At 40.4% G+C, this 117190-nt stretch overlaps 2 protein-coding genes across 3 annotated transcripts; one reads left to right on the top strand and one right to left on the bottom strand.

The window, feature by feature from the left end:
- The first annotated feature begins 2510 nt into the window (after positions 1 to 2510).
- LOC127432059 (solute carrier organic anion transporter family member 5A1-like) lies at positions 2511 to 83269 on the top strand. Of its 2 annotated transcripts, none has more exons than XM_051682849.1 (10): positions 2511 to 2558; positions 3008 to 4399; positions 56011 to 56143; positions 56660 to 56877; positions 62275 to 62439; positions 72032 to 72230; positions 74750 to 74909; positions 75530 to 75771; positions 76417 to 76481; positions 77142 to 83269. In XM_051682849.1, the coding sequence occupies exons 2-10, from the start codon at positions 3445 to 3447 to the stop codon at positions 77549 to 77551; spliced, it is 2547 nt and encodes an 848-aa protein (XP_051538809.1). In that variant the 5' UTR covers positions 2511 to 2558; positions 3008 to 3444; the 3' UTR covers positions 77552 to 83269. The 2 variants fall into 2 exon arrangements, with proteins under 2 accessions (XP_051538809.1, XP_051538808.1); XM_051682848.1 differs by lacking the exon at positions 2511 to 2558 and adding an exon at positions 2785 to 2863.
- Positions 83270 to 86285: 3016 nt separating this feature from the next.
- On the bottom strand, positions 86286 to 102782 carry LOC127432063 (cysteine/serine-rich nuclear protein 1-like). The gene is made up of 5 exons (XM_051682854.1): positions 102619 to 102782; positions 92629 to 92830; positions 90368 to 90627; positions 89816 to 90112; positions 86286 to 89688 (listed from the first exon to the last, which is right to left on the bottom strand). Exons 2-5 carry the CDS (start codon positions 92810 to 92812, stop codon positions 88684 to 88686), a joined length of 1746 nt encoding a protein of 581 aa, XP_051538814.1. The 5' UTR covers positions 92813 to 92830; positions 102619 to 102782; the 3' UTR covers positions 86286 to 88683.
- Between the last annotated feature and the right edge of the window lie 14408 nt (positions 102783 to 117190).

Here is a 117190-nt window from a genome sequence, read left to right as displayed (position 1 = left end):
GTGTAGCCTAGTGAACCAAACTGAGAGACCATTTTGAAGGCTCAGGAAATCTTTGCAGGTGTTTTGAGTTGATTAGCTGATTGGCATGTCACCAAATTCTAATTTTTTGAGAGAGTGAATTGGTGGGTTTTTGTTAAATGTGAGCCAAAATCATCACAATTAAAAGAACCAAAGACTTAAACTACTTCAGTCTGTGTGCATTGAATTTATTTAATACACGAGTTTCACAATTTGTGTTGAATTACTGAAATAAATGAACTTTTCCACGACATTCTAATTTATTGAGATGCACCTGTATGTTCTATTTCAGAATTATGTGGAAAAGATATAAAAAGGTGGTTTGGTCTCCTCAGCAATAGAGACCAGGCCTAGACATGACTCCTAGTAAAATATTCCAGCATTCCCGGAAGGATCCTGGAATAATTGTCAGAAACAGTTATGTAAGATGCTGTGTGAATTTGGGGTTAATGAGTAGACCACAGACTTTAGGAGTTAATGTTTTCATACATTTTTAGTGTTCATTTATTCTTAAAAATAGGTATTTATTTACACTTTTATTATTAGATTTGTAATTTGTTTTGATGAATCTTTTTCAAAATAAACAAATTATTGAAATAAAAATGTTTTGCTTTGCTAAGAATGTAGTTCTGAATCAGATCACAGGCAATTCTATTGAGCACCTTAATATTCCAGGTTCAATACAAGTTAAGCTCAATCGACAGCATTTGTGGCATAAAAGTGATTAAAAATAAATAAATAAATAAAAAGAAGATTTGGCCTTGCCCCTCCTTTTCTTTAAAATAGCAAAAATCTGGGTTACAGTGAGGCACTTACAATGGAAGTGAATGGGGCCAATCCGTAAATGTTAAAATATTCTCTGTTTCAAAAGTATTGCCACAACACATTAACAAAATGCGTGTTAACATGATTTTAGTGTAATAATATCACTTACTAACCTTTTCTGAGTAAAGTTATATCCAATTTTACAGCTTCATTGCAGTGACGATGTAATGCCAACAAACCCTAAAATGACTGTAAAAATGACTTTTACAGCTCAAATAATACACAATTTTTAACAGAATAATTTATGTAATTGCTTTTATAAAATTATAAGCTTCACATTTCTACCTTTAAACCCTCCAAAAATTGGCCCCATTCACTTCCAGTGTAATCAAATTACGTGGCAGCTCAACTGATAGAGTATTACAAATGCGATACAAAGGACCGGGTTACTAGTCCTGAAGAGCACACGAGTCGACACGTGAGTCAAACGTGCCATAGAAGCATCATAAAATGATGTGGTTGCTTTAGAAATTGTGTTTTTCATGTCACATTTGCTTTTTATGACACTATCGGTTAGGTTTAGGTTTAAGGTTTGGGGTAGGTAGGTTTTGTATCTCGATAGAACATTAATCTTAAAAACCTAATTTGTTCGGGAGAACATTTCACTCGCTTTTAGTTCCACACAGTGGACATTTCACTTCAGAACTGCCCTGAGACATGTAATGAACCACATAATTTTATTTTTCAAAAATGTTGCCACATTCACGCAATGTTTGTTGCATTGAAAAAAGGCATTCATGAATTGCGATGTAAGAGCACCCAGCCCGAGACATAGGGAAAGATCAAAAAATTCAAAATAAGCTTTGAAGAAAGTAATGCTGTTGGTTTTGAGAATTGTTTTTTAAGGTTTGCTACCAAACTTTGCTGTTTTGAAGATGGAAAAATTCAATAAAATGTATAATTAATATTTACTTAGATTCCATTATTTTTATCATTATTATCATCATCATTGCTGGTTTTAAAGTTATTATTATTATTATTATTATTAATAGCTGCCTAACAACAACAACAACAATAATAATTCAGCAAAGAGTAGATATTCATAAATATGATTTAAATATGAAGGCAAATGTAGAAATGCGACAATCCATTTGGAATGATTGACCTCTGGTCTGTCATCTATCGCTTGTCGGATGCAGTGAAAAGGTGGCTTCAGTCTAGTATGACAAAAGAAAATGAGTACTTTTTAAGTTTAAATAAAATTGTAAGGAGTAATATTACTATTTTTTTCTTTGGAAATGTAATTAAGTAGAAGTACAAGTATTCTGTTTAAATTGCAAAATAAAAATTCCAAAAAATAATACTTAAGTATAATACTCCCCTGCTGTAATGTAATTTTGTCAGGTTGATTCAGTCAGACTAAAAAAAATAAAATAATAATAATTTAGATGTACTGCATGAAGCACATTTGTAGGTTATCATCAGACATTTTACATTTTATGTAGCAAACATAAACTATTTATAACTTGTGTTCATATTAAGCCTATATATAGCATTTAAATAGCATTGTTCAGATGAATTATGCTTTGTCTGTTCCGTGGTCCTATTTGAACATGACAATGACAACTATATTTTATAAGTTAATTTGTTGAAACTACATCCCCCAGAATGCAGCAGAGATGACTCCGTCAGCCCCTTCATCAAATCCGCAATCTCATTCACTCACTGTCTGTACCGAGGACAACAACTTACTACCTCTGTCTCTATCTGCCCGTGTAAGTACACTATTGCTCAATCATTTCACTGTTCCGAGCTTTACCTTTTTTATGTCTCGATATTTTACATTGCGCTGTGCGCGTGATGCTCTGCATAAATTCATTAGAAAGAATCAGTTTTTAGACTTACATTGCATTGCACTGTATTTCTCATGTATAAAGTCGTGACTTCGTAAACAATACGTCAGGAATGGCTTGTATTAGATAAACAAATGACTGACACCGTTTTTATTTTTCTTGATTTTTTATTTTTATTTGTATCAGTAGTCTGTTGTCGCACGCGCTTACAGTAGTTCTTTGTGTTGGTAAGCCACTAATCCACCTTCAGGCAGCAGCTTGACTTAAAACAAATGACAGTGTTTTTAACGCATTTTGCATTGCTTAGAGTTGGTAAGTAAAACGTTTCTAATAATAGTTTGTTTTTTTATTTTCATTGTCTTGTTTTTCAGCTTCAGGATTCTGCGCAGCTGGTCCTTTGAATTTCATCTGAAACAATCTGCCACAAAGAATCATTTCAGCACCATGACCCAGAGTTAGTTCTATTGTAATACATATTAGTGACATTGTAATAACATATGAATAACTGTTTATTGCTGCACTTATAAATTAGGCTAGACTTTAAGCAATTACAACAGGTTATGTAACCTACTGTAGAATATATTTATATGTATGTAATATGACTACACTGTAAGATTTCCAAATTATGATGAAGCATAAATAGAAAGATAGCTGTTGGACTTGTTGACATCTAAAAAGAGGGATCATGTTTGGAGGTCGAGTTGTCTTTGCCTCTTTGTCTCTATTGCCAGCAATGTCCAATGTCTAGTCAGGCCGTGAACTTTCTAATTTATAATATATAATCCTAGCTGTATTTGTATAAGCTAAAATGACATCATCATATAACGATGATACCAGGAGTGACATATCGGAATCTCTGGAAGTCTGTGAATTCCAGAGACAGTATGTGGATTCAACGGGTTACTACAAATCCAGAAGCCTACCCATTCTTAATGGCGGCTGTCCGACAGTTAATGAGACACTGGAGCCGAGGCTGATCAGCACAACACAGACTTTAGTAAATACTGACCAGTGCTCATTATTCAGCAAGCTATACCAGAAAAGAGACTCTAGCGAATTTGATTCACCTACCAGGACTGATTTCTCCCCTTCCATGTCCAGCATGGTGGTTCTTAGTAGCTCTGTGAGAACAGAAGCCAACCAGGCAGGTGGTAAAAAAATAGGTTTTCCATTCATGAGATTCATCCGAAATCCTGCAAGGCAGTACGTTAGGGTGATTCTCTCGGACTCTAGATGTTTTCTTTTCTGTATGTGTTACTTGACATTCATCCAGTCGTTGATGGTCTCGGGCTACCTTAGTAGTGTCATCACCACCATAGAGAAGAGATACAGCCTTAGAAGCTCTGAATCTGGACTTTTGGTTAGCTGTTTTGACATTGGGAGTCTGTTGGTGGTGGTCTTCATCAGTTATTTCGGGGGTCGAGGGCAGAGGCCTCGGTGGTTGGCGGTAGGTGGGGTATTTATCGCCGTGGGAGCAGCTCTGTTCTCCCTTCCACACTTTATCTCTCCACCCTATAAAATCCAAGAGGTCAACTCTTCCAGGGGGAACGAGGGCCTGTGCATGAATGGCAATGGGAGCAGACGGGACACTCTGGACATGTCTTCCTGTCCGCGGGATCAGGAGGGCAACGATCACTCCATATACGTCGCCCTGTTCATCTGCGCCCAGGTCCTGGTGGGCATGGGTTCCACTCCAATCTACACGCTGGGACCAACGTACCTGGATGATAATGTGAAAAAGGAGAATGCATCCCTCTACCTAGGTAAGACATTTTTTGTTTATTATTGAGGGTTCCCACAGTCATAGAAAGCCTGGAAAGATCAGAGAATTTTTAATTTGTGATTTTCAGGCCTGAAAAAAGTCATGGAACTTTCTATAGTGAATAAATATGTTTTTAGTTATGCTCAGCTCTGAAATATTTCATTGCAGTCATGAAAATTTAGTGGTCAAAATGTGTTGGAACCCTGATAATTGTCCACATAGTTTTGTGCTTCTGTTGTCTTTTCAACTGAGTATAGGCTATGCTTTAATATCTGTCATTGTACAATACAATATAAATCAATATAAATACCTAGTCCTGCTTTGCATTGGTAACAGTGCAATCTGAAGTGTTTAAGCTTATGTTAAGGATGTTATTCTTTTTGTTATTCTAAATGAAATGCCAACCTGGTCTCATAGAACCATGTTACTATACCTACATTTAAATGTATTTTATTTTTTTATTATTTTTTTTACATGGCTCGTACATATTGCAGAAGTTGTAAAATAAACACAAGGGGTGTTAAAACAACAATTTTTATTCACTTTCACACAAATCATAAGAAAAGGGCAGATTAACAGTTCATAAACACTTTTTGCCTTGTTCCTTACACAATGCCATCTTATGGCACCAAAACACTTTTACTCTATTTCATATCTTTTAATGGCTTGTAGTGTTTGCAATATAGTACCAACTACATTCAAAATCTTGTTCAGCTGATAGTGTTGCACTTGAAATGGTACGAGTCTTGAAAAGCACGCAAGTTGACATGTAAGCCGAAAGTGTCATTGAAGCTCCACAAAAGGATTTGGTTGCTTCAAGATTTGGTTGCTTTTTATGACTTTAGGTTTAAGGTTTAGGGTAGGGAGGTAGGTAGGTTTTGTTAATTTAAAACTCAAGAGAACATAAAACTCATGTGTTTGGGAGAAATTGTAACTTGCCTTTAGTGCCACACTAAACCTGGAAAGTGGCACAATATGTGAAAGCGGGAATTTTTCTTCTGAAATAGTTTTGCGAGGGAACGCAATACTTCTTGTGATGGAACGCAAACTATTGCAAAAGAATGCAAAAATTACGAGGGAACGCAAACTATTTTGAGGCAATGCAAAACTTATTGTGAGGGAACGCAAACTATTGTGAGGGAAGGCAAAACTTTTTGGTAGAGTATGCAAACTATTGCGAATGAATGCAAAACTTTTTGAGAGGGTACGTAAACTATTGCGAAGGAATGCAAAACTTTTTGTGAGGGTACGCAAACTATTGCGAAGGAACGCAAACTATTTTTAGGGAATGAAAAACTTATTGCGAGGGAAGCCAAAACTTATTGCGCGGGAACGCAAAACTTTTTGTGAGGGTACGCAAATTATTGTGAAGGAACACAAAATTTTTGTGAGGGAACGCAAACTATTATGAGGGAATGCAAAACTTATTGCAAGGGAACCTTAACTATTGCGAAGGAATGCAAAACTTTTTGTGAGGGAACGCAAACTATTGCGAGGGAATGCAAAACTTTTTGTGAGGGAACGTAAACTATTGCGAGGGAACGCAAAACTGTTTGTGAGGGAACGCTAACTATTGTGAAGCAATGCAGACTATTTTTAGGGAAGGCAAAACTTATTGCGAGGGAATGCAAAACTTTTTGTGAGGGAACATAAAACTTATTGCGAGGGAATGCAAAACTATTGTGAGCACAAGCAAAACTTATTGTGAGTGCATGCCAAACTAGTTCAGAAAAATAATTCCCCCCTGTCCTTTAAGGGGCTCTGTAGTAAAGAGCCACGAAATGTCATTTTGCAAAAATATCGCCACAGTCAGTGTTTTTTTTTTTTTTCATGTAACAAAGGTTCGGAAATGTTCTGTAGATCTCTTAATGAACATGTAATGAAGTACAACATATAGTAGCAATTAAGAAAATTCTGTTTATATACCCCAATCAAATATAAACAAATCCTGGAAGTCACTGCAAGATGAGGGGGGTAAAACGCACCATCACATGTTCTCTCCTCTGTCATATACCTTTATCTTTAATCTTCTCCAAATCCTGTTCCTTACGCTCTGTGATTGGGTATGCTGATGAATTTGTATGAGGCCCTTTGGGTGCACCTTTCTGTTGTTTGGAGAGATTGTTGTGGGAGAAACTGTTCTGTGCTTGAAACAAGGTGACATCAGTGTTAGATAATCTTCTTGTTTTGGTAATATTCAGCATCATGCTATTATCAACATGTTGAGTCATAACCATGGCAACCATGGAAGTACTAAGCATGCTGGATGTTTGCACAGTGAGATTTTTTTTACAAAACAAAGCTGCTTTGGTTTTTATGATTGATGTGGACCGGCCACTGGTTTTGACACAGAGGTGAATTCTTAAGAAGACCACTTTATCTACAGCTTGGTGAGTAAGTGGGGCAGTGTCGGACCCTCTGTCTGGGCACCATCCATCTGACTGTGACCCCCAGCTGTATACACTCCCAGCATCTCAGTGCTTTTACAGCAACACTGGGCTTATCCAGAAGTAGGGTGGGGCTATTGTGATGGGTGAAAATGCATCAGTGAACATGTACACACACAGAATAAAGAGCCCACCCCTATTATGAATTGTATGTGCTGCTGCCTTAAAGTAAATTTATTTATCATAGATTGCATCACAATCTGTACAGTAAGTGTGATAAGGGCAGAGCATTAGAGATAAAGAAAACAATACACCTCGCTAGGCCTGTCACGATAATTACGTTATCGACTTATCGTACAATATATGGACATGACCTCAATAATTTTTGCTGACCTCGATATTACCCATTGTGTTTACATGTGTGTTTGTTTACATAAGAATGAATGTCACCAACATTTTAGCCAGTCGTGCTGCTTCTGTCCTCTCGTCCGCTTTTGGTGTCGGAGGCGGGCCTCAGGCAGCTCCTCCACACACACAGAGTGATTACGTGTTACTCGAGGCTAATAGGTGTTTTAATAGGTGTTTTTCCTGATGACTGCATAATTCCAGCCATAAAGTTTGGAAGAATAAGTCCAAATGGACTTGGTTTCAAAGCCGCATTCTACAGCTCCGGTTTGGGAAAATTTTTGCTTTAAGTTGAATGAGAGAGGAAAGCCCATTATCATGAATGAGCCAGTATGTCGACTTTGTTTAAAAACAGTGGCAACGAAAAGTGGCAATACAACTAACCTAAAAGCTAATCTAAAACATAACCATCCCATCCAGTTTTCTGAGCTGGGAACAAAAAACGCAGTTGGAGATGGAGAGGGGCCTTCCCGAATATTTTTTTTTTTTTTTTTTGACATTCCAATTCCAATGTCTGAATATTCTTAAGAATTAGAAGTTCATTGCTCTTTGAAAGGGTGTACTTGCATTATTATGCTATTATATTATCATTATATTAGTGGCATAAAATTGTCTTAAAATGACAACAATATGGTTTATCACAATTATTTCGGGGAGAATATTCGTCCAACAAAAATAGTTTTCGTGACAGGCCTACACCTCACTCTGTATTTACACTCACCTTTATGACAACCTGAGGTATTACTTCTCCGCTGAAACCTTGCTTCATAGCCAGGATTTTTTTTTTTAGCTATTTCAAGACATTAGTTCACTCAAAAATGAATATTCTTCACACTCGTTTTGTTCTAAAATCATTTGACTTTTTTTCTTCCATGCAACACAATAAGGCAGAATGTTAATCTCAGTTACCATTCACATTTATATCATTTTTTTTCTCCATACAATGGAAGTTAATGGTAACTGAGGCTGCAAGTCCCTAACATTCTGCCTAACAGCTCCTTTTGTGTTCCACAGAAGAAAAAAAGGCTTCCTCATATTGGTTTGCAATGACATGAGTGTGAGTAATTGATGTCAGAATTTTAATAGTTTGATGAACTCTTTTAATGTCTTGAAATAGCAAAAAAGCTATAAAATCTGTACAACTTTTGAGACTTACACCTTAGAGCTTTTAGTTTGGTCTTACAAAACCTTCTTTATCTTAAAAAGTATTGATTAACATTGACAATTATGTCAGTTTTCAGTAGTTTTTCTGTAATTTGTTTCTGAACTGACTTTCATACATGTTTTACTCTGTTAAAGGCCAGGATTGTGTTATCATGTGATTCATCGTCTTTTTTCTTCTATGTGATATTTTAGATAAAGAATTTATTTTTTCGATTGTTAAAAAAAAAAAAAAAAGAAAGTAGATACACTGAGGTTAAAGTTGAGTCTTGCTTCAGACGGCCAGGCAGCAACTAATAGACAGCTGACAAATCAGCTCTTAAAAAGAGACCCAGAACTATAATTTGAATTAATGACACAATCATTTGTGCCTAATTTCCTTTTGATATCTCCCTCTTCCAATTAATTCAAACCCCATCGCAATTTGTTAAAAGCTCTTGGGGCAAGAAAGACAAAATTGAAAATACAAATTGAAATTGGCCATTTGATGAAATGAAGTACAGTGGAATGTTTGCCATAAATATCATAAAAGTTAATTTGTGCATGATATTCCAAGTCTTCTGAAGGCATATGACCTACTTAGTACTTAAGTAATTTTTCCAGTGAAAACCTTGACATCTGTTGCACATTCATGAGTGCATCGTATGCCTTCAGGGGACTTGCAATATGACACAAGAGTTGCATGGACTACTTTCATGATTCCTATGAGTCCTTTTCTAAGCTTTAAAGTGAGTCACTATCAAGTCACTATTCCATAAAGAAAACATTGACTTGCATTTTCAAAAAATTTCAACAATGCTTCAGGCAAATGCACTTTATTGAGATGATATAAACCAGAGTTCATTGTCTGAACATATTCTCTTCCTGAAACACATTCAGATACTTGCACATTAACCCCTTTTCAGTCATCAGTGTTATTTTCATGATGAATGACTGAGAGTAGCCTATGAAATAGCATCTCTTTATTGACATCTTAAAAGTCCCTATATACATTAACCTTTTTTATTAAATAATCTTGCTTTCCATTTGAACAACGGACAAAACTTCGATCCCCCCAAGTCAGCAACATGCACAGTTCATTAATAAACTGGGGGCCCAGGTGCTTCTCTGACTGATTTACAGGCTAACGATTTTCTTAGCGTGGTGCTCATGGCTTATAGACTGGAGTCAGCCAGGGGGTCAGTTTTGATTAGATTGGTGTTCTCTCTGAGTTTGTGTCTTTATGAGTTTGAGTGTGTGTTTGTATTTTAGTCTGTTGCAAAATGCAGAATAAAGTAATAATATTCCAGTAGGCAGTTTTTCAACTTTAAGCCCTGACACTATAATAACTAAGGGCCTGCATTATTTATTTTTGGCTGTAGCACTTTCTGTGTCAGAGATAGTTGATCATAATACTCTGACAACTCCCTGGTGGGCGAGCATTTTTATTTGCGGTAGTAATTGAGGAATACTGCAAGATGGATGGAGTCTGTGTTGTATTGTTGAAAACAATATCAGACCGCCCTGGGTAAACACATCTACCCTCTCTGTCTGCTTCTGTTAAATTTAGCAGGGGAACAGCTGCTGCAATTTGTGTGTTGAAGGAGAGAGGAAGAGGCTTTAACTATACTGTGGTCTTTATTATTGTAATACATTTGCCAAAAAAATATTTTATCAGTATGTGTTTTGTTTTTTGTGCAGTAAAAACATCTTTTAAATGATATAGATTTACCTTAGATAGCCTAATAGGACTTTAAGAGAATATATCGTAAATTACGTTTATTTTTCGTATCCTATTGTCACTATTATTTCTAATCTAACCTAATTTTTTTAGATTTACAGTATACTTTTAACAAACATAACAAACAATATTGCTTCTCAAGTAAATGTATCTTGTTTTAAAGATATTTAGATATTTCTGTGGGAAAACAAGACAAAAATACTGAGGAAACAATACTATTTTGCAGTGTCACATTCACATTTTGTGTGCTCAACAGTTCTTTCAACACACACGCACACACACACACACACACACACAGATCTAAATACATCTGTTCTCTCTTGCTCCCGAGTAAAAAAAATTCTCCACCATGTTCCGTCCATTATGTGCAAACACGTTCCCTGAGCTGGAAGTGCATTTGCCTTTATAGAGCCCTACAGAAAATTTGCACTCATGTCACGGCATTGGTGGCTTCCTCTGATTTTGTACCACCCACTACGTAACTGGGCAACAGGCTTCGGTTACATGTTAGGGTTATTCAGCAGACTGTGACTTGAGCAAATCTTCAGTAAGCTATTTACCACCCTCCGTCACTGCCCTACTATACTCCTTAGCATGTGAACACGGCATGGTGTTTATGTCATGCTCTCAGCAGACAGTAGTTCTTAGAGGACATTTATGCACCATGCCACCTCACATGAACACTCTCTATTATTAGAGTGCTGTCTTCTATTTCCATATGTACTCCAGCATTAATTGATTAATTGATTAATTGGCTGTGAATTGCAGTGTTAGGGGCTGTTCACACTTAACAGTTTTTAGATAATTTTTCTATGCAAGCATGCACTAGACGGTTGTCTTTGACCGTTGAGCCACATTTTGCTGTTTTTTCAGCATCTTGCACAGAAGTGCCAAGTGTCAAAGTTTAAAAAAAACTTGTGTTCTGTTTTATGCACTACGTCTAGCTTTTTTTAGTGCAAGAATGCATTCAAATGCATACACTTAATGGATGTCTTTGATAGTTAAACTGCACCTTGCTGTTTTTTTGGCATCTCGCAACAGGAATGCCTTGTTTTTATAAAGGAACTTAAACTTTTAAAAACGCGTCTCAAGACACTTGCACTGTTTTATTCGCTGCGCTGCGTCTAGTGGTTTTTAGCGCAATAATGCACTTGAATGTGTTTTTGAATCCGTCTGTGCTGTTTTTGAAGCATTTTCTTATGAAAACATGTACAAATGTTTTTATTAAACCGTTGCAGCTTGTTTTTTCAGCTTTTCCCACTAGAGCACTGCATATTTTGGACGCAAACAAAATAACTGCTGAATGCAATTTGCACATGCAATTCTGATCTTGCGGTCCGATTCTGAGCGCAATAAAGCCGAGTATGCCGCAGAACACCGTATTTGACCCACCCTGCTGGGACTGAACAGCATCACTTTGATCCAGACACCTGGATCATCTCTTAAACAAGCAGAAGGTTATGCTAGGTTTTAACGCTCTTCAACATCATTTGATGATTATTTGATTAATTACTGCTGAAATTATCCGTTTAAAATGTTCACAAACATCTCTCTAAAAAAAAAAAAAAAAAAAAAAAAATTCTACTTTCATTTGGTGGTAATATCACGATGTAAATTGTGTAGGGCAAATTGCACAGAGTTTGTGAATGAAGCTCAATCTTTAATGTACCTAATTTACATAGAAAGGAGGCGTCTTTGCACGGAAAGGAATGACAGTGACTTCACGTGATTGCGGGTGGTTAGTGAATAAGGTATTTGTGCTGAAATTCCACGCGCAAAAGTGCCGCAACTGTTTAGTGAATCTACCCCTCTGTCTTGAAGTTCAAGATTAGTCAGACAAACACAAAAATGTGTTCTGTGTGAACAGCCCATTAGATGTTTGATATTGTTTAACATAACATTTTTATTTCACATGAAATTTGGATATCTTGTCTGGTCTGGAACTGTTGGCTTGCTTTAGGGTACATTTAGTGGTGCTCACTAGAACCCGATAACTTAGTTTACATATCTGGGCTTTATAAATAATATATGACTTATGTCTTCATTTCATGTGACATAATTGACATGGAATGATTTTACATTGCTGTTTTATATGACTTGAACATTACAAATTGGGCTGTTACACCTTTTTGTCAGATTGGCTCTGACAAATGTCACATAGTGTTTTGAAATGGTATCAAAACACTTGTTATGGCATTCATTGTAATTAGTGCCTGTCCGCATGGGTTGCGAACAATGCATGTCAGTTTGAACAACTCAAACTGATCAATCTTATTCGGCAAATTAAACATAATTACAGATCTGGAATTGTCAATAAATGATAGCGGGTTGAACCAAATGATTATGGATCACTTTATTCATTGCTTTGATCATTGAAATTAAATGAAAATGGCTTTTACAACTACTAGAGAAGGGGTCAGGGTAAGGTGTTGGATATCATCTTGTCATTTGTCACAGAGGACAAGTGAGTTTGTGTTCTCTAAAGTCAGTTGCAGTAGTAGTGTGCAACTGTTTTTGTGTTGATGTACGCACTGAAATTTTTACCTCAAAGTAATCTGAGATTATGAGGTTCCAAGTATTTGTTTTGAACTTATCTAAAGATGAGCCAGGCAGTTACTTAACTCTCAGTTGCTATTGGGCCTTTTTAGTTTTTTTCTCCCCAATTTGGAATGCCCAGTTCTCAATGTGCTCTATGTCCTCGTGGTGGCATAGTGATTTGCCTCAATCTGAGTGGCAGAGGAAGAATCTCAGTTGCCTTTGCGTCTGAGACCATCAATCCGCACATCTTATCACGTGGCTTGTTGAGTGTGTTACCGCGGAGACATAGCGCATGTGGAGGCTTCACGCAATTCTCCGCGGCATCCACGCACAACTCACCACGTGCCCCACTGAGAGCGAGAACCACATTATAGCGACCACGAGGAGGTTACCCCAATGTGACTCTACCCACCTGGCTGGAGTCACTCAGCACGCCCTGGGATTCGAACTTGTGACTCCAGGGGTGGTAGTCGGCATATTTACTCGCTGAGCTACCCAGGCTCCCCGGGCCTTTTTATTTTCAACAGACGAGTGATTCGGACAGTATGTTCTTCGATATATATTTTTTGAACTGAAGAAATTTGAATATTTTTTGGTCCACACTTGCTTAAACGGATAGTTCACCCAAAAATGAAAATTCTGTTATAATTTATTCACCGTCATGTAGTTCCAAATCCATATGGTTTTCATTCTTTTGTGGAACACAAAAGGAGATGTTACGCAGAATGTTAGGGACTGACAGTCACAATTCACTTTCATTGTATGCAAAAAATGAGGTGCAATAACAGTGAATGATGAATGAGGCTGGCTCTTTTTGTGTTTGACAAAAGAAATCAGGGGGAGTAAATGATTACAGGATGTTCATTTTTGGGTGAACTGTGCCTTTATGGGACGCTCACTCTTCTAAAAGATTAAAAGTGTGTTTATAAAGTTGTTTTCCCACGTCAATCCCTTGCTAGCTGTCAAATTTAAGAAGTACAGTTGCTTCTAGCTATGGGTGACACTCAAATATCTCCATTTCAGTCTTGGTCTAAAAGACACCATTTGTCACAACTAACCCCGTTCTCAAAAGACAGCTTGTTGTAATTTGTTTAAACAGCAGGATATGTGGAATCATATTGAACCTGAACAACAGGAAGATGTTTTGCAAAACATCTTTCCACTAATGCCTGTTGTTTTGCAAAAAAAACAAAAAAAAAAACATGACAAGGTGATGATTTGCAGCCTATCTGTGCATTTGTCAGGGCAAAAATCCCTTCATTACTCTTTGCCCTGTCTGGGGTTTTAGACATGACTTTGTCTTATTTAATGACCTTCCCTCAGGATACAGCTCTCTCTGAACCGACGTATGTTCATGTTTCAGTCCCAGTCCAGAAGCGATGGAAACAGACATTATCAGAGGTACTTTGCAAGCTACGCATCTATAAAACTTGCCTGTTCAAGGATTCCGAATTTTCCTATGAATACAAAGCGTTTGGTATTTAGAACATAAAGTAGAAAATGTTACAAAAAGGTCATTCCTCACTGATATGCAATTTGTCTTTACCACTGTCTTGCAATTTGTGCTGACTGAGTCAGATTATCAGTATTTGCCCCTTGGAAGAGATTGTGTCTATGAAACAACAATAGCTTTAAGGTTTGATCCATAAGGGATTGCTAACTGTTTGATGTTAGCCGTGCTTTCATTGGTGTGTATATCTTAATTAGCCCAAATTTTCAATTCTTATGTTAATCTTATTTGAAGATCTTGCCCCGGCTCAGTTTAGAGCAACATCTGAATGTGGACAGCAGCTGCTGCTTAGGAGGTCTGGACATGCTCTTGTAGTGTGCCTGGAGTATTATTTAATTTTTTTATATTTGTATCCCTTTTCTCCCCAATTTGGAATGCCCAATTCCCACTACTTAGTAGGTCCTCGTGGTGTCGTGGTTACTCACCTCAATCCGGGTGGCGTAGGACAAGTTTCAGTTGCCTCCGCTTCTGAGACCGCTAATCCGCGCATTTTATCACGTGGCTCGTGGTGCATGACACAGCGGTGACTCCCAGCATGTGGAGGCTCATGCTACTCACTGCGATCCACACACAACTTACCACGCACCCCATTGAGAGCGAGAACCACTAATCGCGACCACGTGAAGGTTACCCCATGTGACTCTACCCTCCCTAGCAACCAGGCCAATTTGGTTGCTTAGGAAACCTGGCTTTAGTCACTCAGCACACCCTAGATTCGAACTCGCGACTCCAGGGGTGGTAGTCAGCGTCAATACTCACTGAGCTACCCAGGCCCCCGTGTGCCTGGAGTATTGATTTATAAAAGTGCTTAGTAATCCTTTGTCTTGCTCTGTGTTTTCCTCAAGGCAGGGAGAGATATTCTACATGGATTTTTCTTTTCTATCTGTTAGAATTATCTGGGCTGTATAGGCCCAGGCAGACAGTAATACCAGGATTGCTCAAAATTCTTGAGGAGTTCTTCTATTCACCACTGTTCCTCACAACCCAGATTAGGATTTAGGTTGACTTTACGGGGGCTGGTTAAATACTGTCATCATTTACTTACCATCATGACTTTGTTTCTGCTGTTTCTAATGCTTAATTTATACAATAGAAGAAGCACAGTACAAACTAAAGCACCACAGGTGAACAAAGCCTGCATTTATACTATGCACTGCACAGTTTTAAAATTAGTTTGTGAAGTTTGTGTTGAGTATTATGTATAAAAGAGTACTTTAGAATAACCTCGGAGATCCATTTTAATGTTAAGATAGAAATCTAGCTAGCTACAATCTCCTCAGCTGGCATGCACGGATTTAAATAAAAAACGTCATGTCCAAACCACACCTACGATTAATTTTGCCCAATCGTCAACGCTCTTCAACTAGCCAAATTCTTCATGGTCAAGAATTTCAGGGATGTGCGAACACCTTTGCAGAACAAAAACATCAGTCCATTCCATAATAATTTTTAGGCAAACTTTTTGTTCAGTAACTTTTAATAAACCTTAAAGGAGATATTTTGGAGAATGTCCTGGTTGCTTTTTCCTCATGCAATTACAGTGAATTAGGATTGGAGCTTTCAAGTTTCAAAAAGGATGCAAAAGCACTGTAAAAGTAGCATTAAAGGTATCCATAAAATTTGTGCATTGTATTCCAAGTCTTCTGAAGTCATACAATAACATTGTGTGAAAAAAAAATAAACACTTATGTCATTAAACACTGATAATCTTCCCCTTCCAGAAAAACTGATTTGTTGAAAAGATCCGATCCGTAAGAATGATTCATAAAGATTTTCAGTGAGTAACAACTTAAATATTGACCTGTTGCTCACACAAAGCTATCGTATTACTTCAGAAGACTTAGAATATAGCACAAGAGTCATATGAACCACTTTTTATGATACTTTAATAGTACTTTTGCGTCCTTTTGTAGCTCAGTAAAAGCTATAGTCCTTATTCATTGTAATTGGAAAAGAGTGTTCCATTGAAAGAAAGAACGTCAGACAGGTTTGAAACAACATGAGAGTGAGTAAACCACAGAATTTAAAAATGTTAGTGAACTATCCCTCTCTTCCTGGACCCTACATGAACTACACAAGCCTGTCACTGTGGTTCAGATGGAAAAGCTGCAGGTGTAATTCATTCTTTGACACCAGTGCACAGACTCATGCACACACACACAAATACGCACACCAAAGTGGGCACCCATCTCACTGCCCCTTCCCCTATTTGGCCCTCATTGTCTATGCCCACTAGGCAGATAAATACAGTGCGCTCAGGCCAGTCGGCCCAGATTGCTCTTTTAGAAAGAATGTGCCGATGGATCATCTGTCACTTACCCAGAATACTGGGTCATGGCAAAGGCATTTCTAAAGCTCATGCAATCAGAGCAAAGCCAGTTTGTAATCCAACATGAGGAGGAAAACGCAGACATGCACTCTGATGTTCGATGCACGTCTTCATTCCACCAGTCTGTGATCATGACCGTCAGATTAATAATGCAGTGAGGAAATGATCATCGCTCTGTTATGGTATTATAGAGATGACGTGGCACAGATAGACTAATTATTTCCACATTATGTTGCACAATGGAATAGTAGCCTATACCAAAAAATGAAAATTCTTCGGAACTCATTTGAGTTCTTTCATTGAACACAAAAGGAGATGTTAAATAGTCTCAATGCACATTCACTTTCATTGCATCTTTTCCATATAATGAAAGTGAATGGTGACTGAGACTTTCGTTCTGGTTAACATCTCCTTTTGTGTTGCATGGAAGAAAGAAAATCATATATACAATATTAGGGTGATTAAAATGGTGAGCTATCCCTTCAAGACTTAATTTCACTATATTTTTAAATTAATAATGTCAGTTAGCCTACTTATCATGTTTCAGTTGAATAATGTAAAGACTGTTGTCACGGCTCCGGTGAGTTTGCCGGTTTGTTTTGTATGTTTTGTTATTTTCTCTCCCTCATGTCTTGCTGGCACGGGCGGCATGCATGATCGCCGTTTCCATGGGAACATTGATTGTTCCTGGGAGAACGCTGATCATGCTTCTGATTAGCGTGCTGAGCAACACCTGTTCTCCTCTAATTGACTCCCTTCTAGAGCCCTTCGTGTTCTCAGTATCTTTGCTAGATTGTTGTTTGGTGTGAAGTAATTAACCTCACTCTCTCTGCCTAGTTGGTCTTGTCTCGTGTATCTGTTGGTTGCCTGCATGTCGGGTGTGTGGTTGCCTTCCAGATTGCTGCGTCAGCTGGGTTTCCATGGAGGATACCTTGTTTTTGTCCGTAAGTCGGGAGCTAGATCGCCCTACTAGGTGTCGTTCTGCACCTCACTAAGCTTCAACGGAGGATTCCACAAATGCACACACTTGTTCTACGAACACACTCTTCACGGATTGCCCCGGGCACGGCCATAGCGTGCACGATACTCTGTCATCTCTCCCCACTGCTGCACCCGGTGCCGAGATCCTCGACAGAGCTCACCTCTGTCGTACAGCAGCTCCACCTAGCTCCCGATGCTGACCCCTCTCAGGAAGCATCCTTACCGGCTCCAGTGGTTCCTCTGGTTTCTGGACACTTTGAAGCCCGCATTCCCCCTCCAGCCCTATATTCAGGTGAGGCTGAATCCTGTAGCACATTCCTTCACATTACAGCCCTCTACTTTCGTGTTGGATACGATGAAGGTGGCTTGTGTAATCACGCTCCTCACTGGAAGGGCTGGCGAATGGGGCACTGCCATGTAGGACAACAGACATCCCTGCTGCACTTCCTATCACACCTTTTCCACGGAGCTCCTTCGAGTGTTTGATCACTCAGCTCAAGGTTGGGAGGCAGCGAGGATCTTGTCTGGACTGTCTCAAGGAGATCGATGAGTCTCAGATTATGCGATTGAATTTCGCACCCTGGCTGCTTCTTGTGAGTGGATGTGGGATCGATTTCTGCAAGGGCTTTCCGACAACATCCTGGATGAGATTTATTCTTTGGATTTGCCCCCGCGCTTCGATGACTTGGTGAATCTGGCTATCCGAGTCGATCAACGCCTGACCCTACACCGTCGCCAATGTCGATGCCGCTTTCCACCGACCGGGGTGGTTGATCCTCTTACTTGGTCTGCTTCTTCAGCCAACTCACCATTATCACGGGCCAACACTGAGACGATGCAAGTCGGAAGAACCCAGATCTCACGTAGGGAGAAACAGCGACGTCTCGTTAACCCTCTGGGGTCAACGGACACGCCGGCATGTCCTGCTGGATTTTTTCAACATAACAGCGGAAACAACTTAAATACTCCATCATTTTTGGGCATACAGATAAGTGTAAGACATCATTAGAAACTATAAAGGGTCTACTTTTATTTGTGTACACTCACAATAACAACAAAACCTTGTGCTTTTGTAAAATAAAGAAAATAAACAGGGTGCGCTTTCAGCCGTCTCTGTCTCCGCGAGCATCTTTCTGAAACACGTCACAAAAATGAAGTGAAACTCCATGAATACACAAACATGAAACATATGTCTAAAGAAAGCTTAAAATGTCTACTTTTAAATAAAACAATTCAAATAAAAAAAAAAATATTATCCTGCAATGTAATCTGTATGAAACAAAGCGATGTACAGTTTCTCCTGGCTCAGCTCATTATCGCTAATGTGATCCCACCCACCAACAGAGCGCGCTATTCATACGGTAATGTGCTGAGGCAGTCTATGCAAATATGCAAATGGTAAACGCCCCCACAACAATGCCTTAAAAAACATCAAGTTTCATCATCAGATTCATTCACTTTCCTGCACGTTTGGAAGATGGCAAGCTACACAGGTGAGGAAGCTCTACAGATGGTCCTGGATAGTTCACATTTTCCTCTGAAGAGGAGCGGGACTCCAACGATGAACGTTTACATTTTGAAGAGTGACTTGATCCAGCCGAGGATACAATTCCGGATGAGTAAGTAATTTGGTTTTACTTAAATTAGTTGACATGCTGTTTTATATAAACATGTACATATTTTACTAGCTGGACTATTTCCAGACTTGCCAGCCAGGATTCAGAGTATTGACATTTGAAATATGTCCTAATAGGCAAGTTTTAGTTACATTTAAATGTTGTTTCGGCTAAAGCAGGTATTTAAATTGTATGCTGTATGATATCAATATGATTTAAAATAAAATGCATGTTTAGATTATATTTTAACTAGTGTTTATGCTGCCTCAACGAATCAACGAAGCTTGTGCTTGCAAATATCTGTTCGGGTGTAAATGTGTAAAATGTGCTGTAAATATGCCCATATTAGAAAATCAGCATATAAGAATGATTTCTGAAGGATCATGTGACACTGAAGACTGCAGTAATGATGCTGAAAATTCAGCTTTGATCACAGGAATAAATTGCATTTGACAATATATTCAAATAGAAAGTTATTTTAAATTGTAAAAATATTTCACAATATCACTGTTTTAGCTGTATTTTGGATCAAATAAATGCGGCCTTGGTGAGCAGAAGAGACTTCTTTTGAAAACATTAAAAAATCTTACAGATCTATAAACTTTTAAACGGTAGTGTAGGTCTAAAGTTTTTAAGTAAAGTCTTTATGTAAAGAAAATGTATAGTCAGATAATACATTCAATCATTAAGTCTCCACAGGTGTGAATCACATCAATATTCATGATCATCCACGCCTCCACGCATATGGCCTTTCAAACACTAAAAGTGTCTTACAAAAGTGAAATGACTATATTGTTTTGTATGAATGAGTGATCAGGATGGTTTCACATCATTTTTGTAGCAAAAACTCTAGGCTACAAGATCCAGTTCTCAAAAGTCTTGTGAACAAATGTTTAGTATGTGTTATATGGCCTTATTTCAGTGACTTACAATTTTTGTTTTTTCAAAAACCACGCATAAACGTTAATTTTCTCAAAAATATAAACATGTACAGGTGCATCTCAATAAATTAGAATGTCGTGGAAAAGTTCATTTATTTCAGTAATTCAACTCAAATTGTGAAACTCGTGTATTAAATAAATTCAGTGCACACAGACTGAAGTAGTTTAAGTCTTTGGTTCTTTTAATTGTGATGATTTTGGCTCACATTTAACAAAAACCCACCAATTCACTCTCTCAAAGAATTAGAATATGGTGACATGCCAATCAGCTAATCAACTCAAAACACCTGCAAAGTTTTCCTGAGCCTTCAAAATGGTCTCTCAGTTTGGTTCACTAGGCTACACAATCATGGGGAAGACTGCTGATCTGACAGTTGTCCAGAAGACAATCACTGACACCCTTCACAAGGAGGGTAAGCCACAAACATTCATTGCCAAAGAAGCTGGCTGTTCACAGAGTGCTGTATCCAAGCATGTTAACAGAAAGTTGAGTGGAAGGAAAAAGTGTGGAAGAAAAAGATGCACAACCAACCGAGAGAACCGCAGCCTTATGATTGTCAAGCAAAATTGATTCAAGAATTTGGGTGAACTTCACAAGGAATGGACTAAGGCTGGGATCAAGGCATCAAGAGCCACCACACACAGACATGTCAAGGAATTTGGCTACAGTTGTCGTATTCCTCTTGTTAACCCACTCCTGAACCACAGACAACGTCAGAGGCGTCTTACCTGGGCTAAGGAGAAGAAGAACTGGACTGTTGCCCAGTGGTCCAAAGTCCTCTTTTCAGATGAGAGCAAGTTTTGTATTTCATTTGGAAACCAAGGTCCTAGAGTCTGGAGGAAGGGTGGAGAAGCTCATACCCCAAGTTGCTTGAAGTCCAGTGTTAAGTTTCCACAGTCTGTGATGATTTGGGGTGCAATGTCATCTGCTGGTGTTGGTCCATTGTGTTTTTTGAAAACCAAAGTCACTGCACCCGTTTACCAAGAAATTTTGGAGCACTTCAGGCTTCCTTCTGCTGACCAGCTTTTTAAAGATGCTGATTTCATTTTCCAGCAGGATTTGGCACCTGCCCACACTGCCAAAAGCACCAAAAGTTGGTTAAATGACCATGGTGTTGGTGTGCTTGACTGGCCAGCAAACTCACCAGACCTGAACCCCATAGAGAATCTATGGGGTATTGTCAAGAGGAAAATGAGAAACAAGAGACCAAAAAATGCAGATGAGCTGAAGGCCACTGTCAAAGAAACCTGGGCTTCCATACCACCTCAGCAGTGCCACAAACTGATCACCTCCATGCCACGCCGAATTGAGGCAGTAATTAAAGCAAAAGGAGCCCCTACCAAGTATTGAGTACATATACAGTAAATGAACGTACTTTCCAGAAGGCCAACAATTCACTAAAAATGTTTTTTTTATTGGTCTTATGATGTATTCTAATTTTTTGAGATAGTGAATTGGTGGGTTTTTGTTAAATGTGAGCCAAAATCATCACAATTAAAAGAAGAAAAGACTTAAACTACTTCAGTCTGTGTGCATTGAATTTATTTAATACACGAGTTTCACAATTTGAGTTGAATTACTGAAATAAATGAACTTTTCCATGACATTCTAATTTATTGATATGCACCTGTACATACATGTTGTTCAGATGTTATTGTAGCCCAGTTTGTGCTGAATACAGTGTTATCAGACTTTAGCCATTAATATGTTTTTAAGCAACTGAAAAAAGCACAAATGTCAAGGCATGTCAAAACTTCTCCAGGGCCCAAAACACCCTCAGACCCCAGAGGGTTAATGGACTGTGTTTTCATTGTGCTCGTTCTGATCATCTCTCTGCTTCCGTGTCCAATAAAAGACACCGGTCATCAGTAGGATGGGGGTCACTTGCGAGCACAACACCATTAGACAAGACCCCTGGACTTCGGAGACTTCTCCCGGCCCGGCTGCAGTATGGATCTGCCTGTCACATGGTTTCTGCCTTGGTTGATTCCGGAGCTGAAGAGAACTTTGTGGATTTCGACTTGGCTTCTAAATGGTGGCTTTCTATAGTCCAGTTGGATAAACCCATCACCGCCCACACCCTCAGTAGTATGCCGCTGTCTGTCATCACTCAATCCACAAAGCCAGTCACTTTCATCTCTGGTAATTATACGGAGCAGTTGTCCTTCTATCTGTTCCAATCTCCTTCGGCACCGGTAGTGTTGGGGTTGGTAACGCACAACCCGCACATAGACTGGTCAACTAACATTGTTCTTGCTCGGAGTCCTTATTGTTTGTCTTAACTGTGCCAGCCTTGTGTTTCGTTGCAGGATGAACCGGCGGACTTATCTGGAGTACCGTTGACGTACTATGTACTATGAGGGTGGTGCTCAGCTGGTCCTGCGCCGCAACCCTTCCTCCTCATCACCCGGGGACTGAATGGCATCATGGTGAAGAATCTCTATCCTTTGCTGTTGATGTCCTCAGCCTTCGAACTCTTGCAGGGAGCATCCACTTTACGAAGTTGGATTTACGCAACACTTATAACCTTGTCCGGATTAGGAAGTGGGATGAGTCTAAGATGGCTTTTAACACCCATAGGAGGCACTTTGGATATTTGGTTATACCTTTCGGATTGGTCAATGCCCCCGCCGTCTTCCAGGGGCTCGTAAATGACATGCTTAGAGACATGGTCGATTGTTTTGTGTTTGTCTATCTTGATGATATTCTGATATTCTCCCAGAGTATCCAGGACCATGTTCAACACATCAGGTAGGTGCTTCAGCAACTGCTAGAGAATCGGCTGTTCGTCAAGTTGGAGAAGTGCGCTTTTCATGCACAGTCGGTTCTGTTCCTGGAGTTCATCATTTCATCCGAGGGAGTGCGCTTGTGTCTGGCTAAAGTTAGAACCATCTCCAAATTGGCCAACCCCAGATTCTTGCAAGGCATTGCAGAGGTTTCTGAGGTTCGCTAATTTTTATCGAATGTTTTTTAGGAACTACAGCCAACTAGCTGCACCTCTTACCGACCTCACCTCCACACACACTGACTTTTGTTGGTCCCCGCCAGCTGAAGCCGCGTTTTCTAAATTAAAGGAGCGGTTTTCTACCACACACATCCTCGTAACTCCCGATCCTGCAAGACAGTTCGTGGTGGATGCGTCTGAGGTTGGTGTCAGAGCGGTCCTGTCGCAGCGCTCTAACTCGGGCATAAAGATGCATCCGTGTGCCTTTTTTTGCATGCTTAACACCAGCTGAACGGAATTACAACGTAGGCAACCGATAATTATTGTCTGTCCGGTTGGCCTTGGGTGAGTGGCTTCATTGGTTAGAGGGTTCAGGGGTACCTTTCGTGGTCTGGACAGATCATAAGAACCTAGAGTATATTCGTAGTGTCAAACGCCTCAACTCTAGACAGGCTCGCTGGGCACTATTTATTCATGCAATTTAATTTCATCCTGTCTTATCACCCGGGCTCAATAAACATCATACCTGACTCCCTATCTCGATGTTTTGAGGTAGAGACCTCCGCCGTCCCACCGGATACCATTCTACCCGCCACTCGCATGGTAGGCATGGAATCCGGGGAGGTGGAGGCTAATGTCCGTGCAGCGCTACGAAACACCACACCCTCCTTTATGTGCCCAGCGGGCCGGTTATTTGTTCCACGATCTGTTCGGATGCACGTCCAACAGTGGGGTCACTCATCCAACGTCACTTGTCATCCAGGGGTGACTAGAAACCTAGACACTTATTAGAAAGCTATTCTGGTGGCCATCACTAGCGCAGGACGTACGTCAATTTTTAGCCGCTTACCCCATTTTGCAACTAATAAGACGTCCTGTGAACCCCCAGCCGGGCTCCTCCAACCACTGCCTGTCCCTTCAAGACCCTGGTTGCACAAAGTCATGGATTTCATTACTTGTCTCCCCCCTCCCATGGCATCACAGTCATTTTGACAGTAGTGGACAGGTTCTCGAAGGTGGCTCATTTCATTCGCTGCCCCAAATTACCTTCAGCGAGGGAGACAGCGGTAGCAATCATTAACCACGTCTTCCGCATTCATGTCCTCCTGGTCTATGTAATTTCTGACAGAGGCCACAATTTGTGTCACGTTTTTGGACAGAATTCTGTCGACAGCTGGGGGCTACAGTGAGTTTGTCTTCTTGTTTTCATCCACAAACAAATGGGCAAGAGGAGCAGGCAATTCAGGAGCTGGAAAAGGCCCTGCTCTGTGTGGCCTCCCGTAATCCGTCTTCTTGGAGCGATCTTTAAGTCTGGGTCGAGTACGCCCACAACACCTTGCAGTCGTCGTCTAGGGGGTTATCACCCTTCCAGTGCAGCCTCGGTTATCAGCCCCCTCTTTTCCCCACACTAGAACCCAACATACTGGTTCTGTCCGCCCATACCTTTATCCAGAGGCACCTGGAAAGCCACCAGAGAAGCTCTCATATGGACTGGTGCTCCCGTTAAGAGGTTGGTGGACCAGCACCAGTCTAAGGCCCCAGCCTACGTGTGCAATATTACTTTAGTTAACATGAACTTAATGTTAGTTACAACATATACTAATACATTTTAAAAATCGAAAGTTGTATTAGTTAATGCACATTAATGACTATGAACTAACATGAACTAACAATGAACAAATGTATTTTTATTAACTAACATTATGATTAATAAATGCTGTAAAAATATGTTGTTCATTGTTTGTTCATGATATCTACTGCATTAACTAATGTTAAAGAAATTAAAACTTTTTATTAAGTGTTACCAAAATTACATTAAAATAACATTCATTGTGAATTGCTAACATTTATTTGTATTGAAAACAGTTATGAATAGTTCTGTTGTCAATATCAAAAGGTCACTGTGACATACTGGCAACCAAAAACCATGAGAGCATCACACACAGCAGACATACTTTCAAAAATAAGACAAATATATCCATTACAAGCTCTAAAACTGCTCCAGTGAGAAATCATTAATATCTATGATTTGTTTACTGTCTTTGGCGTTTTGCTGTAACACAAATCGTCATGGTTACTTGTGTAACCTCCGTTCCCTGATGGAGGGAACGAGTCATTGTGTTGATGTAGTGACACTAGGGGTCACTCTTGGGAGCCTGAGACACCTCTGGTCTTTGATAAAAGGCCAATGAAAATTGGCGAGTGGTATTTGCATGCCACCCCCCCGGACATACGGGTTTAAAAGGAGCTGGTATGCAACCACTCATTCAGGTTTTATGCTGAGGAGCCGAGACAAGGTCCGGCCATTTCAGCGGGTAGTTCAGCGTTGTGGCAGGAGGGACACAACGTCTCGTTCCCTCCATCAGGGAACGGAGGTTACACAAGTAACCATGATGTTCCCTATCTGTCACTCACTCGACGTTGTGTCGATGTAGTGACACTAGGGGTCCCTATATGAAATGCCACAACTGGCTGAACTGTGTTACTTGAACTGGCGGTGTGTGGTGGGCAGACCACTGTGTGCCTCATTGCCAGCACACCAGGTCGACACATAACCTCCCCCAACATAGTTATGAGTGTCGAACAGCCCTTTGGGGACAAGTCGACTACCCAAAAGATAGAGACAGGCTAACCCAGTCGTGGCCTCTTTTCCCCTTCTTCTTTTTTCCACTCCCTAAAAAAGAAGAGGGATTATCCGACTGGGCCACCAGGTCTAGTCGGGGGGTGTCCCTCCCAAGGGGAAGTCACCGCGGAGACCACACCTCGCCCAAAGAGAGGGGGGGATATTTAAATGGAAAAATACATCACATGGTCTTTCCGACCATGTGGAGAGTCTTCAAGGTAGACCCTAACCAACGGGGGAGGAGTTACTGCAAACATGGAGACTGGGGCAGAGGGGCTCTGCCCAAGGAAGTTGGCAGCTTGCCAACAGGGAAACGAATTAGCGGAAGATATACATCACATGGGGTTAGCCTTACAGGGAACCGCCACATGCGGAGCACCTACCCCAGGACAGGACTCAAAAAAAGCTCAAAAGGAGGTGGAAGGTGCTATGTGCAAGCGATACACCCGGCCGGCTACCCCAGGCTTATCCGCTTGTATTGCGTGCCACTACCTGGGATGAAACCGGTTCCACCCGGAGGTTGTAGAACCTTGTAGAAAGGAGTTGGGTGTTGCCCAGCCTGCTGCTCTGCAAATGTCTGTTAGAGAGGCACCCCTGGCCAGGGCCCAGGAGGCCGCTACACCCCTGGTAGAATGGGCTCGTAGCCCTACCGGGGGCGGCATGTCCTGGGCATGATATGCCATAGTTATGGTGTCAATGAGCCGGTGGGCGATCCTCTGCTTGGAGACAGCGCTTCCTTTCCGCTGTGCACCAGGTGGCGGTGCTCTGCGGGCATAGGTGCACCGCAAGCGCCTTATCCACCAGGGGAATCGCCGTATAGCCTCTGGCTGCCCCGCCATCGAGGGTAGTGAGGGCGGGGGAACTGCGGAATCAGGGCTGGGCAGTAAAAGGTGCCTCCCACGATTTTGTCAGCTCCTCGTGCACTTCTGGGAAGAAAGGCACTGGAGCTGGGCGTGGCTGCTTTGAGCGGCGCCGTGAGCCCAGGAACCAATCATCAAGCCGCGAGGGTTCAGGGGAGAGCGGAAGGTTCCACTCTAACCCGACGCTCGCGGCCGCCCTGGAAAGCACGTCCGTCATTTCTGCATCAGCCTGTGACTGGGCAATTGTCCACGAGGGGGAGAGCCCAGCTGAGGCTTCTACGTCCGACTGGACAAGCCCGCACTCCGATGCTGCGCTTGAGAGCTCATCATCTTCGCGGGCTCCGAACAAGAGGCCAGACTCGCCATGAGACGAGCCGGTGGACTCATCCAGAAGCCCGACTGGGGCAGACAAGCATGCTGGGGAATGGGAGGTCCGCGGGGGGATACCCGGCGGAGGCAATCCCATTGGAGTCCCCAAATTGCCCTCAGTGCTAGCCGCGCTGGCCTCATACCCGTAGGTAGAAGGACCGAGGTGGAAAAGCAACCACAACCTTGAGAACATGAACCATCCACAAACGCTGCCTCTGTGTGGGTCGCACCCAGACACGAAAGACAGTGATCATGACCATCTGAAGTTGAGAGATAACGACCGCAACCAGGAATAACACACAATCGGAAAGGCATCTTTAAAAAGACGTGTCTTTAAAAAGACGTTCCGTGTGTGCTGCTCTTTTAGAGAAATATACTCTTTTAGAGGAAAAAGCTCTTTCAGAAAATATACTCTCTTTTTTTTCTGCCGAAGCACCCAGGGGCGTTCTCTGCAGTGCACCAGTGCAGAGGAGGGAGAAGCCACTGAAATGCGCCGTCAGATCCAGCAGAGGTGAATGAACAGTAGAAATTCAGCTCAGTGAGCATGACCGTTCGGCTCCAAAGAGAAAATCTGAATGAGTGGTTGCATACCAGCTCCTTTTATACCTGTATGTCCGGGGGAGTGGCATGCAAATACCACTCGCCAATTTTCGTTGGCCTTTTATCAAAGACCAGAGGTGTCTCGGGCTCCCAAGAGTGACCCCTAGTGTCACTACATCGACACAACCTCGAGTGAGTGACAGATAGGGAACACTAATTATTAAGCAAATCTGTGAAGACACGGGGCTGTTATTGAAGGTTAAACAGTTACATCTGTTATTAGTGGTATTGTGACCAACATTAATCTGATTTAAATTGGGATCCTTACAGAATAGCGCTGAGATGAGTGACTGATGATGAGATATTCAGAGCACCTGGAAAGCTGCATGTTTGATTGACACTGAGAGCGCTCATGTTAAAGGGAGTGAAGCTGAAAGTGCTCATGATCGCTCATACAGTCTCTATCGCTCCACACAACGTCTGATTGTACGACTCACGTTACATCACATTTACTCAGATTTGTATTTGCATGTTTATTTGTTGTTTAATTTGTTTTTATACCCATTAGCAGCCTCTTTATCCTCTTTCTGCTCACTGTGCAATGAGTCAGAATAACTACCGTAATGACTCTAGAAAATGAACAACTTAATATTTGTACACGTGTAATTCTTACACATTTTTATAAACAAAATGGCATATTCACGTGAATTACATCATGTCTGAAAGTTAAAATTTGTTAATGCTTAGAATTGCCTACAACTCACCCTCCAGTGGCCACTCTGTCATGCTTCAAGGTCTGAGAAAGCGCTCATTCATTAGAGTAGCAGTCTATGTGTGATTCCCTGCGTGCTGCAAAAAAGATCAGATTTCAATTGGTGGCCGATCGATCTGTGCACCCCTAATTTAAAGTAATATATATATATAGTAGAAAATGTTACATTTGTCTTGTTTACATTATGAATTCATTGTGCTATACCACTAACGTTAATGCTGTACACAGCCATAAAATGCACCGGTTACACTCTATTATTGTCATCTATGATGACACTGATACTGCTGCAAAGATCAGTGTATAAAAGTGTTAATATGCAGAATAAAGACAAAAGAATGATGATAGGCTTACTTTGGGGAGATGTGTAAATGGCTTTCACTGCAGATGGCACATGAGTGAATGGGCACTTGAGAGTTTTTGAGTAGATTTGATTGCTTTTGTAGACTAAATAAACAAAATAAAAAATCACATGACATGGTCTTGGAAAATTTCTCTACATGAACGATCGTACAGATGTAGGTAAATATGCACCAGCTCGCTAATAACTCTACACACCAGTGTGTTCTTGCTGAATGATTTTACAGACTGAACAACATAAACAGAATGAGCTGTTGGCATCAAGGTAGCTGGTCACCAGGTCACACCACCGATGACGTGGACCAATGGCAGGAAGGTGTTAAGCAGTCGGTTTGAAGTTTTCCTAAACATTCGCCCATGCAGCTGTGACGAACCACCGACACGAACACAAAGCACAGTCTTTTTGGCCAGATTTTGTTCTAAATGATGTCACAGCCATTCGTTCTTCAATTTGTTTTGTTTGCAGTAAATGGGTCAAGCAAATGATTGCTGCAGCAGTTTCAAGCTGTTACTTATTCTGTCTTCAGTTTCCCGATTTTGGTTTCCCATCTCCTCTTTTTTTCCCATGGTCATGGGACAGAGAAAGAGTGAGTGAAAGAGAATGAAGGGAACAGAGACACACAAAGAGCAAGATACAGCTCCCAGAGTGGATAGGATTACAGATTTAGGAGGCCAGAGTAAGCATCTGACCTCACGGTGAGTGACCTGACGCCGTGGCTGGCAAGGACAGAGGTGCAAAGGGATTAGCAACTTTTTCTTTGGAGCGGTTCCCCTTAATAACATTCCTGCACTAAAGCCCTTTAATAAGCGAAGCACGCCTTTGATCAGTGGGTCACATGGAGCTGGTGATTGCCAGTGTGTGAGTCGAGCAGTTCTGGTCTGGGACTGTCTGGAACATCAGTCACTCCACCCCTCAGGTTGTGATGAAACAGTTATTTCTGTTGGTGACCCCTGAATACCCCGTTGTGTACTGCAAGTGAAATTCTACAGACTTCCCCTTCAATTTGCTAGAAAATTAGAAAAAATATTCCATTGTGGGTGCCTACAGATGCCTACATACACTCACTTAGCACTTAATTAGGAAGACCTAAATACATGTATACCTTGTTGTAACTTTTGTTGTTGAATAATTATTTAATTCTTCCTGAATAGAAGCATATGTGATGCTAAGTGTAAATAATGAGAAAAACATGTTATTACTTTCATTATGTTTATTTTGAAAGATTGCAAAGATATGCATCCCACCCTAGTATACTTCAAGTACATACTAAGTGCGCTAATATCTTTATTGATTCAGCCTTGTCAAGTACTCCGGTCGTTGTTTTTCCTTGTTTTTTCTGAAGTAAACGAATTAGAAATATGACATCCGTGTAAGCGTCTCAGTTTTCAAGAACTTTCACTAATAGTTTGGTGCCGAAACCCAGGATAACATCACAGGATAGTATCGTGGAATAAGAATCTCGGTGTTAGATTGAACTTGGAAGTGAAAGTGAATTGAACGAAGATGGCTGAACAGTTAGAGCAGATGAAAAAGAAGAGGAAAACAATCCGCAGCTCGGCAATGAAGCTGCTGACTCATTTGGAAGAGGAGATTGTTAAAGAGGAACCAGACTGTGATAAGCTGCGTGAGTTGCTTTCAATGTTATCGACAAAAGAGGAAAGTTTAGTGGATCTTGACAGAGGCATCGAAAACAAAACTCCCACGGACGATTTGGAGAGGGAGATAGCCAGTGCGTTGGATTATCAGGATCGCATTACCATATGGAAATCCCGTGCAACGAGACTGATAGAGAGACAGCGCGAACAAGAGAGTGAACGGGTAAGAAACGCCAATGTGAACCATGAAAGATTGCCAGAATCTTTTTGTTATTGATTCCACATATTCCAGAATTAGTTATTGACAAGTTTACTAGAGAAATAAGCAAATGGCAGGAGTTTTGGAGTCAGTATGAAGCCGCAATTCATTCTAATGAAGTGCTGTGTAAGAAAGAGAATTTGTTTATTTGAAAATGTGCTTAGCTGATGCAGCAGCAAATGTGGTATCAGGGCTCACTCTGATGGAGAGTAATTACGATGCAGCCAGTGTAATGTTACAGAACAGATTTGGAAGGATATTGTTATCAGTACTCACATGTCTAAACTGCTTAATTTGACTCCTGTAAAGAGATCGTCAGACATAAAGGCCCTGAGAAGTTTATATGATGAATGTGAAATTCAAATTCGGAGTTTGGAATCTCTGGGTGACACGTATGGCAGTCTTTTGTGCCCAGTGTTATTGCAGTTGATGCCAGAGGACATTGCTTTAGCCTATACTCATCAGTTGGACTCTGATGGTGAATGGAAAGTGCCTGAGCTTATTCAATTTCTACAAAAGGAAGTGCAAAGCAGAGAAAGAGCACTGCAACTTACTAGACCAGAAAGCTCAAAAAGGACAGACAGTTAAGTAATAGATCTTTCACCAAATCTGAGATGACTCATGAACCAAGGATCAAAAAATGTCTTCTGCAGCCGCCCTGCACACTGCTAGTCATGCTCCCAAGGCTTGTGTATATTGTGAGAATCTGAATCATAAGCCTGAAAATTGCTCTGAATATTCAGTGTCTGCTCGAAAAGACAAGCTGAAAAAATTGGGAAAATGTTTTGCTTGTTTGGGGCCTAAACACATAGTAAAGTTCTGCAGGGTTAAGGGAATTACCTGCGCTAAGTGTGGACGTAAACATCATCAGTCAATCTGTGAGCAAAATGACAAGCAGCCTGATGATAACAATGACAGTGTGGAAGATAGTAACACTAGCTCTGAAGCTGTAGTGTCATCGGTGTCAAGCACTGTGAACCCAAAGGCTGATGGGCAAACAACTGTGCTGCTTCAAACAGTTAAGGCATGGATAGTGGGTCCGGCAGGTAGAAAATTAGTACGTTGCTTATTGGACGGAGGCAGCCAAAGAAGCTTTGTGCAAGAGAGTCCAGTGAAAACACTAGAATTACTAGTGCTGAATAAAGAGACACTGAATCTTCACAGCTGAGTGTCCTGTAACTACAGAATGCAACATTGTGAAATTGACACTTGAATGTGTATGGAATAAGAATCAAAGAAGAGAAATCGCAGCAATAGGGACTCCTCAAGTCTATACTGCTATTATGAAAGTTCCTGGAGAACATGTGCAAAAGAAGCTTGAAGCTAAGGGTCTGCAATTTGTGGATTTTTACTCTGAGGACACTAATGATTCTGAGCTTTCAGTGTTAATAGGAAAAGACTACTACTGGCAAGTGGTATCAGGTAGAGTTGAGAGATTAACTGAATCTCTTGTAGACCTGGAAAGTATTTTTGGATGGGCTGTATAAGGACCAATTCATTATGCGAATGTGTAGAGTGGTTTTCGGAGTTTCCCCAAGTCCATTCCTGTTAGCTGCAACTATTAGGCATCACAATCAACAAAAGGAGTCAGAACAGCCTAAGGCAGTGGAGGCCATAAGAGAATCACTCTATTTGGATGATTTCATAGTGAGTTCTCGTAAGGTGGATGAGGCATACACTATCTCCACAGCTGCCAGAGACATCCTACTAGATGCAGGCATGAAATTGTGTAAATGGGTGACAAATTCACCAGAACTGAGAGCAAGATGGGCAGGAAATGCAATGGAGCAAAACCTAGTGTCGGATAGCAGTGGAAATGTACTAAAAGTATTAGGTTTAGTATGGAGACCAGAAAGTGATGATTTTGTGTTTGATTTCAAGCAACTGTTGAGTGTTTTGGAGGGGAAAGGAAACACAAAAAGAAATGTGTTGCAAACATCGTCCCGAATCTTTGACCCCATAGGGTTCCGGACTCCCTATACTGTTAGAGTGAAATGTCTTCTTCAGGAAATGTGGGAAAGGGGACTTAGTTGGGATGAACATTTGCCTCCAGATTTGACAAGAATGTGGAATCAGTGGTGTTGTGAAGTGCCACAGCTTCGCTTGATAGCCATACCAAGATGGTACAAAATTGAGATCCAGCCTAACGTTCAAGCGCACAAATTGCATGAGTTTTGTGACGCCAGTGAAAAGGTGTACAGTGCAGTTGCATACCTACAAAGAGAAAATGAAAGTGGAGAAACTGTAACCAGTTTTGTAGCATCAAAGCTCCTTTGAAGAAGCTCACTTTACCACATTTAAAGTTAATGGGAGCTCTAATCGGAGCTAGAATAGGACATAATCTTCTTCGTCCCTTGAAGATGGAGAAAGATCAAATTCGCATGTGGACAGATTCAGTAATTGTCTTATGCTGGATACAGAGTTCTGCACAGAAATGGAAACCATTTGTAGCTAATAGAGTAGCTGAGATACAGAATCTCACAAACCCTGAATCGTGGTCACATTGTAATGGAAAAGACGATCCAGCTGATTTAGCTATTCGAGGAAAGAGTGCAGATGATCTAATACAGAGTAAACTCTGGTGGAATGGCCCGGCAACTTTAGTTCCAGCTCACTCGGAAGAGCCCGAGGAAAATTGTGTTGCTGAAATGTACACTGAACTGAGGTCTAAGTTTCAGGTCACCGTGCAGTTTGGTGGTGTTGCACCAACAGAACCTCTTTTGGATTTAGCGAAATATAGCAGACTGAAGACAGTGCTGCGAATAACAGCATGGATAAAGAGGTTCATATCAATGCCCAATCCAGATGTAAAATCCAAGGCGAACTTACAGCAGAAGAGCTACTTGCAGCTGAAATATATTGGGTAAAGATAACTCAGGAACAGAGTTTCAACAAGGAAATACATTTGCTCAAACTAGGTCAAATGGTTGACAAAATCTCCAAAATCAAGGATTTGAAACCGTTTTTAGATGAGAATGGACTCATTTGTGTAGGTGGACGATTGCAACGGTCCGAGTTCAGTTTTAGAGAACAGCACCCATGGGTGCTCCCCACGAAGCAAAGATACTCAGAATTACTAGTTCAGAGTTATCATGCATTCAGGTGTAAGGGATACACTGGTTCAGGTGAGAGAGAAATATTGGATTTTACGTGGCCGACAGCTTGTGAAGCATATTGTAGGACACTGTCATGTTTGTAAAATATTGACAGCAAAACCAGCTCAGCAAACTACTGCACCTATGCCAAGGGACAGAGTTACTGAAGCACCACCCTTTGAAGTCATTGGGGTAGATTTTGCCGGCCCATTGTATGTCAAATCAAATGGTGCATCAAAAAAGGCATACATTGCTCTCTTTACGTGTGCTGTTACTCGGGTGGTACATTTACAGTTAATGTCAGATCAAACCACAGAGAAATTTCTCCTCGCTCTGAAAAATTTTATAGCAAGAAGGGGTCTGTGCAAAATAATATACTCGGACAGCGCAAAAACATTCAAAAGGGCCAAGATTTGAAAGAACTGTGGAAATCCTTTAAAACCTCTGAGCTTACAGATTTCTTTTCTTCAAGGTTTATTACTTGGAAATTTATTGTGGAGCATGCTGCTTGGTGGGGAGGCTTTTGGGAGAGGCTTGTTAGATCAGTAAAGATTTGTCTGAAAAAAGTCCTAGGAAAAGCCTCACTAAACTTTGAAGAGATGACTACTATTCTGACAGAAGTGGAAGCAGTTCTGAATTCTAGACCACTTTCATATATACACAATGACGCAGATGAGCCCCAACCTCTAACACCTCCGCATTTCTTGGTAGGAAAAAGACTAACCTCTCTGCCACCAGAGGCTATGATCTCGGAGTCGAATTCCTCAAATTTGACTAAAGAGCATGCTGTTCGCCGATGGAAGTACCGACAGAGACTCCTAACTACATTTTGGAACCACTGGCGGAAAGACTATTTGATGGACTTAAAGTCAGCACATAAGAGTGATTCAATAAAAGCTACCATACTGAAGGAAGGCGATGTTGTCCTAATTGGAGAGGACAAGGTGCCACGACAAACTTGGAAAATGGGAACAATTAAAAAACTGAATTTAGGATGAGATGGCCTGGTATGCTCATGCAGTGTCCGTACTGTATCAGGCAGTGTGTTAAGAGACCTGTGCAACTTCTATATCCCTTGGAATTAGTTTGATTGAACATCCTTGAAATGAGTATAGATGAACCTAGTTCATCGGGTGGGAGGATGTTGTAACTTTTGTTGTTGAATAATTATTTAATTCTTCCTGAATAGAAGCATGTGATGCTAAGTGTAAATAATGAGGAAAACATGTTATTACTTTTATTAATTTTATTTTGAAAGATTGCAACGATATACATCCCACCCTGGCATACTTCAAGTACACACTAAGTGCGCTGATATCTTTGTTATTGATTCAGCCTTGTCAAGTACTCCGGTCCGTTGTTTTTCCTTGTTTTTTCTGAAGTAAACGAATTAGAAATATGACATACGTGTAAGCGTCTAAATTTTCAAGAACTTTCACTAATACACCTTATTCACGTGATTATCTAATCAGCCAATCATGTGGCAGCAGTGCAGTGCATAAAATTGTGCAGATATGGGTCAGGAGCTTCAGCTAATGTTCACATAAACCATCAGAATGGGGAAAAATGTGATCTCAGTGATTTCGACTATGGCATGATTTGTGGTGCCAGACAGGCTGCTTTGAGTATTTCTGTAACAGCTGATGTCCTGGGATTTACACACACAACAGTCTCTAGAGTTTACTCAGAATGGTGCCAAAAACAAAAAACATCCAGTGAGCGGCATTTCTGCAGACAGAAATGCCTTTTTGGCCAGACTGGTTCGAGCTGACAGAAAGGCTACGGTAACTCAGATAACCTCTCTGTACAATTGTCGTGAGAAGAATAGCATCTCAGAATGCACAACTCATCAACCCTGAGGCGAATGGGCTACAACAGCAGAAGACCATGTCGGGCACATTGTTTGGACCATAGTGTTGCTAATAAAGTGCTAAGTGAATTAATGTCTCAAAAAAGACCCAATGTCATGGTCAGTGATTGAAGAAATTCTTTCCCCAGTGTGAGTTGGAGAGTAGTGTAACAGTCATCATGGCTGTGGATTCATTACAAGGATCTTTTTTTCCCCCCAGACATCAATGTCATAAAGCTTTGCCCCATGTATAGTGCCAGTCTAATTTGTCTTAAGGTAATGTACAGCTACACTGACAATTATTTTAAAAAGAGGCACTTCCAAGGACCAAGTGCATACCTTCAGTTGTGGCATTCACTAGCTACAACATGCAAATTTTCTGTGGCTTCAAAGTACTGTCCGACCTTACAGGATATCGGTCCACAGTGTGCACACTTGTAGGCAATAAAACCAAAGCTGCAAAAAAATATTAAGGTGGCCGTTAGTCTCTGGAAGAAGAGGGCAAGTCCACGTGGAGCATGTCAGCAGTTTTATTACCACCTCAGAATGCTGGAGGGATAAGGGAGCCCCCTGAAAGCTTACCTAGTGATATCGCCAGCTGGGGGAAAGCACAGGGGGAATCTTGAGTACACAGAACCTCCACTTATGCACCTCTTTCCAACAGCTGATTGAATGGGAGAGGTGCTAGTTTAAGCAGGAGCTTTTATCTTAGAGTAGAAGCCAGCTTTAGAAGTCTTTTCAATGGAACATACTATACGAATCCAGACTGGTGAAATATCAGTGCCTTTCCTTTTTGTGTTATGTCTGATTTATCTTTAATGTCATAAAACCTGTCCCTAGTTGTCTGATACTCATGCTTTTTTAACTTATATGGATAGTTCACCCAAAAATGAAAATTCTGTCCTCATTTACTCACCCTCATGTTTTTCCAAACCTGTTTAACTTTCGTTTTCCATGCAGCACAAAAGAAGACGGGCAGAATTTTTGCAAAAAGTAGCAAAGCATGAAATTTGCATTATTTCTCCTGAAATATTCCATTCCCTTATCAAAATATTGGATAAAGTTTAAATGATTTGAGACAACAATTGTAACACTCTTGGCATCACATTCCTGTCAGCTGCTGAAACATTGTTAATGAAGGCTGTTCCTGCTTTAGTCTTTTGTTTAGGGTAGAACTTGGAACATCAGCATTTGTGTTTTTGATTTGTAGTGAATGTTGCTGTCAGCATTGGTCGGAGTTCTACACGTTTGCATCAGAATCAGCAGAAAGCATGAAGGGAGTCAGCAATGTGCTGCAGAACCCCTGAAGAGACCCACCGCTTCAGCAAATAAAGTGTTCAGTCGCTTTGTGTGAGGGAAGTGCTCATGGCTGTATGCCCTGACCTGTCTTTTTCTTTGACCTTTTTATTTATTGAGGTACTTGTTAAATTGGATTGATTGGATGCATTCTTTGACCGTTCAGTTTTGGATGGATGGATGGATGGATGGATAGATAGATAGATAGATAGATAGATAGATAGATAAATAGATGCCATTTGCATCTGAGCAACTGGGGTGCATTAAGGATAGTTGTTGTAAATGTTTAATATTGTTTGGGTTTCCTGTATCTACTTAGGTTATCACACAAAACTGCTTGGGGTGCTGATTAAATTTTTCTGATTGAGCAGCTGATCTAATGTGTCTCATTTCATGCTATTAAGGAGGAACTGCTGGAGGAACTACTGAAGTCTGTTTTACTTGCGTTACATTAATTTGTTAAAGTAAGTAACTCTGTATTGATTTTGGATGAGCCCAGGAAAACCATAACTCATTGATTTCTGAAGGGATGTTTACACTGACAGCAATTAGAAAGACATGAGGGGGAGTAAACGATGGTACCATTTTCATTTTCACTATTCTTTTAACAATTTCCAATGTTTCAGACACAAAATTATGTCTTTGAGGATCATTGTTCTCGATATCATCACTGTGTTATTGTTGCTTTCATTGGGAGTTAGAACACTTGAACATACTTGAATGTCAAAGAGCCACCCAATCAGTCACTAGATTTTTTTTATTTATTTTTTCTTTTTTAATAAATTTGATCCCCTTTTTCTCCCCAATTTGGAATGCCCAATTCCCACTACTTAGAAGGTCCTCGTGCTGGCACGGTTACTCATCTCAATCCGGGTGGCGGAGAACAAGTTTCAGTTGCCTCCGCTTCTGAGACAGTCAATCTGCGTATCTTATCACATGGCTCATTGTGCATGACATCGCAGAGACTCACAGCATGTGGAGGTTCATGCTACCCTCCGCGATCCATGCACAACTTACCACGAGCCCCATTGAGAGCGAGAACCACTAATCGCGACCACAAGGAGGTTACCCCATGTGACTCTACCCTCCCTGCGGGCCAGTTTGGTTGCTTAGGAGACCTGGCTGGAGTCACTCAGCAAGGCCTGGATTCGAACTCACGACTCCAGGGGTGGTAGTCAGAGTCAGTACTCACTTGGCTGACAATGTTCTTGCAGTCTGTCTCTTGGAAAAAACTTCTCCCTCTGCCACGGAACGTGCTTATGTTCCTCTGAGGGGTCACATGGATAGGGATAACCCAAAGATCCAGGTCATATTGTATGCAGGAGAAGCTATTGATCTGTCATAACTGACTTCCCTTCTAAAAAGACCAACTTAACTTGCATGCAATTCCTATTAGGCCTATGCTGGTTTATGCTGGCTATTGCTGGTTTAGCTGGTGGACCAGCATAGCCTTGCTTTTCACCAGCAAATCCTAGCTGGTGAAGCTGGTTAAGCTAGTTTCAAAGCCTGTTGGAGACACTGCACACCAGCATCCCATGATGTGGGACCAGAACCCAAAACATAACATAAGCTGATGACCAGCAATGCAGGTCTTTTCAGCAGGGTTTCCAACTAATGTTTCATAGAAACACTAGATGCTTGCTCTTTGCCCCGAGTTAACCTTCTGCCTGCTCCCCAAAGGTTTACCTTTGTTTTGCCAAAGCTCACCTTGTTCCATATGATCTGCTGAGGCTAGACAAATTAAATTTGCATTTGAGTGTGTCTTTCGCTCAGAGCTAGCCTCACTTAGGAAAGTGTCAGTTGCTTTGTCAAGCCATAGAGAGGTTATGATATTGTCAGATGGGCAATGTCAGGAAAAGTTGTGAGATTAATTATTGCATTCCTGCTGACTTGTTGTGTGGGAATACTGAGTTTGCTGATTGAAGCTCTGTCAGCTACATTGCTCTTTTTATCTGATGGATCATTTGCTGCTCTGTGGCCTTTGAGGCCCTGTGCCCCCTCTGCACCATATTATAGCCTCAAAGTCAAACCTGCCCCAGGGAAACAAATGTCCTCTGAGAGGATGTGGTTCCCTGTGCATTCACTGGTTTTTGCTTGAGGTAAAACTTAATGATGTGAGTTATTGCTACTGTGCTTCATTGCTCTTTCAGGCTGGAGTTTTAGGAGTGCCTCTGGGCTATGTTGTTGGACCATCCTCACAGACGTGTATGTGTACTTAATGATGTAGTGGTATATTACCTCTTACCACTTACTACACAGCTCTCTGGAATACTTGATTTTAATTGGTCAATTGAGACATTCTGTGGTTCAGAGCTCCCATGGTAATAGAAAACCTGGAAATTTTACAAAGGTGATTTTTAGACCTGAAAGGTCATGTAAATAATCATTAAAAAACTTATATTTCAATATTCAAGATTTCATGGGCTAAATATTGCTATGTGTAAGTAGGGTTGGGAACTGAGAGCAGGTTATTCTTCAGAACCGGTTCGATGTTTTTTTTTTTTTTTTTAAAGAACCATTTGATTTTCATGACTTTCCATTAACATTTCCCAAATGTGAAATTGTTCCAACTGAGCTCTGTTTTAAAATACTTTGACATTGTTTCCTGCAGCGCTATTCAGTTGCAATGCTGCCCTTCTACTCAGTGGGTAGTCTACTAAAATGATCCCTTCTGCTGTGTGCGGTACCGCTACAGTAACACTGTGAGTTCCCTATCTGTCACTCACTCGATGTTGTGTCGATGTAGTGACACTAGGGGTCACTCTTGGGAGCCCGAAACACCTCTGGTCTTTGAAAAAAGGCATACCACTCCCCCGAACATACGGGTATAAAAGGAGCTGGTATGCAACCACTCATTCAGATTTTCTCTTCGGAGCCGTACGGTCGATGCTCACTGAGCTGAATTCCCACGGCTGTTCATTCACCTCTGCTTGATCTGACGGCGCATTTCAGCGGCTTCTCCCCCCTCTGCACTGGTGCACTGCAGAGAACGCCCCTGGGCGCTTCGGCAGAAATAAAAGAGTATATTCTAAAAAAAGAGTATATTTCTCTAAAAGAGCGGCACACACAGAACATCTTTTTAAAGATGCCCTTCCATTTGTGTGTTATTCCTGGTTGCAGTTGTTATCTCTCGCCTTCTGACGGTCACGATCGCTGTCTTTCGTGTCTGGGCGCTGCCCACACGGAGACAGCGTTCGTGGATGGGTCATGTACTCATTGCGAGAACATGTCCATGGCAACGATGCGGTCGCGGCTTGCCTTCGTATGAAAGCAAGCCACCCCAGCAGCTCCCCGCCCCGGTCCTTCTACCTACGGGTATGAGGCCAGCGTGGCTAGCACTTGGGGCGATTTGGGGACCCCAATGGGACCACCTCCGCCGGGTATCCCCCCACGGACCTCCCATTCCCCAGCACGCTTGTCTGCCCCGATCGGGCTTCCGGATGAGTCCGCCGGCTCGTCTCACAGCAAGTTCAACCTCTTGTTCGGAGCCCACGAAGGTGATGAGCTCTCGAGCGCAGCATCGGAGAGCAGTCTCGTCCAGTCGGATGCGGAAGCCTCAGCTGGGCTCCCCCCCAGGTATGGTCGCACAGTCACAGGCTGACGCGGAGATGACGGATATGCTTTCCCGGGCAGCCACGAGCGTCGGGCTAGAGTGGAACCCTCCGCTCACCCCTGAACCCTCGTGGCTCGATGATTGGTTCCTGGGCTCGCGGCGCTGCTCACAGCCATGCCCCGCCCCAGTTCCTTTCTTCCCGGAAGTGCACAAGGAGCTGACAAGGTCGTGGGAGGCACCTTTTACTGCCCGGTCCCGATCTTTCAGCTCCCCCACCCTCACTACCCTTGATGGTGGGGCGGCCAAGGGCTATTCGGCGATCCCCCCGGTGGATAAGGTGCTCGCGGTGCACCTATGCCCGCAGAGTGCCGCCATCTGGTGCAGGCGCCCAAAGCTCCCGTCCAAGGCCTGTAGGTTTACTTCATCCCCAACAACCAAAGCCTATGGTGCAGCTGGACAAGCCGCCTCTGCCCTGCACGCCTTTGCTCTCCTGCAAGTCCACCAAGCCAAGGCGCTAAAGGAACTGCACGAGGGTAGTTCCACCCTGGGATTGATGCAGGAGCTGCGCTCAGTGACCGGCCTCGCTCTCTGGGCGACGAAGGTCACGGCGCGGTCTCTCGGGTGAGTGATGTGCGCCTTGGTGGTCCAGGAGCGTCACCTTTGGCTCAAACTGGTCGAGATGGGAGAGACCGACAAGGCACGGTTCCTTGGCGCCCCCATTTCCCAGGTTGGCCTGTTCGGTGACACCGTCGAGGACTTTTCCCAGCAGTTCTCGGCAGTGAAGCAGTAGACGGAAGCTACCCCTGTGGCCTGGCCCCGGCGTGGAGCCCACCGAAGGAAGCAGACGCAACCCGTCTCACGGCCGGTCGCCAGGAACCCGAGAAAGGCTTCAAAGCGCCCCTGAGACGGGCGACCCAGGGACGAGGAAACCCTCGTCATGAGGACAGGCCTCTTCCTCCCCCATCCCAGGCTGTTCCGGGGATGATCACAAGGAGCCAGGTAAGTGCTTCGATGTCCCTGAACTCAGCACGGCCACAACACGACGTGGCACCTCAAACTCCGCCCCGCCGCGAGGCCCCACCCGCCGGTTCGTCCGACGAGATTGTCCCCTTGGTCCCCCTCGCCTGGAGCTTGGAAGGACCTTCTTTCTCAGGGGCGGGGCACCATCTGGCACCCACGACCAAACCTCTGGAATCTCCATGTCTGGCCTGGACGGGATGCGGAAGACTTAAGTGGCCTACCACCCGCAGTGTTAGACACGATCACTCAGGCTAGGGCCCCCTCTACGAGGTGCCTGTACGCCTTGAAGTGGTGTCTTTTCGCTAAGTGGTGTTCTTCCCGAAGCGAAGACCCTCAGAGATGCGCAGTCGGATCCGTGCTTTCCTTCCTGCAGGAGAGGTTGGAAGGGCGGCTGTCCCCCTCCACCTTAAAGGTGTATGTAGCCACTATAGTGGCACACCACGACACAGTGGACGGTAAGTCCTTAGGGAAGCATGACCTGATCATCAGGTTCCTGAGAGGTGCCAGGAGGTTGAATCCCTTCAGACTGCGCCTCATTCCCTCATGGGACCTCTCTGTAGTTCTTCAAGTTCTACAGGGAGCCCCCTTTGAGCCCCTGCAGTCAGCTGAGCTTAAGGCACTCTCTTTGAAGACTGCCCTCCTGACTGCGTTCACTTCCATCAAGAGAGTAGGAGACCTGCAAGCGTTCTCTGTCAGCAAAACGTGCCTGGAGTTCGGTCCGGGCTACTCTCACGGGATCCTGAGACCCTGACCGGGCTATGTGACCAATGTGACTGCGTCTTCCTTGGGCAGAGGCCCCTCTGCCACAGTCACCATGTTTGTAGAAACTCCTCCCCCGTAGGGTAGGACCTACCATGGGACTTCTCCACATGACATACTTCCGACAAAGCTTGGCAAGACCATGTGATGCTGGGTGTGGTCTCCGCGGTGTCTTCCCCTTGGGAGTGACACACCCCACCCCCCCCGACGTAGACCTGGTGGCCCCAGTCAGTTAACAAATTTCACTCTTTTTTGGGGAGAGAAAAAAAGAGAGGATAAGAGGCCACGACTGGGCTAGCCTGTCTCTATCTTTTGGGCAGTCGACTTGTCCCTGAAGAGCCGTTCGACACTCATAACAGCATTGGGGGAGGTTACGTGTCGGCCTGGTGCACTGGCTACGAGGCACACAGTGGTCTGCCCGCCACACACCGCCAGTTCACGTAACACAGTTCAGCCAGTTGTGGCGTTTTGTATAGGGACCCCTAGTGTCACTACATCGACACAACGTCGAGTGAGTGAAAGATAGGGAACGTCCTGGTTACTTGCGTAACCTCCGTTCCCTGATGGAGGGAACGAGACGTTGTGTCCCTCCTGCCACAACGCTGAACTACCTGCTGAAATGGCCGGGACCTTGTCTCGGCTCCTCAGCACAAGACCTGAATGAGTGGTTGCATACCAGCTCCTTTTATACCCGTATGTTCGGGGGAGTGGTTTGCAAATACCACTCGCCAATTTTCATTGGCCTTTTTTCAAAGACCAGAGGTGTTTTGGGCTCCCAAGAGTGACCCCTAGTGTCACTACATTGACACAACATCTCGTTCCCTCCATCAGGGAACGGAGGTTACGCAAGTAAACAGGACGTTCTCACATGAAAGACTAATTTGGAAAATCACAGCCAGGTGGTGCAAAGGGACACTTTTTTGCACCATAGTTTTGTAGTAATTATGATTAACTTTATTAATATGATTGTTTTGTTGTTGTTTTTTTATTTTTTCATTTTTTTTATGTGTAGGAGATTTAACAATGCAAAATGAATGCCAACATTTTAGTTATAGCTTAGTTAGCGCATGAATTTACCATTGTGAACTTTCATAATTTGATTTGTTTGCCCTACTGAAAAATACAACATTGCATTAAATTAATGGTGGCTTTGTCCCGTGTTATAATTGAACCTGCAGTTGGTAGTGGTAGAGAGTGTTTCAACTTAAACCCTGCTCATAAGCGTAATAAAATGTAAATGTGTATATTTTGTTGTTATTATATGTAATATGTAATATGAGGGTTATGTGGAGTAGACAGTAGTTAATAATAGATCTCTGATGATATGAGTGAGGTAGTCGCTGGGTAGCGTGTTCAAACCTGTGCTGCAGAACGCAGTATCGAAAGTCGCTTTAACTTATCTTTTTGTTTGTTTGTCTGTATGGATACATGTGGAAAAGTAAAATGCACCCAGCAGATGAGCGATATTTGATATTAATATTGATATTAAAATGTATTTCCAATATTCAAAACAAAAGCAGACATATTATTTCAGCATTTCATGGTTTTTATTTGCATATCCATTCACAAAAAGCCATTTTGCACTGTGGCTGGTACTGACACTGTCTTGTAGGATCATTGTTGTCATTAAGACTTCTGTTTGTTGTCTGAGGAAGACTTTGGAAGATTTAGTTCTCTGTTGCTTCGCTTTATTTCCAAATGTTCCACAGTTGCTGCTGTGTTTGTTTCCTTAACTATTCATCGCAACTGCCGCCGCAGTGCGCCGCGATTAGTGGCGGTTCCCTCTAGGTCATTCTCCGGGATTACCCCAGTGCACTTGAGTGCAAACACAGTGAGAGACAGTAGTCGATTTATAAAGTTAATGTGTTCTGGTGATTTGTTTGGAGAGTTCTTATAAATTAACCAGTTCAAATAAAAAAATCACTTGAGCCCCTGCATAAATCAACTGCATCTTAATTCTTCATTAAATTAAAATAATTAGGTAGTAGCAGCTGTTTATCACTATGTTTTCAACTCATTTATAAAAAAAAATGTGTTTTACTACTTTTATTTATTATAAATGTATGTTTTCAATGTAATGTTGCTACTCTAATGGATCATGTTTGATCTTGCCTGGCAGCATGTGTCACCACCACTGCAATGAAATACGAATCCATCAACACAAGATGTGGGGCAGTCTGGTCTTAATAGAACAGCAGAGATGATCATATGAGGGATGTGTGTAAATTTAATTCAAGTTTAATTTGTGTAAAATTCCAGGTTTGTCCTGATCCACAGATCTGGGTGAAAATGTAAACAAGTCCAAATTTCCAAAACAATCTTTTGGAAACAGAGTGTCACAACCTTTTTCACCTCAATAGAACATGTAAACAGCTCCCTACCACTGTTTGTTTGTTAGAGGCAAATATGAATCGCTGACAATAATTGGCTATCTGGATGCTTAAAACTTATGTCTGTAAAAAAAAAAAAATGAATCTAGAAAAATGTCAGAATGTGCTTAAAAAAAAGTGTTAAAAGTTATTTTAATAAAGTCCTAAATAATGTATTAAAATGTGTTACAGGTAACTGTGTTACAATAGCTCACACGTTCAACATGTCTCATCAAAACACTTAAAAAAAAAGTTATGTTATTGTTTATTAAAAGAAAATGTCTCTCTTCACACAGGGGATGAGAAAAAAAAGTGGGACCAATAGTAGATAATAGCCCTCGTTTACCACAAGGCATTTGTTGGTTGATTGTGTGGTAGAGCATTCGACCGTGTCTTTAGAAAACCCGGGTTCAACTCTCATCTTATCTTTTTTTATTTTTTTTATGTACCCAGCAGAGAAGTGACATGCCTTTATTTCATGAATACACATTTAATCACATAAATATTAATATTTGATATAGATTACTTGATATAAATTGCAAAGGCATTTTTTTTTTCAGCATTGGAATGTTTTTATTTGCATATAATTTCACAAAAAGCCAGTTTGGTGCGGCTGGTGCTGACACTGTGTCCTGTAAGATTATCGTTGGTCATTTGCTCTTCTGTTTGGTACTACAGTATGCCTATATGGCATTTGGTCTTATACTTTTATGTGTTTAAGCAAGTTTCACATGTGTCTTCACAAAACCCTTTAAAATATTTTATGTTAATGTTTATTAAAATAAATTGTCTGTTTTCGCTGACATGAGATGGAAAAGGTGAAATTAAACCTGGGTCATACGCAGAAGCATCATCACAGACCAATGCTCTACTGATTGTGCCACTTGTCCATTAAAAACACAGTGGTTTCCCTAGTTTTGTCTGGTTCCACCTGACCTGGAGCGTAAAATAAACTTGCTGTATGGGTGATGCTATTTACTCTTACTACAAATAGTCACTCCATAAAAATAAATACACTTGATTAATCGTACTTTCATAAGCTAAATTTGGCTCCTCAGTCTAGGTGCATGCAAATGGTATCCTCGGAGGTGTATGAAGGGAGTGGGTCAGAGTGATCTGGATATCAGGCCGCCCCACTCTCCACAGTGCTGGAGAAAGCAGCCGCAGCCCTCCCAGCCCCTTTCCTAAATCAAAGCCTTCTCTGTGTGGCCCAATCTTCACTGAGACCCTACGATCACCTCGAGAACAACGTTTACTTTCAGTTATAACACACTCCCTTAAGATATTTTATTTCTACCTTTAAAATACGTTGTTTACATTTATTAAAATAAAGTGTATGACTTCAGTGACTTGAAATGGGGATTAAAGAGTGGGATTGAAAAAAAAAGCCTACTGAAACACAGCAAGGTCACTCGCAATTAAAGCAAACTTCAAACACTACTCTTCACACCACTTCTTTGACTAAATACAGGAGTGTCTTTTTTTTACGTTTTGTCTCTGTGCAACTCATTTTCAGTTGTATTCTTTAAAAGTAAACAACATGCAATGTTTGTTGGGGTGTTTTAGTGCATTATGAAAATAAAACAGTTGTTTCCTAGTAGCAATTACTTCTCGCGAGAATGACCTGTGTTGTGTTTAGCATCAGCATGTAGAAACAGAATGGTTATAGTGCCATCTACTGGTTTAGAGCAGCAGGTGGACAGTTACAGCAGCAACCGCAGCGGGGAAAAGTTAATTCTGGTTGAGTACCATCTGTATAGTGCGAAACACTCGTTGCGTCCAGTGTAGTCTGATTCCTGAACAAATGACTCTAATGAGCTAGTTCTTTTGAATCTACAGCATGAAACATACAGTGCAACCAGTGTAGTCCAATTCCTGCACAAATTATATAGGAAAAGCAGCTAAAGACTGTTATGAGTAGGTTCTTTTTAGTGCATCAAAAACATACAGCAAGACGAGTGTAGTGCTGTTCCCGAAAGTTATGACTTTCGTCATGTCCAACTCAAAATGAAATAAAATAAACTCAAATAAATATTTCATTACCCTGAATTTTTTTAAGTAGCTGTGTAATAAGCAAGATAATGTGTAGTCATTATGTATGGTTAATGTAAAATAAACCCAGACAGGATGATCAGATTATATATGCCATCTCAACATCTTTAATACACTAAAACCACACCTGTGCTTAAAAAAACTTAGACATTTGTTCTGGGCATTTGTAAGTGTTGTCGAGTTCAAAACAAAGCTAAATCCAGAGCTCTGACTGAATTGAAATGGCAACATAGGCCAGTAAGGGGACAGCTGTGTCAGGCCATTTTGATGGGGGCTCACTGAGAGAGAGAGAGAGAGAGAGAGAGAGAAAGAAAGAAAGAGAGAGAGAGATAAGGTTAGAACTTGTAAGAAGACACTGCTGCATCAGCAAGTTGCCATGACAATGCTATTCCCCACGCCAGTGTCATTCCCTATTTCATTTCATTTCATTGTCTTTTAGCCCTGTCTCCAGGCAAGGTCACAGGGTCGAACAACCACAGAGATCCAACGCTGTACACTTAGTGTAAAATATCAGCTGGGGATTCTTCCCTGCCTTGACTACTGCATAAAGGAATTTTTAAGTATGGCTATTTTTCCACACTGAATGCCATATTTTTAGTGCTTACATCACGTCCTGCCTCAACAACAAGAAGAGTTTCAGCTCGATGAATTCATCTTCTTTATTCAGGGACAATTTGCACTTCTGTTATATTTTTGGGCTTCAATTTAAGCAGAAAGTTGCATGATGAATTGCACCATATTTTGCTGCTGTTTTGCTTCGGCTCAATTCTCTTGGGGTACAAGGCTCCATTTGAGCCCAGTGAGAGATTACACAATTTATGCCCGTATTTAATCTGCTTCATCATATCCTGCAATGAATCCCCCACAGCGCACAGACAGTGACATTGGGGGGCGCTACATTGTTTTTATTTTATCATATGCTTCATGCTCAGTTTGTTTTAAGACTCTTATGGGCCATTAACTATTTCTAGTGTTGTGGACTTCACCTTGCACAACCTTTCACTCTCTTCCACAGCAATGTATTGATGCACCATGCTGACTTTCATTTTTCTCTTTGTAATGAATTCAATTTATTAATCTCCCCTAATTATTTTTGTCATTGGGGACTCATTCATTTAGCATGAAAGTTGCTCACGTCAGACTTCATTGTCTTCTCCAGAGAAGACAAACCCTCAAGGAGATGGTTGGTCTGAGAGCATTTCAGTCACATTGTGAGCACTGTGTGATGACTGGGTTTGTTGGAAAGAGGTTGACCCTGGAACTAAATCACAAACCTGTGCAGTACATGTGCCCTTGCACTAGAAACAATCTGCATCCATCACGCATGGGAAAGACAACACACTCCTCCAAAGGGATGTCCTTGAGTGACACTGAAGCGTGGTGCAGGATCCTGTGTTTGTGGTATCTATTGATGCAGTGTAAATGTCCTTCCACTCCCATTCCAGCAGCTCATTGGAGAGTTTTCAACTTACTGTAGCCTGATAGGATCGTTTGAGATTTTTATTGCAAGGACTACATTGTCAACACTGCATTTGTGTCGAATGACTAACTCTGCACATTCTGTGACATATCTGCTGAGAAGGTCTGTTATGCAAGTTGCAATCCTGCTGTAAAGACCAGGTTTGACCTGCACCCATTTTCTATGCTGGTTTAGGCTGATTTATACTGGTTAATGTTAGTTTGATGGTAGAACATGCATGGTGTTTCTGAAAGTTGGTTGACCAAGCTTTGCTGGTTAAAGGGACAGTTCACCCAAAAATAAAAATTCTGTCAATTATTCGCCCTCATGTTGAGGGCAGTGATGGCTCAGCAGTTAAGGCTCTGGGTTACTGATTAGAAGGTCAGGGGTTCAAGCCCCCGCATTGCCAAGATGCCACTGTTGGGCCCTTGAGCAAGGCCCTTGACCCTATCCACTCCAGGGGTGCTGTATCATGGCTGACCCTGCACTCTGACCCCAGCTTAGCTGGGATATGTGAAAAAAAAGAATTTCACTGTATATGTGTGATAAATAAATATAATTATTATTTTGTCCCATAATATGACTTTGCATTAACTATCCAACTTGGGGTGCTTTTCCCGGACAATGTAATGTAATTTTTACAAAAATCATGCTTGTACACCAGCATCCCATACTGAGAAACAGCATCCAAAACACAACACACTGTATGCTGGTCTTTTCAGCAGGGAATTCAAAGGTTAATTTGGAATTCTTGGAGCGTGCTGTTGTGATGTCACTTAGTGATGTTGATTATGACATTACGGTCTTGCATAGCCAGCACATTTCTCTCCTCATCAAGCACCTCCTCTGTATGCAGAGGTAACAGCTCGTTGGCAGAGGTAAAATCATGGCTGGATTTCTGGCAGACAACAGGGAACTTTGAGGGCTCTCTAATTAAATGACCCTCCTTTACCCTCTATAAGCACATACCACTGTCAACATGATAAATTCAGCCAAACAAAGCACTGTAACACAGTTGAGGAAGATGAAATATGTGTACACTTTGTGACATTAGAGGTGAACTCTCTCAATGATATGGGAGCTGATACAGAGGCTAGTAATCATGGATATTATATTGATATTATATTATACTGTTTCCATACTGAGGTGATCAATTGTTGTTACGCTTACTTTCATGATTATAGATTGTTTTTTTGGGCTCAAAATCTGTTTTTGTGTGTGTGTTATGATTGTAGGTTAATGAGTGAACAGTAAATGGACAGCTTGGCCTTTAATTATTAAAATGATTGTAGTTTGCCAAGTAGAATGTGTAGAAGTAGGCGGAGGGATGTGGTGGAACACTTGTGTGAAGTCCCTCATGGTGGTGATGGGATGTGGCGAAGCGCTTTATCGCTGTCCGTCTGAGCGCTTTTGCTGTCCGTCCGTCGCGAGGCCCTCACCCTTATGTGGGGCTCTAGGCAATGGACTACTCTGCCTATAGTTAGCATTGGCCCTGATGGTAGTCATTTACAGCTACCAAATACCTTTGCATTAAAAAAAAAAAAAAATGTTACCGCTAGATTGAACGCAAATTTTGAGTTATAATTTGTTTAATCATGTTTATCACCGATCAGAAAATGTCACGTGTGGGAATCATGCAGAGCAGAGTAAACAGTTGCATTCAAATTCATTGCTTGATTTGCATTTGAGGCGTGGGGCGGGGGACCAAAACATGGACTAAAACTAAAGGAGTATCTCTACCTGCAATTAAATCCATTACCATTTCATCAAGTATAACCAGCCTACAGATGTTTGCCATGTCAAAGAATTCCAGATTTGCTCACTTCAAAGCTCTTGACATTGTACTCACTGATAAACTACTATAGTATGGTGTGTATTTTACACAATAAATATTCACCACATATTGTACTTCCATCCTTATAACAAGGCCATATCTGGCATTCCGAGACCACATTTTAGACGCAAAAATGTGATGTGTGAATATGACGATATTGGTTTAATGTGATCTACATGTACTGAGGTCAACTCAGAGGAGGTTCGTACAGGGACGTCAGTTCTGTTTCCTGTCTCTAGAGTTCTGTTCTGCTTCCACAATTTTCCAAGGAAAATTATGCATGATTGCTCATTTCTAAATGACCCGACAAATCAATAAAGATTTAAGCTCATTAAGCAAGACTTTAGATGACTCCTTCTGGTCTTAAGCAATACTCATGATCTGCTCAGTGTGAGCTCTTGTTATTGTTAAAGTGGATTAGCATTGAAGCGTTAATGTAATGACCTGGCACTGATTTCAGATGCTGTCAAGACACGTACACAGTCCTTAAGTGTCACTTTGTTATTCGAGTTAATTTCCATCTGGTTTGAGTAAATTAATTGCTCTTGCACATGCAGCATAGTCAAAACTGTGTAGGCCTGGTACCACAGAAACACTAATAAATATGGCTTCAATTGTTAATGAATTTGCTTGATGACTTTTAATGCTTTGAGTGAACATTTTCTCAGAGTGGCTGTGTTCTCTAGGGCATTTTATTCTTCGCTGATCTAAAAAAGACTTCCTGTTAAAGGCTATACACATTCCTACTTTCTATTTGGTCCTGTGTGATGGGCATTTCTGCTTTGGGCTGATAAGATTTACCAGCAGCTTTTGTGCATTTAGGAATAATTCATCCCCTCTCCAATAGTCCCAGGGTTATTTTAGCTGAACCTGTTATTTAATTAAGCTGTAGATAAGGCTGATTAAATGTTTGAGGTGTAATGGCTAGATGAGACTCAAGTGTTCCAGAGTTTGTAAAGAAAGCCACCCATGTGAATAACACTTTGAAATGGCATGCAAAGGAGAATGATGGAAGAGTTCTAAAGGCCTAGGTATACTTCATTTTTGTGTGTTCAGGATCGCCTCGCTGCGGTCAACTGCATTGCCTTTGTGGGTATACTTTTCTGATCACGAACAAATAGGAATGCGTTCGATGCATGCGCACTACAACTGCTTTGTGACACTCTTTTAGTACAGTCAATGGCCAGCACATGCGCAGACGACGCGCAAGAGGACCGCGTGCGCGAGTCAAGAAGATTAACGTCACAAATACTGTGTGCAGTGGGATCCGCAACGCACACACCCAAAGGTATACTTTAGCCTTAAGACATGTTTCAGCCTCTTTGCCATGATATCACTTCAAAAGATATGGGAAATTAAGTGATTTTTAATGCTGGTGAGAGTGAGCTGCAGGCTGTGGACTATTGTACAGTATAAGTGACTTCACACTATAAGTTTGTGCACAACTACAAAAGTCTACTTAAAACCTGTTAACCTCTGGTGGGTCCCTACAGACCCACCTGAGCGCTTATTTAAATTAACTACATGTTTAAATGGTCATTTATTAAGTTATCTTTAAGACCAATACATCATTTGAAAGCTCTAAATCTCATGCTTTGATGACTGAAAGCTGTTTCATGATCAATATGTTATTACAAATGTATTTCCAAAATTTATGTAAAGAGTAAACATCTAAACATTTGTATCATACTTCCCATATTATGGAATAATTCTGAAAAAACTAGGGATGTCCCTATACTGGTATCAGAATCGGGTTCAATACTGCGCTCATGTACTGGTACTCATACTCGTAAAAATGCTCAGATACCAAAAACTGATATCATCTGATGTACTAATATCATTACGTAAATATTCAGCACACAAATTAAAATCACTTCTTTTCCTAGTACAATTATTTAACAGCAAAAGCTGCGATTTAATGAGATAAATATATAGTTTACACGTGAAGCGTTTTTAAATGTGAGTGCTTGTGAATGTGTGCAGCCGGTGTTGTGCAGGCATAGAGACACAAACTCCTCATACCTTTAGAGGTCCTTCGCTCATACATGGAAAACACTATTATGAGCATTGCATACTCTGTTTGTAGGACTTGAATGTATTTTTGTCACATTGTTCTAACTGCTTGAGGTTAGCTTTAATGTTAGCATCCTCTCAGCCTTATCGGCAAACATACTGCTGTTCTCTACTAATGCAGCATCTAGTCAACAAATTAATTACTTTATAATGATATGACAACTTGTACTGTAGTGCACTGTATACATACCTTTTCATTGTTGATGTTTTAAATCTGCATCTGAAGTGTTCCGCTCCATGCAGAGTGTAGTCTTACAGGTCAAAACAAACACCACAATGCATCAGTGAAGTGATACTGTATAACGACAGTGGACCCTTCCCAGCCACTCCAGCACCGGACGCAACGGGGAAAATCTATCGGTGTGGATTTTTGCCGATAACCGATAGTTCCAGAAATCTGTTATCGGTGCCAATTAATCGGTAAAACCGATATATCAGTCGACCTCTATTTATATGTCTCTATACTTGAATTCTGCATCTGTCACTGAACCTGTTGTTTGCTATAGGCTGCATATTCTATCAATATTATGCTTTTTGCTTCTTTCTATGAATGGGAGCCACATGAGATCAGTAAAAGAAGCTGTTATAACCACTCAATGATAACTGAAAGTAAGATAAATGCAGTATGTTATGTTTAATTTGTATTGTTTACACTCTGCTGACATGGAGCTAAGCTAATGCTAGCCTTCGCCAGAGGATGTACCTGTTACCCTCTCTTATTGTATTTTATGATGGAATTTGTAAAAAGAATCCATGTAAGATCACAAAAAAAAAAAAACAAAGACATTTGATGCAACACCAAAGGTGAGTGTTGGGTGTCAATATAGATGTTACTATTGCAGACATATAATAGGATTAGGCAATAGGCAGGATATAGACAAAGAAAAAAAAAAAGAAGAAAAAAAAAGGGTGAATGGATTTTTGTGTGTATTTGAGGAGATTTCGTTCCTTTTGTAAACTTCCTTTTGTAAATAAAAAACATGGCATGATCCTAAATAATGTTTAATTAAACCCTTGAGTTTTAAAGTTATAATCCTTAGATTTAGAATGTAACATTATCAGACTTGTGGCTTGAGCTCAATTGTGTCTCTAGTTCCTTTTAAGGCCAGTGTCATTTATAATTTCATAAAAATGTATTATGAAAATACATGAGCTTTTATAACTATTTTTCTTTATGACTTTAATCCATTCTGACATCTGGGCAACAAACTTCTAAGTGTCTGCTGTCAAAATAGACCACATTTATGACTGTTAAATAAAAAAAGTGATGAACTACAGCCATTTATATTGAGTATGTCCAATTCAGGCCTGAGCTCAGAAAATGGGGGCAGTGGGAACAGGTTGAAGTCCCTGATGTATGTAGTGTCAGTGGCTTCAATCACATTACAAAAGTACTCTGCATTGACTTCAAGAATCATGTAATGCTACCTTTAAGTCATGTCATGTCAGAATGATCGTGCACTTGAATATCACCACAATGCCGTATTTACCAGTAGAAAAAACATTTCTTTAAGCTCGGACATAAAGGGATAGTTCACACAAAAATTAAAATTTTGTCATCATATACTCACGCTCATATTGTTCCACACCTGTATGACTTTCTTTCTTTTGAGGAACACAAAGGGGGATTGTGGCATGGGGGGCGTGGTCATGTGTCGGTCTGCGGGAGAGGGAGAGCGGTAAGGCTCGTCACCTGGCTCACAATTATCTCTAACACCTGTCTGATGCTCTGGCGTGCCTTTTAAGTCTCCCTCCGCCATCACTATAATGAGAGACAGGTGTTAGAGATAATTATGAGCCAGGTGACGAGCCTTACCGCTGTCCCTCTCCTGCAGACCGACACATGACCACGCCCCCCATGCCACAGGGATATTTTAAAGGATGTTCTTTTCGCTGAGTGGATAGTCACTCGCTTTAAAGCTTAAAAATGCACCCCAAAAGTGTCATTAAAGTAGTCCATGCAACTTGTGCATACCATAACTAATGAGGTTTGATGTTATCTATGTGTCACCATATTTGATTTACAGGAATTGATCACTGATTTTTATGATTTATATGTGAGAGTGAAAAACGACTTAAATTTCAGGTCTGTTCATCATAAAGAGTGATCGTATGTCTTCAGAAGACTTGAAATATGACACACAAGTCACATGGATTACTATTATGTTCTTTTCTGGGGTGTTTTGTAAGCTTTAAAGTGACTCAATATTAACTGCTTTTGTATAGAAATCAGCGATTGCAACAATTTTTAAAATATCTGTTATTTTGTTCTACAGAAGACAGAAAGTCATACGGGTGTAGAACAACATGAGGGTGAGTAAATAATAACAGAATTGACATTTTTAGGTCAATTATACCTTTAAGTTGACTTGAGTTGAAGGCATGTCAATTTAAGAATTGTAGCAGAAGCAGGGGCCTGGGTAGCTCAGCAAGTAAAGATGCTGACTACCACACCTGGAGTCACAAGTTCAAATTCAGGGAGTGCTGAGTGACTCCAGTCAGGCTTCCTAAGCAACCAATTGGCCCGGTTGCTAGGGTGGGTAGAGTCACGTTGGGTTAACCTCCTCGTGGTCGCCATAATGTGGTTCTCACTCTCGGTGGGGCGCGTGGTGAGTTGAAGCGTGAAGCCTCCACACATGCTAAGTCTCCGCGGTAACATGCTCAACAAGCCACGTGATATGATGCGCGGATTGACGGCCTCAGACGCGGAGGCAACTGAGATTCGTCCTCTGCCACCCGGATTGAGGCGAGTCACTACGTCACCACGAGGACATAGAGCACATTGGGAATTGGGCATTCCAAACTGGTGAGAAAAGGGAGAAAAAAAAAAGGGAAAAAAAGAATTGTAGCAGAACAAATTGGTATTGGTCATTAGTTTTGATTGTGAATATTGACTACAGTTTAGCTCATGTGCAGAAGGTTGCTAGAATATAATGCACATTTAGACAGTTTATGAGGTGATAGGCATGCTTGACAAAACATAATTTCTTGTCATTCTTTGTGGCAGCATGTGATTTATAAAATATATAGATGAAGCATCAATTACACAATTAACGTTGTGTATAACAGAATGTATTTGATCATCAATATGTTGCACTAGTGTCTTTGTCTGGAAATGAAAAAGAGAAAAAGAAATATGGAATTATCTAACGCATCTATTTTTTTCTTACCAAAATCACTTGAACACATCACATTGTAATTGCCATTTTCCGAGCTGATAAGGAGGAACTTCCCAGGATGAATTGAAGGCAGCATAATTTCTCAGTGTAATCATCACCCATTACTAAATTTGGTTCAGAGTGTGAAATGACTATGCCCAAATGTCATGCAGCCCTTTGGCTCTAACAGTTTGTGAGTGTGAGTGTGTGTGTGCTAGATTTGACTCATTCTCTCAGTTCTGGCTTTAGAGGTCTCAAGTAAGGACAGGAGTCTAAGCCAATGTAGTCCTGTTTACATCAAATAAAAAGTGACTGATCTGCTGTGAGTGTGCTTGTGTTATGTAACCTGGCAGGCCATCGGCCAAACTTTCACCTGTACTGAGACAGATTAGAGATTAGGCCCACTCATGTTGCACCTGTCAGAGTGCTGTGTGAGCTTCTGGCTGGATCAGAACCAGTTTGGCTTGGCTCACTATGCAGCCACATGGGCCATGATGTGGAAGAGGAGAGGGTACACTGCTGCTTTCTGTGAACTGGCTTAAACAGATGACTGTAGGGATAACACTCTGTGCATGTCTCTTCCAACAGTACACACATATACCCAGCTCTCAAAATGACTGCTGTCTAATACAGAACACACACATCTGCCTGTGTATACATACAGATAATCCTCTGGTACGAACACAAAAACAAAGCAATCTGACGATCTACATCAGGATTAGCAAATACCATCAAAGTTATTTTTAAAGCGAGTCATTCCACTCGTCAGACATCTTTGTATCTCCCCATGGCAGCTATTTTTTAGTCATGCAATTACACCTCCTACTTAAATCTCCAAATTAGTGTGTCAAGCTTATGGTGTATCAAATATTAAATCTCTATATACTATCTCTGATATATTCTCCATCCTGTTTTATGGTATATACAAACTTTATGACAGGAAGAACACTGCTATTAATACATGTTGTTCCTTAACAGAGTGAAAGAATGATGCACTATTATGTTCAGCCCATCATCCTCCTCATTAGCCCAGCATATATGACTCAGTCTTCCAGTGAGTCAAGAGCTCACGGTGCAGCAAAATTGGAAACAACAATAATCAGACTCACTGTAGTATGGAAAAAGTCTATTATGTGGGTGTAGCGGAGCATGTTTTGTAACGTGAGGTTGTTTTTGTTTTTTACAGCTATTATGTATGTGATGGGGGCTCTGGGTCCAGCTGCAGGGTACCTGCTAGGAGGAGTTTTGATTGGCTTCTATGTGGATCCCAAAACCATCGTTAACATTGAGCAGAGTGATCCATGCTTTGTTGGCAACTGGTAAGATCTGTTTTTCATGTGAGTAGAGCAATAATCAGCTTTTACTTTATAGGTTATTCAGTATCGTTTAAATGGCACTGTTTGGCATTAGCACTCAACAATGCCATTACATCACTTTGCTTTTAACAGGAAACAACAGTGTTCACAGGTAAAAAATTTATTCAACAGCCATTCCTTCTCAAGTACTAAACTTGTTGCATTTTAAGCCTAATAGTTTTATAAATATAAATATTATTTCATAAATTATAATATACATTTTTATTAAAATATTCATAATGAATATTATTTTGTATTGTTGTAGCCTAATGATAATTTAGTTGTTATTGTGTCAAAAAGCAGAAATTAAACAATTATTAAAAACAGTTTTGCATATTATTTATCAGACACTTAAAAACAATTTGTATTGAAATCAGCTGTAAAATAAAAATTAAAAAAAATCTGTCAATCTCTACATAAGAATGCGTGTTTTGCTTGTGTGTGTCAATTATCCTTAAATCCATATGGTTATGTTCGCAGGTGGAGTGGTTTCCTGCTCTGTGCTTTTGCCATGTTGTTGGTCATTATTCCCATGTTCACCTTCCCCAAGAAACTACCCCCTCGTCACAAGAAGAAAAAGAAAAAGAAAAAGCATGGGGCGGACGATACCCCCAATGACGTCGACGTCCTGAAAGAGAAATCCAACAGCAAAGGCCAGACTGTCGCATCCTCCATGGGCTTTGGCAAGGACATCAAAGGTATGTGTTTGATGAAGAATGGATACCTTAAAGGTCAGGTGGTGATTCACACTAGAGGAAGTGTGCATGTAAATACTGGAACGTTACCTTAAAAATCTTGCCCTTTTTTCCTGTAATCAATGAACCTCAACACAGTCTAAGAAACGCCAGATTAGCAGGGATTAACCCTATTTCGGTCATCATGTAGAGAAGCCTACAGCCAATGTACAGTAAAACTGCTTCACTGCAAATCCGTGCTTTCATTTTGGGGACATCCCTGTTGAGAAGACCAGCACATCTGGTCACCAGCATATGTTGTGTTTTGGATGCTAGTTTCCAGTATGAGATACTGGTGTTCTGGTGTCCCCACCAGCCCTCTTATCTATTTTAACCAGCAAGAAATCCTTGGTCAACTAACTTAACTTGGTAGAACTTGCTGGTTGATCAGCAATTTTACTTTTGAACACCATGGCTATGCTTGTCCACAAGTTAGACCAGTTTCAGACCAGCATTAACCAACCTGAACCTGTATGGACAACATCGCTAGTATAAGCTGGTCTTTTCAACAGGGAATGCTTAATATATAACAGCAATACATAACATCATTATTCACCACAAAAAGTGCTCTCATGACATAACTTTGACAGATCTCCATGTCATTATTAACTTGCCGTTATTACAGAGTCAATCCCCTAGTGTAACCTGAGGTTAAGTGTCTTGCTCAAGAGCACATTGGAAATAGTTAATGAACTACCTGCAATATTTCATTTACCAGCCCAAATCTTTAACCTCTAGGCTTTATCATCCCCTTATTTAATTACACAATTCTGCTGACCACCAGTGTCAGGAGATTTCCAAATGGCACTGCTGCTATGAAATCACAGATTGATGATCAAGCTTTAAAAGATATAACTGGAGATTACAGAAGTTGCTTTTTCAGTATTCACCTGGGAAGAGCATTAATGACAATATTGCCTCTCTCAACACTAATTTGATCCCTTTCATTACTGACTACACTGCTGCTGGCAATTAATAAATTATTGCATATCATATCCATAACATATCCTTTTTAAAGGAATATAAATTTGTTTACTTGTGCTAATAACTAAGGTCAGGGTTCAGATAGTCATTGGAAATTTAAAATAATTTATATTAATGATTTCCAGGCCTTAGAAATCATGGAAATAAACAAAGTCTTATGTTATGGAAAAGTCAAGGTCATGTCTATAGTGAAAATATATTTTTCTAGTTATGGTCAGCTGTGAAATATTTCTTTGGACAGAAATATTAAGTTATATTTAAAAATCCTTATCCAGTATGCAAACAACATGAAAAGTAATGGAAATGTATTGGTCAAAAGATGTGAGAACCCTGTAAGCATACTTGTACCAGTACCTAAATCATAAAATCGTGTTTGGCTTGGTCAACAAGGGAAATCTAAAAAAGTAATAAAACAAAAAAACAGCGCACAGGAACATATATACACAGGAACAGTATATATATATATATATATATATATATATATATATATATATATATATATATATATATATATATATATATATATACATGCAGCTCTGGCATTAGGATTATACAGTGTATACACAAGGAATTTGCATTGATGCAAGCTATCATTTTGACAACACAATTTCATAACAAGGATGCAACACAAATGGATAGAGACTTCATGAACAATAATATTAACTATACTAAACAATAAAGCGGAGCAAACAAACTAATACATTTCAGTTGTAAAAATCTCATTGCTATTTTCTTCACCCTGTTTCAAAATTGTAACATTAGTACAAATTATTAATAGCCAGGAGAGCCTTTTGTCCTGCTTTGAAAAATACATGCATGCAACTATAATCAAGAATTCCTGTTCTATAAACCCACTGTAACCTACTTCCATTACCCCCCCCCCAAGTGCAGCATTGTGGAGCAAATTAATGTTTGATTATAGCCTGTTACCATGGAGACAATGTTCTAACCTGCTAACTGAAAGTTGTTGCTTTTATTGGCCATGATGAAGCATCTGGCTAAAACCTACAGGATTGAAATGGATTAGCTGATGAATCTGGAAGAGATGTGGAGACTCCATGCTTAATTTTAGCAGTCTTTACATTATTTGAACAGCAAACATACACTATATTGCCAAAAGTATTCGCTCACCCATCCAAATAATTGAATTCAGGTGTTCCAATCACTTCCATGGCCACAGGTGTATAAAATGAAGCACCTAGGCATGCAGACTGCTTCTACAAACATTTGTGAAAGAATGGGCCGCTCTCAGGAGCTCAGTGAATTCCAGCGTGGTACTGTGATAGGATGCCACCTGTGCAACAAGTCCAGTCGTGAAATTTCCTCGCTTCTAAATATTCCACAGTCAACTGTCAGTGGTATTATAACAAAGTGGAAGCGATTGGGAATGACAGCAACTCAGCCACGAAGTGGTAGGCCACGTAAAATGACAGAGCGGGGTCAGCGGATGCTGAGGCGCATAGTGCGCAGAGGTCGCCAACTTTCTGCAGAGTCAATCGCTACAGACCTCCAAAGTTCATGTGGCCTTCAGATTAGCTCAAGAACAGTGCGTAGAGAGCTTCATGGAATGGGTTTCCATGGCTGAGCAGCTGCATCCAAGCCATACATCACCAAGTGCAATGCAAAGCGTCGGATGCAGTGGTGTAAAGCACGCCGCCACTGGACTCTAGAGCAGTGGGGACGCGTTCTCTGGAGTGACGAATCACGCTTCTCCATCTGGCAATCTGATGGACGAGTCTGGGTTTGGCGGTTGCCAGGAGAACAGTACTTGTCTGACTGCATTGTGCCAACTGTGAAGTGTGGTGGAGGGGGATTATGGTGTGGGGTTGTTTTTCAGGAGCTGGGCTTGGCCCCTAAGTTCCAGTGAAAGGAACTCTGAATGCTTCAGCATACCAAGAGATTTTGGACAATTCCATGCTCCCAACTTTGTGGGAACAGTTTGGGGATGGCCCCTTCCTGTTCCAACATGACTGCACACCAGTGCACAAAGCAAGGTCCATAAAGACATGGATGAGCGAGTTTGGTGTGGAAGAACTTGACTGGCCTGCACAGAGTCCTGACCTCAACCCGATAGAGCACCTTTGGGATGAATTAGAGTGAAGACTGCGAGCCAGGCCTTCTCGTCCAACATCAGTGTCTGACCTCACAAATGCGCTTCTGGAAGAATGGTCAAAAATTCCCATAAACACACTCCTAAACCTTGTGGAAAGCCTTCCCAGAATAGTTGAAGCTGTTATAGCTGCAAAGGGTGGGCCGACGTCATATTAAACCCTATGGATTAAGAATGGGATGTCACTTAAGTTCATATGTGTCTAAAGGCAGATGAGTGAATACTTTTGGCAATATAGTGTATATTAGAAAGGATGATGACTGTTTTGTGAGATGATGGTTAGAACAAAGCAGGTCACACTGCTGATGAGGATGTTAACCTCAAAGCATTTTTTTGAAGACAAACTGCAAATTAAAATAAAATTAGCATTTTTTTATTTGTTGTAAGTGGTCAGCTGATACAGTTTTTTCAAAGGCAGTACAGTTTACCTTCCTGAGTCGAAGTATTTCTTATTGAAACAGGAGGTTTGGGTGGGACATATCAAAGGGCTCATCATTGGTATTTAGAGTACAGTTACATTCAATAAGTATTTTGATTACTGAAGAGATTACTTTGCATTTTATTGTCATTTGTTTCATTTAATATTTAGCCCTTTCAGATGGAAAAATGTATACATATAAATTATGCGATCCAAAGTGCATTTGAACAGCAGTGAAACACTTTCTTATGATGTGTTACATTCATACTAGCAGACAGAGAAGTAAGTTTGAAGTAAGTTTGGAGCAGAAGAAATAGAAATAAACCTTGTGTAAATTGTCAGCTTTACATTAAGCTAAAATGCTGTTTCTAGTCATTTTACATGCACATGTTATCAGGCACGACCATATTTTTTTATCAAGAAAATTCACGTTGGATCATAATTTCTTTTTTCTAGTAAGACTTTTGATATTAGGGCAAAAATCATATTCTTGATAATAATTTTGGTATTGTTTTCCTTTAAAAATATCTTTAAATCCTTAAAACAAGATCAATTTGATTTATCTTGTTTTAGAAACAACACTGCATAAGATATTTAGGTTTTTCAGAGAATGTATTTTTAACATGTATATTTTGTCTTACTGTACTGGCAGAGTTTTATAGTCAAAACAAGTGAAAAAAATCTACCAGTGCTGAAGAAGTAATCCAAAGTATTTAGAATACGTTACTGACCTTGAGTAATGTGACGGAATACGTTACAAATTAAATTTTACAGCATGTATTCTGTAATCTGTAGTGGAATACATTTCAAAAGTAACCCTCCCAACCCTGACAGTAGATGACCTCAGTGCTAACACACATGGACTAAAAGCCAAAAACTCACATTTTTACTTCACTGGGTGTTTAATGATAAAAGGTGAGACTCAAAATGGCTAAATATGGGCAATTAAATGGCTTGGCTGAAATATTTGTCTATCACTATTTCCCATGCTAGAATAGTTCTTTATTAGCACATGTCGGCCATTAGTTAAAGGGTTAGTTCACGTAAAAATGAAAATTCTCTCATCATTTACTCACCCGCATGCCATCCCAGATGTGTATGACTTTGTACTCAACTTAGAATAATATTTCAGCTCTGTAGATCCATACAACGCAAGAGAATGGTGACCAGAACTTCAAAAGCTCCAAAAAGGAGACAAAGTCAGCATAAACGTAATCCATCAAATCCAGTGGTTAAATTAATTTCTTTTGAAGCAATCCAGTTTGTTTAGGGTGAAAACAGACCAGAATATAACTCCTTTTTCACTGTACATCTTGACAGCAGTATCCTTGGCAATCATGATTTCAAGCTCGACAGTAATCAAGCACAAGATGTAAAGTGAAAAAGGAGTTACATTTTGGTCTGTTTCTCACCGAACCCAACTGGATCACTTCAGAAGACATTGATTAAACCACTGGAGACTTTTATGCTGACTTTATTGCCTTTTTGGAACTTTTGGAGTCCTGGTCACCATTCACTTGCATTGTATGGATCTACAGAGCTGAAATATTCTTCTAAAATTCTTTGTTTGTGTTCTGCAGAAGAAAGAATGCCATACACATCTGGAATGGCATGAGGGTGAGTAAATAATTAGAGAATTTTAATTTTAGGGTGAAATACCCCTTTAATTAATATTTAGACAAGTTATAATAATATTTATTTCAATGAGTGTTATTGTAAAGCAGATATAGTGTAATCTACTGCCTGGGTATGTGTGCAAATGCACAGTTGTTCTACAGGGGCATTTGCCATTGGTTCATGCAGAGAGCACTGATGCTGATGCTGTTATTTTTGTGGTGTTGTTGGGCAGATCTCCCCAAGGCCGCCATAAGGATCCTCAGCAACATGACGTTCCTGTTTGTTAGCCTGTCCTACACGGCCGAGAGCGCCATTGTCACTGCTTTTATCACCTTCATCCCCAAGTTCATCGAGTCACAGTTTGGAATCCCTGCCTCCAATGCCAGCATTTACACAGGTACAAGATTGTCTCGTTTTAATTAGGGCCCTAGCACTGAAAGTCCAGAGGCCCTATTGTTCTTCTAAGGATTATTATTAGGGCCCAATCACTGAAAGTGTGGAGGCACTATTGTTCTTCTAATGATTATTATTATTATTATTATTGTTAGGGCCCAATCACTGAAAGTGTGGAGGCTCTATTGTTCTTCTAAGGATTATTATTAGGGCCCAATCACTGAAAGTGTGGAGACCCTATTGTTCTTCTAAAGATTATTATTATTATTATTATTGGGTCCAAGCACTGAAAGTGCAGAGGCCCTATTATCCCTGCCTCCAATGCCAACATTTACACAGGTACATGATCGTCTTGTTTTAATTAGGGCCCAAGCACTTTCCAAATATCTCAGCACAGATGCTCTCACATAAGGTAACGGGAGGCTGACCAGGATGCTTTATCAAAGCCAGGCAGGAGAAATTGCTATCCACTTCTGTCCGCCCGGGTCAGGTAGAGGGTACCACCATGAGAGCTGACTTTGATCTAGTTGATTTACTACCGGTATATAAAAACGAAACACTATTTAGTGTTCAAATTCCTAACCCTAAGTATGAGTAATAATACTAATAATATTAACCATTTATAATATCCCTATGATCTACACTCTGTTTATCAACTAACAAGGTTCTGATTTTAGAGTCATTATTTTGGCTCTTAAGCTTGTTGCCAGGATACCGGGAGAAGTATTGTTGCAATGTTGACTCAACTATGCTTGTGTTTTCTGATTATAATAGGAAAACAATTCCTCAGCTAGGGCTGTTCAAATGTAACTCTGCTAGACTATGGGTAGAAACACAAGACTTCCATCCCTTATGGATAAAGTCTCAAACAGAAGAGCGGAAAACATGTTGCCTCTGATTTAAACACAGTCCATGAAACAGCAGATCAAATATACATCTTCTCTCCAGCTTTCTTACTAATTAATAAAGGTGCTATAAATCACAGCTTTTCTCTAAGTGCAAAAATGCTTGAACTATTCATAAATTACCTGCATGAATATCTCCAATATTCCTATCGTTTCAAAAGGCATTATATTAAGGCCCCAATATACTTCATGCAAAATCGAAGAACAAATGGGTTAATGGGTGTTGTCATTTAGAACAAAATCTGGCCAAAAAAAGTTGTTTTTGAGTTTGTTTCATAACAGCTCGCCTGGGCGAACTTTTAGGAAATCTCTAACCAGCTGCTGAACACCTTCTTACTGCCATTGTTCCACGTCATCGGTAGGTGTGACCTGAAGCTTGACCTACTTTGTTTACATTGTTCAGTCAGTCAAGATCAGTCAACATGCACACACCGGCGTGCAGAGTCTTTAGCAAGCTGGTGCAAATGTACCTACATCTGTACGATCGTTCACGTAGAGACATTTTACAAGACCATGTCATGCGTTTTTTTAATTTTTTTTTTATTGTCTACAAAAGGAATACAATTTACTCAAATACTCTCAAGTGCCCATTCACTCATGTGCAATCTGCAGCAAAATCCATTCACGCATCTGCCCAAAGTAAGATATGTCTCTCTTATCATCATTCTTTTGTCTGTATTCTGCACATTAACTCCCATTATACATCCATCTTTGCAGTAGTATCAGTCATCATAAATTACAATAACATAGTGTAATCGGCGCATATTATGGCCATGTATAACATGTTAGCTCATTAGCTGCATTAATTCAGAATGTAAACCAGACAAATTCAATATGTTCTACTGCAAATATATTACTTTAAATCATCATCAAGTGGTTAAAACAGCTTCTTTTACTGACCTCATGTGAAATCTACTTATAAAATGAGGCATAAAGTCATTGAAAACATATTTTAATGTCACACTAGTTAAGGTTTTACATGTAGCATCCTCATATTTAAATGCTCCTCTAAACTCCTCTAAACGCGATGTGGCGGGTGTCTGAATGTTCGCAAACAGTGTACCGTTGCTCAGCTGTTAAGAACTTCTTATTACCCCTGAACAAAGAATGAAGAAGAACTTCTCCTGAATTATATCAGGGCCTTTAAAAGGCTACAGGGAAAAGAACAATAAAAACAGTTTGTTTACAAATTCCGATGTGAAATGTGAGTGGCGCTTGCCTATGCAGAACACACCGCTATGATGCCAGAACGCTGTTGCAAAGGTTGCTAAGGTGTTCTGAGATGTTTTTAGCATGTTGCAATGTGGTTGCTAGGGTGTTGCTAGGTGGTTGCTTACTAACTCAAGTTAAAAACAAATTATAATAATAAAAAAAAACACCACAAAGTTTCTACATATGGATTAGGTCCCTCCTTTTATGTGAATATATGTGACTTTTTCACCCATTTTATCATCCACCAGGCAAAAATTGTAAGTCTGATCGCTTAGAAATAGTACACTTTTCATTATTAGGATATCACCCACGTCTGTAGCACAAACAGTGCGGGAGAAATTACATAGCGAAGTTTAATTCTCAGGGTTAGTGGTTTTGAGATGTATGAGCTGTAGTAATAGTACCATAGCTGATATTTTTATTTTTACATTTCTTGTGTGAATCTATTCTTTTCAAAGCATTGCTTAATTACTTCCTTAACAAGCTCTTTAGTTTTTGCATCTAATGTTGTCTCCAAGGCCCATGACATCAGATGGCACTACAGCGATATGAATGCGAAAAAGGGTGCAAGAGAGATCTGTCAGTGGGCTGTGGTCATTAATACCCTGCTTCACTCCAGCTTGTGGCCTACAGCAATATCTGTACTCTGCCTCGGCATGTCCTGCGCTCCCCTCCTCCCCAACACAGCTTTGCCAGCTGTGCACACAGCCGTGCTGAGTCTCCTAGGACAACTTCTCAAGAAGACTCCCCTTGTATAACTCCCCTTCTCTCCTACTAAGATATACTGTGAGGTTGTTTGAAAAGTGCTCCTTTCCCCTTCTCCTCTCATCACAGGAAGGTGTTCCTGGAGCACTACTGGCTAAATATAGCCCAGAGAAACACTGTATTGTCTTAACACAGCACTGGTTGTCTTATGAATGGTCATTCTTACCACCTTGTGAGGTTGCATGTGTTTATCTGTGTGTGGGTGCACTAACATTTGTTGGAGAGTAAGGAAGTTAAGCAGGCAGTCTCAGCAAACGTATTTCCCAGATTAGCATCGAAAAATGTGATTCATTTTATCGAATCAGTCATTTGATAGTTCGTTTTAATGGACTGGTTCAAAACAATGATTCAATGATTCATTTTAATCATTCCTGCTGAAAAGACTAGCTTAAGGGGCAGTAACACAGCTTTGAACACACACATTTTTTTCGGACAACGCAACGAACCAGGATATGAAGTCACCTAGGAGGGCTTCTGGTGTAAGTAAATAATTCATCACAAATAACAAATAATATTATATTAAAAATGTTCAAATATATTGTCTACTCACTTTCATGCAACAATAAAACTTGCAGCTTTGATATACTGTATGTATCCTTTGAATTGAGCCAAGAGGTCAGGGTGTTACGGCACAAAATGTAGTGTGACCTCCCCTTTAGGGGCCGTTCAGACTGAATGCATTTTTGCACTATAAAAGCTAGACGCAGCACAACAATCGAAGGCAGATGTCCTGAAACATGTTTTTAAAAGATGAAGTTATTTAAAACTTGACACAGCGTCTAAAAAATGTGAAACTCCTGCGCGAGATGCTGAAAAAACAGCAAGATATGGAGAAATGGCCAAAGACGTCCATCTAGCACGTTTACATAGAAAAAACAAGCGCAGACGGACACAGAAACATGTTCGATGTGAAAAAATGCGACTGTATTCTGGATGTATGCTCCACCGAGAAGCAAGGCCTATGCATTGTCATGCATAGTCATAGCATTGTCATGAAACCCTTGCCATGGAGAATTACATTGAGGAAGCCCTTGGCTCCGGTTACATCCGTCCCTCCACCTCCCCAGCTGCTGCAGGTTTCTTTTTCGTAGAGAAGAGGGATGGAGGTCTACGTCCCTGTATCGACTATCGAGGCCTGGACTCTGTCACCATAAAATATTGTTACCCATTACCACTTGTCCCCTCAGCCCTTGAACAACTCCGTGAAGCCAAGATCTATACCAAACTTGATCTAAGGAGTGCTTATAACCTCATCAGGATTCAAGAAGGGGATGAGTGGAAGACTGCTTTCATCACCACCAGGGGGCACTATGAATATTTGGTCATGCCATATGGACTTGCTAACGCCCCCTCAGTTTTCCAGTCCTTTATCAACTAAATATTCAGAGACTTACTGAATCATTGTGTGGTGGCCTACATTGACGACATCCTCATCTACTCACAAAACATTGAACAACATATCCAGCAGGTCAAGACAGTCTTATCATGTCTCCAGGAACATCAACTATTTGTCAAGGCAGAAAAGTGAGTTCCATACCTCTCATACCACTTTCCTGGGTTACAATATCAGCCATCAAGGTGTGGAGATGGATGTCTCAAAGGTAACAGCAGTCATCGAATGGCCTCGACCTTCTAAAATCAAGGAACTACAGCAGTTCCTGGGCTTTGCCAACTTCTATTGCCATTTCATTGGGAATTACAGTACCATTGCAGCTCCACTCATGTCGTTGCTCAAGGGAAAGCCAAGCAAGTTGCCATGGAACGATGCCGCATACCAAGCCATCCCTCAAGTCAAGCTTCACGACCGCTCCGATATTGAAACATCCTGACCCCAATCTTCCCTTCATCGCTGAGGTAGACACTTCAGATTGTGGGATTGGAGCGGTCCTGTCACAACATCACAGAACACCAGGCAAGCTTTACACTTGTGCCTTTTTCTCCAGGAAGTTGTACTCAGCTGAACGTAACTATGATGTGGGGAATAAAGAATTACTTTCCATGAAAGCGGCACTCGAGGAATGGCATCACTGGTTAGAGGGGGCAGTCCACCCATTCCAAATTATCACCGATCACAAGAATCTTGAATATATCAAGACAGCTAAGAGATTGAACCCACGTCAAGCACAGTGGTCATTGTTTTTCACCAGGTTCAATTTTACAGTCACTTACTGTCCTGGCAGCAAGAACAGCAAGGCAGATGCACTATCACGCAGACATGATCCACCTCACCTCCAACCTCACCCTGGGTTCATCCTGCCACCATCTGTCATCATAGCACCGATTAACTGGGACATCATGGAGGAGATACAACGAGCACAACAGCATGAACCATCACCACCTAACTGCCCCCCTGCCAAGCACTATGTACCCCAAGCTCTACGTCAGAGGACTATCCTATGGGTCCACACTTCCCTGAGAACAGGACACCCTGGAATCCAAAGAACTGTTACCCTGGTACGTAATTCTTTCTGGTGGCCATCGTTGATTCATGATGTGACTAACTATGTGAAGTCTTGTCAGGTGTGTGCCCAATCCAAGACCCCCAGAGAACTGCCCATGGGTTTGCTTCAACCACTGCCCATACCACAAAGACCATGGTCTCACCTGTCCATCGACTTCGTCACAGACCTGCCAAACTCCCATGGATATACTACCATTCTGGTAATAATTGATCGATTTTCTAAATCATGTAGACTTGTCCCTCTCAAGGGTTTACCCACTGCCATAGAAACCGCTAATGCTTTGTTCCACCAAGTGTTTAGGATCTATGGCTTACCAGAGGACATCGTGTCTGATCGATGTCCACAGTTCACGTCCCGAGTTTGGCAGGTGTTCTGCAAACAACTGGACATTAATGTGAGTCTCACCTCTGGTTATCACCCTCAGGCCAATGGACAGGTGGAACGTCTAAACCAAGAGATTGGCAGATATCTTCGGAGCTATTGTAGCCATGAACAGGAGAAGTGGAGCGAATTCCTGCCTGCCGAATATGCACAGAATTCCCTCACTCATACCTCTACAGGTTTAACCCCCTTCCAATGCATGATGGGCTTCCAACCCCTGATGTTCCCTTGGTCAGGAGAACCTTCACAAATGAAGCGAGAGGGTGTGGGACAGCGCACACGTCCAGCTACAGTGAGCTGTCCGAGCACAACGCTTCCAGGCTGACCGACGGAGGCGCCCCCATCCCAACTATCAGCCAGGATAGAGGGTCTGGTTGTCCACAAGGGATCTCAAGTTGTGGCTACCCTGCAGGAAGCTCAGTCCAAGGTATGAGGGTCCTTTCAGAATTATCCATCAAATAAACCCAGTTACTTACAATTTAGAGCTTCCTGCTAATTACCGCATTTCTCCTTCCTTCCATGTGTCTTTGCTGAAACCCGTCCACCCGGCGTCTGGCTCTGGAACCACGGATTCTGAGCCTCCACCTCCATTGGAGGTAGATGGAGCCCCAGCGTGTAAGGTCAGAGAGATCATGGACTCAAGATGACGAGGGAGCCAGATGCAATACTTGGTGGACTGGGAGGGCTACGGACCAGAGGAGAGATCATGGGTAGCCGCCAAGGACATATTGGACCTGTCCCTGATCCAAGAATTTCATCATGCCCATCCTAATCGTCCAGCACCACGACCAAGGGGACTTCCCAGTAGAAGAACACCAGGAGTTGTTTGTAGAGGGCGGGGGTTCTGTAACAGCCGAGGTTGTTACCCCTCCTTCCAACCACCAGAGGGAGCCCTCCCTGAATACTAACTCTGTACTGTTTCTTCTTTGGTGACTTCCTGTTTAAACTATATAAATACCATGCTGTTCCATTTTGACTTTGCGAAGTATTGCCAGTTTACCCTGCCTTACCAAGCGTTTTTCCATTGCTGATTGTTCTCTTGTTATGACCATTGCCTGTTTTCCTGAATTTACTGCCTTTGGATACCCCTTTGTTTTGTTTGCCTTGTTGGACTGTCTTTTTGGTTTATTGGATTATACCGCCTGCTTAACAACTACCTCTATTTGCCTGCCGATTTGGATTGTTTGCTTGTGTACTTTAATAAACCTCCTGCACATGGATCCTAACACCATCTCCATGGCCAGTTCGTTACATTATCAGAGAGAGTGCAATATGAATAGAGAGAGATGTGCTGTTTGTGAGTTGCATTGACCATGCTTAGGGCTGGCATGTACTTGCCTTGCCCACCCAATGTATTTACACAGTGAAGTGACATATGACAGCCAGCAGTCAGCTTTGACTTTCAAATCCCGACCTACACTGCCAGCACATGTGCTGCCCTCATGGAGGCTGCTCTGACATCACATTTCTGTCCTTGCTCACTGTTCTTATCTTTGTATTGTTTAAAGTTACTCCTCTACCAATCACATCTCAATGACAGAGAAACAACAGAGTTTAATATTTTCTTTTTTTGTGGTAGTGCTCTAAACCCTGTTTGTGATTCTTTAGGTATTTGTGCTGCTAAAACTTGTGAATATTATGCTCAACTTGAATTTTGTCAAGTTTGTGTTAAAGCTCATGTGTGTGTTTTTTTAAAACGTTAAAATACTTTCTCCTATCCCAATTTGATTTGATTAGTAAGCCATTTGTAGGTTGAGGTTTCCAAAAAATCAACATACTATAGCTTTGTGAGGCTATCAAATCATTGCTCTGTTTGTTCAAGCTGCATTGACTCCAATGGTGTCAGTTTAGGCCGGGACTATTTGTTTGTTCAAACAAAGACAGACGGATGGAGTATTCTGGAAAGGTTTTTTTTATAACAATGTTTATTTTTGTTATTCTGCTAGGTGACATTAATGCTGCAAAAATTGCACACTTAGGCTTTAAATTTTCTACTTTTATTTACTTTTAGCTTTTATTTTATCATGTTAATCAAGGTTTCTTGCACAGTCTTCAGTTGTGCATTACCATTATACTAGGACTGGGTAAAAATATTGATTTTTTTCTGATGCATCGCGATCTTCATTTGAATGATCTCGATATCGATTCTTAAATCCCAGGTTCAGTCTTTTACTTTATGCACAACTGTCTACAAATCACTTGCATATAAAACCAAATTTTGAGCAATGCCTCTAAAAATGTCTGTGATTAGCCACTGGCTGTTAAATGATCAGATTTCACTCACCAGTGATTGAGTACTATATTGATAAAGATGTTCTGCATCATTTGAGGGTTAAAGTTTGATTTGACTCATTCCTTGTAATGTGTGTCCAAAGTAATGTGTAATGTGCAGCCATCATACTGCTCAGGAAGGAGACACATTCTGTCTCCTAGAGAACGTAGTTTGGTGCGAAAAGTGCAAATCAATCCCAGAACAACAGCAAAGGACCTTGTGAAGATGCTGGATGAAACAGGTAGATGAGAATCTATATCCACAGTAAAACAAGTCCTATATCAACATAACCTGAAAGGCTGCTCAGCAAGGAAGAGGTCAGTGCTCCAAAACCACCATAAAAAAGCCATACTAAAGTTTGCAAGTGCCCATGGGGACAAAGATCTTACTTTTTGGAGAAATTTCCTCTGGTCTGATGAAATAAAAATTAAACTTTTTGGCCATAATGGCCATCGTTATGATTGGAGGAAAAAGGGTGAGGCTTGCAAGCCGAAGAACACCATCCCAAGCGTGAAGCATGGGGGTGACAGCATCATGTTGTGGGGGTGCTTTGCTGCAGGAGGGACTGGTGCGCTTTACAAAATTGATGGCATCATGAGGAAGGAAAAGTATGTGGATATATTGAAGCAACATCTCAAGACATCAGCCAGGAAATTAAAGCTCATCGCAAATCGGTCTTCCAAATGGACAATGACCCCAAGCATACCTCCAAAGTTGTGGCAAAATGGCTTAAGGACAACAAAGTCAAGGTATTGGAGTGGCCATCACAAAGCCCTGACCTCAATCCAATAGAATATTTGTGGGCAGAACTGAAAAAGCGTGTGCAAGCATGGAGGCCTACAAACCTGACTCAGTTACACCAGTTCTGTCTGGAGGAATGGGCCAAAATTGCAGCAACTTATTGTGAGAAGCTTGTGGAAGGCTACCCAAAATGTTTGACCCAATTTAAAGGCAATGCTACCAAATAATAACAAAGTGTATGTAAACTTCTTACCCACTGGGAATGTGATGAAAGAACTAAAAGCTGAAATAAATAATTCTCTGTACTATTATTCTGACATTTCACATTCTTAAAATAAAGTAGTGATCCTAAATGACCTAAGACACAATTTTTTCTACGATTAAATGTCAGGAATTGTGAAAAACTGAGTTTAAATGTATATGGCTAAGGTGTGTGTAAAGTTCTGACTTCAGCTGTAGTATAAATTATGCATTAAACTATAAAAAAATGTAACAAAATATGTGCAATATAATATCATATTTATTGATGGAATACATAGATTTGTAAATTTTTAAAAAGCTAAAATGTGACCAAAATGATGAAAAACAAATAAAATATAATTAGTCAAATAAATAGTTACCTTTAAGACTTCTATATGTAAATGACCTCTGTTATGATTGTATGTCCTCTTTGCACTGCCATAGTTTACACTGTTCTTTATCAGAGCAGGTGAAGAATGTGAATACTGAATAGGCAGTAAACGTGTGCTCATGGTTGTGATGTCCAAGTCAACAGGTTTAGGTTAAATCTTTTCAGACTATACCTGCAGACAGTCTTTTGACCAGTCTGACCAATCTCTCTCTCTGTGTTTCCTTTAGGGGTGATCATCGTGCCCAGTGCTGGTGTGGGCATTGTACTGGGGGGCTACATCATAAAGAAATTGAAGCTTGGAGCTCGTGAATCTGCCAAGCTGGCCATGATCTGCAGTGGAGTGTCTCTTCTGTGCTTCTCCACCCTCTTCATCGTGGGCTGTGAGAGCATAAACCTGGGCGGCATCAATATCCCTTATACCACAGGGTAAGTTAATTACTCAGCCATTAAAACCTTTCAGTGTTAGTTTTAATGTATACCAAAAGGATATGGGTCTCCTGTTTATGTTTTGTGGTTTCAGACATAGTTGAATTTAAGAATTTAAGAAACACTACACTACAACAAACTCTATATAAGAAGCATATGTTAAGCCACATTTCAATGACCCTACAAACAGTACAGTGGGTGACCACTTCTTTTTTTTTTTTTTCATTACAAAATATATTATCAGAGCAAAAATCTGAGTGAAAAGTAAAGTTGAAAAAGTAACATAAATTTCCAAATTTCTTAGTCTTTGATATGTCCCCTTTTTGCTTCAGTGACACATGCACTCAAGCTGGCATGGACTTCACAAGTTTGTGTAAAACTTGATGATCCGTGATATCCCAGAATTTTGAGAATGTTCCAAAGAGCATCTTGTGACCTATTCTGTTGTTTGCTTGCAGCTACCTAATCCTCTCCCCCTCCCCATGTAACGTACAGTATGCCATTTGATCTATGAAGTCCATTGTATATTTCCTGCTGTCTTCCTAACATGGCAGCCATTGGGTGATATAACAGGTTTCTTGTGCTAAGATCTCAAGTAGAGAAGTTAGCATGGCTCTGAGCAGCGAGACAGCGCATTTGTTGAAGACATGACATAAAAGTGTGAGGCCCTTTAAATGTATAGAGGTGCAGTGCGAGACAGATATAGAAATACAAAGCATGTGTGCTCAGATTAATGCGTCAACATTAACATTCCAAGGTTGTGCGAATAGTTTGCACAAACACTTTTCCCTACATTTCTCAAGGTTACAGTTCTCAAGCCTTTCTCATATTATATGCTGCACACAGTATACATGCTTAAAGAGATAGTTCCCCAGCCCCCTAAACAATTAAAATTCTGTTATCATTAACACACCCTCTTGTTGTCCCAAACGCATATGACTTTCTTCCATGGAATACAAAAGGAGATGTTAGGCAGTAACTTAAGTTGCCTAACATTTCCTTTTCTGTTTCACACAAGAAAACATATATGTTTGAAATTACACAAAGGTAAATAAAAAATGTTTTGGTGAACTATTACTTTAAGTAGTCTTTAAACATTTGCAGTCATATAAGGTTGAGAGCTGACTATTATGGTGTCTTGTTTTTTTTAGGATGGAGGTCTGTTTCGTTCTGTTTAAAGAAATAGTGGAGAATTCCAATCCCTGCTGTTTCTGTCCATCTTTCTAGCCATGTTATGCCATGACTGATCTCTCCATTCTGCTGTAGATCTGTAAAGATAATGCAAAGTCAACTTGAGCCTTTGCCATTTGCTCTGTTTAATGTGGGAAAGAGCTCTGTTTGAATTTGCCTGGGGTTCCCACAGCATTACAATAACTGTTTATTCTGTGTCTCTCTCCTTATTTCTCCTCTTTTTCTATCTCTCTTTTTCCCCTTCTCCCTTCTTTTCTAATTCCCTCTGAGAAAGCTGAGTGTTTAAAAGGATAGTTTGCCCAAAAATGAAAATTCTCTCATAATTTTCTCACTCTCATGTAATCCCAGATGTGTATGACTTTCGTTCTTTTCAGCTCTGTAGGTAATCAGAATGCAAGTGAATGGGTACCAAAATTTTGAAGCTCCAAAATGTATATACTGTAAAGGCAGCATAAAAGTAATCCATACAACTCCAGTGGTTAAATCCATATCTTCAGAAGTGATATGATAGGTGTGGGTGAGAAACAGATCAATATTAATGTCCATTTTTACTATAAATGATTTTACTGCCCAGTAGGTGGTGATATGCATGAAGAATGCGAATAGCCAAAAACAAAAGAAGAAGAATGTGAAAGTGGAGACTGGTAGTAAAGAAGGAATTAAATATTGATCTGTTTCTCACCCACACCTATCATATCACTTCTGAAGACATTGATTAAACCACTGGAGTCATATGGATTACTTTTATGCTACCTTTATGTGCTTTTGGAGCTTCAAAATTTGGTCACCATTCACTAGCATTGTATGGACCTACATAGCTGAGATATTCTTCTAAAAATCTTCGTTTGTGTTCTGCAGAAGAAAGAAAGTCATACACATTTGGGATGGCATGAGGGTGAGTAAATGATGAGAGAATTTCCATTTTTGGGAGAACTAACCCTTTAATGGGAAATGTGGCTATGAAAGTCATGTATATTGTTTGTACAGAGGGGCAACCAAAAATAAATGTTTGTAAACTGTATTGTTTATGCAATTTTTTGTTTTTTTAATTATTTTTACATACTGTATAAGACTTGCATTTCTTTACGTCACTTTATTATTCACAAAGCGCCAGTGGCACCAAATGAAATTGCAAATAATGTATTACTTCCAAACAGGTTTCCCCATTTTTTTTGTAATTTTTTTTTTTTGTTTTTTTTTTTTTGCAAATTACATACAGGTGCTTTAAAGTAATGTATTTTATTCTCAAATTTAAACCTCTGTCTCTCTGTGTGTGTGTGTGTGTGCATGCATGTTTTTTTGTTGTTGTTTTTTTTTGGTTTTTTAAGGCCGACACTGACTTTGACCCAGAGAAACTTGACAGGAGGCTGTAATGTGAATTGTGGCTGTCGAATCAATGAGTATGCTCCTGTTTGTGGCTCAGATGGCATCACGTATTTCAATCCCTGCCTGGCAGGATGCAGCACGGTTGGCAATGAAAGAACCGGGGTGAGACACATTAGATGTACTTCTGGACACTGTCCATATTTATGTGATAATCACAAATCATTTCAGCACAAACCACAAAATACCTGACATTGATATTAAATCATTAATCATCTTGTACATGATTGGGGTTCACTTATCAATTGTATACAGATGTGTGATTACTAGAGAATATGTCCTTAATGTGGATTGTTAAAAATGTTTAAAGACCAGTTTTTTCAGCTACATGTTTTTAAATGCAAACATCATACTGTATGTGTTGATCCTTTTCTCCTGATCTGGGTCATTGATACAGTGTTTACTCTTTTAAAAAGTTAAAACAGATTTGAAAGCTACTGTCTTATCATCTTATCTGTGTAATTAGGTCAGAGCATTGCAAATGTCAATTAACAATTTTTGAGATATCATAAAATATTTTTCACTCCCATCTCCCATATTAATGGCAGTTTTACACCTTGAGAGTTCTATTTTCCTTTGATTATTTTCGTAAGAAGCATTGTAAATTTGAAGCTGTTCAGTATTTCGCTGACATAAAAACATTTGCAGAATTACAGTCATTATCTTTCTTTGTATTTTCTGAATGACTGTGATGATGTTCATACATATTACTTTTTTCTCTGCAGATCAGAAATTACACCGACTGCGCATGTGTGCAGAGCAGACAGATCATCACCCCTCCCACTAGCGGTCAAGGCAACCAGCTGCAGCTGGTCATTGTGAAGACCTACCTGAATGAGAACGGGTTTGCACTGTCAGGGAAGTGTGATCGCACCTGCAACACTCTCATTCCCTTCCTCGTCTTCCTCTTCATTGTGACGCTCATCACGGCTTGTGCACAGCCCTCTGCCATAATTGTCACTCTTAGGTAACAAGCAGAATTTATGAAGACTTTATTAAGTGCAGATGTTATTATGTAAGCTTGCACTGCAGAGATGATCAAAAAGTAATCAAAGCAAATTATTAAAATGAGGAATCCATATTTTCTTAACATCTTACTTTACTTTCATGGGCCTTTATCACTATCAACTATAGCGGGTATGGAAGACAATAGCAAGGTTTTTTATTTTTATTTTGTGTTCCCATGTGCTCCTACAGCAAAAGAAAACATCAACTATTACAATTCCATGACTTTCCAAAAGAGGAAACAAATGTGAGAAATTTATTACGGCAGTCAGAAGAGAGAAAGAAGCCAAATTAAATGATACTCCCTCAACAGCTGTATTTAAAACCCCAACTCAGCAATGTAATTTTTTTTTTTAATTATTAATATTATTAATGCCAGGGTAATATAATACAAAAAATAATGTTATAAATTTGCATTAAATAAATTAAATGAAAAAGATATGAGTTTGCTAGATTAATGTGTCACCACAGTTTGTGAAAATGGTCCATTAGAGGTCAAATATGATTGTGACCACATAAGAGCTTTGAATTTGAATATCTAGAAATAATGTAATATATTATATTATAAAGGATGTAACACAATCACTGTTTTGTCTTTCTTTTGTAGGTCAGTTGAGGAGCAAGAGAGACCGTTTGCTTTAGGAATGCAGTTTGTGCTGCTAAGAACTCTTGGTAAGTTACAAAAAAATGCTGAATGCATTCACTCAGGGCCGTAACCACAATATACATTGAAGGGGACAAGTCCCCTCCAATAATCAGATATGGCCAGATAGTCCTCTCCAATAATTTATATCCTTGTTGCTGTTCTGCTGCAGTCCATTATGCACCGCTGTCTAATTGTCATTAAGTTGTTGCAGGAATAACACAATGGTTTAAAAAAGTGTGATTTTTTTTAGTGTGCTCTGTGGTCTAACAACGCTCGACAATGTCATTTGAAAAAGCCAATCAAATCGATGAAGCCTGGAACGGCCTTGCATTCACTGTTGGAATGCCGAGATAAGACTCAGACGAGCTGTTAACCCTGAAATGGCATGAGGGATTTAAATTTTGGATTTTTTTCTCAACACAAATATTCCTCTGCAGCAGATTATTGGATGTTATCATCTGAAAACAAACCGTATGTCATAAACTCCCTCAGCCTTAGTCACTTTTTTGCGAATAGCACCCCCTAGTGTTTATAAAGGTGTATTACAATAATGGCAGCCCAGTAGGAACCATTACAATTATGAGGCAGTTAAGATAATATTGAAAATGTATGAATCAGTTAGAAAGGTAATGATATGAAGTTTCCTTTACCATCTCAATAATTATCTTCCTTTTCTGTATCTGCAGCCTACATTCCTACACCCATCTACTTTGGTGCAGTGATTGACACCACCTGTATGCTCTGGCAGCAGGACTGCGGCGTTCATGGCTCCTGCTGGGAGTATGATGTCACTTCCTTCCGCTTTGTGTACTTCGGTCTGGCAGCAAGTCTCAAGTTTGTGGGCTTCATCTTCATCTTCCTCACCTGGTACTCGATTAAATACAAGGAGGATCGCCTGGAGCGCTGGCAGCAGCATCTGCCCCCCCTGGGCACCATTAGCGAACTCATCTGCCATGCAGGAGGCCACAAAAGCCACACTCGCACACACTCTTGCCCCATTTTCACACCCCGTCCCGAACCCCCCGAGCAGCCCCCTCTCAATCGCGGACACTGCAGCCAGAGCTGCCCCGGAAACGCACTCAAAGCAATAACCTAACCCACCCGATCCTTGCAGGAAATGCGCGCTCACATTTGAAGACATGAGTCTTTGCTCCATCTGCCTCCATGTGCCTTCCTGTGAGGTGTCCTCCTCTAAACAAGACAGGACTAATGTACACCCATTTTTCTGCTCATCTCCCACCCAGCTTTTAGGGGCTTGCTGCATCCAAACAGAACATGTCATCAATGCAAACCCACAGCAAATACAAATCACATCAAATTAAAGGTGCACTCAGTAATTTTTTGTTTATGTTGCGCTGACATTGAGATGTAGATGCTAGGTTGTCAGTTACCAATGTCATTGTAGAAGGTTGTTTCTTCAACCACGGGCACTTTCATGTTTGAGGGGTTGATTTTTTAGTAAAATAAACAGATTTTTTTTTCGGATAACATGTTGCTTATTGTTAAATGAGGGTCACATTAAAACTGATTTGGAAACTGATTTTTTAGAAGGCCTTCATCATTTATACATGGCACTTTTAAACTCTATTATAAAAATAAAAATTATGACATGTTTAAAATTATGATAATCTAAACAAATAGTTAAATAAACAAAAGCCACTTCCGTATTTAGTGTGGGGAAATTATTTCAATCCTTTTTTTTTTTTATGACTGTCCCACAGCTGAAGTGCCATTTTCATCACCACACCAAAAATTTTGCCCCTAATATTTATTTATTTATTTTTTCAAAAGTTAGCGAGCTTGTTACCCAAGTTGACATAAGTGCCAGTGAAGACAATGGTCAAATTGGAATGTGAGACAAGTGATGTTTAAAGAAAAAAAAAAAAAGAAAAAAAAATCAAGGTAAATGTCACTTGTTAGCAGAGTATTTTTATTGCCCATTATTTCCAATCAAGCTGTAATTTTGACAAATTATGCAAAAAGTGTAAAAATATTATTTAGTTATGTGTATTTAGGATACATAAAATGTTAGCTATGAAATTAGCCTTAGCAAGATAAATGAGTCGACCATTTCATTTCAAATACGTTTCCATCACCGTCATATCCACCACAGAATTGTATGGAAATGACACTGTGGTGTGAATTCTCAGAAGAAAAAAAGTGACATAAATCTCTTGTGGTGCATGTACATACACTGCTGGACCATTTTTGTTAGACAAATAAAAAAAAATAGAGCGTGAGAAATGTTTTATCGAGACTTTACTTTCTAGAATCCCACAATACTAGATAGAAGTGCCCGCAGTTGAAGAAACATCCAGAAATGCATTATTCACAGTTAGCCATGATTAATTTATTCTGCGAGTGAAAGCATCCAATAATAGGGGATTTATAAAGCAAGTAAATGTGCACATGAATGTGCATCCAGCACCATAAGAATAAAGCAGCTTTTTGTCTAAGACTTATATGACTACAATCTTCAATTCATATGTGTGACATATTTTTCAGAAATACTTTTCATTTCTTTCTGAAATTTTCTGAAACAAATTACTGAGTGCACCTTTAATGTAAAGTACTTGCTGTAGTGGTGTTTAGAAGACATATTATGGTGCTAAAATTGTGTGTGGGGGGGGGTGGAGATACATTTTTTCTGTATTCAGTCTTGGATTTCAAGATAATATTATCAAAGATGTACCACAAGCACAAAAGGAAATCAGTACTATGCAAAACTGTATGACACTACGGCCTCCAGGATGCTTTCTACTGTATTATCTCCTTTCAAAACTGTATTCCCTACAGCAGAACAGCTTTCATGGTCTCTCCGAATATTGCTGCAAAATCTGTGAAACACATCTGCTCTTTTTACATAATCTTTCTGTCTATAGTGGTATTAATACCTCCTTCTGGCTAGTTAGTAGGAGTTGATCATTGTGCATGTGACTTGGGTGGTATTCAAGGGGCTGTACAGAACATTTTGTCTCTTATGGACTGATAATATGTTGCCTCAAACTGCCTCTGCTAACAGTGACGTGTGCTGGCTAACAGGCAAAAGCACTGAGTGGATCTTTGGAGAAAGTCGAGCCATCTGCAAATTCTTCATATTCATAATAATTATGTCTATCTGCATTGGTAATTGTTAGCAAAGTGAATTTTAGTGATTGACTCGCTCCTGTGTGTTTTGTAATGCTGAGTAAATGAAAAAAAGATCCTGTGTTCTGTGTAATAAGACGCTAGCATGTTTAGCAGACCTGTTGCTGTCTGTAGTTGGTCCAATATCAGGTCTTAAATGGACAGTTCATCCCAAAATCAAAATTCTGTCATCATTTACTCACCCTCATTTGGATGGAGTGACATGAGGTGAGTAAATGATGATAGAATTTTCATTTTTGGTTGAACTGTCCCTTTAAGAAGTGATTCAGTTCCAGATCAGTGACTCTGGAAGGTTGATCAGGATTCAGTCGACCCCTCAAGCTGCTGTTAGCATCCGCTAAATCTAAGTACCTGAGCATGTTTGAGCAGCTTTAGCGATAGCATTCTTAAAGCCACAGCAGAATCAGTTATTCTAAAACTTTGGTTTGAGAGTTATTGAAGTATATCAGCTGACTTTAATATCAGCAGTTAGCATGTGCTCGGGCTACTGTGCCACCCTTTGTGAAAACAGTGTGATCCACAAGCAGTGGCTCTTTCCTTATGCACTAACTATAATATAGTTCAACTTGTGCCTAAAATAGAAAACCTCAAAGTCTCAGTATCCCTGTGATAAGTTAATGAGTTGACTTAAAGGGATAGTTCACAAAAAAATTAAAATTCTGTCATCATTTACTCACCATTATGTTGTTGCAAACTCGACTTTATGACTGTCTTTTATGACTTGTATGACTTTTTCTCCCATTGAACTCATTAGGAGATGAATTTTAGGAACTGACATCCTCAGATGCCATTCACTTTAACTGCATTTTTTTTTTTTTTTTTTATTTAAACAATCTTTTTTTACCTAAGATCATCTTTTTTGTTCCACTGAAGAAAGTAAAGTCAAATGGGGTTGGATAACATGAGGGTGAGTAAAAGATGATGGAATTTTCATTTTGGGGGGAATTAACCCTTTAATGCAATTACTTTTGATCAATATACAGTATTGTACATATAACAAAGTCATTAACTATTTACTCTTATCCATCAGAGCTGCTTTGTTTTTGATTATTATTTGGTTAAGTTATGAAATAGTCTCCAGATCTAAACAGGAGTAACATGGTAATTAGATACTTAGTACTTAGCATGCAAACAACAAAGCCCAACATAATCAGTGACCAAAAATGCAGACCAAGCGTTATTATTTCCATCTTTTTTACATATCTCTGCATTAAGAGCCTCTGTTGGTTTTAAACTGAATGATTTTGTAAAATATACTGTATTGTGATCACAATCTCAAAACCACATCATGAGCACATACTTTTTTCTTCAAATCTCTAGAATTAGTTTATTGTCAAAGTGCTTTTTATAAAATATCATTGTTAAGTATTTAAAATGCTGACTCATTAGAATGAAAAGAAATTAAAATTTGGGGTGTAAGAATCAACCCCAGCTGTTGTTTGAATTTAAAATTGCTTTCTTTTCCATGTTTGTGAAGGATATGTACAGTGGTGAGAAAGTCTGTAAACTTTATAGAATTCTCAGTAGTTCCCCATTAGTTTGACCTACAGTACAATGTGAGCTGCTCAACGATTCATGCTTTTCTCCCATATATATATTAGACTTGCCTTGGTATAATTTTCACACCGGTGCGGTGTTCATGTTCATAACGACTAACACAGGTATTACCGCTGGTTGGACGCTAGGTGGTACTATGGGGTAATTTTCATTAAGCAGGTTTAGGGTTAAGCCTACACAATAAGGCAAGGCAGCTTGATTTCAAACTTTGAACTTTATTTTGTATTTATTTTAACTAAAAATTCAAATGAAACTGAAAAAAATGGTGCAATTAAAATTTTATTGTTCAACTTTTTGAAAGATGAAATTTCAACAGTTTATTATATAAAAAATAATCGTTGAATATTCTTGCTTTAGTGATTTTTTTTATTGAAAATTAAATTCATTTATTTAAAAAACGAAAGACTTAAACCAAAGTCATTTCTAAATTCAAACTGCACTTCAAACGAAACGAAATAGCAATTAAAATAATGAAGTGGACAGAAAAACAGAGTTAACCATCTTTCCATTTCCCATCAGGCAACTATCAGTCTATGACAACGGCGGAAAATTACTAAAACTTAAGATCTAAAAACAATTCTAAATGTAAACATAACAATTATAATGATTATAATAATCACTGAAATATAAATCATGGTTCGAGTTGAACGTGTTTTAGTATTATTTTATGATTTAATCACAGATGGATAGTCTATAGACAGGGTGAACCTGCAGAGTTGCGTTCATAACGAACTGTTCTCTGGAAATAAAGAGAACTGCAGTTTTTGTTTTTTGTTTTTAAGTAAGTGTGAGAACCTTTTACATACGTGTGTTCCACGAAACTGCCCGCCTCGAACAAACAGCGCGTCAGACATGCGCATAGACTGCTTTTCTGTCATTGTTCTTAAACATATAAAGTGTTTCTTCAAGCGCGTGTCTGTGTGTCTAACACCATTTCTTGTGTCATTCCGAATCCGACACGTCTTACAGTTACCCACCATGGAAATTATATTCACTACCTGCAATTGACCGTCTTTTGTCAGTGCGCATACTCTTCTGCCTGTGGGTCGCAAACTCTTCATCAGGCAACTATGATTTATTTAAGGTTATTTTATTCGTTAGGCTATTGTATTGATATTGGAAGTTCCATTCATAATGTTTCCACTGGTATAAAATGTTACACAGGTGTTGTCCCTTGTACCGAGTAAAACCGGTAACACCGTACACGGTGGAAACCCTAGTACATATATAAATCTATAAACAAACAATCATTTCTGACATTGAAATGTTTAAAGGTGCACTCAGTAATTTTTGTCTTTGTGTCATCTTGGACTTACACTGACACCTAGCGTCTTGGATGCAGCATCATTTAAAATCAATAGTTTTCGGTTTCAGATGCCATTGTAGAAATGTAGTATTCACAGTCAGCCATGATTACTTTAATCAATAAGTGAAAGTGTCAAATAACAGGACGGTTACTGAGATTAAGCAAATAGTATTCAGCTGGTCATGTGATCATAACATGGCAGCCCCCATGTGTGCACCCTCTCCATGAAGAATAAAACAGCTTTTATAAGGTTACTGATATCCATGTAACTTATTTTATAAGGTCATGATTTCCTACATATATTGCGAAATTACAATTCATGTAAAACTTTTTTAATGAGGAAAAAAATTACTGAGTGCAATGTTCAGACTGCAACCAAATTGAAATGCATTAGTTTGTCCTCTAGGGGGCAGTCAATGCAAGGTACAGGTAATATTTGCTTGAAGTTGATTCTGAATTGCCACTACTTACAAAATTAAGCATTCTAATAATGAGTGCTGGAGCAGTGTGTTCTGTATGTATTTGATTAATAAGATCGTCTTTATCTGCGCCTATAACCCTACTTTATCCATTACTATTAAATTATCAGCTCACATATGAAGTCAAATTAATGTTTTGGGGGTCGCTACTTTTACTTTCAACAGGGCTGATTCCAGAGTGTGATCAGTTTGTGTAGCTATCTTCAGTTCTATCAGTGCTCATGGGATCAAGTGTGAGGAACGAAATGTACTGGACATTTACTTTAATTCTGTCTTGGCTCTATTTTATTGACATGTATTTATTGAAATAAAGAACTTAGAGAGAAGCGGCAATGGAGACGTCAAGCGCTTGATTCTCATCAACAGGCACATGCACCGTTTGTGAACAGTTTTGTTTACAGATTCCTTAAAAACGTAATGTCATTAAAAAAATTATTTTTTTTTTCTTTCATTCTTTTGACTCATATCTGTTGAGATGCTCAAGTGACATTAAAATCAATTTTCATTCTTTTGGTGTTTTAGGAAGGCGTCCTCTAGCTTTTTGTTTTTTTTTTTATGAAAAAAAAAAAAAAAAGCATTAGTTTGTTTTGAAAATGCTTCCCCATTGTTACATGCAAATGGAGTCCACCCTATACATACATCAAGTCATTACCAATTTTTTTTTTTTTTTTTTTTTTTTTTTTTTTTTTTTACAATTTGAAGCAGGCGTTTAATTGGGTTTTTATATGTGAGTAACCATATAATATAGGATAACATTACGTCATAGAGAAAATAAAGGATACTCTTCCATTATAAAGTGAATGAAATACAGCCCTCTACATTGCGACGAAATCACTAGCCACTGGGGAGTAAATATTAACATTTCTCTTGCCAGTGACCCTTACTGAATAAAAAGCAGGTGATTAGGAAGCTGGATGCAGCCTCGTCTTTTCTTGTGTGCTGTCATTGCTGTGTATTATGATCGCACAGAAAAACGCGTTTGTGTCTCATTCAGTTGAACTCCGAGCATGAAACCCCAACGCTGACGTCACCCGGCAGCCCTCTTGAGAGCGCGTGAAGATGAACCGCTTCCGTCTACAGAGGCTCGCGCTACACTCCCGCGAAAATATAAACAAGATATAAACGTATTAATTTAATAGTGAACGCAAAGCGCTCCACTTTAATTTAACGACCGTATTATGGCAAATGTCCGTTGTCACTGTTAATGTCACGCAGTGACTATCTAGGCTACTCTATTTCTGTGGACTATTTCTTTGGGCTCGTGAGTTAATCGGAGAGCCTTAAAATAGTGTGTGAGTATTTATACAGAAATATTTTACTATTGCATAATATAATATAATATAATATAATATAATAGCTATACAGGTTGGCTGGGTTACAAAAAAAAAAAAAAAAAAACAGGTTGAAAAAGTAAAATGGACCAAGACTAAATCTGACAAATAAGAGAGATGTATTTTAGTCATTTAGAAATATTTTGATAATTGAAATGTTATATTAATTATTTTAAAATGTATACTTTTATATTTTATATTTAATAGTCATTCATACGTTTTTGAAGCCTGAAAAGGAAATCATGTACCCTTATTTTATTATATAACCCAAGCAAAATTTATATAAATGACTTGTGTGCATGAAGCACACATAGTGACAGTTTGTATGATAATTAATCGTCATATTCGTGAAAGACCTAAAACAGGCAATTAATCGTCATAATCGCAATTGTTTGTTTGACAATTAATTGTCAGCCAAATGTCATAATCGTGACAGTCCTAATTTTCATTATTAGGTTCCAACCTTGTGAATTTCTGGTTAAAAATGTGTATGAAATTTCAAACAGTGACAACAGCTTGTATCATTATCAAAAATGCAATTTTATGACATCATAAAAATTGATAGAATGTGAAATCTGTACATTTTTAAAAAGCTAAAATGTGATTAAAATTATAAGGTGAAATAAAAAAATAAAATGTACAATATACTAAATTGCGTGAAGTTATATATATGAAGAGGCCCCCTTTTTTCGGTTTAATTAATATCTTTTTCAGTTGCATTATGCTTAAAGTCTGGCAAGTAAAAAACAAAAATGCACTAGCCAATGGCGATACTTTCTCCAACATGACCATAGAGCAGGGGTCCGCAACCTATGGCACGCGTGTCAGCATTGGCATGCAGAGGGGTAATCACTGGCACACCAGCGACTGCAAGAGAGGAGTAGACTATTTTATTTATATAAATTCCGCACCAGCATTCCAATCTACATCTTTATGTAATCCTTCCTCATGATCATGCAGCGTGTTTTCATGAGCTGAATGGGAGGCTAAATAAAAAGTTAAAATGTGTCGAGACTGCAATATACCCAACAGACTGGTGCAGCGCGTGCAATTTGCGCATCACGAGCCGGCAGCGCTTCAAGTTCAGTTAATCGCGAGTAAATGCGCCTGCTTCTCTTCGGTCAGGCTGTGCGGATGACAGCCTACATTCAGTGTTTCATTTGTTTCTTTTTGTTTTAAGAACAACACGTGATGTAATAAGGAAAACACCAGGATATAGCATACAGGTACACCCTCCTTAAACCATAGTCACACACAAAATTACATTAAACGATTAAAAGAGAAAACATAAACCCACATTGTGGGGTTCAAAAGTTTATTCAAAATATAAATTAAACCTAGAAATAAAGTAATAGGATTTTGCAGGTGCGATTCACTGAAAAGAGCGAAATAGCTGATCGGCTTGTGATGCGTGAATGGCCTGCACGTGCAACTTGAATTCTGTTTAGCCTCCCATTCAGCAGATGAAAACGTGCTGCTTGATCATGAGGAAGAATTACATCAAGATGTAGATTGGAATACAGGTGCAAAAAACTTCATATAACTGAAATAGCCTGCTCCTCACTCGCTGTTGCTTGCGTGCTAGTGTTTACATGGTTACAATGAAATATATTAAATATTTATGATTTCACACAATTTCGTAATCAGTAATCAAATAAGCAAATTTGTGACATTAACTGTGTTAACTCATTCTCTACAAAAGGACGTTTTCTTTCATTAAAGCACTTAAGATGCTCTGTGAAAATTCACATGCAGGATCATGATTATATCATAATTATCGGGTTTTGCACAAAATTTTCATTCAAACTGTTAGTTTGATAATATAATTTGTAATTAAAACGATTAAATTAGAAAAATGCAAAATAGAAACATTTCCACAAGTGGACTCCTACTTTGAAAAATCGCATACATGTTTTTTGTTTGTTTGTTTTTATCTTGATTAGCAAATTTCAAACTTTAACTTTATCCTATACATGCACAAACACACAAAATAAGGCAAACAATGAGAGATTTAAGAAAGAGCTGGACTTTTATTTTGAAGGGACAAACTATTGTCAAATGACTTGAATGAAATGAACAGCTTGAAATGGTTTAGCGTGAAAATATATAATATAATAACTGCTTGGATTTGTCTTTAGTTTAAGCAGAAAATATATACAACAAAAAGTCAGAAGTAAGAAATACTTTGAAAAGCATTGTAGATCAAAACATACATCAATCATGACTAATAAATACCAATAATTTCCATTTCATTGTGATGAGGTGACATATCTTCACAATGGAATAAGATGGACTTGAATGAATGAAGCCGTGCCCACTTTGCCATGGAAATGAATCCTAACCAGTTAAGAACATCACATGAAGGCAAAAAAAAAAAAAAAAAGCAAATACATTTCTTCTTTCTAAACGCATGTAGTACTGAGACAAATGTATTAACTGGTCATGCAAATACTCCTTACAGGTAAAACAAGGCTGCGCCAACAGCTGATGCGTGGATGGTCAGATATGTACATTGTCTCCGACTCAGTTCCTCTAAGCTCATACAGAAACATACAACCCTTAACTGTCTTCATTTTGAAGTGGACATTGGGCAAAACGAATTTTCTTTGCATAATGTGATACGTTGCATAATATATGCAGGATTTATCCACAGAACATTTCTGAAACTACTAATTTATACCCACCATTTATGTTGACAGTTGTGTCTGCCCAACCATTTTGAGTACAATCAAATTTAACTTGGTATATTCGTTTAGGTAGTTATATTACAGGCATCCAAAATAGGATATTTCTGTGTCTGCATTTTTACTATGCACATACCTGGCCAGAATGACCATTTCAAGAATAGATTTGGCTACGGTATATTAATATATTACAAAGTTTTTTTTTTATATATTTGAAGAACATTGTGGATTTCATTTTTTAATAAAATAATTTGTCAGTGATACAGATTAGAATTTCTCAAATCTACATAGTTACAAAATGTTAATTATTATCGTAGGCAACATCTCAGTCGGTCACGTAACAGACCCATAATTCTGATTTAACCAATAGGTAGATTATACAGCATCAGCTATAAAAAAAAATCTTATTCATTAGACTGGAAACCATGGCTCCTCGTGTTAACAGGCACAAAGTAAACTTTTCTTCTTTCTTTTTTCCTTTAAATACACCATTCTTTTTATTGCCCAGCAATGAAAACATTAATTCTCACTTAAATGCTAACTGTGAAATAATTTAACCAAAGTGTTACTTCATAGCAATAGAATAGATTATTAAATACTTTGCTGTGGGTGCCCCTTCCTCCACAGCTTCAAATGAAACATTATTAAAGGACAAATATATGTGCTTCAAACAGGTTAATAATGTATTTAAGGTGGGAAATATGAACAGAGATCCCAAAAATGCTGAAATAAGCTGCATTATTTCCACTTCTCCAGAGCACAGTGTGGCTCAGATATATTCAGCTGGCATTCGGAGATGAACAAAAAATAAATAACTCCGTAAGAATAAATAAAAAGCAATTAGAAATAATGGTCAATAAGTATCACAGTTATATTATGCTTTTACATAATGAATATGATTTACAACTGAGATATATGTGGTGTATAATAAATTAAAGAAAAATGCTTTCACCTTCCACCAAAAATGGCTTAAAAACAATCTTTAACTCAGAGACAATAGGGTGAACGCAAAGCTGACCCATCTGTTCTATGATTTGTTAATTTTTTTATTACTGATAAAGTGCTAACTGAGGAGCCTCTGGGGGATTTGTGTACCATTAAAAATCCCAAGGAGCCGTTTTGTGGAACAGGAGTCTTCCTCTAGCTTTGCAATAAAAGTACAGACCACCCTTCATCTTAAGTCCAAAATCGACAGAGACAGTAGCCCCCTCAAAAATGGGGTCATTTAAAATGCTGTTTGTGTTTTTCGTGAAAATTCTCAGAAAAAAGCCCAATAAGATCTATAACAGCGATGGTCAAAATGCATTAGTTTCAAAAGCTAGAAAAAGTCCCTGAGATACATAATCAGTATTATTTCAAGACTCCTATCTGTGCCCCTTTTGAATTCATTTAAATAACCTTAACAATAATAATAATGGGAAATGATGATAATACCACCAATGTAGGTGAGAAATTCTTCACCTTCCTGGCCATATGTACAAATATTCCAAAATCAGTCTGCCAGACCTTTTTTGAACTGAAATGTTAGCTGCCACTGGGATGGCATGAATAATAATGTTAATAAAGACTGTTATAACTTAATGCTTTGCTAGCATCTTTAAGGCAGATAATGCAAATATTGATAGCCTTGGATGGAGGGCCGTTTTTGTCTCCATTCATAAAGTAAAGAAAAATGGCATTCATTTAAAAATCACCAAATTGTTCTATATAGTGATCATACAACATTAGACCTTTACAGACTCCATCACTGAGAGCTTCATTGCATCCTCAAGCATCTGATTGTCCGTGAAAGTAGCCGGGGGTTCTGGGACAGAATCTGACAAGCCAATCAGAGACTCCAGGAGACAGGTGCCTGGGTCGGCAACTTGAGGAAGGCTGGGGTAACTAGGCAACTGGAACTGAAAAAAGTTGTCCACATGCTCATACTCCTTGAGGGAGTTGTAGAGCGAGCTTGGTCCCAGACAAGGGAAGCCATCAAAGAACTCAAGGTCCGATTCTGAGGAGAGACTCAGGTCCATATAACTAGCTGAGTGATCGATGGAGGGCGAGGGAGTGTGGGGTACAGATCCACTGTGGAATAGAGCGTTTCCTTGATTAGCGTTCTCGTCTAATAGCTCAGACATGGCTGTGCTACTTATGTCCGTGTAAGAGTCTGTTTGCGATGTGCCAAGCTTACTGTCGCTGGGAGAAACATCTGCTGTGCTAAAGATTCCGTACCCCATAGATGACAACTCACTCTTTTTTTGCTGATGGTTGCAGTTATCATTGCAACCATCATTGCCTCTGCTCTTAACAGAACAGTCCTCATTGTCTGTGTCGCTAAAGCTTAAAATTCTTGTGAGTCCGTTTTCGTCAACATCTAGCGACGATTGCTCGCACTGAGAGCTTTCGACGACTTCAGAGTCCTCGCTCTGGCCTGAAGAACTGGATGAATCCGTCATGTCACTGCTACAGCTGTTCTCTCCTGCAGCAACTAGCTCCGAGTTAAAGTGAAAGGCAGGACTTTCTGGCACTGTGCTGCCCTCTGCTGGATGGACTGTGCAATCTGGCTGTTTTTCGGAAGCTGTCTCATTTTCTGTCGTGTGCTCCCCCAGACGTTTCTCTAGCTCTAGCTTCATGATGGTGTGGATGTAGTGCGTCTGAACTCGGCTAGAGTTGAACTCGATACGGCCCTCCGTGTTCCCACAACTGTCTTTAGTGCAGCCACATGGGAAGGATGAGTGGTCCATCTGTAAAGCCAATAATCACATTACTTAAGCGTATTCAGTAAGCGATACTAGTAAATATTACCCATAAACTCAGTGGAGATTAGATGTTTAGAGGCTGAAGGAAAGTCTACTGGGACTGAAGTCCTACCTGACACTTGATCCCAGCCAAACTGCAGCTGCAACTTTCTGGCTCGCAGAAGCCCTGGCAGTCACATCCGCAGTCCTCCCTTGACAAACGCAGTTCATGCAGTTGCCGCTTCTCCTCTTTATCGATCTTCTTCACGCCAGCTGCTTTGAGGATGGTGTGCCTTTTTTTAGAAGGATGGGGATGCAGAAAGGAACCATTATCCAAGTTTACACCACTAATGTTGATTTCGTCCTCAGGGATGTCATCGATTGTCAATCTGTCAGCCTCTTCAGACACTTGGGTACCATTTTTGGTAAGCTGCAATGGCAAAATAATTTACGTGGTTAGGATTTTATACTGCTAATTTTTTTATTTAATGTTTAAAAAGATAAAAGGTAAACAGTGGATGAGACTAACATACTGCTAACATCTTTTGTGTTCCACAGAAAAAAAGAAATTCATACCAGTTTAAAACAACATGAGTAAATGATGACAAAATGTTCATTTTTGAGAGAGATATCCCTTTAAAAACAGCTTGACAATTTATTTAGTTAAAGTTAAACTCAAAAATACCTTCAGCTTGAGAGCTTCCAGTTTCTCTTCCCTCATTCTGTTCTTAAGTTTCTCTGTCCGTAGGTGGCGCTGTTCTACAGCAAACTCAGCCAAAGTGTAGCAGCGCTTGGCACTGTGCCTCTGCACCATGCCCAGGGTGCAACCTCCCCGACTGGGCACGCTGGTGAAGCCCTGGCAGCGAGGGAAGAAGAAAACCGTAACCTGGTCAAACTGCACGTTGCCTCGCCGTGTGCGCTTGGCCTTCTTCAGGATGGAGGTGGCTGAGGGGAGAAAAAAAAAAAGAAAAAAAAAAGAGGATAAATATGAGACATGTCTCATAACAAGGTTCTTGTCTGGTTAAGTTGGTGGACTTGGAATCCTCTAAGGGAAAACATTAGGTCACTAGATGGCAGGCCACACACAGCAAATCACAAGATGGTTGAGCCCTGAAGTAAATGCCAAAGGTAGATTCATACAGTCAGTTACTGACATACTACAAAAACACAAAGTACATGATTTCACCAATAAACATCAGAACAGATGTGCAAAAATCCCAGATAACAGTTTTCTGTACAATCCAGCCATATGTGAAGACAACTGCATTCCTCTTCGCTCTCGTGTCTGACAATCCACCCAGGAATTTCCCTTTGGCGCTGAAGTGTGCAGAGGGAGTAAAGCTTCCAAAATCACAACCCAGCGGCTGATCTGGAGGTTTGAGGTTTCTGGAGGTGGTAAAGGGCCTTAAAATTGAAGTTACTTTTTATATACCCCATCTTTCTTTAAGACAGGCTACGCAAACGTCCTCACCACCCCTGCAAATAGTTCCTACAACCAGACAAGACCAACAGTCACCCAATGAATCAGTCTCTGTCAGCGGTCAAAGCATCCCTCATCTAAAAAGGGAATTTTTTTGCACACAAGAAAACCATATGGGGAAACCACATGTGGGAACAAGCTATGGAGTATGTCCATTATCTTTATTGTAAACTCCATTTCCTCTCTGCAGGAATACTTCATGTCGAATTGTTAACCTCTGTGTGAGAGAGGAGCAGTTCTCCCCCGGGGCCACCAGCTCACCGATTGTTATCTGGAGTGAACAGAAGGGAATGGATCTCACTGTCCCCACAGCTGGTTTACATTAGACTTGCAATCTGGTGGGAACCCAATCATGCACATTTTCCCTATCTTCTAGAAGCCTGTGCAAATATGTTTTGCGCTTGTCTAACAGGACTTTTGGAAGAAAAAAAAAAAAGATTTAACAGACAAACCTAAAAGTACATTGAATAATGTCTGAGATGGTCCCACTTGATTTATGTGCAGAGCCACCTCAGAAATACAAGGCATGTTATTGTTTGAAGAACAGATCAGCTCTATACATTGTCCTCAAGTTAATTTGCATTGGCACTGGAGATGCTTATGAACTAGAGTGAACAAGCACAGACATTTCTCAGCTATGAAATCTGTTTTTGGCCAAAGTCACAAATGTTCTCCACTGGATGACTTTCCAAGTCGAATGTGCTTGGATTGAACTACTCTATGGACATTAATCAGGCTACATACAATATTTAATGCAACTTGAATAAATGTGAGGCTATGAAGGATAGACGTAGAGTCTGTTTAATAAATTATACTGTTGTTTACATTTGTCCCGATCATTTAGTCATTGAATACAAAATTTAAAAAAATTCCAGTTAGCAAAAAAAAAAAAAAAAAATCCAGAATAAAATGGGTTGAAAAAAATTACATGTGACCTTAGGACCAATAGAGCACTTTCAGTTGAACGGACTGTTCTGAAACTGACTGAAATATGGCATCTACCCTCTACCACTTTCTGTTTCATAAACACGACCAGACAGCCGTATCATTTCCCTTCCTCGCCTTTCTCCTCCACGCCTCTCTCAGCACCTGTGCTGGGTTCATGCCAGTGCTCAGACAAAGCTCTGTGTTCATTCACCCTCCATCACATGGCATTCTCGCTGACATCCTGCCCTGTCATCCTGGGAAACTGAACTGTTTGCCTTCCTGACCCAACACACCTTATACTGCAGGCCACCTTCAACTTCCTGGATGGACATCCAGTACTGTGGTCAGGTAATGCACTCTACATCAAAACATCCTGTGTGTGTAATACGTTTCATCCAGAACCCTGATTCTCAGTGATGTTTTATCGAGTAAGACACACAGTGGCTTGCACCGAGATAAGCCATGCAGAATTATGCATGTTGCAGCTAGTATGTAGAGCTGTGTTATGGGCTGTTATCAGTTGTTTGGGGGAAACTCACTGTTAAAGGATGTTGCTGGGGAGCTGGGGTTGCTGGGGGTTGAATCTAGGGTGTCCGAGTAGCAGCTCTCCCCATCTGAGTCCCACTCGGAGTAGGCAGAGGAGGAGAGAGAGGAGGGGGAGGACGAAGAGTAGCATGGGTCCTCCTCCACCTCCTCGTACTTCCTCTTGAGAACCCCGCTCATGCCGCTAGCGTTGGTGGTCTGTGGAACACAAGCAAAGACGGAAAAGGATTATTTAAAAGCATTTGCATACTAAGCCAAGCCATTAAAATATGTTTTCTATTACAACAAATATGGCCATTAACATTATTAAAAGAGACAACCCCCTGAAATTTAATTGTAAAGGCTGTACAATGCAAACATATTCATACATACAATCTGACCTTGGGTGATGGCTAATTTGTTTGGCTATGGAAATTATTTTGTCTACACTGCAAGCAATGCTTAGACAATATCGGTCCATGTGGATGTAGTGAGAAATTCTCTTCACCCTTATAGCAACAAAATGTCCAGTGATTTTTTTTTTTTAATACAGGCTATGAACATTTCTCTCCAAACAACTGGCTGACCACACTTCATGCTGCCTCTGAGCTAAGAGTAAAACAAGAATCAATCACATCCCTCTGTCAACAATTACAGGACCCTTCACCCACTTCGACAAATACATTGATTAGGAGGGGGACTGAATACATACACATTAGCGAGGGGGGAATTAGGGTTACCCCACTCGAAGAATATACACATTCCTGCTCCGATAGTGTGAAATTACACTTTTCACAGCTGCTAAATGCATTTTACGAGACTCTTTAGTGAATGTGTGTACAGCTTGGCACAGTGAACATGTTTGTTATGTAAGCCCAGAATGCATTTGTAACTGCTCCTGTGGAGAGGTAGCTTATTGGGCAATAAAAGCAATCAATCCTTTGGCAGGAAGAGTCTAGCCAGCGCCCACCCACTTTTTAAGGGTCAGATCTAGTGCAACACAGGCGTTTTCACAAAACTATAATTTGATACTGGCGGCTGTGGACTCATTTATTTCTCTGCCCTGAGATAAACCCTGTCAGCTAGTTCACCTCAGGCTCTGCCTTGTGCTGCACTCTACAGCTCAGGCACATTCGTGCTGAAACAGGCAGAATGGAAGGAAGGAAGGAAGAGGTGTGATTTAAAGATAATAGGAGTTTTGAAACTGAACTTCATTAAAAGGTGTGACAGCTATTCATAGAAGTTTAAAACAACTTTTGCATTTGACCCCAAATGCAGACAGTGCTACCATTTGGGGTCAAGTCCCCCCCCCCGATGTCTGCTTGCATGTGATAATGAACAGTATATATGTATTGCAAAATGAGGCTTGTTCTCACCCACACAGTGACTTCTGGGAAAAAAATAAAGTGACAGACAGTCGTGACTGGCAGATTATACAACTCACAATCTTCGTCTATGGTGTGTCATCCGTCATAAATGACACCAATTCATCCCTCCAATAAAGTGACTAACATAATATGACTCACAATACAAGTCTGTTATTTGTCTAATATTCAAGCCTTGGAGCTTAATTTTACTCTTTCACAGTGCACTTAAAGTACCTTAATAAAATGATGGCAAGACCACAATATTCCAGAAACATGCAGTAAAATAAAGCAAACAATTATATAATGGATACATTAAACATACAAATTCAGTTCAAAATGACTTCCCTAATTCATTGACTTTGAGTGCACAAAAGACTCCCTTTCCAATAGGTTTCTATGTTTACATGCACACAGACTGAGAAAAAGTTCCTCATGTGCATTTCACACATTAGTGCTGCCATCGTAAATGTGCCAGACATCGACAGTGCGTCTGTGCCATCTGCACATTCAGCCACGTCTCCTCCACTGCCAAATGTCGCTGCCAAAAAGCATGAGGTGAGTCTTATATGCGTCTAAACCTGACAATAACTTCAAAGGACCATCCACTGGTGGCTGTATATGTCACCAATCTTATCTGCTCATGCAACACCAGCCCAAAGACCTTGCAAACAATAACTGAACTCTTTTCTACAAGCCAAAGTCTTTTAACAGAAGTTATGCAATAGTTTTTGCCATAATCGGATGTGCTGCTGACAGGGGTTTAAAAAAGACAGGGCAAACAGCTGACTTGTCTGAAAATGGCACTACAGGCTAAGGACATAATCTATTTTTACAGTGAAGACTAGTATGTCCAGATCTGTCCACATCTGCATGCAAACAGCCAGCGCAGAGAAAGCAAACCCTTACATGCTTCATCTTGCTCGAAAACAAGTGACTTTCTGCACAGACAAGCCCATGAGCGTCTGCAGGTCTTATGAATGGAGTCTTTTCATAATTGCCTAATTGTATAAAAAGAGATAGAGAGATACTGTATGAATTATATGAGAGGAAAGTTGATTGCCACCACACACATGAAGAAAGCAAAAAGCAGAGGAATTCATCCTCATCTACTCATTTGACTAGGAAATTGGCTTTTGACTTTTCCCAACGTGACATTTCGAGAAACACAAGAGAGCACCTGCACACAGCATCTGGTGCTTGTCTAGTCCCGGTTCTTGTAACAGGCATCCCTAAAACACTGATTGCTGGGAGCACACAATGGTTTACCTTACATTTTCCCATTATTCAGAAAAGAAGAAAAAAAAAAAAACCCCACAAAAAACAGAGGATTCCCTGAGGACGGCATGCATGTTTACCATGCAGAAGAGTTGTAATGAAGGACTTTGGACAGTAGGGAGAGGGGAAGGACAGCTCGAGAGAGATGGAGATAGAGGGGGAGAGAGCAGGACCTCGGTGTTAGAAGTGGGTCATTGTCTCTTGACTGCAGCCTACCTGACACATTGATTTGTTAATCTTGCTTAACGGGCAGAAACAATGACAACGAGCTGATCCCAGGAAGAAGAGGGGTATATAAGGGGGATGGGGCGCTCAATTGGAGGTCAATCTGGAGCTTGTCCTATTGCACTCAAACACCAACAACGTCAAGAAAAAAAAATACCGGTAAAACAAATGGGGTTTTTCCACTGCACGGTATGGCTCTGCTCGCTTTTGGGGGGTTTTCCACTGTGGATAGTACCAGGTACATTTTTTTTTTTAGTGCCACCTCAGTCGAGGTTCCAAGCGAGCCGAGCCGATACTAAATGTGACGTCAAAACCCTGCAGATCACTGATTGGTCAGAGAGAATATTCACTACCAGCATCACTGGATTTGCGACACGGGACATCAACCCGCTAGTTTTAAAGTTAGCAACAGCGATAGCAGTATCATTTGTTTACGCGACTTTCAAATTGTAAAAAAATGGCTTTGCGCAAAACCACGCCGTGGTCAATAAACGAGGTGCAGACGTTCCTCTCATTAGTAGCCGAGGAGAGGATCCAACGAGAGCTGGATGGGGCGACGCGAAATGAAAAAGTCTCTCAAGAAGTGTCTCAGCAGCTGTTGGCCACATACGGCTACCACCGGACCTACCAACAGTGTAGGGAAAAGTAAATTAAAAAAACTGAAGTGACTACAGAACCATCAAGGACCACAACAGCCAGAGTGGTTCAAACAGAAGAAAGTGGAAGTGGTTCGACCAAATGGACGCTATGGCAATAGACCGGCGAGCAATGGGAGGGAGAGTGCCCCTGGCCACGGTGTTGTTGGAGTCCACGATGGAGGATGGTACGTTTTGTTACGTTAACTATATATTCTGCTTGAAAGCTTCACTTTATTTAGCTGACCAGCTACTGGAAAGCTTGCTTCTAAAACAACCAGGTCAATTTAACTGTTACACTTGTGTAAAATCACCATGCAACAACTGCTTTATGCAGCACAATGAGCTAGTAGCTAACAGCTAGCGGTCATGCTATTGTTTATGGTCAGTAATGTTCTTGAATTGTTGTTGCTAGTTTGTGTCGCAGTAATTCGTGCAATACAAGCAAATTGTACAAACTTTCAGATGTGTTTGTGTTGCGTTTAAGATGATGTCACGGCAGCAGAGGCGATGCAACTATGACGATCAGCCTATAATCCCACCCACGTTGAGGCTGCACTAAACTGCAGTGGAAAGCAAGCTCAGAAAAGTAAATCGAGCAGAGTCGAGTCGAACCGTAACATGCAGTGGAAAAGTGCCAAAAGAGTGGAATGTCTACAAGGGCTTGGTATTGATACAGATTCACCAATTCGATTCCGATTCACAAGCTCTCGATTAGATTCCGATTTTGATTCGATATCAATTAATATGGGTACATTTTAGTTATTTTTGCTTATATGTGAAATAAATCTCCCAGCTAATGCTGTTAATTATACAGGGGACCTTCTAACTAGGTATAATATGAAAATATGAATTTAACAAATTATATTTTATTTGTTTTTCATCATTTGTCACATTTTAACTTTTTAAAAATGAACAAATTCAATGTATTTAATCAATAAATATGATATTATATTGCATATATATTTTTTTACATGGTTATTGTTTAATTTGTACTATTAACAGGTGTTTACATTGATTTGTTGAACACGTGCTTAAAACCGGTACTGTCTCTTTAAGGAAATCCAGCATTTCTGTAAACAGCATAGTTAAATTAGCACGTTAACGAGAGAGACTGTAATGGCTTTATCTCATCGGTGCTATGCCTAATAATAATTGTTTATTGTTTGTTGTTTATGATAAACAACTGTCTGTAAAGAACAGAAAGGGTATTAAAAAGAGACATTATTCATTGTGTGGATCTCGTCTTTGGACACCTTTTACTCTCAACACGCAGTGAAAGGATCTCGTATCACTGCTGAATACTTCACCACTATACAACATAATTCATTCACTGGTGAGTGAAATCTAAACATTTACCAGGCAGTTGCCAAACGTATCAATTTTTAGTGCCATAGCACAAAATTTGATTGCAAATGCGAATGATATCCTCTCATTGTAGCAGAGGATTGCGCATAGAGTAAAAGATCGATCTTGGGATTTAAGGATCAATAAAGACCGTTCAAATGAAGATCACAATGCATCGGGAAATCGATATTTTTAGCCACCCCTACTGTCTACCACTAAATCTGCCACAGAGTAGATCTGGATTTGCTGTCCAGAGTGAAAGAGGTGACAGACAAAGTCAAAGTATCCCATACGCTTGGACGGGGCTGAGAAGGTGAGATGTTTGCACTGGCTCATAAATTATGCAGTGCTGCCATTCCAATAAAGGCACTGCCCTGATGAGGTATTCTCAATGCTGTTGTCACTAAGGCAGGCAAATACAAATCTTGTGCAGAGGGAAAGCAAGAGCATCCTTGAAAGCAGCAGACTGCTAAAACTGATCTTTAACCTCTGTCAGCACAGTGCTGATGCTCAATATAGCATGTAAGTATTATTATTCATTGATAGTTGTTTTATTTTTTATTTTTTTTAACTCACCAGCTCTCATGTTCCTAGTTCTGAAGAGCATAACACCAGCCTGTCTGAACTGCTAGCCTGCACCAAACACACAGGCAAGAGAGTGTTATTATAGTTTTGTATTTTTAATTTCATATTTACTTCTATTTTATATTCAATTTGTCTTAATTTAATTTATAGTTTTCTTTTTCTCAATGATGAGAATTTTCATTTCAGTGTCAACTATCCCTTTATCTTTTTGAGGTTTTAAATTGATGAAGTATTTTAGTTTAGTTTCAGATTTCTCCAATAATTCTCCAATAATTTAGTTAACAAAAATGATTTGTTAGTTTTCGTTTTCGTTAACTATAATAACACTGATGCAAGAGATTTTACTTTGCCGCTCCAGCTCACAGCTTAGCACATCCACACAAGATAATTTAGCAAGCTGCATGTACCTCACCTAAACCGACTGAACCCGGGGAGGAAAATACTCAAAGTGTGGCTCTGAAATATCTATCCCAGGCTGATCTTAAAAGGGATCACTGCTGTATTGGCTTAAGGTGTACTGAAAGGTGCAAGATAATCAAATCCAGATAACACAGAGGTGAACAGCTGCCAAAATTCCACCAGCATCTAGACAAGATGCCCGCTGCTAAGGCCATTGAAACTGCTGTCAGGGGGAGAAGAAAGTGTTGTGTTGATCATTAGACGCTGGGTGTTTACCTATGCCAGAGACATTCTGTTCCTGAACCTCAACCCATGCAGAGTACACATTCATCCAAATAAGTACGCACACTGATGTGGGAGGGTAGTCGGCAAGAACTTTAAACAAATAAATAATATGATGTTTCCAGGCCACAGGAATTCTCCTTTGGCACAGTGACACATTCTGTAAGAGGAAAATGGTTTGCTCTATTCCAGATGTGTCTGTGTACTCCAAACCACTATTCCCCAAAAGAAACCACCTCAGATAGGCATATCCATAAAAACACCTGATAGAGCATATAATATATATAACACACAAAGATTAACATTATAATGGTAGAGATGAAGATTTCTCTCACAGGACTTTGAATAATAGCTATATGGTCCTCTTGACCTCCTAACTGACACACTGATTTGTTAACTGTTAAATCACAATGCACATTTCCAAACCTGTTAATTTACATTTTTAGCATGTAAAGGAGTATGGACAACACTAGAAAGACAGAACAGAAGATGACAAAGATTTATAAACAAACTATGAATAGACAGTACAAGACCGATCAACTTCTGACAAAGGGATAGTTCATCCATATATGAAAATTCTCATCATTTACTCACCCTCATGCCATCCCAGATCTATCTTTCTTCTGCTGATCACAAACCAAGGATTGATCGTAAAAAAGGACTAAAATATTAATCTGTTTCTCACCCACACCTATCATAATGCTTCAGAAGACATGGATTTAACCACTGGAGTCTTATGGATTACTTTTATGCTGCCTTTATATGCTTTTTGGAGCTTCAAAATTTTGGTCCCCATTCACTTGCATTGTATGGACCTACATAGAGATATTCTTCAAAAAAAAATCTTCGTTTGTGATCAGCAGAAGAAAGATCAATATTAAAGTCAGTTTTTATTATAAATTTGCATTCTTCGTGCATATCGCCAAAAACAAAAGTAAAATGTGAAAGTGAAAATGGAGAGAGCAAAGGGCTTAAATACTGATCTGTTTCTCACCCACACTTATCATAACGCTTCTGAAGATATGGATTTAACCACTGGAGTCTTATGGATTACTTTTATGCTGCCTTTATATGCTTTTTGGAGCTTCAAAATTTTGGTCCCCATTCACTTGCATTGTATGGACCTACATAGAGATATTCTTCAAAAAAAATCTTCGTTTGTGATCAGCAGAAGAAAGATCAATATTAAAGTCAGTTTTTATTATAAATTTGCATTCTTCGTGCATATCGCCAAAAACAAAAGTAAAATGTGTAAGTGAAAATGGAGAGAGCAAAGGGCTTAAATACTGATCTGTTTCTCACCCACACCTATCATAACGCTTCTGAAGATATGGATTTAACCACTGGAGTCTTATGGATTACTTTAATGCTGCCTTTGTGTGCTTTTGGAGCTTCAACATTTTGGACCTACATAGCTGAGATATTCTTCTAAAAATCTTCATCTGTGTTCAGCAGAAGAAAGTCATGCACAACAGGGATGGCATGAGGGTGAGTAAATGATGAGAATTTTTGGGTAAACTATCCATTTAAAGACTATTACATTACTCACAAGAGAGACATAAGACTACGGCAAGTGATTAAAAAGCTTAGACGTTTTGAACCAACTGCTCCTCACGTTTTAAGTCAACGAGTGGAAAGTATGACAGACCAGGAAAATACCTAAACTAGAAGAGATATTTCCATCACTCACGGAACAATTTGCATCAATATCCGAAATGCAAACTTCCAGAATGAAGCTTCCTTGAGAAGTCACTGGCTTGCTCAGTTTGCTCTAACTTAATGGTGTCAGAACAAATACTAGCTGTCTTTACCATTGCTTAGAGACTCCCAAGGGGAGAGTGCGTATGTGTGTTTAGAGTGGGGGAGCGCAGGGGTCAGCTAATGTCTGGGGCACTCGCTGGTACCTCAGAAGCTGGGAGGAATGCTAGAGAGTGACAAAACAGATGGGTAGCCTCCGTTTTGCTGTTTTAGAGACATCAGGGACCCCACCTCCCCAATCCCATTGCATAAAAGCCACACACTGAACTACCCCCAAATAGGAACACCCAGTCTTTGGGGGGGGGGGGGGGGGGCCTTAAAAAACATATGCCATGTTGTGTGATGTATAAAATGCAGACAACATCTCACAAATCAAAGGCACGTCTGGTTTAGATGAGACACATGAAGACGGAAGGAAACTGCCTAGACATCCACACCAGATGTACTCATGCCACTTAAATCTGACTAATAAGAAAGGCTGTCCACCATAATACACGTGCAAGTTTGCACCTCCTCAACCCAGAAGTAAATAAAACAGGCACGTTTGTGTTTTATGGGTGCTGTTTGATAAGTTTAACGTCATTAACCTAATCCAAAAAACAACACTGCTCCTTACACAGGCTACACTTTTTATTTCAAGGTACATTTATGTATTGCGACCGGTGAACCACCGTGAGTGACAGACACAATTTAAAAAAACAAAGACTTCATTAACTCAATTTATTTTAAGAAAAAGAAAAAAAAAGTTAATTGACATTTATCACGGTGCTGTGTATAAACAAAGAATCAGCGACGCGATGTTCATTCCCACAAACAATCCGAGTGAGGAAGCACGAGAGACAGCAGAATACCATTGAACTGACTGCAAGGAATCTGCAAACGCGCGCGACAACATTGAACGTGTTCAAATAACTCTTCTACCACACAGACCCAAATACAAGAACAAAACCACGATAATAAGTAGGCTACTGTTTTCGTAATATACCAGGACATCTGATCTAAAGTTCACAGATGAACGCAATAACTTTCCATCTCAGACATTCAGTCGGTTTATAAACAGGGATTATATTACCTTATTCAAGAACGCCTTAAACATCGCTGTCGTACTTCCAAAAACAGAAAAAAACAAAGTATCATCCCATGAATATGTAATCAACGACCAACTTTGACAAAACAGTGTGAAATGAGAACATTAGATTACATTATCACTCAATTATTCCAATCACGCCGTGCACAACGTGTTAGTGGTTGTAGCCTCCCTCTCTAGTGATGACCTGATCATCCTCCCTCGTGACTGACTGATGTCAATCACAGCAATAATCAAATGATCAAGAGGGGTCTGGCTGTAGCCTCACATGCACTCTCAGCCCCCGATGACATCATTGAAAAGTGCACATGAGTGCAGGTCTGCAGGCAGACTCTATTGAAATTATACGGTGTGGCACCTTAAGGAGTCGCTCTCGCTTCAGAAGACACACCAGCACTATAAACGTGAACGAGGAATTCACTCACACACACACACACACACACACATCCAAACCAGCCTCTACAGCTTATCGGAGACATATAAGGTCCACTATGCTGGAATTCTGCCAATGGATCCGGCTCTGAACCGCCAACAGCTGTTTAAACGAATATATATATATATATATATATATATATATATATATATATATATAAAAATGTATATAAAGCCCAGCGACACAAACTCAATAACCACAGACATATAAAATCTTGAATGAGCCAAGTTTACATATAATCTGAACACACGCGTCTCCATTGTCATACAAAAATACAAACATAAGCCATTTTATTTTTAAGAAAATTAATTTTAAAAAACAGAGCCGAGTTTATTACATAAAATCATATGTATAAGCTAGATGTGTATTAATTACACTGAAACGCAAAAGCGAGACAATAGCGAATAATGTAAACTTTAATAGTATGTTACGGCAACCCACAACACTGTCCTTTAACTTCACTACTTAACATGGTTACACAACATGTTTTTTATCTGTTTATAGTGACGAGAGAGACGAACATTCAAACTATTTGGCTGGACTCCAGCACCGAGGTTTGGCCATTAGACAAATTACAAGTGTAACGTTAAACAGCGCGGACCTCCGCTACTCACCGAATATGTATCCGATCAGCATTAGTAATATATCACGATGTAGTAAAGGATGAACCGATAATAATCCAAGTGATACGATTGCGTTTTTATCCGTATAGAGATCTCGTTCTGTTTGTATGCCTATTGTGCGCTCGGCTTACAGCAGCTGAAGCTGTTCCTCTTGTCTGAAGCAGACGGCTGAGCAGCGCTGCCTTTTCGTCAGTGGAAAACTCCCTCCTGGCGTGTGACGCAGGCTGTGACACAGAGGGAGAGACTGCCCACGCGCCGCTTCCTGCCTTCCGCGCGGAGCGACACTCTTCCTGGCTCGTGAGTATACTGACAGAAAATCAATATATAGTATCATTATAGAGTATGGACCGGAACACAATTATCACGGATTATGTGAAAAATAAATCTTTCATGACCCTTAAACATTTATTGTTGTAACCATAGTTACCACCATAATACTACAGTACCGTTAATGTTACTACTATAAAATCATATTACATTAATATGGCATGTCCTACGAGCTTTCAGAATGTTCCTGCTATTTTGTTTTTCTTTTCTTTTTTATGACGGTGGTCCCTAATACATACTTTAACAGACCTTTTTCATCCATTTTAACAGAATATTCCGGTTTCAATACAAGATAAGCTCAATCGACAGCATTTGTGACAATGTTGATAACCAAAAAAATAATAATAATATTTGGCTCGTCCCTCCTTTAAAAAAAAATGCAAAAATCGAGCTTACAGTGAGACACAATGGAAGTGAATGGGGCCAATTTTTGGAGGGTTTAAAGGCAGAAATGTGAATTTTATAATTTTATAAAAGCACTTACATTAATTCTTCTGTTAAAACTAGTGTATTATTTCAGCTGAAAAGTTTTCACAATTATTTTAGGGTTTAAGGGTTTGTTGACATTACATTGCCATGGCAACAAAGTTGTAAAATTTGTTATAACTTTACACAGAAAAGGTTGGTAAGCAATTCTATTGCACTAAAATCATGTTAACACGCATACTGTTTATGACTTGTGGCTGTACTTTTGAAACTGTGAGTATCTGATCATTTATAGATTGGCCCCCATCGACTTCTATTGTAAGTGCCTCACTGTAACCCAGAGTTTTTGCCTTTTTTTTTTTTTTTTTTTTTTTTTTTTTAATAAAAGGGACAAGTCAAAATAAGTTTTTGTGGTTATCATTATTATGCCACAAAAGCTGTCGATTGAGCTTAACTTGTATTGAACCCGGAATATTTCTTTAAAAAAAAAATGAACTTGTGAGACAGTTGTACGTATATGGTATGCTATATTAAACTTTATATTATATTTTATATATAAACTATATATTAGACTTTTATATTAGACTGTCAGATTAAATTAAACATAATCAGTTTAATGTTTTCTGTGTTGTCTTTACTGAGTCAGCCTCCACTGATGAGTCATAAAACTTGTAAATCTATTGCATCATTTAGTAGTAAAGCTTGTAAAGCTATTGCCTAATATATAGGTAAAAGTGATGCGTCTGAGACATGGCAACAACTCTCAAACATAATAACTAAGGCAGGGCCGCCAACTTCTGAGTTCAGAAGGGCGCTGTGCTGCTGCTTTCCCCCTGATTGGTCTGAATAACTCACTGCTGCACGGTGCTGCCTGCTCTGTCTTGCCTGTCCGTGCGCTGTCAGTGCCCTCTTTGCTCCGCGACGTTATCACTGCATGAGAAAAGGGACGTGTGGCGTGAGAACAGTGTCAATTGCGTGACTCTCACACTCAATGCGTGAGAGTTGGCAGCCCTGAAAGGAATGAAATTACATTGAATACATTTTACATCTCTTAAGGCAGATAGACCAGGGCTGAAGGCAAGTTCAACCTAGATTGACCACAAGGTCACATCTTAAATCAATTCACAAATTTTGGACAGCATTTCTACATACAGATATCATTCTGTACATAACATTTCCTTCTGCCTAAACAATCCGTACTGTTACCAGTCATGTTACCTGTGACAGCCACACCTGCATGACACAGAATTTCACTAATGCGGTACTTATCAGAATGGTGTGAAGCGCAAGCGAGCTTATAGGTGAAGTAAACTTTCATTTTCTACAGAAGAAGGGTGTGCTGCTAGTGTCAACACAGATGTATTTGGATGGGGCCACCAAAAGAACGCTTGTGATAGTGTGCATAGTGTAGTAATTGAACACAAGATCACGGTCGGTACCCATTTTTCAGGGTCCCATAAAGAGCATTATCTTTCTCCATCCACAAACCAAATACGCCCAGCACGTCTGGATTCATGCTGAGAATCCCAGGTCTCCTGTTGTTGTAATTTGCAAATTAAACTAATCTTTTTTTTTTCTTTCTTTTTTTTTTTTTAGTTAACGTTGTTCGTCTGGCCCAAGGGTGTTTTCTTGTTTAATGTAATTGTTGGTGTGATTCACTGATGTGATATGATTCAATGTTGGTGTCAGAAAGCCTGTCCTAGGAACTTAAAGTTTACATGTTGTTTCCCAGATGTTCCGGTTTCAGTGTTGCACACAGGAAGCGATGAGCAGTGAGCGCTGTCTTTGCATCTTGGTTTTAGACTGTGATAATGCGTTTAGGCAAGAAATGTAAGTGAATGTTTATGTTGTTGTTATCACCGATGACTGATTTTTATATATTGATGTTTAAACTGTTAAATCACAGATGTCATTTGCAGATGGAAATTCACTAGTTAGCATTAGCGCTAGTTACCACGTTTGTATTAGCATACTAGGCGGCAGGTGTGTTTTCATTATGTTATTGTTGACAGCGGTGTGACAATACATTGTATTTATCTGTATTAATGCAAATTTAATTGATTATGTTCATATGTTTACATTGCTAGTCCATACCTACAATCTGATTCATGTGTTTAATGCTGCCAATTCATTCAGCTGAATGTTGTGTTGGGTATATAATGAGACACATGTACACTAAATACAGTTTGTAATTGTATTTTTTTTATTTGTTCTGTCTACAGATCATTATACACAAAATTATTATCTACAGAACCATTAACCTCAGAACAAATGTATTCCCTGTGAATGTAGATAAGTTATTAGCTCTGTGTGTTATTCAATAAATGTATCAAACTGTGGAAATCTCTTTTCCAAGTCCTGATTCTCTGAATGGAATCTAGTCCATATACGGCCGCCTCAATCAGCGTAATTCAAATTGTACATTATTCTGGTCCTTTGAGCCGGATTGAGAGCAACATTAAACCAATATGGACATTGCAGTTACTGATGCATCAGAAACGCTGGATATGCCTCAACGAAGGACTAATCTGCCCTCTCACCTGGATGATTATGTGGTTGGCTACCGACCCACAGAGGACCCTCCTCCCAAAGCTTCATCCCGCCAACATGAAGAATAGCATGAGGAAAATGTTCCACAGTGAGCCAGCTCTCACTCCATGACCAGTAGGCATTAAGTCAACTCCACTGGCACCTATCCCCCACCAGTACTCTCAAGTGTCCAGACTGCCATTTTGCAGGAGAAAATAAAGCAAAGGCAGTTTGATGACCTCCTTCAGTGAACAGAGGAGGACTCATTAGCTAACATGAAATACCAGCGTCTGCAGGCCCAGGCTAAGGCAGCCCAATGAGTTCAGGAGGAGGCTCTCATGGCAAAGGATTCTGCCACCATTCTGCCACAAGCAGTCTCATCACCTGTGGCTGTCCCTCACATAAAACAGTCTGTCCCAGTGCCAGCTCCCTCAGTGTTACTGTCTCCCAGTGTAGTACCTCAGCAGCCTTCAAGGAACACAGTGACGTCCTATGCTGCACACCCCTTGAACAATGTCATGCCATATGTGCCACAGCAGCCTGCCACGTCATCAATGTCACTTCCTCCTCATCTGCAGACACCACATGCAAATGTTTCCCAGCTGTCACACACTATGTTTACTGTATCTAATTCTGCACAACCTCCATATGTTGACCATTCGCTGTCTGTCCATCCATCCAGCAGCACCTACCCGGCAAGCCCAGCCTGCATTCCCTTGCCCCCGAGGGTCAATGATGCCACCTAATATCCTCCATACTTGCCTCCTGTTTACACTGGCTACCCACCATACCCAGGTACAGAACTACTAATTGCCTCAGCATACGGCATCCATCGACCGACGTTAACAGTATTTGAGAGTGGTAATGAGAGTGACTTTGTTAAAATTGGCATTGGATAATTTGTTGAGCAACCACAGCCATCTCAGTGAGCAATATAAGTATCAGGTCTTACTGAGCCATCTTAAGCTTCCCAGTGCTCAGCAACTAGCCAAAGCATATGTGCACCATCCACAACCTTACTCAGCTGCACTGCAAGTGCTTCAGAAGTATGGGCAGCCAAAACAGCTCATCCAGTCAGACCTGTGAGCCATCATGAGCACTCCACCACTAAAAATGGGTGATGCCATTGCCTTAGACTCTTTCACCTTGTCAGTTCAATCTTTGGTGGGCATGCTGAGGACCCCTGACAGCCAGAACAGTTATGAGTTAATGTGTTGTTCTCACTTGGATCGTCTTCTGAGTAAGATGCCACCCACCTAACAAGATGGCTTTGTTGAATACTGCTTGAGTCAGAGTATTCTCCAGACAGGTACAGACAGAACTTACACACTACCAGATATGGCAGTCTGGTTACAAATTAAGTCCCGAGCTAAACACATCTCCAGCCGAGCAGCAGCCTTGTTTCAGAGTGACCTACCCCAGTCCTATGGGAAGACTAGGGGAGCCCCCCAACACCAGTTCTCCTGACACATGAGAAATTGGTAATGCCCCCTGTGCCTGTACATCCCAAATCCAGCTCCAAGCCAAAGCCCTACTGTCACCTCAACTCTTGTGAAAACTTCAAGTAGTTGACCACCACCCAGATAGTCACTTGGATTAGAGAGAGTAAATGTTGGTGTAGATGTGGTCGGGCCCATGCTGTAGACACCTGTAACCTCAAGTGTCCATGTAAGGTCTGTAAAGAGCTGCACTTCACAATTCTCCATGATTCCATCAATGACACCTCTAGAGCTGTTCTCATGGTGAGCCTACCACCTACATGGGTTTACCTTAACAGACCCAACTGCTCAACGAGAGTCATGCTGAAGGTGGTTAAAGTCCTCCTCCACAATGGTTGCTGCACCATGGAAGCCCACGCAGTCCTTGACGACTGCTCAGAGAGGACAATAGTACTTCTGCCAGTGGTGCAGAGGCTCAAGTTAACCTGTTCTCCTGAGGTGCTTCCCTTACAGACTGTTCAACAGTGTCACACTGAACTTGAAGGGTCATTCGTTGCCTTTGACGTTTCTTTGATATCCAAGCCCTCCGAGAGGTATGTCATCCACAATGCATTCACGGCAAATGGTTTGTGTCTTGCAGAGCATAACTACCCAGTGGTGGCTCTCAAAAAGGCATATCAACACCTAAGAGGTCTGCCATTGCTCCCTGTAGACAGAGTAAGGCCATTACTTCTCATCGGGTTTGACATGCTACACCTTCTGATGCCAATTAAACCCATATGCAAAGGACCAGTAGGAGAAACTATTGCCATCCTCATGCAGCTTGGATGGTCGCTCCAAAGCCCAATAAGTCCAATGCAAACCTCACGAGGTCCGCAACAGTGTCTGCACATCATGATAGCTCCACCCTGTGATGATCTGATCAAACATGTGGAGCACCTATGACAAGTCGACACCCTACCCTACAATGAAAAGATGATAACCAGGTCCAAGCAGGATCAACAGGCTTACACCCTGCTGCAAACTGCAACCATCAGAATGAATGTGGATGGTGTTCAACGATGTGCTACCCCTTTACTGAGATGTACTCCTGTTAGCAAACTTCATGCAGATAAAAAAGCAGTGCTCCCCAGTCTACGTAGCACAGAGCAGAGGCTGGCTTGGGATCCTGAGTGGGCTAAGGCCTATTGTGCTGAAATCCACAAGCTGGAGTATGTACAGTTGTGCTCAAAATTTTGCATACCCTTGGAGAATTGGTAATATATGTACCATTTTTAAAGAAAACATGAGTGAGCAGGCAAAACATTTATTTCTTATGGGATTCATTTTCAACTGTAGGTTATAACAGAATGGCACAATCATAAAACAAAACATGGCAACAATGAAAAAAATGAAAAAGTCTGCATACCCTTAGTTCTTAATACTGTGTATTGGCCCCTTTGGCATCAATGACAGCATGCAGTCTTTTGTAATAGTTGTCTATGAGGCCCCAAATTCTTGCAGGTGATATAGCTGCCCATTCATTTTGGCAAGGTGCCTCCAGGTCATGCAAAGTCTTTAGTCATCTTGCATGAACCGCACGTTTGAGATCTCCCCAGAGTGGCTCGATGATATTAAGGTCAGGAGACTGTGATGGCCATTCCAGAACCTTCACCTTTTTCTGCTGTATCCACTGGGGGGTCAACTTGGCCTTGTGCTTAGGGTCATTGTCGTGCTGGAAAATCTGCCAGTATTTTCTGATAACATGCTGCATTCATCTTGCCATCAATTCTCACAAGATTCCCCATGCCTTTAGAGCTCATACACCCCCAAAACATCAGTGAGCCACAACCATGCTTCACAGTGTTGATGGTATTCTTTTCACTATAGGCCTTGTTGACCCCTCTCCAAACATAGCACTTATGGTTGTGACCATAAAGCTCTATTTTGGTCTCGTCACTCCAAATTACAGTGTGCCAGAAGCTGTGAGGCGTGTCAAGGTGTTGTCGGGCATATTGTAACTGGGCTTTTTTGTGGCATTGGCACAGTAAAGGCTTCTTTCTGGCAACTCAACCATGCAGCTAATTTTTGTTCAAGTATCATCATATTGTGCTCCTTGAAACAACCACACCGTCTTTTTCCAGAGCAGCCTGTATTTCTCCTGAGGTTACCTGTGGGTTTTTCTTTGTATCCCGAACAATTCTTCTGGCAGTTGTGGCTGAAATTTTTCTTGGTCTACCTGACCTTGGCTTGGTATCAAGAGATCCCAGAATTGTCCACTTTTAATAAGTGATTGAACAGTACTGACTGGCATTTTCAAGGCTTTGGATATCTTTTTATATCCTTTTCCATCTTTATAAAGTTCCATTACCTCGTTACGCAGGTCTTTTGACAGTACTTTTCTGCTCCCCATGGCTCAGTATCTAGCCTGTTCAGTGCATCCACGTGAGAGCTAACAAACTCATTGACTATTTATACACAGACACTAATTGCAATTTAAAAAGCCACAGGTGTGGGAAATTAACCTTTAATTGCCATTTAAACCTGTGTGTGTGTCACCTTGTGTGTCTGTAACAAGGCCAAACATTCAAGGGTATGTAAACTTTTGATTTATGTTATCATTATGATTTAAAAAGGAGCCAAACAACTATGTGATAATAAATGGCTTCATATGATCACTATCCTTAAATAAAAGACAGTTTTTTTTTGCATGATCAGTCATATTTTCAAAATCAATGCCAAAATTTCACAATTTCTGCCAGGGTATGCAAACTTTTGAGCACAACTGTAGCTAAGTTATCCCCAGAGGCGGTGTACAAGACAACAGAGTCCTGGTTCATTCCGCACCATATGGTGCACCACAACGGTAAAGACATAATAGTCTTTAACTGCTCATTCCAGCAACGGGGACAGTCCCTGAATGACCAACTGCTACCTGGGCCAACCCTGGGACCGTCCTTATTGGGTGTGCTTTTGGGGTTCCGCCAACATACCATCGCAGTAAGCGTGGACATCAAAGGTATGTTCCACCAAGTACGCCTGTTGCCAGGTGACAAGTCAGTGTTGCTGTTAATTTGGAGGGACATGTGCAGGGAGGCAGAACTCGACATATATGAGTGGCAGGTGCTCCCATTCAGAACTACTTGCAGCCCATGTTGCACTATCTATGCCCTTCAGCATCACATCCAGGGACACAAAGACAACATGGCTGACTTAGACAGTGAAACACTCCTACGTTGATAACTGCCTTCACAGCACACCACCCGTAGACGAAGCCAAAGTGGTGGTGGATGGATTGCACCAGCTTCTCTCAGGAGGAGGCTTTGAGCTAATGCAATGAGCATGCAACTTACCATCTGTGATCCAGCACCTCCCCACATATGCCAGGTCTGCTAGCAGTGAGCACTGGTTGTCCCAAAGCAGTAATGAGCTCCAAGAGCCCACACTTGGCCTGTGATGGAATTGCCTTGATGATACCCTGGGGTATAAACTCAGGTCTCTAGGGAATCTTCAGCCTAACATGAGGAACCTGTATAATACGACCCTTTGGGATTTATCATCACATTCACCATGAGGGCAAAGATTCTTATACAGGACCTCTGGAAGCAAGATCTTGGCTGGGATGACCTTATTGAGCCTCCGCACCTTCGAGAGAAATGGCTTACCTGGTTAGGAGAACTTCTGAATCTTCTTCAGCTGCAGTTCCCTTGACCTTACACACTGGCCTGTGCTGACACCACTTCCGCTATCCGGGAGCTTCATGTCTTTTATGATGCATTGGAGAGGGCATATGGTTTGGTGGCTTACTTATGCTCCACAGACGAACAAGGGCAAGTCCATGTCACCTTCATCTTGGCCCGGTCTAGAGTGGCATCCCACAAATGCCTGTCCATGCCTCGTTTGGAGCTGAGTGCAGCACTGTCTGGGGCCCAGTTAGCCAAAGTTATTCAAACTGAGCTGACCCTTCCCATCCATCAGGTCACCTTCTGGTCCGACTCGACCACAGTGTTGCACTGGATAACATCCTGCCGCTACAAGGTGTTTGTGGGCACCCATGTCGCAGAAATCCAGACTCTTACCAATGTGGCAGATTGGAGGTATGCTGATTTGGCTCAACCCTGCCAACCACATCACATGAGGTCTTATGCTGATGGAGATGGCAGGTCCTACCCGTGGAGCTCTGGACCAGCCTTCCTGATTCATCCAGCTGACCAAAGGCCATCTATGCCCAACACTGAAGCTGAGCCCAACCTCAGTGTGTTAAAGAAAGCTGCCTTTATTGGAACCATTTCAATGCCCAATTTTCCACTACCTGACCCAAGCCAGTTCCACACATGGGAAAAGCTTGTTCAGGCCACTGTTAGATCCCTTCACGGGGCGGCTGCTGCAGACACTGACACTTAGGCTGAGGCCTCTGATTATATTGATGCAGAGAAGTTCCTTCTAGTACAGGCCCAAAGCGATTCATTCAAGGCTTTGAAGGCTAGACAGCCAGTTCCTTCTGATAGTTGCTTGAGCTCTCTTGCACCCGAATAAGATGAAGCCATGGGCCTTATTTGAGTGGGTGGACATCTTTGCCATGCTGGAGACATTGACACCATACACCCAATTGTGTTAGATCCAGGCCATCAGATTATGAAGCTGCTAATCAAGGAAACTGATCAGCAATTCCTTCACCCTGGCTCTGAACAAGTCCTAGAAGAGCTACGTCATCAGTATTGGGTGCTTAGAGGCAGAGAAGTGGTCTGTAAACACCAACATACTTGCCAAGAATGTCAGCTCTGGCATGCCAAACCTCAAATCCCAGAAATGGCAGATCTTCTGCCCTGCAGACTGCGACTGTACAACCCACCATTTTATTCTACGGGCATGGACTGCTTCGGCCCATTCACAATGAAAGTCAAATGCCGTCAAAAGAAAATATGGGGCATTCATGTATAAATACATGACAACTTGCTGTGTCCACCTGGATCTTTCGGAGCATCTGGATACTGATGCATTTTTGTCTCTGCGTCATTTCATAGCACGAAGAGGGAAGCCTTTGGAGCTGCTCTGTGACAATGGTACTAACTTCATTGGAAGAGATCGGGAGCTGCGAGAGACCTTCGATTCTATGACACCCAAACTTCAGGAGCTGCTGGCTGGGCAGAAGATCAGGGTCAGCCATAATTCACCAAGTGCTCCCCATTTTGGGGGAACCTGGGAGCGTGAAGTTAAGTCTGTGAAGGCAGCACTGCGAGTCATCCTACGCGATCAGTCAGTGCCGGAGTCAGTTCTGCAGACCCTACTTGTAAAAGTTGAGGGCATATTGGCTACATATCCTCGGATGTTGCAGACTTGGATTCAGTGACCCAAACCTACTCATCATGGGCTGTCATGACGCCTCCCTCTACGACTCCAACAACCTGCTAGGAAGATGAAGGTGGACACATAGCCAGATGTAGGCTGGTAATTTCTGGACTGCATTCATCTGCATTACCTTCCGAGCCTACAGGATAGACACAAGTGGAAGACAGATGGAAAGGAACTTACCATGGGCCAGGTAGTGTTAATTGTTGATCCACAACTTCCACGTGCCCTCTGTCCTGTAGGAACCGTAACGGAGACTTTGGCTGGCGCTGATAGTAAAATTCGGATTGCCAGAGTGAAGGTAAATGAGAAGACTTACACTCGCCCAGTCATCCGACTAATCCCATGTCCTCAACTTGGGGATGTTGACATTGACACTCCAGACAGCCTTTCTTCAAGTGTACAATTATCCTGACAGATAACTGGGGGCAGCTGTGTCAGAAAGCCTATCCTAGGAACTAAAGTTTACATGTTGTTTCCTGGATGTTCCGGTTTCAATGTTGCACACAGGAAGAGATGAGCAATGAGCTCCGTAACGTCTTTGCACTTTGATTTTATACTGTGATAATGCGTTTTGCAAGAAATGTAAGTGCAAATGTTATTACTGATGACTTATGTTTATATATTGATGTTTAAACTGTTCAATCGCGGGTGTCATTTGCAGCTGGAAATGCACTAGTTAGCATTAGCCACGCTTGTATTAGCACACTAGGCCGCAGGTGTGTTTTCTTTGTTATTGTTGACAGCGGCATGACAATACATTGTATTAATCTGTATTAATGCACATTTAATTGATTATATTCATATGTTTACATTGCCAGTACATACCTACTATCTGATTCATGTGTATTATGCTGCTAATTCATTCAGTTGAATATTTTGTTGGGTATATAATGAGACAAATGTACACTTAAAACAGTTTGTAATTGTATTCTTTAATTGTTCTGTCTACAGACCATTATACACAGAATTATTATCTACAGAACCATTAACATCAGAACACACATATTCCCTGTGAATGTAGAGAAGTAACTAGTTCTGCCTGTTATTCAATAAATCCATCAAACTGTGGAAATCTCTTGTCCAACTCCTGATTCTCTGACCGGAATCTACTCCATATTTGGCCTCCTCAATCAGCGTAATTCAAATTGTAGTGGGACTTCGCTACAGTTGGTTTATGTATTAGTGCATGTATTGAGACAAGAAGAGTGTGTTAAAATATCTTAGTGTAGACTTACTCTCCTTGATTAACTTTGCTGTCGCCTACATGCTTTTAGAAGCTATTAAAGTGTGTCTGGATGGCCAGTCACAGTACTTTATCATGTGGCTTCCCCCACTCTAAAAGAACACTTCTCCACACTCCAGCAAAACCACTAATATCTGCTTAGGACTGCTGGTGCTTTTGTGAAGGACATTGTGGTCTTGGCTAAATGAAAAACTATGAACAAACTGTTAAGAAAAAACAGAAAGTCATTATTGTTACACAAGTTTGTTGGTGGAATATTAATGTTGATAAAAGACACTTCAGCACATGAAAGAAGTCTTCTAAATGTCCTGGTTGGGAGAGTAGTTGCCTCTTCTAATAGAGCAGAAAATGTTCAGGGGAACACTGATACTCACAAATGTTTGTCTTCTCTTCCAAGAAAAGTAGTCTCTCAATGGGGAGAGGGGGACGCTTTTGCCAGGGCCACTGGCTCAGGCCTGCATACATTACCCACTATGTCTTTAAAAGTGTGCCAGAGACTTTACTGTGGAGGACGCCCCACAATGAGAACAATAATGGCCCTCAATGCTTACCATCTGCAGGGAGAAAAAAAAGCCATTGCTGCACGTGTACTAAGGAGCACCTCACATGAACTGGCTCACATATCACACGTTACCGAGGCAGGCTCATTTCCCATAGTGCATACATTAGAAAACAAGTGCTTAAAGTTTCAATATGCTATTCGGGTTGTTGAAAGGATGTTTAATGTCCCAGAAATGGCTCTAGCCTTTAAAGAAGTGGAATAAAAACGTTCTCAACTTTTTCAAGTTTGCACAGTAAAGCGAAAAACAGTAATAGGTCCCGTCCAGGACAAAGCCTTGCTCAGTGAGGGTTGAGAAAGAGAGGGGTGGTCACAGGAATCAGGGTGAAGTACAGTTTTTTTGGGAACAGATTGATGGCCCCAGCTTTCCCTAAAGGGGGAAAACAAAGCATGGCAGCTGGTCACCTGTAGCCAAGGCAAGTGCTGATACTGCAGTTCTGTATTTGCTTTTCAGTAGGAGGCCAATTATTGATTGCCCTTTAGTTCCTCTGTATTCTCACTGCTTATAAAGTACAATAAACTAGCAATACATTTTAAGCATTAGGGGATGATGTTCGCTGACAACAGACTTGTTTATACTGAGAGTTTTACGAAATTGGAAAGGTGAATGGAAAATTCCAGCCTCTGACCTGTAATCAAATGGGTTAGTACAGAAGTAGCACAATTCCATAAACACAAAGTATGATTTAAAAGAGTACACCAAAAAAAAAAAAAAAAAAAAAAAAAACATTAAACAAAATAAAAGTTTACAGAACTTCCCAAACTGAATAAAACACACTTCTATTTATAATTAAATATATAATTTGGGGATTAAAAAGACAGCAGACTTCGAGAAAGCAAGCTGAGTTATATACAAGGGTTAATCTGCAGGCAGAGGAGAGCAGAGACTCCCTTCCCCCCAACTGACTGCCAACCAATTACTACACAGAGCTTCTGCCTCACTCACACACAGATGGATCCAACCAGTGATATGACATCATCAGATGCCCATTAAAGGAAAGTTTACTTCTGTGTTCTCTCTCTCTCTCTCTCTCTCTCGCTCTAAAGAAGAGCTAAGAAACATAAAGCCAAATTCTCCTCTGGAACTATGTTACGGGGATTCAAAGACAAAGAACTGTTTGTTTTTTTTATATGTACTTCTGCTATGGGAAGAGTTACATCATATTTATTGGGGTCTTATATTTGAAGAACAATGTGTAATCTTTATTCTTTCCTAATTTGGCATTAAATGACTTAAAAAAAAACTTATGTTTCAACTTTAATATTTGCTCTCCTTTTTCTCCATTGTACTAATTTGTTCTTCTCTTATGAAGCTAAATACTACAGTATACATCTTTTATGAGATGTTCACAGATACCAGTTCTTGTGCTGGTATTTTGTTGCTCACATCTGCGCCAGACACTCACTGTTTCCAATAGCTTCATTCAGTCCCAACAAACAGTCATTATGCTGACCCTGCCCTCAAAGTGTATGTGTGTTTTTCTCCTTCACAGACTCTCTGTGCATGTCTTTGGCAGTCGAGAAGGGGGGAAAAGACAGAAAAAGAAAAGACTCTACTGGTTTTGTTTACTTAGCAACATCGCAAGGCTGTCAGACTAATGCCTTCATGAGTCTATCCCAGGGGGATCGAATTCAATATTGCTCATACTGATTTACAGTTTGTTATAGACTAAGAATTTATCATTATTGATTTACCAATTAGAATCAGAGAGGTGTCAGGTTATATTAAGAAAAACAATGTCTATAATAAATGGTTGAGTATATGAGTTTGAGGCAGGACGTGTAACAAGTTCTGGCTTTTGGTATACAAAAAATGAAGAGATCAAGCCAATTTTGATGATTAAGAACTAAATAGGAGGTTCATTTTTCAAAGCCTAGTGCTATAGATAAACCCCTTCCACTCCGCAGCCCCCAGTCTCCGTATAGGAACATGGTAGAAAGTGAAAAGAGGGTCATGAATTTAAAACTGCAAAGGTTAATGATAAGTGACAGGTGGATTAAAATGGCCGTAGAGCCCAGACGGCAACTGACTCTGACCCCCCCAGTGTTGAAGATCTCTGCAGTCTCACGAAGGAGTCTGATCTCCTCTTCGTTCATTCATCAATGTTCAAAATCTAGAAAAAATGAAAAGAGCCCTGTATTCTCCTGGTGTCAGTTGATCTCTGTTTATTGCTTGTCTTTGTAATGCTGATAGATGTTTATAGATAATTACAGTGCTTGCAAGGAAAACAATGAGACACTCTTTTTGAAATCCCTTATAAATTTTTTATTCTCACACTTTCCTGCTACTATTAACACCACTTAAAAGTGATGTGAGTAATTTTGTTCAATGTTAAAATTAGGACTGTGAATCTATTAAAAAAGTGTAATTAATTAATCACAGTTTTCTGTGATTAATTATGATTAATCATGGTACATGGTACATAAAAAAAAAACATTAAAATTATAGCTGCAAAATTTAAAGCATTAATCGTTGCGATTAACAGTTGACTTTTTCACGTGTTTGAAAAATGAATGCAATTAATGCAGTATGTTTTTTCACTTGTAGAAACTTTAGTAATGTTTTTCTCCATTTCCTGTGGCTAAAATTCGCATATATTCTATGAGGTACATGCTCGATTCGACTGCACGTCCTAGCACAGAAACTGGGCCAAATAAACATGAAATGGGTTTACTGTACAGAGAATGGAGACTTCACCAACAAGTGGT

This window comes from Myxocyprinus asiaticus, chromosome 41 (assembly GCF_019703515.2).
Source record: "Myxocyprinus asiaticus isolate MX2 ecotype Aquarium Trade chromosome 41, UBuf_Myxa_2, whole genome shotgun sequence".
Lineage (NCBI taxonomy): Eukaryota > Metazoa > Chordata > Actinopteri > Cypriniformes > Catostomidae > Myxocyprinus > Myxocyprinus asiaticus.
Note: the sequence above shows the minus strand (reverse complement) of the source record. Positions and strands in the feature narration are given on the sequence as shown.

Excerpts from the sequence above, each read along its gene's own strand:
- LOC127432059 (XM_051682849.1), top strand. The coding sequence starts at position 3,445 with ATGACATCATCATATAACGATGATACCAGGAGTGACATATCGGAATCT. Across the intron at positions 56,878-62,274 it reads CTTTGGCAAGGACATCAAAG|ATCTCCCCAAGGCCGCCATA; the intron begins GTATGTGTTTGA and ends GTTGTTGGGCAG. Across the intron at positions 72,231-74,749 it reads AATATCCCTTATACCACAGG|GCCGACACTGACTTTGACCC; the intron begins GTAAGTTAATTA and ends TGGTTTTTTAAG.
- LOC127432063 (XM_051682854.1), bottom strand. The coding sequence starts at position 92,812 with ATGAGCGGGGTTCTCAAGAGGAAGTACGAGGAGGTGGAGGAGGACCCA. Across the intron at positions 90,628-92,628 it reads CCCAGCAACATCCTTTAACA|CCACCTCCATCCTGAAGAAG; the intron begins GTGAGTTTCCCC and ends TTCTCCCCTCAG. Across the intron at positions 90,113-90,367 it reads TGGAAGCTCTCAAGCTGAAG|CTTACCAAAAATGGTACCCA; the intron begins GTATTTTTGAGT and ends TTGCCATTGCAG.